A 134,887-nucleotide genomic window follows, 5' to 3' on the forward strand; every position below is an offset into this window, starting at 1 on the left:
CGATCACCCCTGAGGAGGCAGACCCACCCTCAGTCCGTGGGACGGGCAGCCCTTGAACGGGCCACTTGGCTGACCCCAAAGAAGGTTCCATGGGGGAGGGGCGTGCCCCCTGCTCTCCTCCCCACCCCCACCCCGGCGCCAGAATGGTCCAGAAAAAACAACAAAGAAGGCCAACAAAACAGAAAGCAGCTTTTCTGGAAAACTAGAAAATGCAGGTCAGCACAAAGAAATTAAAAGTATCTGCGGCTCCCGTGGCCTGCGGAACGCGCTTCCTCGGCCCGCGCGGGCCCGACGCGGGCGCTGGTCCGGTCCGAGCAGCACGGCGGCCGCGTCCGGAATTTTGATTGACAGTGTTTTCACCTTCGTTCCCCCTAAACATTTCGTGATTGCACTTCGACGCCTCCTTTCACCCCGGCTCGGTCGAAGTGCGCTCTTGAACGCCCCAGACTGCCGTGTTTTGAGGTGGGGATGTCGGTTTGCTTTCCTTTGTTATTTATTTTTAGTTTCGAGTTCTGGTTTGTTTGTTTTAATTCTTACCAAAGAAAGACAGATATACAGATTCAAAAAAAAAAAACAGAGAAAACGCACCCGAAGGGTTTGGGTGCTCGCGACCAGCCGCGGCGGTGGCCGAGCCCCTCCTGACTCTGGCCCGACGCCCGGGCCCCGGCCGCCGTCAGCTCCGTCAGCTGTTTCTTGTCCGATTTTTCTCCACACTTCTGAAGTATGTGCTCTTGCTGCTTTTTCTTTGTTGACCAGTCTTAGACACCCAGACCCCTCCGCCCCCACCCTACTTTCTCTTCGACCTTCCTCTCAAACGAGGTATTTCATAATTTTTGCTTGTTTACACTCTTCCGACTATGTAAATATTGTCCGCCGCCGCCGGCTGAGCAGTGAGCCCTGCTGAGATTTCCCCGGCGTCCCCCGGCGCCGACGTTGGCCTTGCTTCCCCTCTGCTGGTTTTCTCTGTGCCCGTAGCGCATCTCGCCTGCATGTTCCAACGCCCCCTCCCCCTGTCCAGTTTGTGACCCAGCGGAGGGCACCCTGGGTTCTGCCGACTCCTGTGTGCCGGGCGCCCTCTGTGCTCCAGTCCGGGTCCGGGCTGGGTGCTCTCTGGGCTCCACGTCTAGGCTGGCGGGCGACCTCCATGTCCCCTTCACACACTGGACAGCCCCTTCTCAGCGCGTGCTGCCGCGACGGAGGCCCAGCTCCAGCTCCTGCTTCGGAAGGGGCCTGGGACCTCGGCTCTGTCCCACGCTGGCCCCCCAGCCCTCACCGGGGTGAGCCAGCCCCAGCCTCACGCAGGCGCCGGGGCCTCCTCTGCTTGCTCTGCTGACGGCTCCAGACCCTCCCCGTTCCCAGCTCTGGGCGCGCCCTGCCTGGTGCATTTGCGCAGAGCACCTGCGAGCACACCGATGTCCTCCGGCGGGCGGTGGTGTCAGGAAGGGGCCAGCTCCTCTCCACGGCGGCAGGAGTTGAGCAGGTGCTCCTGGTGTCCTGCCTCTGTCCCTCAGGCCTCGCTCCGCTGGGCGGCTCAGGCTCAGCGGGGCTGCACGGAGACTTCGCGCCTCCTTCCCGGACATTCTCACACACGTATTTTGTATTTTCTCCCAATCTCGACCTTACGGAGCAGTTGCGAGTACAGTACAGGACACGCTCCCACCCCGGCGTTTGAGAGTCAGCTGGTGACACAGTGCTCCCTCCGACATGACGTGGCCGAAGCCCCGTGTCCCAGGAAGGGGGGCTGCCGTCTGGTCACCAGACCGCGTCCGAGGCTTTCTGGGTGTCCCAGTAACGTCCTCTGTAATAACGAGATCCAGCCTGAGAGCGCACACGGCACAGAGCCTTCCTGTCTCTTTAGTCCCCATTGGTCTAGAACATTCTTCCGCCTTTCCCTGACCGCCATGACCCTGGCACGTTTGAGGGTCCCGGGCCCGTCTTCTGGACACTGTCCCCCCGAGTGGGCGCCTGCGGTTTTGTCGTGGTCACGTGCGGGCGGTGCCTCTGGCGGGAGTCGCGGGGGTCTCGTGTGGCACAGGGCTCTGGCTGATCCGCTGACCGGTGGCATCTGCTCGGTTACCCTGGTGCCTGTCGGCGTCCCCCCGGAGGCTCACTGTTCTCCCGCTTGTGATTAACCAGAACCTGTGGGAGGAACTTTAAGACGATGCCAACGGCCCGTTCCTCATCAATCTTCCAACTTACGAATACGCTTATTTTAATAAATATTTAAATCCGCATCGACTTGTGGTCTCCTATTTCGCTCCGTCGTTGTAGTCCACGAGCATCATTACGATCTCCGGCTGCCCCCTGAGGGCCCTCTGGCACGTCCCCGTGATGCTTTGAGTCCTTCCATACTTCCCGGCACAGTGAGAGGTTCCAAACTCGTCGGGGACTCCCCCTGACACCAGCCACTTCTCTAAAGAACTCTGGTTCCTTTCAGTGGAGGATGGCATTTAGGAGCCAAGATGCGGGTTCTCCGTGTGATCGGAGCTGCCGGGGCGTTGCTCCCATCAGGGACTCTCACAGGACGGCGCCGCGGAGCGTACGGGGGTTCGTGCAGGCACACGCGCCATGTAGCTCTTTACTTGTTTACAAGCACCGAAACGCTTGGGCCCATGCAGGTGCTGCCAGCTCTCGCCCAGCACCACGTGGCTCCCTGAATTGCCATCGCTAAGAGCGAGAAAGCTGACCCTCCCTCGTTCCCCGTGATGTGTTCTGTTCCCTCATCTGCTCCAGTGGCTGCCCCCTTGCCCTCTGGGCCCCAAGGCCCGGCTCCAGGAGCCCGAGGGTGACAGGCGACGCAGCATGCTCCCACGTCCTGTGGTCCCCTCCTTGACCCCCAGCTGCGTGTCCCGGGCTTGCCTCCTTTGTCTCAGGGTCTGCTGTTGGCGGAACCCAGACCAAGACAGAAGTCTTTTCTACATTTTTATCCAGCTCATGTTACGTGAGTAATTTTTTTTCAGATTTAATGTTTTAAAACAACATCTTAGCTCTCTCTTGACAATGGCGGTTTGTGCCTGGCTGCGACCAGGTGTTCCCTTCTGCTTCCCAGAGAGGAGGTAGCAGGGCAGGTGGGGGCCGGGAGGGCAGAGCCAGTCCACCCGGGGCAAGCTGTCTGTTGGGGTCTCTGCCGGGGTCTCTCTGAGGGGCCTGCTGACCTGAGCCTCCCAGCCCAGGGGCTCTTCCCGAGGCCAGGGCCTCCCCTTCACTGCCAGCACCCTCATCACCGGTCCGGGACCACTGCTGGCTCCACAGCCAGTGTCTGGCCCCTCGAGGCCTCCCCAGGCCCTATGGGGTCTCAGTGTTGTCACTCCTTCCCAGTCACCCAGGAGATGGAAGCTACGTGGGGACAGCTTGACCCCTTCCAGCTGGTCCCAACACGTGGCTCCGTGCCTGCAGGAGGTAAGCTCCACAAGTGCGTGCTTGTGAGTGAACACACGCATGACAACTGCCCACACCCATCAGCGGGCCACGGGCGGGGGAGCGAGTGGGCGGGGCCTGGCACATGGTCCCTGCCCCAGCCCCCAGCATGGCCGTGCCTGTGCCCTTGCCCCTCCCCCTGCCGGCACTGTGCCTGACCCACGACAGCCAGCGGGACAGTGTGAGGAATGGACCAGGGATGGGTTGGAGGGAGGGAGGCCAGCGAGAGGGCGCCCTCCCCCCCGCCAGGCTCAGGAGGAAGATGGCCCGGCCTGCTCTGTGCTAGTGTGGCCGCTTTGCTCCACCTCAGGGGGTTGGTGGGGAGGGCTCGGCTGCTCCCAGAAACTCTAGCATCTTAAGGGGCGAGACCTCAATGTCCACTGAGGCGGCAAGGTTTTTCGGACCAGCCCACTGCCCCTCCCAGCTCGAGACCCTTTGCCCCTCACCTGCCCCCACTACCCGCCCCTGCACCCCCACTTTGCCTTCACTCTGGACTCTCCAGCTGTGTGACAGTGTGCTCCCCTGCCACTAACGGCTTCCCGGGACCCCTTCCTGGAGCCCTGCAAAGCCAGCAGTCGTAGAGGGAAGGGGAGCACAGGACCCCACCTGGCCCGCAGGGGCGGGGCAGTGCCCGCTTGGCCGAAGCAGCGGAGGAAGTCCGAGCCGGGCTGAAACCCTCCCAGCCCCGGCCTCCGCGGCGACACCCTCCTCTCAGTCACAGGGCGTCCGGGCTGTGCGGGATTCACGTCCACGTGCAGGGAGCTGACGCTGTCAGGTACAAGTTAAATGTTTTTGGTCCAATTGTGGGCCAAGAAAAGGATTTCCGAAAAAATCGAATGCTTTGGTTTTTAAACATCCCTTTTCTAGTCTTCTTGTGTTCGTGCAGAGAAGCTTTGCGTCAGGGGCTGCCGACTGTTGGCGTGGGAGCGATGACAAGACGAGGAGGGGCCTCCCCAGGCCCCAGGAGAGGGTGCGGGGAGGTTTATGTCCATGCTGGGGAGCGATCAGGTTTTCAAACCTGGAGCTCTACACCCTGCATCTCAGCCCCCACCCCCCACGCGCCTTCCTGTGTCTGCAGCCACGCAGGTGTGGGCTCACCCTAGCCGCCTCTCCAGACACCTGCCTGCACTTCGAGGCCTGCAGAGATGCCCGGTCAGCCCCCTGGGCAGGTGTCCCCACCCCTCCCTCCCAGGAGCACTGGTTTGGAGCCAGTTCCAGCCTCCACTGGGGAGGTAGGAGCAGTGGGTGATAAGCTGAAGGTTACCCAGGTTGAAGTGGGTGTGGCTCCACTGCCTCTGCCCAGCACTGAGGTGTCCCCATGTCCCTCCGTGTCCAGGCCATGTGTGTGCCCTTGTTCTGTGGACAAAAAGGTGCTACTGCCCAGCTTGTCTGGACTGTCCTCCTTTCCTCGGTGGAGCACAGCCAGAAATGTCACTGATTTCGAGTACCGGGCCCCAGGCCTCTGCTGGACGCGGCTCCTCTGGGGGCCACCCAGCCAGCCTGCCCAATTTCGGGCTCCTGGTCTTCCTCCACCAGGAGCTTTCTGTTCCTCCCCCATGACACAGCCAGAGTGTAGAAGGACGGGCAGTGGCCATGTCCCAGGCAGCCTGATGGTGCGTAAGTGGCTCTTGGGCCTGGGAGACTGCAGGCAAGGGTCACGCAGGCTGGCCTGAGGCACGAAGGGGCCGGGTTCCTGAGCGCCCCCCCTGCAAGAAACCTGGCCGGTGGGCACAGGGCACAGCCCCCTGGGTGCAGGGCTGTCCAGGCACATAGCCGCTGCCTCGTGGAGCGTCTGTCCTATACAGCGACTGCGGGGAGGTGAAGCTGCTGGCTAGGGGCCCTGCCTGCTGTGTGGTCGGGACCAGGGTGCACAGTCACGCGTTGGTCTGTGCTGCGCGCCAATCAAGCCGCGCGTGCGCACTGCACCTGCATCAGGTGGGGGTCCTGGGACGTGGTGCTTGGTGTCTGTCTCCTGCGTGGGGTCTCGGGGGTGTTGCCATCCTAACATGTCTAGCAACCCATAAGGTGTTGTGAGACGTCCTTGTCCTGTGTGAGACCTTGCGTCATATTACGTGGAGTCCTCGTCATGTGTAGGCCCCATGGTGTGTGTGTTGTGCGGTGTCCCTGTCGTGTGTGGGACTTCGAGTCATATTGCAAGGAGTTCCGGTTGTGTGTGGACCGGGTTGTGTTTCATGGCATCTCAGTAGTGTTTGGCACCCAGGATGCGTTGCGTGGAATCTGTCACGTGTGGGGACCCTGGGTCGTGCAGTGTGACATCCCCATTGTGTGTGGGGACCCTACGGTGTCGTGAGGCTTGCAGCGGGGCTGCTGCGGTCCCATCCGGCCCGCCGTTCAGCTGGTTTGCGGTTGTGGCGGGGCACCATGTGGGTTTCTGGGCCGCGGCGGTGGCGGCGTCGGCGACGGCGGGACGACAGTACTCCCAGCCACGCAGGAAGCGGCCTCGGCCGGAAAGGGGGGGGCCCCGGCGCCGCCGCTGCCGCCCCCGCCGAGCGGCCTTCCGGCGGGCGGGGCCGAGCGGAGCCGAGCGCGGCCGATTCTCGGGTGGGCGGGGCCTAGCAGAGCCGAGCGGAGACCGAGTCGCAGGCGGGCGAATACGAGCGGAGGCGAGCGGGGCCGAGTCGGGGCCGAGCGGAGCCGAGTTCCGGGGGGCGGGGCCGAGCGGAGCCGAGTCCCAGACGGACGTGACCGAACAGCGGGCGGACGGGGCCGAATCCCAGGCGGAGGGGCCCGAGCGCGGCCGAGCGCGGGCGTGGGGAGCGCGCGTTCCTGGAAGAGCCGGCCGGGAGGCGGACGCATTCCTGGCCCGCGCTCGGCTGAGGCGGACGCGCGGCCCAGACGGCGCGCGGGGCGGGGCGGCGGCGCGGGGCGGGGCGCGGGGCGGGGCGGCGGCGTGAGCTCAGCGCCCGGCGCTCAGTCCCAGCCGGAGCGAGCCGCCGGGAGGATGTTCGCCGATCCCCGCGCCGCCGCCGCCGCCGCCGCGCTCTGAGGGCCGCCTCACAGGCGCTCGGCCGCCCCGGCAGCCGCGCGCGCGGGGGGCGGGCGGGCCGCGGAGCCGGCGCGGGCGGCGGGGTGGGCGCGGGCCGGGCCGGGTCGGGGCGGCCGACGGCGGGCGCTACGCGGCCGGCCAGCGCCGCCGGGACGAGCCGGGCGGGCGCCGCGCGGTGGGAGGAGCGGGGCGGCGGCGCGCCGCGCGAGGACGGCCCGGCGGGCCCCGCGCCCGCGCCCCCGCTCCTCCCGGGCCCTTCGGCCTCGGCCACCGCGGCGATTCGCGCCTCGCGGCGCCGGCACCTGCCCGCGCGCCCCCCGCGAGCCCCGGGCCCGCGAGCGTTGGCGTTGGCGTTGGCGGCGCGCGCCGGGGCATGCCCCGCGCCTAGGGCCCGGGGGGCGCGCGGGGGGCGCGCGGGGGGCCCGGGCGGCGGCGGGCGCGGCGCGGGGCGCGTGGATGTGGCGCCGGGACCGGGCGCCGGCGGGCTCCAGCGGCGGGACCCCTTCGCCCCGCCCGCCTTCCCCTTCGCGCCCCCGGGCGAGGCCGAGGCCGCGGCCGTGATCGGCCGGGAGCCGGCGGCGGGGGGCGGCCGGGGCCGGGGTCGGGGCCGCCGCCGGGGCGCGCGGGGCGGCGGCGGGGGCCGCGGGGGCCCGGGCGCGCGGGAGCGGGAGCGGCCCGTGGAGCCGGAGCGCACCATGGAGGCGGCGGCGGGCGGCCGCGGCGGTTTCCAGCCGCACCCGGGGCTGCAGAAGACGCTGGAGCAGTTCCATCTGAGCTCCATGAGCTCGCTGGGCGGCCCGGCGGCCTTCTCGGCGCGCTGGGCGCAGGAGGCCTACAAGAAGGAGAGCGCCAAGGAGGCGGGCGCGGCCGCGGTGCCGGCGCCGGTGCCCGCGGCCGCCGAGCCGCCTCCCGTGCTGCACCTGCCCGCCATCCAGCCGCCGCCGCCCGTGCTCCCCGGGCCCTTTTTCATGCCCTCCGACCGCTCGACCGAGCGCTGCGAGACCGTGCTGGAGGGCGAGACCATCTCGTGCTTCGTGGTGGGCGGCGAGAAGCGCCTGTGCCTGCCGCAGATCCTCAACTCGGTGCTGCGCGACTTCTCGCTGCAGCAGATCAACTCGGTGTGCGACGAGCTGCACATCTACTGCTCGCGCTGCACGGCCGACCAGCTGGAGATCCTCAAAGTCATGGGCATCCTGCCCTTCTCGGCGCCCTCGTGCGGGCTCATCACCAAGACGGACGCGGAGCGCCTGTGCAACGCGCTGCTGTATGGCGGCGCCTACCCGCCGCCCTGCAAGAAGGAGCTGGCCGCCAGCCTGGCGCTGGGCCTGGAGCTCAGCGAGCGCAGCGTGCGCGTGTACCACGAGTGCTTCGGCAAGTGCAAGGGGCTGCTGGTGCCCGAGCTCTACAGCAGCCCAAGTGCCGCCTGCATCCAGTGCCTCGACTGCCGCCTCATGTACCCACCGCACAAGTTCGTGGTGCACTCGCACAAGGCCCTCGAGAACCGGACTTGCCACTGGGGCTTCGACTCCGCCAACTGGCGGGCCTACATCCTGCTGAGCCAGGACTACACGGGCAAGGAGGAGCAGGCACGCCTGGGCCGCTGCCTGGACGACGTGAAGGAGAAGTTCGACTACGGCAACAAGTACAAGCGGCGGGTGCCCAGGGTGAGTGTCCCCGCCGGGGCTGCGGGAGTGGGAGGGGCGGTCGGGCAGAGGCGGGGGCCGCCCTCCTGGGCCAGGGGCTCTCTCTGCAGGCCGGGACCTGTGCCTCTGCCTCTCCCTACGTTTCAGGGTTTTGCTTTGTTGTAAGGAAAATCCGGGTAGCTTGGAGTCCCCGTTGACGGCCTCGTAGCCTGGGAGGAGGGTGCTGTTTCTGCCAGTGCTTAGGACGAGCTGGCTTGCCTGGCGTGGGGGCCCCGGGGACCTGGGGCCTGGCCTGGTGGGTGGAGCAGCCTTCCTGAGGCCGCAGCCACAGCCAGAGACAGGCCAGCGGTGGCAGGCCTCTGTCGCTCCTGTCCCGAGTCCCTGGAAGTTAGAGTTCATTTGGGCCGGGCTGGAGCCTCAGGCCTTCCTCGGGGCCTGGGAGTGTGTGTAGGGGGGGCAGACCGGGCGGGGGCAAAGGGCACCGCCGTCACCTTGGAGCTCCCAGGCTCGCAGACAGAGGGCTTCCTGCCCGTGATCCCCGGCAGACAGGACTTGGCCAGGCAGAGCCTCTTTGTGCCTTGAAGTCCTGGGAGACAGGCTCAAAAGCGAAGCCAGGTGTCCAGGCGCGGTGGCAGGGGGCCGAGACTCGGCGACTCCAGCTCTGTGCGTCTCCCTGGGCCTGCCAGGGAGTGAATCTAGAGTCCCCTGTGCGAGAGTGAGGGCCGCTGGGCACTGGGCACCCGGGGGCCGGAGTTGGAGGAGCCGATGGCCTGCGATTTGTTTTGGACGCGCCCATTTCCTTCTCCCTTTCTTTGAAACGCTGGAGGGCGCGGCAGGCGGGCGGGGAGGGCCCGGCGAGGCCCTGTTGTTTGCCTGGCAGGGGATCTGTGTGATCGGATGCAGCCCCTGGGCCACTGGACACCAACACCGGTCGCCAAGGTCCTCACCAACTTTTCGTGGCGTCTCCCCCCTCCCCAAGTATTCGTAACTTTTCTTTTAAACGTCCAGGCCTATTAAATTGCACACGCAGAATGCTGCATTGGCTCGGCTATTCTTGGGAGGCCTCATTAATTCAGCTATTGCATCAAACTTTTTTTTTTCTAAATCCGTGAATAGATGCCCCCGCCCGGTGTTCTCTGGGCGCCCCTCCAGCGGAGTGTCAGTCTCGGAGCGGAGGAGGGGCTGGGGGGATGCGGGCCTGTCGCCTGTGCTTGGAGGGCCACCGCATGTGTGCATGTGCAGACGTGTGCGCCTGTTCCGTGGCGTTCCTGCCCCTGGCTAGGCCAGCGCCCAGGTGGCAGCTGTCTGTAGACTGGGGTTTGGCGGCGGGGCTGGGGGGGGACTCTTGAGTGAGCAGCGTGGGGCAGAGGGTGCTGGTGGGAAGGCTGGCTGCGGGGCCTTCGTCTCAGTTGGTAGTCACTGTGGGGGGCATGATGGGCACTCCCTGTGAACCGGGAGCCTTTCTCTTTGGGGCGCCTGCACCCTGGCCAGCCGGTGTGGCCTGAGGGAGCCCTGTGTGCAGGACCGTGGTGGGCGAGGCCATGGCAGGTCACTTATCCTCAGAGTGGACAGCAGAGGGTCTTGGCTGGCAGGGCGTGTCTGTGTCTGCCTCCGAATCTGGGTCATGTGTGTGTTTGTGGTCTTCCCTGTCTTCCTGGGGTTGGCTTTTTGTCACAGCGGTAGACCTGGGCCCAGGTTCCCTTGCAGCAAGCAGGCCCCGCGGTTCTGGGAGCAGGTGTCCTTGGGTTCGGGGAAGGGCTGGTGTGAGCTCACGGGCCCAGGTGCTGCCTGGGGAGAAGGCAGGACAGTTCCCTGAGCCACGGTCACAGGGAAGTGGCCGGCGCACTTTTACTGTGGTCACTTCAACGGATGGTCAGCACTGTTCTTTCTCCTTCAGCGATGCCCCCCAAAGCCACTCAGATCTCATGTACTGATTTCAGATACGTTTCTGAAGTGAAGACGTTCTCGTTGCAAGTGCTTCGGGTCTCCGGGCCTGAGTGCCAGCCCAGCCCTGTCCCCACAGTGGTGGCCGGCCGCCTCCAGGCCTCCGCGCTGGCCATCTGTTCACGTGTTCCCCCGACCTCGCGGGGCCGAGCCTCCGAGCTCCCGCATGCTCCCCCGCCCCCCGCCCCGTGGGCTCTCCTGTCTGCCTGGCCCGCTTGTCCTGTTCTCGGGGGCTTGGCCTGCTGCCTTGGCTTTGTGATGGCACAGTTGGGGTGCGTGGCGCCCTTAAATCTTCCCAGCACAGCTGTGTGCGGGTGTGTGTACTTGCCAGGCACCACGTGAGGACGGCGCTGGTCTCAGGGTGGGGACCCACGGCTGTCCAGACCCTCTCGCTCTGGAAGGGGCGGCCTGGGGAGAACCCCCCGCCCACACACCCCGTCTCCATTCGTTCCTGCCACTCGCCTCTCGATAGCGCGCTCATAGGATATGTTTTGGTTTCCTCACTTCCTTTATGGCTTATTTTAATACATTTGATCTACCAAGGAGGATGACAGAAGGCAACAAAGAATGTGCTAGAACTGTTCTTTCTAGGGGACACGGCTTCCTTGGGGCCTGGGGTTCTGTTGAGATGGAAGCGAGCTGAGGCGCATCCCAGGATCCGGTGGCCTAAGCGTCGCTGGGTCTCTGGCCAGACGGACACTCAGTGCTTTCCTGCCGTCCGCAGTGGGGAGGGGTCCGATTTTCGCGGTGTCCCTGATGCCCCCCTACCTTCGATCGCCCTGCTTCACCTGCCGCACAGCCACAGCGAGGTCACCCCAGTGCGGAGCCATGTGGGGTGGGGCCGCAGCTCCGAGCCCAGACACCCTGGAAGGCGCCGTGTCCTGAGGGCAGGCTGGTGGCTCTCCCGAGTGATGCCGCCGATGTGGTGAGGCCCAAAGCAAGTGTTCTTGGCCACCCGGGTGCCAGGGAGCCACCTCGTAGGCCCCCTGGCTGCTGTCCTTGTGTGTTCACAGCGGGTGGCCTGGATGCGGAACCCCGTCGGGCTGTTGTCACTTCACTCTGTTCCTCGGTGGTGCGTGACCTCAGGCATGTTGCTTAATCTCTCTCTGCCTCAGTTTCCTCATCCACGAGACGGGAACTGTGGTAAGTAGCGGCTGTTGAATGTTATGTCTCTCAGGTGTGAGGTGTCAGGTGTCACTGGGGGGGTGCAGACGTGTCACTTTGCTGCCGGGAACACGTGGCGGGGAGATGTTGACGTCGGAGCCGTCCCGTTCCTGCGTCCTCTCTTGCTCTGCCGGGTCGGCCCTGCCCCTCCCTCTCGGGCTTGTCCGATGGCGTTTGGACTAAATTGGACTAATTTTTTAGCAGCACAGGGTGGTCGTAGAGGGGACGTTTGTGCCCTGGGCTTAGGCGCTGCCTGGGCGAGGCTCCTGGTCCCTCCTCACCGGGTAACCAGGCGCTTCCCTCCCGGGGGCCATGGCGGCGCTCTCTGCCTCCTTGGGGCCCGAGCAGGGAGGCTCTGCATTCAAGAAACGGGCCCTTGGCGGTGCTGCCGGGGGTTCCATGCTCTGCTTCTTGCACTGAACAAGCCGCGCCTCTGTCCCGACAGCTGCGCTTTGCCAGAGCTCTTTTCCGTAGACTCTCCCTCGCCCCGTGGCCGGTGGCCGCGGCGTCTAGCGTGCGTGTCCACGGCCGGACTGTCTGGCCTCCTAATGCCCAAGCGGTTTTCCCTGCATCATGACAACTTTTTCCTGGTCAGAGAGCGGGGCTTTCTCAGCAGAGACCCCGACAGGCCGGGAGTGGGGAGGGGCCTTGCGGTCCCTGCTGCGGTCGACAGAGTGGGGTTCTGGGCTGCTGACCTGCTTAGAGTGAGGTGCATTTAGCTCTACATTTACAGCTGAAATTGCTGTGGGGACAGCCTCGGGGGTGTTCCAGGCTGGAGCAGACCCCGGCCGGCTCGCTGCCTTCACGGCGGGCCTGGACCCACCGTGCCGTCAGGTCTGGGCGGAGATGCAGAGGGCCATCCGTGTCCTGGTCTGCTTGTTTTGCCCTGTTTTCGTGGGGGTTCCGTGGTTAATTTCCTGGGTCTAGATCCTTGGCTGAGAAGGTGGTGGACCCTCTTGGGTGAGGCTCTGAGCCGAGGCTCCTGGGCCCCCGCCGGCCATGCAGAAGGAGGGGGTCTGCGGTCGGTCCGGTCAAGGTAAAGGCGTTGGGTCTTCTCCAGCTGAGGAAACAGCATCTCGAGCGAGGCCTGTGGCTTCTGTGCCGCACCTCCCCCCCCGCCCATCGGCCCTGGGTGGGGGGGGATGGGGGGGCTGCCCGGCACGCTCAGTCCATCTGTCGTGAGCAGAGCCACACCGATGGTTCCCCAAGATGGCCTACCTGCCCGTTCCCAGCACCCCTCTCGGGAGCCGGCCTGGGCATGTCGCCTTCCCGGGGTTTCACCAGCGCCGTGTGTTGCAGGGCGTGTGGCAGGGTCGTTGGGTGGCCCTCTCCTCTGTCCCCGCTGCCCGCTGGAGCCCCTCGGTCAGCGTGGCGCTTTGAGAGTAGGGCCGCTGACTCAGCGGCGTCTGTCAATCGTCCTGCAACCTCTGTGTGACATGAGTGCGCAGTATCATGCGAGGGCAGACAGGGCGGGAGGCGAGGACACGGGGGAGTGTAACCCCAGCCCCGCCTCACATCCCTGGCCACCGGGTGCTTCCGGCCGGGCCCTGGCCGTCTGGGGAGGTGTCCCCGGCCGGCGGCAGACTCCCTGTGGCCCGGAGACTGTTACACAAGCAGCAATAATGTGTCTCTTTCTAAGGATTGCGAAAGTTAGGGAGGTTTCTTCACTGGAAGAATTATGCAAGTTTCAACTGAAATGTTTTTTAAAAGTTTCTTTGTTTTGAGTCAAAACACAGAGACTGAATTATTTCCTTAAGATCTGTGAGAACCGAGGAGGAGAACGCTTCCATTCTTCCTGAGGGCCCGTCCCCTCCAGCCTGGCTGGGCAGTGGGCACACGGCGGGCAGGGTGCTGGCGGAGCTGGCGCGGCTGCCCGCCTCTCCTGCTCGCCCTGTTTGTGAATTGGCTCAGACGTGGGGGGCGGACCAGAGTTGCAGAAGGAACAGGAAGTCATTCCCGGGATGGGGTGGCGTGCGGCCCGCGGCCCGCTCTGTGGCGGCCACGTGGGGTCGGAAGCGGTTTTGGTTGGTTTTGAGTCAGAGCTGCAGTGTGAGTGGAGTTAGTTGGTGGCGGGGTCTCGGGGGCCACATTGGTTGTGTCACCTACACGAGCACAGCCCAGGGCCCCCGGTCTCCGGCTTGATTTCTTGGAGGCTGGGCCCCCAGGTAGACCAGGTGCGGCTTTCAGGTGACCAGCCCCACTCGGGAAGCGCCCAGGGTGGGCGGCGGAGTGGACCGCGGCTCTGGCGCTGCTGCTCTGTGGCTGGGGGACCGGCTCTCAGAACGGCCAGGATGCCGGGCCGTGGCCAGGTGGGGGCCTTGCTGGGCTCAGAGCCTGGCAGCGGGGTGCCAGGGGCCTGCCGGGGGCCACCACCACTTGTGCCCCCTTATTGACTAAATCGAGGGACCCAGACTCGGGTGTGAATTTTGAATGAGATGACAGGGACACGCGTGACATCAGGAAGAAGGACCAGCGTGGACGGGGTGCCTGCTGGGTGTCCGTGGGCCCACGGGCGGCAGTGGCATCTGCTACCTGCGGCAGGTCCTGTGTGTGGGGCTCCAGGAGGGGTCTCGGTCTGGGCCCCGGACACAGCCGTGTCGTGGTGTGTGGCATCCGTGTCTGCTCTGCTCTTACTCGTCTGACTTAGGAAGATTCAAAGAAAGCTGTGCCTTCTCGTTTTTACTGCTGTCGATAAGAATTCAGGAAGTCCCGGTGTGACGCTGGGCGCACGGCCCGCCGCGGTCTCGGTTCCCCGGCGGAGTGCGCTTGTGGTGGTTTTGTCAGCCTCCCCGGGGGGCGGGGAGCAGGGTGAGGGCGGGGAGAGCTCGTTCCCAGCTGGGTCCCTGGTTCCGGGGCCTGAGCAGACACCTGTTGAACGACCGGCTCGTGACGGCCTCAGATCAGCAGCCGTCAGGGTGTGTGGGTGGCTGCGCTCCTGATGGCTGGGAAGGGGGGTTCAGGGCCTTTCTCAGGGGCGTGGTGGGGCGTTTCGTAGGCATCACTGTTTTCTTCTGAGAAGGAGGCTCACTCGGTCCATGTGGGCACCTGGAGCCTGGGGCTGTGGCGGACAGGGCCACGCCCCCGCTTGGCTGCCGCCTGTGGAGTGACGTCCCGGGCTGTCTGTCTGGACAGGCCTTGCCGTGGCGCCTGCCCTGACTTGGCTTCTGCTACGATGTTGACTGGCTACTTTGAAAGAAACATTTTTGTAGAAAGTAGGCTTCCTGCTTTTGCAGAGAAACAGGGTGGCGGGCAGGGGAGCCACCAGACCGGCACCGTAGTCGGGTTCGCTGTGCCCTGAGGGTGAGCCAAGCTGCGGGCTGTGGGGGTGCAAGCAGGCCGAGGGCCCAGGGTGCCAGCGGGGCCCTGGCGCATGCGCCCCCAGCCCTGGGTGTACGCCCCGTGACGCGGGCGGCCTGCGGGAGCCGCGCAGATCGTCCGTCAGGAGTGGGCGGTGTGCGTGTGTCGGAGGCCCTGCTCGGCTGTGTCGCCACGGAGCCGGGGGGTGTGAGCTGGTGTCTGAGGAGTGGCTTGCATCCTGGGCCGGCAGCGTGGTCTCCTCTGCGCCCCACTCTTCCCAGCTGGGTGGGGGCTCCCCCGGGCCTCTCCCAGGCCGCGCAGCCCAGCGCACTCTGAGGTAGTTTGTCGGGGGACGAAAGCGTGTTCCCAGAGGGCTGGCTCTGTCCTGTTTCATGTGCATTGATCGTGGACCAGGAAGGGACCCCGGTACCGAGCAGCCCACACCCCCCTGCCCCCCCTGCGCTGAGCACAGCCACTCCCGACCCCGACAGGCAGCAGGCACCGGTGCCCAGGGGTCCGGCCATGTCTGGGTGACCCACGGGAACCTGTCGTGGGGGCTGGTGTCTTCATCTTCCTGGGGAGCAGCATCAGCTTCTCCTGACCGGTCCCCCTCGGCTTGCCGTCGCCTCAGCATTCCTTCCCTGGTCCCCGTCCTGCGGTGCTGTTGCGTGGGCGAGGCACCCACGTGGGAGCAGCAGGGCCGGGAGCTGGGGCAGGCCACGTCCTCCCCCCTCGTGTGTGCACGGGGCTGGCGTCCACCTGTGGCCGGCTCGGCTGCGGCGTGCGTGGCCACGCGTGTGTGGGCGCTGTCCCGCCGTCTGCCACCCCCGTGGCCCGGCGTTCCCCTTCCACACCAGCTCCCCGCTGCGCTGGCACCGTCAGCGAGTGGCTGCTGCCCCCCAGCGCCCCGTGCGGGGCCGGTGCTGCCTCACGGGGACCGCTGGTCCAGCTGGCGGAAACACCTGTCCCGTGGACAGTGGGTTGCGGGGGCCTCACGCAGACACTGTGCTGTCAGTGATAGGAGCCCCGTGCCTGGGCCGCTCGCAGGCCTCTCACTGGCCGGCCCTCAGCAGCCCTGGGCGGCTGTGACCGCGTGGGCCCCTGCCCCCTCCTGCGCCCCTCCCCCAGGGTGGAGCTCCCAGCCCTGAAACCCGCTGCATCGTGGCCCCAGTGCCCGGCCGCGGAGCGGGGCCGCGTGCGCCGGGAGGGGCCGCCTGCTTGTCTGCGGGCGGTGAGCGTGGTTGTCTGGACTCGGACCTGTCACCACCAGTGGGGAGAGTGGCAGGGTCAGCCCTTGGCAGATACACAGAGGAGCCAGGACAGAGCAGGGCGGTCAGGCCTCACGCCAAGGGGGCTGAGGACCCGGTCCCTGGAGGAGGACCAGTGTGTATGTCCCGTGTGCCGTTTGGGACCCACCCCCCCCCCGGGAACTCCCTGCTGGGGAGGTTGAGGCAGGCGCACTGGGCAGCAGGAGGTGCTGTCCTCGCCCTGGGCCATGATGGGGTCTCCAGCGGTGGGGGACCCCCTGCCTGGGTCCAGTCGCTGGAGTCCAGCCCGTGGCCAGATTCGTGCTGCCCGCCCAGCTGCTGCCTGGCTTCCTGGCGTGATAACCACTTTGCCCAAACCATTAAAAAAATTATACTCCCAAGTTGAATGATATGCAAATGTAGTCAATTAAGCGAGGGGATTTTAATTAGCAGTTTAAGTTCATGTGTGAAGTGCCTTGCCTTAATTACTTGACAGTTTTGTTGTAAATTTGCTAAGTTTTTTTTTGCAGAACTATCAAAACTGTGATTTTTTTTTTAACGTCCTTGTATGCAGTGAGTGTCGCCCGGCTCGCCTGACCCTAGTCAGCTTTGTCTCGGTTCACAAGCTCCGCACGCTGAAGGCGAGGCGAGCGGGGCTGCAGGTGGGCCTGGGCTTGCGGGCGCAGGACAGCGAGGACACCCCGGCACGGGGCTGGCAGGGCCTCCACCGTGTGGCCGCAGAGGGCCAGCGGCCACGGCCCAATGTGAGCTCCGTGGCGAGAGGCCTTTGTCCTGTGGGCTGGCGTCCCCAGGTCCCTGCAGGGCACACCGTGGTCCCTGTGCCTGCTGCAGACCCCAGGGACTTCCGGATCGTGCTGTTCCTTCTCGACCGCACAGGAGGAAACTTCCCTGCTGCCCCGGCGTGACCAAAGTGTGGTGTGCGGGTGGTGGCGGGTGCACAACTGGGCGCACGTCGGGGAGAGTCTCCTTTCGTTTTCCAGCTGCTGTGTCGAGGTGGTCTCGGGGGCCCCGTGGTCGTCAGTGTCCCCAGTTTAATTGCCTGTCGCACTGGCAGCCGCGCGTGCTGTCGGGTGTTCTGCTTCTCCTCTCAAATGTTCTCTGAATCACGGTTTCCGGGCCACGCTATGTTCTCTCGGGGTCTGTGACAAAGCTCCCCTCTCGGCCCCTCCTGAGCCCGAGGCCGAGGACCGTAGTCGGGAGCGGCAGGGCAGGCCCGTGACATGGTCCTGCTTCTGGAGGGCCCGTGGCCTGTGCGGCCCTGCGGGCTGCGTGAGCGGCGAGGTGGGGTGCGGGAGCTCGGGGGCCCCCAGGCCTGGGCCTCTGCCTCGTTGCTTCAGCTTCGAGGTGGGGGCAGCAGAAGACCCGGGGCCCGCCCCTTCCCACCCAGCGCCGCAGGACGCCTGAGCTCCCTGCACCCGCCTGTGACAGGACCAGTGAGGAGGGCTCGGCCGTGTCATCGCGACTTGTAGTTTCACGGTGGGGAACGCCAGGCTCACGCCGAAGCACAGACCGTGCCGTGCGCCGCTGTGCCCCGCGTGGCCGGCGCCGGCGCCTTCCTCGTTTCGTTTCCTCTGACTTTCCCTTCCTTTTCTTTGCAAGGGAGCGGTAAATTTTTTTAAAGCAAACCCTACATATCATTTTACATCATATTTAACTGTTTCAATATCTGTTTAACAGATACAGAGTTGTGAAAATTTGTAACCGTGGGGTCTTTAATACCCGTGGAAAACTTCCTGGTGCCGGCGCTCAGAGCCCTGCTGTCTCAGAAACAGCTCTCCTGCGGTCGCTGTGCAGGGGCCGGGGCCAGCGCGTGTGGCCGGTGGGCCCGGTGCGCACCGATGTCTCTGTGTTGGCGTGTGTGCACCTACGTGTGCACCTACGTGGGCACGGGGACAGCCACGCAGCAGTTCCCAGCATTCTGTGGTATCGGGGGGGGGGGTCTGGAATTTATCGAACACCAAGGGCGTGTGGCTTTTTTGTTGTTACCAGGGTTGCTTCAGGGGCCATCCTGGCACAGACGTCAGGCAGCAGCGTGGCCTTGGGGAGTGTCGGTGTGTGCCAGCTGCCACCCATTTCGTCCCCACCCAGGTTCTGAAGTGCACTGTGCCCCTCCCTCTCTCCCTGCGTCCCCCAGGAGATGCTGTCAGCGTCCCCCTCACGTCTGGACCTGTGTCTTGGCACAGCCATCGAGGCCCCGCACCTGCAGTGATTTCTGTGCCAGGCTCTCCCGTCGGGCCCTTGTCACCCCACTGGGCAGGCCTCCTTGCCGCGTGGTTTGCCCACGTGAGCACACCGGCCTGTCCCGGTTCCTGCGTGGGTGGCCCTTCGGGCTTCCCGTGTGGGCGCCCTTCAGCAAGAGCCCAGAGCGTTCTTGGCGTGCATGTGCGTGCTCGTGTCTGGGGTACGGGGGTGGAGCGGCCGGGTAACACTGCACTGTTTTCTGAAGTGGTCACACCAGACGACCGTCCCCCTGCAGCCAGGGCAGAGCCCGTGACGCGTGGTGGCTCAGCTCAGCTGTTGCTGCGGGCTCGTCTCCCACGCGCCCAGCGCAGGGTGCGGGGCGCGCGTCCTGCGGAGGGTCTGGCGGGCGCAGGCGGCTCAGTGGCCGGTGTCCTCGGCTTCCGCACCCGCACGTGCACACGGTGTGTGTGTGCGTGCATTTCTTCGGCATCTCGGATCACGTGGGGCGACTACGTTGGCACATTTTTTCTTAAGCTTTTGGTTAATAACGTGTAAGTTTTAGGTGTTCGGCTGTGTTTGCACACTCGTGCTCATACCTGCAGCGGACTGATCCGCAGGGCGTAGGGCCCCTGCGAAGGTCTCGGTTTTACACGGTACGGGCTGTCCCCTCGGAGCGTCCCGGTCTGTAGCCCACGGAATTGTCCGGAAGATGCCCATTTCCTGCCTCCTCACCGTGACCTGAGGGTGCCGCCGTTCCGAAAGCACGTGCGCAGCGCCGGCAGCCGGTCCCCGCTGCCGTCGCCAGGGCCTGCTCGTGCTCCCCCCCAGGCCGCAGCTCCGGCCCTGGCACCGCCTCCTGCTTCCTGTCTCTGCGAATTCGGCTCCTCTGGGTCCTCGCACGGGTGGGATCATCCGGTGTTTGTCCCCCTGGGACTGGCTCAGGTCACAGAGCATCACGTCCTCGAGGTCCGTCCATGTCGAGTGAGGCTGCATGGCATTCCGTTGTCGCACACCCCACGTTTTGTGTGTCTGTTCGCCACTGACGGGCACTTGAGTTGCTCCTGTGTTCTGGCCATTGTGAAAATCGCTGCTGGAGCATGAGCGGGACTGTCTGGGCCCCTGTTTTCAGTTCTCCTGGGGACGCACCCCGAAGTGGAGCAGACGGGTCGCGTGGCCGTTCCGCGTTCGCGGTTCTGCGGACCCGGCACAGCTCCATCGTGGCCGCAGCAGCCCGCGGCGCGCGTGGTTTCGGTTTTACGCACCTCACCTCGCTAGCGATACCTGCTGTCTGTCGTTTTGACAGTGGCTGGTGTGGGGGGGAGGGGGGGAGGTGGCGTCTCGCTGTGGTTTCATTTGCATTTCCCCGACTAGTGATCTCGAGCATCTTGTGCGCTCGCTGGCCATGTGTGTGTTGTCTCTGGAGAAATGTCTACGGGAGTCCTTTGTCCTTTTTGGCGGATGCTGGGTGTCAACCCCGCTGCACGTGAGCGGCGTCTGGCAGTCTGTCTGCCGCGCACATCGTGGTTCCGTCAGCCCGCCTTGGCTGTGAGTCAGGTGTTGTTCATCTCAGCTGTGGGCCACGCGGCGGGAGCGCTGCGTGCTGCAGGCCTGTCACTCTGCTGGGGCCTGTGCGCCTCCCGTGTGCACGGCCAGGCCGCCGGGCTGGGGACGGGGGAGTGCGGGGGGCTGGCACCCCCGTGCACGCCACCCGCTCCCGCTGCGCTCTTCCCGGGGAGGCGTGCTCGGGCGTGTCCACGGAGTCAGGACAGGCTCAGCCGGGCTGGGGACGGGGGACGGGGGGCTCCAGGCTCCGAGGGGTGCTCTGCGAGCCCTCGGCACCGTCTTCCTGCTCTTAAGTCCTTGTCCTGTCAGCTTCTGGAGAAAGTTCTTGTGAACAGAACGAAAGGACGGTGGACCCACTGAAAGCGACGCTTCACCACACAAAGCTCTCTTTCCTTTTTTTAATCTCGTCACTAAACGTGTGGGGCCCCGTGCAAGGGGACACCCACCCCTGCCCTGGGACATCTGGGGCATGGGCAGCCCACTGGCTCAACTCTGACTCCTCCCCACAGGTGGGGGAGAGAAGCCCAGGGCTGCTGGGCCGCAGGAGGGCGGGGCTCGCAGGCCGGGGACAGGGACAGCGAGCGGAGCCCCGCAGGTGAGCCGCCCAGGGCCGGCACAGCTCTGGGAAGTTGGGGGTCTGGGAGCCAGTCCCCAGGACCGCCAGCCGCTTCCTGTCCCCCGCTGCCTCTGGACAGCACTTCCCACAAGGGTGGGGGCTGCCGGCTTGGCTCACGCCCCCTCCCAGGGCCGTCTGGCCCAGGCCTGTACCTTGCCACGACTTGCGCTAGTTTGGCTCCCGTGGTTCCAGGAAGCCGCGGCGACAGGGGCCTGGGTGACGCCGGTCCTTCCCGGCTGGCTGTGTGCTGTCGAGCGCTGGCGTGGCCGTGTGAGGCTTGAGGGGGACGCCTGGTCCCTTCTGGCCCCGAAGGCCCTGGCCATGCTGCTGCGTCCCCGTCCCCGGAGGCGGGCTGCGCTGATGGGCCGCTGGCTCAGCCACGGCAGCCGTCTCCGCTGCTCGGTCCCAGGGCCTGGCCTTGGGCTCCTGCACCGGGAGCAGGCCTGGCCCTCCTGGGAGGCCGTCCCTGCTGGGCCACCACTCCGCTTCCTTTGTCCAGCTTTGTCCTCGCTGTTGAATATTAATGCGGGCCCAGGGCGCCTCCGGAGGTGCTCCTGGGAGGAGGGGCCTTGGCTTTTGTTTTGCAGCTTCTTCTGGGGTCCCGCCTGCCTGCTGGGTGGTGGTGACGCCACTGGTTGGATTCTGAAGGGAGGCTGTGCCGGCGGAGCCTCGGCAAGGTTCTCCGGCCTCGCAGTGAGGGCAGCTGTCTGTGCTGGGGTTAGAGAGACGATGGGGACCCGCAGAGGCCACTCACTCCCTTTGCCAGCGGTGTGGAAACCACTGTCCTCAGCTCTAGTCCTGACCTGCTGCTTCCTCACTCATCTTCTGCGTGAACAGTAGTTGGTGTGAGTGTTGGCATTTCTGGTCAAGTAGAAGTTTCTTGAAGCTTGAGAGGCAGCACTGCTTAGTGTCGAGGGGCATGGACTTTTGAAACCCGACTCCTAGGCCTGGACCCCAGCTCGGCCACTTCCTCGGTCTTGGGTGACATTGCCCCCCCACCCCCCGGCCTTGGTTCGCCCCCCCTGCCTGCGCCGTCTGCGCGCGCAGGCCCTCTGCCCGGAGGCCCAGGGCCGCGTGCAGACACACGAGGGCCGGCGCGGCGGCCTGACCCACAGCCGGCCGGGCCCGCTGGGCGCCGCCAGCAGGTGCTGTGGGCGCGTCAGCGGCCGGAGCCTGTGCGCCCACTGTCGGTGCGCCCCACACTGGCCGCCCCCGCCGGGCCTCCAGGGTCTCAGCCGACCCCGTGGGGCAGCACCCGCACAGGCGTGTGACGGGCGGCTGGCCTGGGGGCGTGTCCAACGGCCCTGCTCCCTGGGAGGCCTGGGGTGAAGGCCAGCGACGGAACAGGCTGCCGGGCCCCGTGTTCAGGCCGGGCGTGTGCAGGCGAGGTTGGCCGCACAGACAGCTGTGCCAGTGAGCTGGTGCCTGCGACAGGCTCAGGGAGTCACTTCTCTGCCAAGTGCGACCTTCAGACACCGAGGCCGGAGGCGAGGCCGGCGTGCTGTGTCAGGGCTGGTGCCAGGTGGGACAGCGTTGGGCGATTCTTCACGCGGTGATCGCGGCACAGGAGTCAGCAGTGCCGGGCCCCGCGCTCGCTGCGGGGTCCGAGTGCAGCGGAGGCCGCCGAGGGCGCGTTTGCTGAGGGAAGCGGGGCCCCGGGAGCGGGGAAGGGCCGCGCGAGGGGCACCGGCCCAGGGCCAGCTCCCTTGCAGGCTGCTGCGGTTGCGGCCGGAAGTTTGGGGACAGAAGAGCCAGGGAAGCAGGTTCGTGGAACCAACTTCTCCGATCGTCACGCGCCCTGGCCGGGAGCTGGGGCCTCGGGGTCTTGGTTCTGCGCGCGGCAGTTCCGGCCAGGCCCGGGCAGCGGCCTTCGGTCTTCCGTCCCCCACTCACCCAGGCCCGCGGGTGCGTGGATTCCTGGGTCATTGTACCAGAGCATTGAACTGGAGCTCAAGATGCTTTTATGCCCACGTGTTACCATTCAGGAAACGAAATTTTTGGAGTTAGGTGTCATGCCGCTGGATCCTTTGGCCGTTTTAGGAAATCTAGATGCGGCTTACATAGTGAGGGAGTTCATTTTTCCACTCGGCCTGAGGCTCAACGTGGCCCTTGCCGAGCTGTCCCTGAGCACCTGACGTGCATTCTCAGCACGTGTTCTGGAGTGTTCCCATGACCTCGGGTGGGGCGGCTGCCGCCACGCTGGCCGGTGAAGGAGCGGACCTTGCCGCGTGTCCTTGGCCGAGGCTTTTTATTCTGAAGCATCTTCAGAGCGCGGGTGAGGCCGTGAGACGCGTTCACGGCCGCTGATGCCCGGACACGCGGTGCGCTCTCCCCCGGGAGTGCGAGCCTGTCACCGTGGTCCACGTGAGAGTCTCCAGCGACGAGGGTGTTGTGTGTGGCTGCAGCACGGTGACTACCCAGCCCTGGGTGCCCCCGTCCCAGAGGCCCTTCCTCAGCGCCCAGCAGGCTGCGTCGTGCTCAGAGCCCTTTTCTTTTGCGTCCCTCACGACGCTGCTGCCTTTGGAGGGCAGGGCCACTGTGTGGACTGTGCCTTGAGATGCGGTGTCTGTGCGTTTCCTGGCTGGACGCAAGGTGGCACTTGGGGTGGGAGCCTGGCTGTGCCTCCACGTCCTCCCCAGCGCACAGGGGCAGGAGGCTCAGACGCCGTCCACCTCCCTTCAGGGCTGGTGGCTTTGGTCGTGCTCGTGGGTGGGTCTGCCTGTCCCCTCCATGGTTAATAAGTAATCCACGGGGAGACTTTAGACCTTGTCAGCGCCCTGTCCTCGTGAACTGCCCCCCCGCCCCCGCCCCTGCCTCTCCGCCTCCTCCCTGCCCGCTGTCCGCTGTTCCCGCGGACCACGTCTTCCGGTCCAGCCTTGTCATTATTTTAATGCCGGAATTGTCCCTCTTTTGTCACCTTCGGAGACACAGTCCCCCCTGATGTCTTTTCCCCAACACTTCCCCCTCCCCCACAACCTTATACCTCGTGGCAGCACGTGCGGCCCGTTCATCCCGGAACTGGTCACTGTAGGGGGACCAGACCCCAGCGAGTGGGCACCTTCTCCGTGTGGCTGGGCGTGGTGGCGGCTGGTGGCCGAGCACCTTCATTGGCTCTTTCTCCGCCCCTCGTCGTGCTCCTTTTAGGAGTGAGCCACTCCTCCCGGTCTGCGGCTTCCTCTGGCTTCCGTCTCGAGGCCTCCTTCAAGGTTGTGTCTGTTGACAGTCGCTGTCCCTGACAGTGGCGGGTCCAGCCTCTGCGCTCAGGGCCCATGTCTGCGCCCTGTGCCTCTGTCAGCTCTGCCCTTGGCTGTGCCCAGACGGGCTGAGACGTGGGCGCGCATACCCTTTTCTGCCAGAACGTTCTCTTGTGCTTTGCACCCTGAGCTGGGAGGTTTCCTGGAGTCCTGTCCCCAGGTCTGTGTGTGGCAGGTGGGGACGGGAGGGAAAGGGGAGTGGGGCCGGGCGGTAGCACCCTTCAGACCCTTGTCACTTCAATTTGGGTTGGAATAGGGAAGATCGAAAACTGTTTTGTTTTTACCCTAGTTTTAAAGCGAACCTTATCCTACCTCAGATTTCTGAAAGCTGGTTAAAAAAAAAAAAAAAAAAAGGTCCATTCGTTTTTAGCTGTCCAAGAAGACGAGGGTGTTTGGCGGGTGGTGGTGGCTGTTCCAGGGTGGGGTGTGCCCCTGGCCCGGCCTATCGTCTGGAGGTCCCCGGGCCTCACAGGGGGGCTGGGCTCCCGACAGGTACCTGGTGGCAGCTGGGGAGGCTGCCCCAGTTCCCAGGCCTGTGCTGGGCACAGTGGCCTTCTAGGGAGCAGCCTGGACCCGGACCCCACCTGGCACTCTGCGGGGTCCCTGTGGGTCACAGCGTTGTGCCTTCGAAGGTTGTTGTCACCCGGAGCTGCTGACCGTGGAGTGACGTCAGACCCCGAGGCAGAACACAGACACTTCAGAGATCTGCGCCCGAGGCGCAGCGAAGCCTGGGGACGGGCCACCTGGCTCCCAGGCCAGCGCAGTCCAGCGGCCTCCGGGGGGCCGGCCGGTGCCCCCGCTCAGGCTGCTCTCGGCCCGTCAGAGGGGCCTTCCAGCGGTTCCAGCTCATCACAGAGGCGGGAACGCCTCACGGCTCGCGAGGAGGAAGCGAGGGTGTCATGGTGCGATGTGCCCGAAGTCGCCCTGGCTGCCACGCCGCGTGCACCGTGGGCGGCGCCCGCCGTCCCCAGCACCAGCCTCGCTCAGCAGGGGCGGGCGGCGCGGGCCGAGTCCTCCCCGGGGAGCGGGCCCCTGCAGCGGCGCGGGCCGGGTTTCGACGCGCCCCTCGTGCGTTGGCCGCCGGGCCGGGCCTTCCCTCGGCGCGGGCGCTCCGAGGAAACGCCGGGCGAAGCCGGGTTCTCGCCAGCCCCGCCCTCCGCGGGGGCCTCGTTTGTTCCCGAGGACGTGTCCTCAGTGGACGAGCCGCGCGCCGCGCCGTCCAGCCGTCTGCGGCCGCTGGGGAAGGGAGCGGAGACGGAGCTGCCGCTGCTGCGCGGCGGGCGCGGGCGGGCTCGCGGCACACGTGGCCAGCGCTTCCTGCTCTGCGCGCCCAGGGCTGCCGCGTGACGCCGCCGTCCCACCCGGGCCCGTGTCTGCACAGCACACGCTGAAGCAGACACCTGCCCTTGGACACGTGAGGGGACGCGGCCCCAGGAGCCACGCCTGGGCGAGAAGGAACCGCAGAGCTCCCAGGCGGCCGTGGGGCGCGTGGAGGGCTGGGGGTGACCCGTCAGCAAAGGATGGGCCAGGCCCGGTTCTGGTGTTCCTGTCCCTGGCGGACCAGAGTGGACGTCACGGACGGGGCGCTTACTGCTGGCGGAGACGCTTCTCCGTCCTCGTGAGTCCCGGCCGTCCCGGATGGCCGCCCCGGAGGGCTGTGCTCTCGCTGAGGAGCCTCCCGGGCGCCCGACCAGGGCCCGTCTTCTTGCTGGGGCGGCCTTGCCCTCGCTGCGGGAGGCGCACACACTCGGCACCGTCCCCCTGCTTTTCAGGCAGAGGAGGGCCTTGGCCTGTGGCGCCGAGAGCAGAGGTGACTGGGCCTCCCTGGGGCCTGGGGGCGCTCGCCCCGCACCCCGGGACTGGCAGGCGGGGCTGAGCCGCCTGTTGTTTGTCTCGGACGCCCCGCTCCAATGGCACGTTCGTGAGTATCCTCTGGTGGGTCCGCGGGGTCGGCTCTGTGTCCCTGAGCCATTGTGGTATGCGTGGGAGTTGCTTACACATTCTCAAGCGTCTAGAAGGTCCGTCGTGTGGCCCAGCTGGGCGAACCTGCCCGGAGTGTGGCTGCTCGCGCTGCAGCCCGCCGGTCCTGCCCGCCGGTCCTGCCCGGAGAGAGGCGTCACGGGCGGTGAGCTGCTGGGCTTTGTTATCAGTGCCGGCGCTGATAGGAGGAGCTGGAGCACCCGTGCCCCTCCCGGTGCATCTCCCTGTCACAAGGTGCTTGGGGCACCCTCGCCCCACCATGGTCGTCGCCCTACCGCTCTGGCCTTTGAGCAGCCCTGGAGTGCTGCTGCGTCCCAGGAATCACCACACTAAAAGCGCAGGCTGTTTAGGTGTGTGTCTGGTGGCTTTCGTTTCAGCGTCACCCGTGCTCAGCCTGGACCGTCCCCGTGTGCGCTCCTGGCCGTCGCTGCGCCCTCTGGGACAGGCCGTGCAGTCCAGGGGGTGGGCGGCGAGTGGGAATGTTCTTCGCTTCTGGTGTCCTCGCGGGCTAGGCCGAGCTACTCTGGCTGTGACTCAGCATTTGCAGGTAGGATTGGCGTGGTTGGCACGGCCCTGGCGGCTCTTCCTTCAGATGCCTGTCCCTGCTGTGGGCGCAGGTGGCCTTTAGCCCTGCCCTGCCCGGCGAGACCTGCTCTGTTGTGTGCTGGCAGATGGGGACTGGTGCCCCTGCTCCCCAGGCAGGCTGACGGCGCTTCTCTGTCTGGGGTTTGAGGCTTTGATGTCTGTTCATGGCACGACACAGACGTCCTATTTACCTTTTGCTGTTGCTTAAGGCATCCATGGACACGGTCTGTGGCTAAAGGGCCAGTGGCACACACCAGGAGGCCCTGTCCATCCTCCCTCCGCGGCCTCCGGCAGGGGCTTCCCGTTGCTCACCGCTCATCCTTCTGTTGACCCCACAGTTCTCCAGCACCCGCACTGGCGCCCCCTGGAGCCTGAGCCTGCCCACTGCCCGGCCTGTCCACGTCCCGCGTCTCAGGTTTTGATAAAGCCATCATCTGTGCCTGTTGTTATGGCTGTGGGGCCTTGTTCGCCCTGAGCTGCTTAGCTGTTCTGACCTAACTTCCTGTTTGCTTCACCCTGGATCCTGCGTCCTGACCTCACTTCCCGTCTGCTGCACCCTTGGTCCTACAGTTCTGACCTCACTTCCTGTCTGTTTCCCTTGGGAGCCGCTGTTCTGACCTCACTTCCTCTCGGGACACAGTCCTGTGTCCCGGAGTTGGTCCGCTCTTCTCTTAGCCTGCGCAGTGTCCCTGGCCTCGTCTCCGAGCAGCGGTCCCCCCGCCCCGGAGGCCAGGGCCTGGGCTGGGCAGGAGACCCGCCGCCTCTCTTTCCAGCCTGGCAGCTGGCCGCGCCGGCCGGGCGTCCGGTCCTGTGCCGGGCGCCTGTGTGCCGTGGTCCCCGCGGGGCTCACGTCCCCGGTGTCGGGACGCACTGGCCGCGGTTTCGGCTCCTTCCCGCTGGACCGCCCTCCGCCCGGTGGGCCTTCTGACGTCCGCCCCCTTCGCGGTGCTGCCGCGGGGCGTCCTCGGTATCACCTGTCGCACGCTGCCTACCTGGCTGCGCTCAGTCCTGAGATTTCGTTTTTAATTTCCAGTCGCCCTTGTCGCTGTTTCTCTGGTGAGGTGCGCGCCTGTTTGTGCGTCCCGGGTGCAGGGGCTGTCTCTGCGCTCCGGGGCGACAGCCTCTCCCATCGGGTTCCCCTGACGCTCTCTGGCTGGGTCTGGACCTCGGCCTGCGGGGGCAGCGCTCCCCGTCCCCGTGCTGGCACTGACGGGCGGCCCGGCCCTGGCAGGCGACCCGGGTGTGCTGCCGCGGGACTCGCCGCGCCCCCGCTGGCGGCACCTCTCCCCCGAGCTGCCCCCGTGGCTCCTGGGGGCCCTTCTCCGCCCTCGCTGAGAGCCGGCGCCTGGCGATTGTCGCGAGAACGGGGTCGAAGCCTTTTTGCTCTTCCGTCAGGAACCTGGTTTTCTTCCCTCACAGCGCGCTTTCTCCGTCTCCCTGCTCTGTCGCTGGGTTCGCGAAAGGCTTTGACGCGTCGCGCGTGGAGGAAGGAGGGACGGAAGAGCTGCTTTGGAAAGGAGCCCGCGGTGAGGAGGAACCCTCAGGCAGGCGGGAGTCACCTTCCTGGGCTGTCACCTTCCGCGGTGGCGCTGGACGCGCGGGACTCGCCGCCCTCACGGCCCGCACGTTCAGTGGCCACGGCCGAGCATGATCCTGATGGAGGTTCGCGGGGATGACTCTCGTCACCCCCAGCTTCTGCTGAGTCCGAATGTGGAGTTAAGGATGGAAGCTAAGACGTTTTAGAATTGTTTTTTAAAACGGGTCGAAAACTCTGTCGAGGGGCGAGAAGACCTGCCACGGTCGTGTGGGCAGCGGCGCGTTGTCGGGGGGCGCCGCGCGCCCGCCCCCTGCTGCGGGGTTCTTCCCCGTGAGTGGCGGGTGGTCTCTGTCGACAGGTTCCGTCGCGGCCCCCGGGGGCCAGCTCTGCCTTCTGTTTGCTTTGCTTCGGCTTTGCTCATTCTTGGCTCCGGGTCAGTCCGTCCCTCTTGCCAGGTGTTCTGGACCTGCGGGGCTTAAACGCGACCTTCAGGATTCTTGAGACTAGAGCTCCTGGGTCCCACCCCAGAGTTGCAGATTCCTGGACCTGAGGCGGGTCCTGAGAATTTGCGTTTCTAATAATCTCCCAGGTGAGGCCAGGAACCGCACCGGGACGCCCCTGAGCCCAGCCCCGCCGTCTCTGGAAGTAGTTTCATCGGCTCACAGCGCTCCGCGTGTGTTGCGCCACTTGTGGCTGCTCCTGCCCGACGGCAGCAGCCTCAAGTTTTGAGAACACGGGGCCCACAGAGGCACAAGCACTTGGGATTTGGCCCTTGGCAGCAGGAGCCTGCTGACTCCTGGTCGAGAGAAAGCCAGGGCTTCACGCGATGCTGCAGTGTTTCTGTGACCCTTTTTGGGATGGGAAAGGATGGGCTTGGGGTCAGGCGTGGAAGTGGCAGCCTCACGCTGCTGGTTTGCGTTGCCGCTGAGCCGCGGAGACTGTGTGAAGCAATAGGACAAGGGAATTCGGGAACCCAAAGGGTCCAGTTGGGATAGTTGCTGTCTAGTTATGTTTTTATGTTTATTTTTTAGGCGAGACAACCCTTGGTTGACCGCAGAGATCGCGAGGACCTTCTTAGCTTACGGTCTCTTATTTTTTTATTTTTTATGCCAATAGCACCCAGTCTTCCTAGGGGTTCTCCCATCCAAGTACTGACCAGGCCCGGCCGTGCTTAGCTTCTGAGATTCTAGTTATTTTTAAAAACAGTATTTAGAAGGTTGATAACTTTGACGCATGTGCACACATGTGAAACTCGCGGCGGCCGTGATAAGGAGCCTGTCCATCGCCCCCCGGCGTCCCTGTGCCCCAGCGATTCCTCCCTCCTGCCCACCCCGACCCCCACCCTCAGGCAGCCCGCCCCTGTCACTGGAGGTGAGTTCGCCTTCCCTAGAGCCCTGGAGAGAGGAGCCCCGTGTTCGGCCTGACTCCTCCGCCCGCCGTAACCGTTCTGAAGCTCTTCCACGCCCTGCCTGTGCCTCGCCAGTTCTCATTTGGTTTGTTCACTTTTCCGCTGGGCGGCGTTCTCCCGTGTGGCTCTGCCGCAGAGTTGTCCGTCCGTCCCCCATCGCGTTCCACGGTCCTGGCCGTCACAGAGCCGCCGCGAGCGTCCACGTGCCAGTCTCTGTGGGGACGCACCGCTTATGCCCTGGGCTGCGTCCCCCGCCGTGGAGCGGCAGGGCCGTGTACGTATTGGTGCTTTGCATTTGGGAGAGCTGGGGAGTCATCCGGGGCGTCATCCGGGGCTCCCTCGCCTGGCGGCGTGTGCTTCCGGGCCCCCCGCAGCTCTCGGGACCTCCGCGCATCTCCTCACGGCCACGCGCGGTGGCCGCGTCTCTTCACGAGCTCGTGGGTCACGTGTCTGTGCGGTGAAACTCGCCCACTGTTTTAAATTGCGTTGTTGGCTTACTGCTGAGTTTTAAGAGTTCTTTACTTATTCTGCAGGTTCCTTTTTACATTCATATTTCGTAAAAACTTTCTGTGGCTTTCATTTTTCTTAAAGAGTAGAATTTAAAATTTTTGGTCAACTCCAGTTTATCAGTTCTTCTGGACTGGGCTTTCGCTGTTCAGCTGAGGAGTCTTCGCCTAACTCGAGGCCACAAGGATTCTCTCCCGCGTTTTCTTCCAGACGTTTTGCCGTTTTAAGGTTTACGCCTAGGCCCGTGCTGTATTTTGAGCTAGTGTTTTGGGTGCGGCGCCGACTGCGCGTCCACGTCCGTGCTTTCGCGTGCGAACGTCCAGTGGCCCCGGCGCCGTTTGTCATGAAGACGGCTCTTTCTCTGCTGGATGGTCTTCGCACTTCTGTCCCAAACCAGTTGTCCGTATGCGTGCGGGTTCATTTCTGGACTCTGTTGCATTCGATTGGTCTGTTAGTCTGTATTTACATCAGTACCATGCTGTTTTTATCACGGCTTCATAATCCCTACAATTGGGTGGAATCGACTCTCCAACTCTGTCCTTCGGAATTGTTCTATTCTGGGTCCTCTGCGTTTCCATATGGATTTTAGAATCAGTTTGTCAGTTTTTGTGAAGAGAAGCTTGCTGAAGCTTCGATTGGGACCGCGTTGGGCTCGTGGAGCGGCTCGGGCAGGCGGGACCACCGTCTGGGCCACATCAGGTTTTCCAGGGCGTGGTCCAGGCGCGGCCTCCCTTGTCTCACGGAGCTCGCCGTGTTCCGAAGCGCTTCACGGATGGTGCGTTTTTCACAGATTAAAGGCAGGACCCTCCAGCAGCAGAAAGACGCCCACTCGCTCCGGCCGGGGACCGAACCCACGGCGCCTCTGAGGCGCCCGCCTGTCACCCCACTTCCTTAGCTGCTTTTAATTTTTCAGCAATAGTTTATAGTTTTCAGTGCGCAGGTCTTTGATTGATGCCTTTTGTCAGATTTGCTCATTTATCTCCAAGGGGTTTCTTCTCCTTTTTTGGGGTGTTATTGGTATTGTGTTAGAAGTTGCTCGCACTCCTGGTCTCTGTGCTGCTGGCCTCATCCTTGCAACGGACTCCTGTTGGCAGCTCTCCTGTGATTCCGTCGGGTTTTCTGCCTACATGGTACTGTCACCTGCGAGTAGAGACGGCTTCGCTTCTTCCTCCCCCGTGTGGACGCCCCGTGTGGACGCCCCCCGTGCGCCTCGCCGTCGGGGGCGTCGGTCGGCGGGGCCCCCGCAGCTCCGGCGCGTCTGCGTGGGCAGGAGCAGGGTCGGGCTTGGTCGGCCGCTGCGGCCGTTGCTCTGCGTCTTCCGTTTTTGGTTTATCAGCGCGGCGGGTTACGGGACTGGTTTTGAATGCCGGCTCGCCTTCGTTCCGGGCCAGGCCGCCCGGTCGTGGTGCGTCGTCATCCTTTCAGGACATCGCGTTCGACTCGCTGAAGTTTCGTTTGTGATTTTTGCGTTGATGTTCCTGAGCGATTTCGGTCTGTGATTTTTGCGTTTTGCCTTTTGTCCTCGTAATGTCTTTGGGTTGGATGTCGTAGGAATGTCGGAATTAATTGGGAAGTGTTCTCTCCTCTAACGTTTTCTGAAAGAATGACTTTCTTCGAAACCACGTGGTAGCAGCGTCGAAGCCTGCTGCGCCCGGAGGTTTTGTGGGACCTGTTTTCAGACGTGTAGGGCGGCGTGGGTTATCTGTTCTCGATCTTGAGAGTCGTTGGCATTTACAGGCAGCCGTTGGGTTTGTCGGGTTTGTCGCGTGCGGCCGTTCGGGTTCCCTCGCTGTCCTTCTGGCGCCTGCGGAAGTCCGCGGCGGGGACACTGTTCCCGTGTCCCGCCCCCCCCCCCGGGTCATTTTTCTTTCTTTTCCGCTCAGTCTGGTTAGAGCTTTATCAATTGTGCTGATTTTCTCCAAGAACCAGTTTTAGGTTTCATTGATTTTCTGTTGTCTTTTCGTTTTCAATTTCATAGGTTTATATTTTGGTCTTTATGTTTTCCTTTATTTGGCTTACTTTAGGCTGAATTCGTTTTTTCCCCTAGTTTTGTAAGTTGCAAGCTGAGTTATTTATTGGAGACTTCTCTTTTTTTTCTAATAGAAACATTCGGTTGTCTTCTAAGTGCTGCTGTTTTAGGGGCGTCTCACAGATTTCAGTGTGGAGCATTTTCATTTTTACTCATTTCAAGTACATCTGGCCCGTGAACAGCAGTGCAGTGTGAACTGCACGGGCCCGCTGTCGCGTGGAGCTTTTCAATAAATCTGATGTGTTTCCTCTTATGTTTTTCTTCATAACGTCGTCTTTTTTCCAGCTTACTTTTTTTTTTTTTTTTTTTTAAGGCAGGGCAAAGACTGTCTCAGCTTATAATCTCTTATTTTTAAATTTTTTTTTTTTTTTTTTTTTTTTTTACACACCTACAGCACCCGGTCTTCCTAGGTGATCTCCTATCCAAGTACTGACCAGGCCCGACCCCGCTAGCTTTCGAGAGCAGACGGGACCGGGCTTGTTCAGGGCAGCGTGGCCGTGGTTTCCCAGCTGCTTTACTGTGAGACTGCAGTGCGTGGTGCACACGACACGCGACTCTGTGGTACTGACGGCTTCCGTGACCCGCGGGGCCTCGGGCGGCAGCAGGCTGGTAACAGTCGAGCGTTGGAGAGTCGGTCGTACGGCTTGGATTCGACGACACGGGGGTCGGCGCCCCTGACCCCTGCCGATTCAGGGGCCAACAGTGCTCGCTGACCTCTCTACCGCGTGGGTCGCTTGGGCCCACCTGCAAGCGCTCCCTGCGCCGGGGGCCCCTGTGGGGCGGGTGTCGGTGCCCGTCGGGCGGGTCGCGGCGTCCGTGCTGCCGTTCAGGCCCGCCACGTCCTCGCTCACGTTCTGTTTCTGCTCTGCTGGCTCGCGATGGGAGCGCTGGAATCTCCTGGCACGCTCGTAGGTTCGTCTGTGCAGTTACACACGTTTAGCTACGCCATGCCTCCTGGGCCCTTGTCATCGGGGGCATCCATGCTCGTGGCTTTTACTTGGCCCTTTCATGAAATGTGAAATTATCCTCATTGAGCCTGGTTAATATTCTTTGCTCTGAATTACTCCATCTGATACTAGTAATTCCCCTACAGCCGTGCCTCTGTGAACAGGTCCGATCCCGTCTGCTCTCGAAGCTAAGCAGGGCCGGGCCTGGTTGTACTTGGGTGGGAGACCGCCTGGGAACGCCGGGTGCCGTGGGTGTGAAAAAGACACGCGCCGCGCAGCCGTCCGGCTTTCCTTCGGCCGTGGCGGGTGTGGCGCGCCCTTCCCGTCTGCCCACTGCTGCCCGGGTCCCTGTTCGCCGGTCTCCGGGGGCGGCGGGCGGCCGCGCGTGTCCGCCTGCCGTTCCTGTTGCCGTGGCTCCTGCGCCCCTCCGCGCTCCCCGGGTGCCGCTTGTGGCGCCGCCGACTGCCCGGCAGCTTCTTCACCGTCCTCACTCTCGCGGCTCGGGCGTCTCGCCACCGTGGCCGCCCGCCGTCGGGCTGCCCGGCGCCCTGCCTGTGCCGAGCCCGTCACTGGAGAGTCTCCCCCTTTCCCCGCCGGCTTTCCGTCCTCGCGCAGGGCGCCGTCACACACGCTGCGGGCCGTGTCGCGCTGTCGTTTATGATTCGGGGCTGAACAAGGAGCGAGAGGTGGGGCTGCCCGCGCCGCAGGCCCCGCCGGCTCCTCTCCGCAGGTGCAGGCGGCGTCCGCCCTGCTTGCCTCCGGCGGGGCCGGGCGCCTCCGCCGCCCCCGGCCGCGAGCGCTCCGTGTCTGAAGCGCGGCGTGGCCCCTGTGCCGTTGAAGGGTGTCTGCGGTGGGCGAGGCCCCCCGGGCCGGCGCCTTCTCCTCGGAAGGCATCGCCGAGCCTCCCTTCCTCGCCACGGCTGCCCCTCCGCGCCTCGCCTGCCCCTGGGCCGGGGCATCTGGGTTCCGACTCCTTCGCCGTCGTTTTCTTTGGAGTGCGTGTGTGCAGGGTGCGTTGAGTTTTTCGGAGTTTATAGTTTTTGTTAAGTTTGGAAGATTTCTGGCCACTGTTTTTAAAGACCCCCCCCCTGCCCGCCACGGCTCAGCTGGCCACGCCGCGGCCGTTTTGAGTGGCCGCAGCTGGCGGACGCCCTCCTCGTTCTTCCAGACTCGTGTCGCCTCGGGCAGTTGCGGACAGTGTGGGCTCAGGCGGCTCATCTCCGCCCCGCCAGGGCCGTTTCCTTGCGGGCGCTGGCTTTCCTCTCCAGAAGTGTGACAGGCCCGTGTCGTGTCGTCCGCGTCCCCAAGGCTTTGCGCGCGTGGGATGCAGCTTTAATGACGGTTTTAATGTTCTCCGCGAACTCTCGTCGGCGTCAGTCAGTTCTGGTTCGTTTCAGCGGATTGAGGGTTCTCCTCGTCTAGTTCGCATTTTCCTGCTTCTCTGGCTACGTTTGGAAATTCCGCCGTCGGGCGCCGCGTGCTTCCGAGTCTCCGTCGCCCTTCTCGAGCGCGTCCCTGAGGCGCACGCGCGCTCCTCTGGGTCGTTCGATCCTCCCGGTCTCGCCCTTAGGCTTTCCGGGCGGGCCCGAGCAGCGCTCCTGGGCTGAGTGCTCCCTGTCGTTTTGGCAAAACCTGCCTGAGTCACCTGCACCCCAGGAACTCTGAGGTCTTCCCGCCCGCCTGAGGGGCACGCGCGGCTCCCCGCAAGGCGCGCGCACCCCAGCCCGCCTCCCCCAGTCCCCTCTCTGGTCCTTTCTCTGCCTCGAGCCGCTTCCTCACCTGCGGCCTGCGGCCCCGGGCGCTCTGCGCCACCTCTGCCCTCTGCCAGTCCGCGAACTCCAGCCGCATGGCCTCCCCGATCCGTGAGGTCCCCTGGGCCACCTGGGTCCCCTCCCTGTTCCACGGCCTGGACACTCGGCAGTGAGCGGGGGGGCTGCTGGGGGGCTTGCAGTGATCGCTTCCGTCTCTTGGGAGTCACCACAGCCACTTACTGGGTGGTCGTCTCGTGGATCTCATCTGGGTTTTACTATCCCAGGAGGGTGCCTGGTCCCTGGTCCCCCATCTTGGCCGCAGGTGGGGGCTCTGCTGCCATGTGGCTGTTGCCCCATCACCGTTGACTTGTGAAGGCGCCGTCTTCACGGACAACGCTGGGAGACTGAAGATTAAGAGCCGCCGTCACCTCGCGGGACACAGCATCGGCAGCACGGCGGGGGGCTCCGGGGGAGAGTGGCGCCGGGCCGGCCCCACGGCCACCAAGCGGCACCCCGGCCTGGGGACACGTCCTCGGGGGCGGGCTCGGCTCGCGGGGCGCAGGGGGTGGGGGGGCTGAGGCCTGAGCCTGCTGACTGGGGACACGTCCCTGGGGTGGGCTCGGCTGGCGGGGGGGCGGGGGCGCGGAGCCCCGAGTTTGCTGACTGGGGACACGTCCCTGGGGGTGGGCTCGGCTCGTCGGGGGGGGGGGCGGGGGCGCGGAGCCCCGAGTTTGCTGACTGGGGACACGTCCCCGGAGTGGGCTCGGCTCGTCGGGGGGGGGGGGCGGGGGCGCGGAGCCCCGAGTTTGCTGACTGGCACGTCCATTGTGCGCCGACGCGCTCCCCCGCTGCGGTTCCGGCTGCGCTGCACCGTTTTGTGAACGGCTCATTACTGCCTTTTCACTGCGAGTCGGAATTGGTGGCGAACAAAGTGCCGTGATTTCGGCTATTCAGAGCGGCAGCTGCGCCGAGCCAGCACGGAGCCGGTGTCGTCCGCGCGCGCCCAGTGACGTCCGTGAGCGCGGGGTCGCTGTCCACACGTGCCCAGGGACACCCGTGCGCCCCCGCAGAGCTCACGGCTGAGGAGCAGGCTGTCGGGCAGGCGAGGTCACCAAGCGCCCCTGAGAACTCAGCTCCCAGACAGGCCGGCTGCCTCGGTGCGCGTGGGGAGTCCCCATGGTCCCTCCGCAGGAGGCGGCGGTGACGATGGCCGCGGCCTCTCCCGTGGGTGTTGTCGCATTGGATACATTTGTCTCCGGCCTCTTCCGGGCTGAGGACTGGCTGATGGCTTTGGGATTTGGCCAGGCCTGAGGGCAGTGCTGAGGTCTCGGGGCACCGTCGGTGGGGACTTCGGGGACGGCACACGTTAGCACTGCGTCTTGCGCCCATCTGTGGGGTGCCGGGCAGTGGCTGGCGCACCGGGAGAGGCGTGTTCCGGGGGGGGCACGCCGCGCCACGTGGCTCTGGGGCGTCTCGCAGCGGTGGGCCTGTGGCCTCCGTGCTCCCGGTCACAGGCCGCAGGCCCACCGGGCTCTTCCCAGGGCAGAGTCCTCCGGGTGAGAGGAGGCTCGGGCGCGGGCTTACCTGCCGCTTGCATCAGAGACGCGCGGGAGGCCGGAGACCTTTCTGAGCAGCCTGGGCTGACCCCAAGCTCTACAGTCGGCTCTGTGCTCTGCAGTCACTGTTCTGACACACGGGACAGCGACCACTGTGGCCACCTGAGTGCCAGCTGGAGGTTTTCCAGGCAAGACGGCCACCCCATCCGGCCACCACATCTCAGTAGACACGCACGCTCCTAGAGGCCCTGTCCCCCCCGGCCACGTGTGCCTGACTGGCCTGGCCCTGGGAGTCACCCCAACTTGCTACTGCCGTCCGGGTCTCTGGGCAGCTGGCCGTCACCGCCGTGTCCGGGTCTCTGGGCAGCTGGCCGTCACCGCTGTGCCACAGCCCCGTGTGCATCTGCACCCACGTCCTCCAGCCTCTGGCTGACCAGATAGGAGCACACCTGGGTGTCACGTGAGGGGCGGGGGCTGCTGCGGGGGGTCGGCCTTGACTGCGGGTGGCCCCTGCGTGTGGAGTGGGGCACCCAGCACGCGGAGGGGGGCGGGAGTCTTGGCCCGGCTGCATCTGGCTGCCCGGGTGTTCTGTTTGCCCGGCTGGCTCTTCGCAGTGTCAGTGGGACCCTCGGGCTCACAGATGCCTGGGAAGGCATTTCTGGGTGCACAGGGTCTCGTCCGCTGTCCCCGGGCAGAGCCAAGCTGACCACAGGGCGGCTGTGGGGCAGGAGGCTGTGAGTGCTGCAGATGACAAGGGTGGGCTGGGCTGGCGAGGACCCCAGCCCGTGCCCACCCACCGACGGTCCCTCTGGGAGGACGTCCTTAGCGTATATGATTGGGTGGGGAGGGGGTGACCTGCTGCCCCGTGTCACAGTCCAGCGCTCTTCCCCAGCTGGCCAGGGCGGTGTTTACCTGGTTTGCTTGTGGAGGCTGCAGAGTGGGGGGCTGCGGGGGTTCAGCAGAGGGGGACGCCCGGTCTTGTTGGGGTGCGCTGTGGGTGCCGGGGCTCCCGGCCTGGAAGCGCATCAGAACCACCTCTGTCGACGCCGAGGCCTGCCTGGCCACGGTGTAGGATGCACGTGGGGAGCTGACCCGTATTCGGCAGCGTGGGGGTTACACCCGCCAGTTCTACGGTGACTTGTGTGGTTCTGGTTTAGTTGTCCCAGCTGCGCCGGGACCTTGGCGTGGTTTGCTGTTGAGGATTCTGGAAGTGCCCACCTGACTGCCCGTGGCCCTGCTCGGGCCCCGCCGTGACGTCTGTCATGTACCTGTGGGCAGTGGGCCCTGTAGGCCGCACAGGGCCCCGTGCCAGGGAGGGTCGGGGGCCAGCATGGTAGCAGCAGGCCTGGCGAGGGCCCCCGCACCTCCGTCCGTGTGTTGGGGAGCCTGGGCGCTTCCATCCTATGATTCTTTCTCCCCATTCGGCTCTTCGAGGGAGGGCCTGGGTTCGAGGCTCCGCTGTCAGCGCTGAGTGACAGTGACATTCACGGTGACCTGGAAGTGAGAATGCACACGGGGTGCTCAGAGCGGCCACTCGAGACACGTCTGTCTGGCTGTCTGTCCTTGGGCACGTCCCCCGGGCCGCCGTGCATGCTGGGACCGCCCTTGAGGAGCACGCCCTGCCGCGTGTGCTCTCGTGGCACCGACTGCCCCGCTCGTCCCAGCACGGGGCGCGTCAGCGTCACTGCTGCGGGGGGCGGGCGGCGGGCGGCGGTGTCGGGCCGGCGCCGCACCAGGAGTGCGTGGGGTCCCTGTGCTCATGGAAACCAGCACCGGGGCGCGGGGTGGGGAGCAGCCTGGGGGTCCCCACGGCGTCGCACATGCCGAGTTGAGGGCGCAGCGGGGTTCGGGGTGGGCGTGGGCTTTGTGTCCTCTGCCCCCACGGCAGCCGCCTCTAGGCCGCAGCTGCTGCTCGGGTCGGGGGCCGACGAGGCGCCTGTCAGGGGTGGGACCCTCGGCTGCTTGGCACCTGCTGGGGCCGCCGCCGCCTTTCGTGCCCCTGTTCACGTCCGGTGGGTTTGGGTTCTTTTTCATTCTCACATGAGCAGGTCTGGGAGACATTGGTGACCCACGCCGGCCCCTCCCGGACGCGGGGGCGTGGCCACCGGTCCAGGGCTCTGTCCCCGCTGATGAGAGGTCACGCGGTCACAGTGGGCAATGAGGCCTGCAGGCCCTGGGCCGCCATCTGGTGATTGTAAAACGGGCAATCCACATTTTGGAGGGGCAGCGGGGGAACAAAGTGCAGATGGGGGCGGGCCGCCCCTCGCTCCCGGGCAGACACCTCCGTGGCCCTTCCCTCCGCTGTCTGTGCCGAGGGTGAAAAGTTCAAGCTGTCCGTCCGGTCTGCAGAGGGAGCCAGGGGTGGGGCAGAGGGACACACCACCGTCTTCCCTTTGCGTCTGGGACTGTGGGGTGGCAGGGCAGGGCCAGCCGGTGGCTGGAAATCCCTGGGTGGACCGAGCGAGCCGCATGCGCTTTGCAGGATTTGGCCGTGCCAGCCCGGGAGGGTTCTCAGGGAGCAGACAAGGTCACGGGCCCCCCACCCTGGGCTGCGTGGGGTCACTGTCCGCCGCAGGTGACGCGCTGGGTGTCAGACTGGGGAGCGTGAGGACCACCGTGGTCGGGGGCTCTCATGCTGCTACCCCGCTCCCCATCCAAAGGCCCCAGGTGGGGTCGCCTGCCGCCAGTCGTCTGCTGTGGCAGCCGGGGAGCTGGAGGGGGGCCAGCATCCTTCCTGGGGGGTAGGAGTCGGGCTGCAGTGGGCTCTGCGCCTGGCGCCCTCAAGGGCCCACGAGGTCCCCGTGGGACCGACAGGCACTTCTCTCCTTTTAGGAGCATCTTCAGTGTCCCGTCGCTCAGGACTCGGGGGCGAGGGGCTGAGGTCGGGCCCTGGGCTTTGTGCTGCCGCCCGCCACACGGGGGCCTTTGTTCTGCTGGCACCCGGCCCCCGGCCCGGCCCGGCCCACCCCACAGGGCCAGAAGGTGCTGTCGACGTTTTTGTTGATGGCTCGAGAGGCCGACGCCTGAGGAGAAGCGCGGCCTGGCAGGGATGGCAGGAAGCCTCACCCCTCCTCGAAGGGGACCCGGTCCCCGAGACAGCAGGCAGCTCCCTGGACGCGGGCGCGCCGTGGGGCGGTGCTTGCCGCCTTCGCTGTTTCTTTTCCTCCGGGGGCACTGGCCCCCACAGGCGGGCGCGGGGCCAGCGCAGCCGAGGGGCCTGGGGAGGGGACTCTCCCGGCCATTGGGGACACCCGCCTCCCGCCCCCTCGCTGTGCTCTGGCCTGGGCCCTGTGGAGGGGCGGGGTCGAAAGGTCACTGCCCTGGCTTTTATGGCCGCCTCCTGCGTTCTCACGACCCCGCGCCCTCTGCAGCGTCGGACGGGGCCGGAGCTCTGGCGGGCTTTTCAGGGGATGAGAAACACTCTGAAAGGTCTGAATCGAAAGTCGCCAAGGTGAAATGTCTCGGTAGCTCAGAAATGGTGCCCGGAATCGAGGGAACACACATGCACTTCGAGGTGTAGGGCAGAGAAGCCGGAGGAGCTGGGCCGGCACCGCCTGGAATTCTGAGGCGGAGCGACGGGGGCGCAGGGCATCCCCAGAGCCCTCCGGCGGGGCCGTGGCAAGGAGGGCGCCATTGCGCGTGGGGCCGGTGCAGGCCCTGAGCCCCTCGTGCCTGTCCCTAGAGTCGTGGGCGCGGGGGGTGTCCGCGTTGTTCCTGGTTGTCCCCAGATTGCTGATCCGGACCCCGCCGCGTCAGGCGGACGCTGCCTGATGGGTTTCCTGCGTCGTCAGGGCCGTGCGCGCCCGCCTGCCGTGCTGGAGGCCGGATCCACGCTCCTCGTCGCCCGGCCCCGTCTCCCGGACCCCGACGCGGGGCGTGCGCTTTGCCCACAGTGCAAGAGCCAGGACCTTTGTCAACAGCGCTGCACCCTCGTCCTGCAGCCCTCTGTGACCCGGCACCCTGAGGTGCTCGGTCTGCTGCCGCTTCCGGGGGGGTTGGGGGCGGGAGCACCAGGCCTTAGATCGGGGAGCTGCCCTGCCCAGCAGTGGTGACACCAGCCACCGTCGGAGGAGCACCTGAGAACACAGGCTGCCCGCCTCCAGGAAGACATGTGTCAGGGGGCCCAGATGGCCATCCCAGGCTCTTCCCAGATGACCCCTGAGGCCATCTGGTTCTTTTTCTCCTACCTGTCGAGGGGCCCATGGCACCCACTTGGGACTCAGGCCCAGCCAGGCGCCAGGCAGATGGCGGTCCCATGGCCTCTCCTCGTGAGCCCTGCTGCGGGCAGAGCGGGCGGGAAGGGCCGGCGAGGTCCCTCTGCTCTGCGCCCGTGGCGCACCTCGTCGCGTCGGAGCGCGGGCCGCCGGCACCCCGTGCTGTGGTCACTCCGCAGCCGGGCCTCCTGAGACACGCAGCCTTGGGACAGCTGTGGCACCGCGAGAAAGGGTGTTGTTTCTGGTGGGTCTCCACCAGCCGGGTGGCTGGCCAAGCCGGCCAGGGCCCTGACCGCAGCTTCGTGCCTGCAGGCCACTCTGGCCAGCTGCCGTGGGAAAGAGGCTCGAATGCAGGCGTCAGAGACGTGGGGACAAGTGGCTCGGCTGTGTTCCGGTCAGGGCGGCGTCCGTACGGGTTTGTGTTTGTGGCCCTCTCTTCGCCCTGGGGTGTCAGCTGCCTCATCGGTGACGTGGACGGGCTGATGGCGCGGTGCTGGGCGGCATCCAGGCAGGCACCGGTGGTGCCTCAGCTCCTCAGCCCGCCCGCCGGGGAGAAGTGCAGTGGGCGCCGAGTGTGGCCTGGTGACCAGGGCTGTCGGGTCTGGGGGAGCCCAGAGTGACCGCCGTCACAGAACTCCGTTCGGGCCCTGGCCTCTGGAGGGCACCGTCGTGGCTTCTCCTTGCATGGGGTGTGCGGGGCGCGGTGGGCTCCAAAGATGGGGGTCAGCTGCGGGAGGGGCAGGGGCTGTCTGCCAGCGGTCTGGCCTTCTGCTCTGTTGGCCCGGGCCGGAACGCCGGGCGTCTGGGGAAGCGCCCCCTGTACCTCCGTCCCGGTTCCTGTGCGCGCACCCCCGGGGCGCTTCCGCAGCGAGGCCTGCGTGCTCGTGCCCCGTGGCCGGGCACAGATGGCGCCGCGCACGCCCGGCCCAGGGCGGCGGCCTCTCTGCGGCCACCTGTGTCCGAGCACGTGTGCACCCGCCCCCCGCATGGCAGCACCGGCGTGCCCGGCCACGAGGGTCCCTCTGATGGCAAGGTGGGCCTTGCCCGTTGGCCCCGTGGCAGGCAGGTCGTGGGGCGTGGGGGGCTGCAGTGCCGGGGCCCAGGGGGACAGAGGTGGTGCGGGACGGCCGCGGAATCGGGGGGGCTGTTCCTGGGCCGTGGCCCGAGCCGCACGGACGTGGCCCCGAGCCTCCCCGGGGCGGCGCCGTGGCCCCGGCTCCGCTTTGCCGCCAGTCTTTCCAGGTCCCCTGTGGGCCTGGGTGCCTCACGCCTCCCAGGGCAGAAGCGGTCACGTGGGGGCACCGAGGCCTTCTGCTGGCCAGGGCCGCACGAGACAGTGACAGCGGGGTGGAGGCGGGCGTCCAGCGTGGACGTGCTGGCCTCGGGCACACCGCTCCGTCCAGCCCCCTCAGGAGGTAGCGTTTCCTGAAATGACAGCGCTCCCTGGGGTTTGGTGGGGGTCTGCCCCAAGGAGGACGCCTGTGGCACCTGGAGGGTGCAGTGGCGGGCGGGCCATGCGGAGACAGGTGCGGTGGGGCCAGGGGGACGCAGTGGCCCTCCAGCCCATGCTCAGGCTGAGGCGTCCAGGTTTGCGGGGGTAGGTGGAGGGGCCGGTTTTCTCTGACACAATCTGGGGGAGGGAGGTCAGGCCAGGGTGCATGGGCAGCCCTGCCCTGTCCTGGTCCCCCACCCCCGGGGCAGGAGAGGGGATGCAGGAGACATGGTATTTCTAGAAACAACCTACCGTGCCTTTAAATGTTGGCCGGAAGGAAGCCGCCAAGGGGCCCGGGCGGGGGTTCGGTCTTGGGTCGAGCAGCCGCAGGCACCACAGGCTCCTGGGAGAGTCCTGCACCCCCGGCCCCCGCCCCCGGCTCCCAGTGCGCCCTCATGGCGCCTCCCCGCCGGCCGGGGCAGAAGGCCTTGCAGGCCCCCAGCGCCTGGGAGGAAGCGAGGGCCGGGCCCCAGGAGGCAGCCTCCCCGCCGCTGTTTTCTCGGGGTGCGAGACGGGGGTGCCGTGGGCGCATTTCGCCCTCAGGCTCTCCCTTCCTTCTCAGGGGGCGGCTGTCCCGGCGGGGGAGCCCTGGCTGTGGCTCTGGAGCTGGCGTCCACCCCATGGCGCTCAGGCCGCTGCAGCCGCCTCGCCAGCTGTGCCCGCAGTCTGGGCCCGGGCCCCACGCACCTGCTCACCCGGCTTCCTGGAGGGGAGGAGGCAGGGTGCACCCTCGGGCACCCGGACCCTTCTCCACGCTCAGGTCACCTGCTGCAACCAGAGGTCACTTTTTGAGGCCTGGTGTTTATTTCCGAGGGAGAGGCAGAGACCAGAGGGGAAGGGGAAGCCGCGCCCGCTGCCCCCCTGCCCCCGGGGCCCGCTGCAGCCCCAGGTGGGAAGGGTCAGGCCGGGGCCCGCAGGGCTCTGCCTCCCGCGTCCCGCTGGGGTCCCCAGAGGTTTTGGAGCCCTGGACAGGCTCAGAGAAGCAGCTTTGCAGCGTCACAGAGCTGTGGGAGGGCACCCTGCCCGGCCTGAGAAGGTCCTGCCCAGAGTGGCCGGCGGCGAGGCCAGCTGCTCGTCTGTGAGCCGGCGCTGTCTCGCGATGGCCCGGCAGCGCTGCCGGGCCTGCGTGCCGGGACGAAGAGCCTCTTCCTGCGCCTTCAGCCCCGGTTCACGGGGCCCCGGCCTCTGCAGGTTTTCTCTTCTGCTCTGAATCTTGAAGGGTTCTCGGGCCTCCGGGTCCCTTAATGTGTGAGTGATGGGTGTCTGAGTGTTCGAGCCTTGTGGCTTCGGCTGCCCCCGCCAGGACGGGCATTGGGGTGATGCCCTCGGGGGCCGGGGTGGGGGCCTGCAGCCATGCGCTGCCATTTCTCCCATTCAGGGGCCGCAAGGAGGGGCTTGGTCCGACTGATGGAAATTATTTTGTTTGAAGACTGTTTAAAACCTTCTGAACTTAACACTTCTTGAAACCTGGGACCTTGCACGTTGTCAGCGCCCGTGTGCCAGTGAGCATTTCTGTCCTTTATGCGTGACAGCTGCCAGCTGGGATGAGACTTGGCAGCAGGTGATACTAGTGCACACACGCATGCTCACAGACAGTGCCCACGCACCCAGTGTGGCTTTGGTGTGCTGCCGCGGTCCCCATCCTTTGTGGCACCAGGGACTGGGGCTCCTGTGACAATCTAAGGCCTGATGAGCTGAGGCGGAGCCGAGGCAGTGATGCTGGCCCTGGGGAGCAGCTGCAAATACAGAGGAAGCTTGGCCCGCTCACCCGCCTCTCACCTCCTGCTGTGCGGCCCAGTTCCTAACAGGCCACAGACTGGTACCAATCCGCAGCCTGGGGCTTGGGGACCCCTGCGCCCAGGGGCTCTGTCTCTCTGATGCGTGAAGTTGGGAGGGAGGAGCTCCAGGGCAGGCCAGCTGTGGTCCCCGTCTCTCTACGCGACTCTTGTTTCCTGCCTCATGGCCCAAAGTAGCTGCTCAAGCCAAGTCATCACGCCCACGTACCAGTCGAGGCTGAGGCACCTGCTCTTGGCTGGAGTCGTGGCCACACCTAACTGCAAGGAGAGCTGGCAGTGGAGTCCTTTGGGGTGGGCGGTGGTGTGCCAGCCAGTCCGGCCACACCAGCTCAGGCCCGACCCAGCCTGGCCTTTGCTGTCCTTGCTGAGAGGTTGTGCAGTTCAGCGGTTGAGACGGGCCCTCAGGCCAGACCAGTGGCACTGTCTGATTTGAAGAGCACTCCCAACAGCCGAAAGCCTGCGTTGTCGCCCGCCAGGACAGAGACGCGTGCTCGCCACGTGCGCCCCTCCCTGCGCACAGCAGACCCGGGGAGTTTTGAGCACCGCCCCGGAGGCTGCACCTGGTCCTTCCCTGGAGTCTGCCTCTGCTCCCCGCTGAGCAGGGTGGGCCCGAGCTGCCCCGAGGCTGGGCAGACGCGAGTCCTGGCGAGTCCTGGCCGGGCCACGTGCGGTCGGCAGCCAGGAGACAAGCCTCGGGTTCGCCATGTTGCCCAGAGGCCCAGGCTCATGGCTACTTGGCTACCTGACTGAGTCCCACGCAGGCCAGGAGTCGGGTGGGTGGGTGGTCTGCTGTCCCTTCCCCATGGGTGTGTCCATGGGGCGGGCAGGACCCAGCGGAGCCCCAGGTGTCCATGGAGAAGAGTCGTGGCCTTGGGGTGGGGACCCCGATTTGTCTCAGCCAGCCTGAGTCGGGCTTCCCGGGACTACAGTTGGATGTGTCCCTACCTGTTGGTGGGGAGCCCGCCCGGGCCCGCCCGGGAACCAGGGCCCGCTGGGGGGGCCACGCGGGCGTAGCTCCGAGAGCCGGCTGGGAGCGCCGTGTCCCTCACTCCCGGAGCTGAGGCCCCGGGGCCGGGAGGTGTTTCCACTGCGGCTGTCACCTTGAGCCCTGCAGAGCTTGGGCACCCGCCCCGGGGACCGAGGGCCAGAACCCCAGCAAACTCTAGTGACTTGGGACACCCCGGGCCTCCCAACAGCCTCGGATGGATGCGTGCGCAGACCCTCCTCAGGCTCCGCTGCACCCCCCAGTGTCTAGGCGTGAGGGGCCCCCCAGGAGTGCGAGCTGGCCCCCGGGGGCATTTCTGGGTCCTTCCAGAGGTCACTTTCCTGACTGAGTTTTCAGGTGGAACCAGGTGGAAACCCTGTCTTGCCTTGACTCCTGAGCGCGGTTCTGACGGTTCCGACGCAGAGCGCTGGGGAGGCAGTCCACAGCCTGTGGGAGGAGGTGGGAGAAAGTGGCCGGGTGGGGTCACCGGCTGCCTCCCAGGCTGCTCAGGCCCAGTCCGGGCCTCACCTCCGCCTTCCCGCAGGGCAGATGTGTCTTGAGGGACAGCTGTGGGCCCCAGGACTATCCCGTGAACTAAGCAGGGCGAGCCCCCACCTCCCTGTGTCACTGTCGGGGACTCCTGCCCTCTGACACTTCTGGTGGCCTCCACCAGGCTGGACAGTCCACCTTGTGGCTAGTCACGCTTGTCAGCCGCCGTCCAGACACCGCGAGTGCCGCCCGCACAGCTGCCCGCGGCGCTCGCTGCTGCCTCCGTGAGGGTCGCCGTGGCCCGCAGACACCACAGGGGAAGGTCACGGGGAGAGCCCTGTCCCCCATCCGCCTCCTGGGCACCGTGTCCTCCTTTCCCCCCATTTCCAAGTCCTATGGGCTGAGGCGGGTGGCGGCCCAGCCCCCTCCCTGTGCTCGCAGCCTGTTCTCTGGGCTTGCCAAGAATGCCGGGAAATTAGGGGGAGGGGACACAGGAAATGCCTCCTTCCCTCTGAGGACAGCTCCAGCTGCAAGCGGAGGGAGCTGGGGGAGGGGTGCGGGCTGGCGGAAAGTTGTCCCCCCGCCAAGGCAAACCCGCACACCCCAGCCCTGCACACAGAAGGGCTCTTTCTCCCCAATTTTGGCCCATTGTGAATGTCCTTTGAGTGGGGAGTCGAGGCCTGTACACCAGAGGTCTGGCTCACAGGCAGGCTCCTCTGGGAGAGGAGAGGTGTTTTTCCTGGAGCCTCTTAAAGAGGGGTCTTTTAGAAGGCAGGCTGAGTGGCGACCTGCCCCCCCACCTCCAGCCATTTAGGAAACAGTTGGTGGTGTGAACCCGCTTGTGGCCCAGACGCCCCCGTGAGGGCCGACTCTGGCCTCTCGGGAAGGCCGCCCCTCCCGTCCGCATCTGCAGGGGCCCTGCAGCGGGTTTTCAGGGGGTTTATCACACCTCCAAATAGCCCGGACAGTGCTCCCGGGCCCCTCTCCCTTCCAGTGGTGTGGCCTTCCTCTGCGGTGGCTTCTCCCGGAGGTGCCCTGGGGAGGCCGCGGGATGTGACGCCTCACCCTTAGGCAGAGAAACCCGTCCTTCGGGAAACTCCAAGGAGTCGGGCTCCGGTAGGTGTTTCCGGAATAAAGCAGTAGGCCCTTGTCGTCATCATTAGGTCACTTGAACCCTTTTCAAGAGTGAGGGTCAGAGCCGAGATGGAATGGAGTCGGGGCGGCAGGGCAGGGTAAGGCCGTCCCCGCTGCAACCCCGGCCACAGTGAGCAGAGCAGGCCCAGACCCAGGGCCAGGGCCAGGGAATGGCCGCATGGCTGTTGGTGGCTGGTCGCCACCCCCTCTTGCCGAAGACGAGGCACAGGACGGTTCTGTTCGCGCTCTCCAGATGGGCTGCTCTGCCAAGATGTCCCCTGGAGACCCCTCCCTCCCTGCATGGGCCTGGCTTTGTGCAGTGAGGGCAGGGGGCCCAGCAGGGCCTAAGAAAGCGAAGGGACAGGTTTGGTCACTCAGGCACCATCCTGGCAGCCTTGGAGAGAACCTTGGGGCCCGGAGCCCGTCCTTGGACGCTGGGCCGTACGGGAGCGTGTCGGGTCAGGGGCCAGGTGTGCAGCGCTCGAGTCGTGAGGCTCTGCAGTGAGGCGGGTGCTGTGTTGGTGGCATGCTACCCGTTGGGGGGGACAGGCCGGGAACACTGCGTTTCTCTGCCCGTGGCTGCTCCGAGGAGCAGAGCCTAATGCTGCCCCGTTTTCACGTGAAAAGACAGGTGTGGTCTGAAGTGCCTGATTCTCCTCGCCTGTCGCCTGCTCAGGGCCCACGCCCACGGGGTCCCTGAGGGCCAGCTTCTACCTGGACCCATGCACACGGCCAGCGTCCCACCCACAGGGCAGGGCCTGGCAGGGCCCCATCCCCCACGCCACCCCACCCTGCCAGGGCAGTGACAGCCTCAGACAGGAGAGGCCGGGACCCTTGGGGACCTTCCCGTTTGTCAGTGCGCATCAGCGAGTGGCACTCTGTGCAATGTGTCGTCAGTTTACAGGGGGTTGTTCCGGAGCCACTCCAGTGGCCCTGCCTTCCCGCGTGCCGGTCGCAGCTGGTGACAGGCCGGTGGCTTCTGGACTCCAGCCCCGTCTCCACATTCAGAGCTGTCAAGCTTGTGAGGACTGTGAGCCATCTCCCAGCCCGGGCGCTCAGGGTGCCCTGGGGCCACACCAGCGGCGGCTTCGCGGGTCCCTCGTCAGCCCGCAGCGCCGAGCTGGGCAGCTCGGGCAGCGCCGCGGCCACTCAGGCTGACTGTTGTGTCGGTTTCTATGGAGAAAAAACAAGGGGCATCTGCGGAGCCCGGGAGGAGGCGGAGGCGCCAGGAAGCAAAACAGACCGGGCCGCGTGGGCGGGGCGCGGTGGGCGGGGCCGGCGCGGCTCTCCGCTTCCTGGCCGGGAGGAGGGGGGAAGTGTCCGGTTACGGGGCGCCTGTGAGGCCCGCGCCAGACCTCCAGCGAGAGTGGGACCTGTCCGGGGGGGTGTGGGGGTGCGGGGATACGGGCCCTTGCTGGGGGTCTGCTTCTTGGGGACCTGCCCGAGGGGGCCTCAGGCAGCCACACGGGAACCCTCGTCCTGCTAGTGCGCCCGTGCAGCTGGGCGGGGCCGGCTGGCTGCGTAGTGACCACAGCCTCAGCCTCCCGGCTGACCCCAGCTCCCCCGCCTCAGCGGCCTCCTTCTGCGCTGGGGCCCCTGCTTTCCCTCAGTGTGTAGGGGGACTGGAAATGCGAGGGCCGAGGACAGGTCCCTCTTGGCTTCCGGTTCCATGGCTGGGCACCGCCTCCTGAGGGCCTCTCCAGGGGACCCAGGCCCTGACACGGCCCCTCCCTGGCCGGGAGCATGACCCTGGGGGGGCTCCCCAGGCCGCGGCGCTGCACAGGGGGGGCGCCTGCAGTCCAGAACCCACACTGCTGAGAAATTTCCCAGGTTGTGTCCCAGCCAGGCCCAGGGGTGGGGGTGCACAGGGCTCTCGGGGTGCCCTTTTCTGGGGCACCTCACCCCATTGGCCACACCCACCCAGGCTCCACCTTGGAGGCCCAGGTTCGGAGGCTCCGTCCTGGGCAGCGCGGGGTGCGGAGAGGGGTGTGGGGACGCGGGCCTGCTTCTCTGCACGAACGGGCCCCAAACCGGACCCTCCTGGCCACGGACAGAGGGGATGACTGTATTTTGCGATTTGAATTAGGCACACAGAAGACGTTTTTGCTTCCGCTGAAATAGTTTTACTATTTTGTGTTTGGACCTTCTGGAGTATTCTTGAGCCTTGGCGTGTGAGCTCAGGTCGGGAGGTCGGCACGTGGGTTTGTTTGGTGGAAACGCGGCCTCGCCCAGCTTCCCGGGGCAGTGCGGGGCCTCGGTGGGCCCGCCTGCTCGCCGCCCCGCACAGGGCCTGGGAGGCCAGCACGGGGCCTGGCCCGTCGGGTGGAAGCCCCGTCCGACAGACCAGGAAGTGGCCTCCTCGCGTCCGCATCCTGCGAGAGCGGAGGCTGGGCTACGGGCTCCGCGGGGCCGAGCGTGGCGTGGCCCCTTGGGCCCTGGCGGTCGCCTGCGGGACCCGTGCTGACGGCGCGAGGCGTGTCGGAGGCGCCGCGGTGCAGACCCTTCGCGCCCGCCCTGCGCCTCTCTGCGTGTGCCGCTTCTCATTGTCTCCAAAGTCGGTTCAGGGAAAGGGAAGTCAGAGCTCGAGCTCCGGCTGTGAGTCTCGCCGTTCGGCCTCGTTCGGCTTCGGGCCGCACGGCGCCTGACTTCCGAGCGGACGCGCCGGCGAGCGCCGCGGGTGGCGGGCCCGTGACGTCGCGGCCGTGTTTTGTGCTGGAAGGCTCCCGTATTCCGTCCCGACTGGAACAGAGGAAACCATGCGGCTGTCCCCGGTCACGCGTCGGTCCCTCGACCCGCGCTCACTGAGGAGCGGGGGCGGGCCGAAGGGGACCCCGCGTCTGGCTGCGTGCCAGGCGCCCGCGGCTCTGATGGGAACCCGGCTCCTCGGGCCAGGAGCACCGCCCTCCACCTGTCCTGTCTGGCCGGCTCCGCGCAAGCCCCACTGTCCTATGCAGCTTGCTTATAAAATGCCACTTGATCGAAGATGAAATCGTCGAGACGCTGAGGGTGGCGACAGCAGAGCCTCCGAGCCCCGTGTGCAGCCTGCACGCGCAGGGGCCCGGCTCGCGAGCCCCCCGGGGCGGCTCCTCGCGTGGGCCTGGGGGACGGCGTCGCCTCAGCCGTGTGCGCTCGGCTGGCGGACACTAGTGGGGATGTTTCTGTTCAGGGCTGGAGGAGGGAAGCATTGGCCCCGGCGACAGACCCCGTCTGGAGGGAAACAGGGCCTCCCAGCAGGGGCGGCCGGCCTCGCCAAGGGGCTCTCGCCCGCCAGTGGCGCCCCGCTGAGCTCACCTCCCCTGCAGTGGGGCGCGTGTGGGCTGCCGCCCGCGGCTTCCTAGGGCCTCGTGGGGCGGCCGGGGGCAGCCGGCAGTCGCTGTAGCGCAGAAACCTCGCCTCTCCTCGCGCCGCCTCTTCTGAAGCCTCCCTTTGTGTTTCGCTGTGGGAATCGCCTGCGAGGTCAGCGCAGAAATGCGGGTGTGGCGGGTGGGGTGCCGCCGTGGCCCCTGCTCCTGTGCGCGTGCCCGAGGATGCTGAGTGGGCTCGCGCCTTGCGGCCCCTTCGCTCGCCCAGAGGCCTGGGGCACCGCCCCCCGGGCTCACAGCAGCTTTTCTCCACAGAGTTTGTTTGATGGAGCCGTATCCGTGTGCCCATAAACCAAAGGCCAGAGGCTGCTCTTGCCCAGCTCGGATGTTTGGCTGTAGTTAGCCCACTGGTGTCGTGGCCGTGCCCTCAGGACCCAGGTGACTGGCAGGATCCGGGCGTGGATTTTGGGACTTCATTCCAGGCTTGGAGCTCTTGGTTCTTTGGCCCCTCCAAAGGCCCAGCACCCAAGCCCTTCGCATTTGTTCCATGCTCATGTGCAGATGCTGGGCCTCCTGGGGTGGCCTCCCCGCTGGGCGGGGACCAGATGCCGGGCTCCTCCCCCACCCTGCTGGGCTCCCGCCCCCCCACCTCCCCCTGCAATGGAGCCGCTATGCGTGACTCAGGCAGCCTGGGCAGGCCAGCGGGGCCTTTGTGCTGGAGGACGGCCCTGCCAGGAGGCTTCCTCTGCTGGGAACCAGGCTCAGGCTTGCAGCTCTGGGCCCAGCTGCTCCTCCGCAGGAATGGGTAGCCTGTGAGATGGCACCTGGGGAGGTACGTGGTCCAGGACGCAACCCCAGTGTCAGGTCAGGTGTCCTCGGGGCGGAAACTGAGCAGCCCTCAGCTGCGACCTGCAGGGCCTGGGCACTCGGCCAGCCGCCTGGGCTCTCCGTACTCTGCCGCATTGGGGTCCGGTCTGCCTGCCATTTCCTTCCTCTGAGATCAGACACCTCCCCCTCCACTCGGCCAGAGGCCTGGGCAGGTCACGGACTTTGGAGACCTCGCCTGGTGTTCCCCTGGATGTTGGGAGGAGGGCGGCGGGAGGAGGCAGGAGCCCTGGGCGCAGGCCCAGTTAAGGCCCCACTTGGCTCTGCCGTGGGCGTATCTGGGTACAGCAGCACCTGGGGTCCAGCCCAGCCCAGCACCTGGGCCGGTGTCCCATCTCACGTGGCCAGAAAGTGTGAAGCGAGACGTTTCTCTTCCACCGAGGACCTGGCTAAGGGCTGCCCGCCCTCAAGCCCACCCCGACACCTCTTTCCATGCTCTGCGGAAGGCTGTGTCAGGCCCCGGGGTCGGGGCACAGCCGACGGCTCCCTGAACATGGCCACGAGGGCCACCAAAGCCGTCACCCGGCCTCGCCGCCCGTCACACTGCTGCCCGCCCTGCACGGGCTTTCAAGGCCCCCACACACCAGGCGTCCTCGGAGGCCCTCCGCCCCGGCAGGGCGTGGACACAGTGCGGTGTCACGTGTGTAACACCTTCGCGTGCCCGCGCACCCCGCCCGTCACGGCAGGTGTCGCTGTGTGTCATCAAAGTCATGGCCTTTGTCCTGGTCACGGGTCCGGGGATGCGGGTTTCAGGAGAGCAGCTGGGGCAGCCCCAGGCCCCGCCCAGGGCGCGTGGTTCCCTGGAGGGGGCTGGGTAGCAGGAGCCTAGGCTGTGGGGCCTCCAGGGTGCGTGGGCCACTGTCCTCGTGGGAGGCGGCAGATACCATGGAGGTGCTGAGGGCGGCGTCAGAGGGGCCCACGCACCTCCTGGTGGCAGACTGGTGTGAGCACACGAGGACCTGGGCCCAGCCGTGGGGGCGGAGCAGGCCGGGCGTCAGCAGGTGGGACGCAGGTGCCGGCCGCGTGTTCTGCTGCTTCCAGCGTTAGAGAGAGAGAGAGCGAGCTCCAGCCCTGTGTGGCCCGGTGTCCTAGGCAGAGCCACTAGTCCTGTTTGCACTGGTGTCACTGGAAAGTCGGACAGAGAGCCGGACCGTCCCCTGCACCGGGCAGTCCCAGCCGGGGCCTGTCACCCGAAGCCCCGCCCTCTTGGTGGCCAGCTCTGCCCGTGCGCACCGCGTTTCGCTGGGTTCTTGGTGTTGAAGGCTTGCTGGTGAGGGTGGGAGCCGCCCTTCCTGGGGGGCCTTTGGGGGGCGAGGGCTGGCGTGGGGCATGGCTGTGTCAGGCGCGGGTCGGGGGCGACAGAGCCCTGGCCCCTGCCGCCTGGTGAGCCACTCCCTTCTCGTTCCAAGAACAGCGGCCACAGGCCCCGGGGCCGCGTCCACGTGTTCTTTCTGCCGCTCGGCTCTGGTCCTGGCGGCTGCGCGTCTCTGCGTGGACACCCCCCACCCCCGTCAGGCGCCGGGAAGACCTTGCTCGCCACCCGGCAAAGAACATCGTCAGAGGGTTAAAACAAGCCCAAAAAGCAAACCACTGGATTTTCAAAACGGCTTTATTGTTCTTGGGGTTCGGGTTTGTTTTTTCCCCCAAGTCCTTCCAGTGACTGAAAGGAAAAGAAAGATTCCATCCCCCTCATCCATCTGGTTCTCTGATTCTAAAAGCAAGGTTTGGTGTGTGTGTGGGGGGGGGGATCCCGGGTGGCTGTGAGGGGCCCCAGAGACCTCTCTGTGTCAGGTCGGGTGCCCGTTCCCGGTCTCACCTTGGACCGGGGCCCCAGCACAGCTGAGCCGCCCCTTCCCTCCCAAGGGCGTCTGGGCCCCAGGGCCGTGTTTGCTTCCCAGCCACACCAGGAGTCTGTAGAGGGGGTGGCATGGTGTCCCCACATTCACGGGTTTCTGCGCGTCTGACCGATGGGGCTGGTTGCCCGTCCTGAGTGTGCTGGGGACCCCTGGAGCCTTCCGGGAGCTGCCTGGCCTGAGGGCCCGGGGTGCCTGGGGAGGGGAAGTGCCAGGTGGTGCGAGGGTCGGAGGCGGCTTCCTCGGGAGGGACGTCGCCGACTCTCAGCAGCAGCGGAGATGCCCTACTTACGTTAGAAAAATCAGCGACTTGAAAATTGCTATTTCCACTTCATTTTGGAGTTTGGGGTTGTCTTGCAAATTTATTCTGCTTCCTCTACCACAATAATCAGAAAATAGGTTAATTTAAGCTAAGCATAATATGAAACGTGAATTATCATGTGGAAAATATTAATGGCACTTACAAAAATAGCTTTGCAATTTCTAAAGCTGTAGAATCGTCAGGAAGGGTCCAGAACGCAGATCTGGTGTGGAGGGGCTCCCGAGCACGGGAGTGAGTTCACTCGCAGGAGACGGTTGATGGGTTAGCAGGACTTTGTCACAGTGTCTGGCACCCACGTGGAGCACAGGGCTTCAGGCCACACGGAGCTCGTCCCTGGGAACAAGCCACGACCCCTGCAGTCCTGGGGCCGTGGGCAGCACTCGCCCTGGTCTTGGGCGGTGGATTCACCTGCAGGAGCCAGGTGACTCTCCACGGCAGGAGATCCCAGCAGAGTGGGGTGGGTCCAGATGGGTGGTGTATCCTTGGCCACATCCGCGCCCAGGGCTGCCCACTGACAGTGCTTCCCAGATACGTGCCCACTCGGCGCCTGTCCTGGAGCGCACGGGGGCGGTCCACGGCGCTCACGTGGCCTCTGCTGTCCGGTGTGCAGGCCCTGCCCGAGGCGGGGGGCAGGGAGGGCTGCCAGAGGCCCGCGCTGTGAGTGGTTGCTGTTCCTGACGCCTCCTTATTCCTGGGGACCCCAGGGCTGCGCTGTGGGGGTCAGGTCTGCAGGCGTTTAACACATCAGACGCTGAGGCTGAGGCTTTACAGCTGGGGCGCCATGGCGCACCTCACGACTGTTGGCAGTGGCGTGGTGGTGGTGACTTTGGACCCCGAAAGTCAGGCTGCCACCTGGCCCCTCTTCCTGAAGGAGGATGAGCGGGCGAAGCCCCTGGCCTCTGCAGCCTGAGGGCCCGCCACCCAAATCCAGAAGGCTCTCCAGAAGGTTCTCCACCGCCTCCCCTCCTCACCCACCTGGGCTTCCCCCCCAGCCCCTCCCCGCTCACCGGTGCTCCGCTCCGCAGGGTGCTGGCCTTGAGAGCACCGGCTGCCCTGGGAGCCTCCGCACCTTTTCTCGGTCCGCCTGGTCTTTCCCGTGTCATGTTCCTGACTCCTCCCGCGTGGCGAGGGCGCGTTTCGTGCCAGGTGTGTGTCGTCGCCCCGCAGCGCTGTCAGAGGAGACCTGGCCCCGCCCCTGGCCAGCCGCGTGTCCGGGTGCCGCCCTGGAGGGTCCCTCTGCTCTCATCACTGCCGCTTCTGGCCTCCCCGTGGGGCGGGGCTCGGGGGTCTTCCCCGCCACCCCCCGGGCCAGCACGGCTGCCGTGCACCCTCGTTTGGATCCTCCCCATCTTGGCCCGGGGACCGGGCGTCAGGGCGGAGCTGTGTCGTCACCCTGACGTTCGGTGCGTGCCGTGCGGCGGGCTTCCGGGCCTCTCCACGTGCGATGCTGAGTCGGGCATCGCCGTGGTGACGGCTGCACCCCAGATGAGAGACGCGTGAGGGCCCGGTGCCGCCCGGCTGGGCGTTTCCGTGAAGAGTGTTCATGTTTTTATTTGTGCTCTTGGTAATTTTTTTGCTGACCTCTGAATGACAGGAAAATGACAGGCCCTCTGTCCGCATGTCACGGAGAGACCCCAGTGTCCCCGCGCTGCTGCCGCCCGTGCCCGTGCGCTCCCGGAGCCCAGCCTGGAGCTCCGCGGGGCTGTGGTCATTCACACTCAAACGCGCTCGCCTGTCCCCGCCTGTCCTCGCGCTGGGGGTTAACCCCCCCCGACCCCTGTCCCCAGGAGCTGGGACATCTCCGCAGGTCGATGTGACGACGTCCCTCTTCCATTGTCCTTCACTCAGAGTCCAGGCGGCGTGCGGGCTCCGTGTGACCCTCGTCTGGGACGGCGGCGGCTCCGACTGGACTGCCACTTCGCAGCTGAGTCCGTGTCACAATCTGCCCAGTGAGAAAAGGCCGCTTTTACATTTCGCCCGTAGCTTAGGGATCAGAAGCGTCATGCTAAGGTTCCTAGATGTGCTTTACGTACATCCGTGACTTTGAAAAAATCACTTTGTTTTACATGGACACATTTTTGGCGATTTGCAAGGACATCTTGTCCTGCCAGCTCTGAGGTCTCGGTCTGGGGGTGCAGGCTGGTCTCACTGGTGTGGGGTTCCCGAGGCCGGGGCGAGGGGCGCTTTGTCTCCTGAGTGGTTCATAAGGTGGCGATGGGGCCGCAGGCTGCTGGAATTGCTTCTGCAGAGAGCACTGGCCCGGGGCAGGCCTCGGCGTCCAGGGCGGGGGAGACCACGTGGCCAGGTCGCTTGCAGAGGCCTGGGTCTTGGGGCACTGGGGGTCGGGGACGGGGTTGGGGTGTGGGTGCCAGCTGCTGGTTTGAGAGTGGGGGGGTCTCAGGTCCCGTGAAGGGTTTCGGCAGCAGCGGGCCTGAGAGCAGCCGAGGTGGGGCTCCCCTGAGCTCCCGCGTGTGCCTGCAGCCCCCCCTCCCCCACAGGACCCTGGCTGCCGTGCCGGGTGCCCAGCGGACGCTGGCCCCATTGTCTCACCCATGGCCGAGGCAGGGTGCCCATCCCCCGCCTGGCACAGAGCAGCCTCCGGGAGCCTGGGTGCCCATGTCTCCCCCGGCCAGCTGCTCGTCCCCTCCCCGAGAGCCGCCTGCACTGCTGGCCGCGCAGGGCCCGCCCTCCATGCTTAGACCAGATGGGCCATGGGCTGGCCCTGGGTGCGAGGACTGGAACACCCCGACTTCTGAGTCGGGCCTTCTTTCTCGATGCTTTTGTCCGTGGAGCCTGCCTTCGGGGCGCTGGTGCTAAGAGCCCGTGTGGCGTAGCGTGGGCCCGCTGGAAGCTTGGTGGCCCGGCCGGAGGCTGTGGCGCCCCGGGCCGTGTGCGCGCGAGCATCTCGCTCTGGCCTCTGCCAGGCGGGCAGCGCGTCAGGGGAAACCACTGACCTCAGCGGTTTGGTTTTCAACCAACAATTCATTTCACTTTTTTGAAATAGATTTTTTAATAATGGCTTTATTGAGATATAATTTACATACCATAAAATTCATCCTTTCTAAGAATATAGTTCAGTGGTTTCCAGTGTGTGCAACCATCACCATTACCTAATCACAGGACGTTTTCGTCACTCCAAAGAGAAACCCCGTCCCCAGGAGCTGTCACCCCCGCTCCCCAGCACCCAGCAGCCGGGAGCCCACTTCCTGTCTGGGGGTCGGCCTGCTCTGGACGGGTCACGGAGATGAAGCCCCACGCTCTGCGGCCTCGGGTCTGGCTTCCTCGCTCGCGGTCCGGCCCAGCCACACTCCGTGCGTGGCCGGGCCGCCGCCCGCCGCTGGTCGTGGGTGGCTTCCATGTTTCCTCTCCTGTGCGCGGTGCTGCTGCAAACGTTCGCGTGCGAGCCTTTGCGTGGACGTTTTCGGCGGTCTCGAGTTGGTGCCCAGGAGTAGGGTTGCTGCGTCGCGAGATCGTGCGTCACCGTGAGCACGCAGCACGTGAGGGGTCTGACCCCCGCGCCGCCGGCACGGCCCCCTGCCCCCGTCTGCAGACGGCCATCGCAGTTGGCGCGGCACCTCGTCACACGTTTCCAGCACCACGTTTTTGAGATAACTGTGGATTCACACTCGGGTGTGAGGGACGACAGGCGCCCCCCGGGCACTCGGTCTAGATCCCCGCAGTGGTGGCATCTTGCGAACCCATGATGCAGCGCTTCTGGGTGTTTACCAAGGCGCGGACCTGCCAGGTCGCACGGTCAGCCCGTGCCACCCTTCGGGACCGGGACGGTGACCCCGCCGCACCCCGTCCTCGCCGGCGTGTGTCGTCCCCCGTGCTCCGGGTCGTGGTCCTGCCGATGGGAGTGTCGGCGTCCCGCTGGGGTTTGAGGTGTGTTTCCCTGGTGATCAGTGACGCCGAGCGTCTCTTCCTGTGCTTGCCGGCCATCCGTACGTCTTGTTTGCAGACTGTTCAGGTCCTTCGCGCTTTTTTCAGTTGTTTTTTGGGTGGTGTTGAGTTGCAGTTCTTCCTGTGTTCCGGATACAGGCTCCGTATCAGATACTCTGATTCGCAAGTTGTTTCTCCCATTCGGGAGATTGTCTTTTCGCTTTCTTGATGGTATTTTTAGCAGCCCTGAGTTTTCTATTTTGAGGAATCCTCATTTTCTGCTGTTTTTGTCCCGTGTGCTGCGGCGGCGTCTAGGCAGTTTGCGTTGGGGGCGGGGAGGCACGTGCGCAGCCTCGACGCCAGACGTGTCCGTCCTCGGGTTTTCTCTGGGATGGTCGAAGGAAATGGCTCTGTCTGCAGTGAGGGCCGCCCGGGGGCCTCCCCAGGAAATGCCAACACGGGCAGCAGGGACCCCGCGAGCTCTCCGGAGAGGGAGGAAGGCCGAGTGGGAGCCGTAGGCGACGTCGGGGTTCTGTGCTCCTGAGGAGCCACTTCGCAGCCGCACAGAAGATGCGGCGGCAGTGGCGGCCGGGCCGTCAGTAAAGGGCCGTCCACCGCGGGACCGGAAGCAGACTTCGTGCCGCGCGTGGCCACGTTCACCCGTGACCAGCGCCCCCGGGATGTCAGCCGAGGCGGGGCCCTCTGGGCGGCAGCTCCTTCTGTGTGAAGGACTCCGCTGGGGGCGTGGTTCTGCTGCTTCTGCCACGCTGGCCTCCAGGGTCGTGTCCTGTGGGGCTGACGTCGCTGCCTCCTGGAGGAGGCTGGCGGTGGGACCTTACCCAGGCCTCCCTCCCTGTGCAGGGCACAGGGGCACGGCCTCCCCACGCCGGCGCCTCCAGAAACCCTTCCACTGAAATCAGAATGCCTGGCACGCCCGCCCCAGCTCCTAGCACAGCCAGCCTGTGTCCTTGGTGGGGAGTCCGTCCCCACTGTCTGACTTTGCTCACAAACGTACGCCCCTCCTTGGCTGGGGCCTGGCGGGAGGTAGGGGAGGATGGCGGGGTGCAGGGCGGGCGTGCCACACAGTGCAGCACGTGCGTGGCGGGGCCCTCTTCGTCCAGGAAGGTGCATGCTCACGCCCGTGAAGTTGGGACACGGTCCCTCGGGTGGACGTCATGGAGCTCGTTCCTGCTGTACGGTGATCATTTGTCCCTAATAAAGCTGCCGACGATCATCCCGGCCTCACACGGCTTTCCCAGAGGGGCAGCCGGACACTCTGCTGCAAGGAGGGTTGACCCCGAGGCCGCCGCCACCCTCGAGTTGACGACTGTCACTTGGCAGGAAGATGCTTTGCTCGCGCTTGCTCGGTGGCTTTGGCGGAGGAAGTGTGGCAACGTCACCGCGGCCCTTCTCCGAGGGCCCCGCAGTAGGGGCGGAGACGTGCCGTACCTGGAACGAGCCGTGGCTGAGGTGGGGCAGCGGTCGGTCCGGCGGCCTTGGCCAGATGCTGGGTCTGGCGTTTTGCACGGCCTGTCCTTTGACCTCTGGCTGTCCGGCGCGTTGTTAGTGAGGGTGAAGAGACAGGTTTGAGGGCCGGGCCACGGGGTCTCGGGCACGCTGCTGACCTTTGGAAAGGGGTTTCTGCGACTCCGGCCGCCCACTGGGCCCTGATGAACCAAAAGCGAGAAGCGGTCGCTCCACGTGGCGCTCGGTGCCAGGGACCCCGGGCCGCCTCCCCATCGCCCAGCTGCGGCCTCCGTGGCGTCCGGGCCTTGTTCCGGGCCTCTGTGCCGCCTCCTTGCTGCGCCCTGCCCCCCAGCACCCGGGGCTCCGTGACAGGGCGCACGTCCAGGTCTCGCCTGGACGTTAACCCAGCCGCGCTCCCCGGGTTGCTCCGCCCCCACGGCCCAGCTCCCCAGGTGCCAGCGCTGCTGCTCTGGGGCCCAAGTGGCCCCTCGCCAAAACACCACTGGGACATGACCATGGCCCGCAGGACTGTGGGGGCCCAGCTCTCTGTGGGGCGGCCGACGAGGGGGCCCCAGCCTGCCTTCCTCAAGTACTGACGCCTTCTCTGTCTGCAGCCCGTCAGCTGGTCTCTTGGTCAGGAGGAAGTAGCAGACCCAGAGCTGGTAGGAGCTGCGCATCCTCAGATGTGACTGAAGGCCACCCACAGACACAGGGCCTCGGCCGTGTGCACCCCAGGAACTCCCCTGGGGGCCAGTCTCACGTCCCCGGTGTCGGTAAACCTGGCTTGGATAGGTGTCCCCGCTCACTCGGAGCTGCCCTTGCCGGACACTGCAGGACACAGGGACCCTCTGACCTCCTTGCGGACACCGGGCTCGTGCGTGAGCTGTGTCTGGCAGTGTTCTGTGCAAAGGTTGACTCAAAGCCCTGTGTCTGGAAGGTACGAAGCTGGGACCATTGGCACCAAATTGCTGGTGAGAGGCAAAAAGTTTCTGGTTTGGGGCCCGTCGTTTGGCTCTTAATTAGTAAGTGGTCATTAATTAGATGCGCGAGATATCCAAAGAACCGCCTGGGGACCGCCCCGGGTCCCGCCCGCCGCGCCCTTCTGCCCGCATCACTGGACCGGCCTGTGAGGAAGCGGGGCCCCCGGGCCTTGCCCGGCCTCGCTGGCCGCAAAGGCCACATCCCCAGTGGTGGAGCACCCCACTCCACTGCCGCCAAAGGGGTCGGCGTGCTCCTGGGCGCTGGGAGCCTCCGCTGGGGCTGGGGCCACTGGCTTTTTGTCCCGTTTGGACCCCTTGGCGTCCGGCCCACAGCGAGCTGGGGTCTCGGAGCGATGGGGATCCTGCTCCTCATCCTGCCCGTGACTTCGAAATGCCCTTTCCCGATCCCTGAGGAACGGGCCAGATCTGGCTCAGACCCTCTTCACGCCGGGCGGGCGGAGTGTTCGGAGGGTCTTCCTCGTGGTCTCTCCCACGCGCGAGCCCGCACTGGGGCCGCCTCTGCTCTCCTGTCCTCCGGCCAGCACGGGTATGAGTGCTGTGGCCCGCTCTCCTGTCCTCATGTCGGTCCACGGTCTCACACCAGCGTTTGTCGGCTGGACAGTGGGAGTCACTTCTCCATGATTCCTCACCGAGAGTGGCTCCCGCCCCCCCCCCCCACCCCAGCCATCAGGCCCTCAGGGTCTGTGTCTGACCCTCCCCCTGGTCAGGTGCTGCTGGGTGAGGCATTTTCTTCTGCCAAGCCCCTCCTGGCCCCGAGGAGACAGAACCCCCTGCCCTGAATGCTGGGGCCTGGCCCTTAGGCAGGGAGTTCGGGGGCCCAAGTGTCATTTCCTGTGTGGGCACCCGGCACTCTGGGCACATGGACACTCATGCAGCAGTGGCTAGTTTGAGATCACTGGGTTTCCGCTCGGCCTGCTCCTAGGCCAGCACCGGGTCCCCCAGCCACAGCGCCGGTGTGGGCAGGCCAGAGGGCCCCGGGCGACGGCCGCATCGGCCCCGTGGGCAGCGCTCAGGGCAGCACGTGTCTGCGTCCGCTGGCGGCCGGGTCTGCCTGCAGGCCCTGACAGGACGCTGCCCGCCCTGGAGCTGTGTCCCCCAGTCCCCTGCAGCGTGGATGGGGCTCGGACTAGACGGTGCCAGGTGCCACGCGGGTGGGGGTGGCCCGCCCACAGCCCGCGCTGTCTGACACCCCAGAAGCCTCTCCGAGGTTTCTCAGAACCAGCAGCAGCGAGCGCCGGCCTGCGGCTTTTCTCTGGCGGGAGCCCCGCCGCTTCCTCCCAGCGTCCTATCTGCTCAGACAGGAAGCCCCACCCTCGCCCGGAACCGACCCCCGCCCTGGGCTCGGAGGCGCTCAGGCAGGCGCGAGGCGTCCAGACGGCACCTCGAGAAAGCAGGGTCTTCCCGCCCCGGATGCTTGTCCTCACAGCCGTCTGCGGGTTCATCCCCGAAACCTCCCCGAGGAGCTGGGCACGTCCCTGGCTCAGCCGCAGGCCATCAGGGCAGCTGCTTCTGCGTGAGGACAAAGGCCACTGTGGCCCTGGACTAGCATCCTGGTCCCATCGGTTGAGGGTTATTTTCTTCCCTGGGACGTGAGGGCTGCAAACTTCCTGCAGTTCTGGGGCGAAGCTTCCCAGCCCCCCGCTTCCGCCTGGTTGTCCCTTGAGAGGGGCTGCGGGACTCAGGGCGGCACCGAGTGGGGTGCGGGCCCTGCGCACGCTCACGTGCTGGCTCACTCCCTCTGCGGGCCTGACAGGACCTTCCCCAGGAGCCCTCGGTCCGTGGGTGCCCTGCCCGGAGTCCAGCTTGGCGAGTGGGCGCTTTGACCACTGGCCTCTCTGCCCTGCCCTCACCGCCCCCTCCCCAAGAAGGCATGTGCCCCCCCAGGGCCAGTCATGCAATGCAGTGTTTTCCCCTGCTAGTCCTGGAGGTGGGCGGGCCCCCACGTCCTCGCTCCCCGCCCGAGGTCACGCCTGGAGAGTGACCGGGCCTCGTCCCACGGCCCCTCCCCCAGTGCCTGGTTGTGCACTGGCCTGTGGTGTGGATCCTGGCACGGCTGCTCTGGGCGTCCCCGGGTCCTCTTGGACACCAGCGGGCCCCTTGTGATTTCTGCTCAGTCGCAGGCTGCAGCAGGCACCGCCCACCTTCCGAAGCCCGTCCCGGGTCCCGTGGGAATCCCGTGTCGTCGGGGGGGGGGGAGAGTTTGTTCTCCCGTCGCTCGTGTCCCCGTGAGATCTGGGGAGACGTGAATGGCTTTGCTCATGAGCTCAGCTCACCCACTGGAAAGGGGGCCTTTCACTTGGGGGATGCTTCCTGGGGGGTCATCGCAGAGGGCAGTTCCTCCCCCCATAGTGCAGCTGCCTCAGGCCCAGAAGCAGTTTTCCAAATTAGTTCTCCTTGGTGAAATCCAGAACTCCGGGGGTGCTGCGTGACACCACCGGAAAGCTTTGGGCTGTCCGACAGAGGGTCCCACAGAGGGTCCCACACTCAGCCAGCGAGCCAGCCCGGACCGGCCGCCGGGGCAAAGGGAGGCAGGGGGCTGTTCTGAGCCAACTTTGAAAGGCTCCCGGCTCCTGCGGGCTGTTTGGGCACCACGTTGCCAAAGCACGCACAAGCCTTTGGTGAGGGCCGGTCCGATCCCGTGCCCGCTGAGAACTTACCTCGGTCCTTGGCTCCCTCTCAAGACCCCTGCAGCTGTGGGGTGAGGTCGTGGCACCAGCCCCACTGCACAGAAGTGCCGGGCTGACCCCACACACAGGTCAAGGCCTACGCGTCGCTAGACACGCGCCGTTCACCGTGGAGTGTGCTGGCCGGAGCACCCTGCCCAGGCGTGGATGCCACCGGGATACCAGTGGGAACTTTTGTGTCACTCACAGGTCTCCTCCGAGCCCCCAGTCTCCATAAGAAAAACAGATGATGCTCCCTCCCAGCACCCCGCGTCTTCTGAGAAGGACAAACCGTCCGGCTGGCTGCGGACCGTGGCCAGCTCCTCCAGCAAGGTTCTGCTGGGGGGGGGGGGCGGGGCGGGGGGGGCGGGGTCTTGGGGGGGCCTGGACTGGACGGAGGTGGGGCAGGCCCCCTGCATCCCCTGCTCAGGCCCCTGACCCAGGCGCCTCCCCTCCACAGGGCCTTGGCTGTGTGTACCCTCGCCAGCGCCTCTCCGCCTTCAGACCCTGGTCCCCTGCAGTTTCTACGAGTGACAAAGAGCTCTCCCCGCACCTCCCGGCCCTGTTTCGAGAAAAGTGAGTGCCCACTGTGCCGGGCGGCCAGCAGTCACCACAGGCCCTGGGAGAGGCGGCGGGGCTGGGTTCTGCCGCCTTGGGTCGCAGGTTATCAGCGACCTTACTGAGCAGACCTAACAATGTTTTCAAACAAACAGTTGAGTTGGCACAGTTCTGGAGCCTCTGTGTGACACCGAGGATTAGTGCCACTGCTCCTTGCTCACACGAAACCCCGGGGTTCCCCCCAGATGGCCCAAGTGTAGAGTGACACGTGCTTGTCGCAGACAGGGGAGCACTGGGGTGTGTGCCTGCCCACGTGCACGTAGTGGCCCGCAACCCTCGGGCCTGTGCGTGACCGCGCATGGCGGCCGCTCCCGCAGCCCCGCGGCCGCCCCAGCTGCCATGGGCTGTGTGGCTGCGGGACCTGCTGCACTCTCGAACTCTTATGGGCATCCATGTGCGCGGCATGCAAACAGTTTGTGAGCCACATGCCCAGACCCCGGGTGCCTGGTCGAGACCATTGCAGGTTTTGGTCAGGCTGACAGGTATCAGGGCGAGTACATCTAGAACTTAATGGGGCATCAGGAGCTGGCCGCACCCTCTCCATTGGGTGGGGCCCGTCACAGATGTGGCCATTAGCATCAGCATTCCAGGGTCCCAGGGTCCCTGGCAAGTTCTCCTTCACACCTCCCGTAGGAGCCCGTCCCACACTAAGCACAGACGTGCTGGCTGTGGGGGTGGGGGCTGGCCAGACGCCCCTGTGCCCCAGTGCCCAACTGTACCCCTGCAGCTTTTACTCCTGCAAGAGCTTCGAGACGGGCGTGGCCCCCAACGTGGCCCTGGCCCCCCCCGCCCAGCAGAAGGCCGTGAGCAGCCCGCCATGTGCCACCGTCGTCTCCCGGGGCCCTGAGCCCCTCACCACCTGCATCCAGCCACGGAAGCGGAAGCTGACCGTGGAGACGCCCGGGGCCTCGGAGACGCCGGCGCCAGCAGTCGCCCCGGAGGACGACAAGGACTCGGAGGCCGAGGTGGAAGTGGAGAGCCGGGAGGAATGTGCGTGTGAGCTGCGGCCCCGTTGGGCCCCTCCCGGCCAGCCCTTCTGGGGGGGCGGCTGCGGGCGAGCGCGCCCCCTGACCCGGCCTCGTCGGGCCCCTCCCGGCCAGCCCTTCGGGGGGACGGCTGCGGGCGAGCGCGCCCCCTGACCCGGCCTCGTCAGGCCCCTCCCGGCCAGCCCTTCTGGGGGGGCGGCTGCGGGCGAGCGCGCCCCCTGACCCGGCCTCGTCGGGCCCCTCCCGGCCAGCCCTTCTGGGGGGGGCGGCTGCAGGCGGGCGCGCCCCCTGACCCGGCCTCGTCGGGCCCCTCCCGGCCAGCCCTTCTGGGGGACGGCTGCGGGCGAGCGCGCCCCCTGACCCGGCCTCGTCGGGCCCCTCCCGGCCAGCCCTTCTGGGGGGGCGGCTGCGGGCGGGCGCGCCCCCTGACCCGGCCTCGTCGGGCCCCTCCCGGCCAGCCCTTCGGGGGGACGGCTGCGGGCGAGCGCGCCCCCTGACCCGGCCTCGTCGGGCCCCTCCCGGCCAGCCCTTCTGGGGGGGGCGGCTGCAGGCGGGCGCGCCCCCTGACCCGGCCTCGTCGGGCCCCTCCCGGCCAGCCCTTCTGGGGGGACGGCTGCAGGCGAGCAGCCCCCTGACCCGCACCCGTTTCTGTCTCCACAGTCACCTCCTCCCTGTCCTCGCTGTCCTCCCCGTCCTTTACCTCATCCAGCTCCGCCAAGGACCTGAGCTCGCCGGGCGTGCACGCCCCGCACGCCCCGCCCGCCGCCCCCGACGCGGCAGCCCCCGCCGACACCCCGAGCGGGGGGCTGGAGGCGGAGCTGGAGCACCTGCGGCAGGCCCTGGAGGGCGGCCTGGACACCAAGGAGGCCAAAGAGAAGTTCCTGCACGAGGTGGTGAAGATGCGCGTCAAGCAGGAGGAGAAGCTGGGCGCCGCGCTGCAGGCCAAGCGCAGCCTGCACCAGGTGAGCACGGCGCGCGCGCATGCGTGCTGCGCGCCTGCGGAGGTGGCTGTCGGGGCGTTCCCTAAAGCTGTTCCAGAAGGCGCCGCCCTCAGGCCTCCCAGCAGCAGGCCGGCCGGAACAGCGCAGGGCGCCTGCAGTCCGGCTTGGGGAGAGAAGGGCCCTGGGCGCACACGCACGCGCTTGCGCACGCCAGATTCTGGAGGAGTCCACAGAAGGGACTGGTTTTGAAGAGCGGGCCGGAGGCTGGAAGCTGTCCGGGCCCTGCCCGCTCCCTCTCACTCTGGGCAGGGCAGACAGTGGGGCCACCAGCGGGCCCTGGAGCCTTAGCCAGTCTCCTCAGCGCCACCTCCCCACCCTGTTTCCCTTCTGACCAGCGGGGGAGGGGTGAGCCTTCACACCCCGGGGCCCACAGGCCCACCCAGTGCCAGCTGAATTCACACCTCTGCTGGCGTCTGGCAGCTCAGGGACAGCTTCCCACGGGGGCTGCTAGCACAGCACACCCTGCATCCTGAGAGTCGTTCAGGCCTGGCGCTGCTGGGGGCTCCCTCCCTGCTGCCCTGGTCGGAGGTGTGACTTCCCACATGCATATTCATAAGCACGTGTGCGGGGGCGGGGTGAGTCACATAATGAGCTGGAGAAAGGCTGGAAATGGCCACGGGGAGGCCTTGTCTCCATCTGACTGTGTGGGGGACCCAGGGCCCTGAGGAGCCAAGACTCCTGAGGCCACTAGAGGCCCAAGTAAACCCCTGGCTGAGAGGCAGCCCCCAGGAGCTGGGCGCAGAGGGGATTCGGGAGAGGAGGAGTGCCAGGCCCCGCGGCAGCCCCCCCATCAGACACCAGGCCCCCAAGTGGGTGCAGCCAGAGCACCAGAGCCCTTGGACCGGGCGCAGAAGCTACTCTAGGACGCAGGACCTCGTGGGGTCGGGCCAGGAAGGCGGGAGGCTCACAGGCGGAGCGGGGCTCCTTCCCGGGGTCCCGCGGAGCATCCAGGAGGGCAGTGGGCAGTGGACCGTGACTCGCCACAGCCTCGAGCGGGCGGTGTGTGCCAGCTGGCAGTCCTCTGGTCAGCTGGGGGCGGGCGAGGTGCCGGCGGGGCAGTGACCCGCAGCCCGGTGTCCTAGGAGCTGGAGTTCCTGCGCGTGGCCAAGAAGGAGAAGCTGCGGGAAGCCACGGAGGCGAAGCGCAACCTGCGGAAGGAGATCGAGCGCCTGCGCGCGGAGAACGAGAAGAAGATGAAGGAGGCCAACGAGGCCCGGCTGCGCCTGCGGCGGGAGCTGGAGCAGGCGCGGCAGGTCCGGGTGTGCGACAAGGGCTGCGAGGCCGGGCGCCTGCGCGCCAAGTACTCGGCCCAGGTATGCGGCCCGGGGCGGCCGGGGTCCGCCGGGCAGGGGGTCTCCTCCGGCCTCACTGGTGCCCCGCGGGCCTGACTTGGAGGGTGGGTGCCCCAGGCTGCTGCTCCTGGGGCTCAGGGAGTTCCGACTTGGGGTCCGCGTGCCAGGCTGGTGGCAGGAACAGGTTTGGACGCTCTTCCCGGGCCTTGTCACTGACCCTGGCTCAGCAGCCCGCGGACCCAGCAGGTCGAGTGGGGGGGGCGGGGAGTGGGTGCCGTGACACTCCGTGTCCCTTCCAGATCGAGGACCTGCAGGTGAAGCTGCAGCACGCGGAGGCCGATCGGGAGCAGCTGCGGGCCGACCTGCTGCGGGAGCGCGAGGCCCGAGAACACCTGGAGAAGGTGGTGAAGGAGCTGCAGGAGCAGCTCTGGCCGCGGCCCCGCCCCGAGGCCGCGGGTAGTGAGAGCATGGCGGAGCTGGAGCCCTAGCCGGACCGCCGCCCGCCGCCCGCGCTGCCGGAGGGGAGAGGGGACAGGGGACGGGCCGCCCAGCCGGGGCTCGGCTCGCCGGCCCTTCTCAGTCCACATAGCACAACGTCTTACTGTGCCTACAACCAAGCGAGTGTTCGGAACCACATACTTTTAGAATCCACTGCAAAATTTTCTACTGGCCAAGTTCAAGTGAGCAAGCTGGGTCCCTAGCTGCGGCGGAAACAAAGCCAGCTCCGTGGCTAGCCTGTGCTTGCTGGAACGTTCTAACATTTACACTTTTGTTATAAGCTATTTAAAACCAATAAGGAGACTTGAGATTCAGAAAAAGTCAACACGTTTTTTAATGACTAACTTTTAAAAGCTCCACCACACCCAGCGCCATCCGAGGACCCGCTAAGGGAGCTGGGGTGGCTGCTGCCCCGCCCGTGAAGCCATCACAGCTTATCCGCACCCGCGGCTGCATGAGGACAGGGAGGGTTTTTCTCCAGAGTCTATTTTTTCAGCGACAAGGACCCCGGCCTCCTGTGCTGCCGCCGGAGGAGCGAGGAGCCAGCCGTGTGCATGAGCCGGACGCTGCCGCCATACCCGCCGCCGCCCTGTCTCCGCCCGCAGCTGTGCGCGGAGACCGCGCCCTGGGCACCCCCTGCCCGGGAGGTGACAGCAGACGGCCCCCGCGGCTCGAGCGCGGCGACCCCTTCTCAGCCGGGCAAACATCGCTCCTTCATCTTGGGACTGAGGCTGCGGCATTGGAACAAAACAGCATTATTTCACTTTTTCTTTTTGTTTGTTCATTTAAACGTATATTTAGAACTGCACTTTGTCAAAAATCTTCCCTTCTCTTTTTATTCCCCAGTTCACTGAGGTTTTTACTCTTCAGATACTGCAAACGGATTTCTAGAGCAGGCCCCGTCCTAAGCGCCCGCGCGTTCGAAACCCCTCTGGTGCTCGGTCGAACAAGGGAATCACAGGAAACGAAAATGCAAAACTGAACTTCGGGGGGTAGTTCTGTGCCTTCCAGCATCTTGTACAGCAAATCCCGACGCGTCTTTTTACCCCCGAATATCCGTCTTCAGTAGCGATCGAATCTGCCACTATCAAAATAAGTTACTTGCATTTATTCCAAATAATCTCGTTTACTCTCGACTGTTTATGCAAATTGTATAAGGTTTCTTACGCCCAAGCTTGAAAATGATTTCCCAGTAGGCAAGAGGCACTGCCCACCTGAACCGGCGGGGTTTATTCACGTGAGGGAGATCCGCGGCCTTCCGGGTCCGACTCCGCCGCGGCACCGCGGCCGCCGGGCGCAGATGGGAGGCGGCAGCGGCGGAGCAGGTGCGAGCCGGGGCCGTGGCCGCCGGCAGCCTCTGCGGGGCTTTGCCCTTGGTTTACTGGGGGGGTGCCCAGGAGCCGCTGGACCCCCTTCTAAAGTGCAATGCAAAAGGGACATCATGTATATGCAGCGTTTGTTTGGTTTTTTTGTTTCTTTTTGTTTTTTTTTGTTTTGTTTTCTTTTTTTGGCTTTTGTTTTTCTTTTGCAGTTATTAAACCTGTATGCATGGAATTTTTAATCTGCCATACGTATACCCATCGATGGGCATTATTACCGTGTCGTGTAAAGGGTCGGCTGTGTTATGCAACACTCAGAATGCTGTGTTCAGCCTTGTTTTTCCAGAGTTGTGTTTTTTTCAGTCATTTCTTCAAGGGAAACTAAATGGTTTAGTTGGAGCAAAGCTTTAAGTGTGTCGGTGTGCTTCTCTGTGGCTGTGCTCTGCCAAGTCTGAAAGTCGCAGTGAGGCCCGAGGCCCTGGGACCGGTCCCTGAGGCCACCTGGGTCGCTCCAGTGGCTTCTGAGTTTTCAGGCTCCAGAGGGAGATAAATTTTCCTAAGTCGTGTGTGAGGGCACCGCCTCTCCTTGCCCTTGCACTGTCCCCTCCGGTCACCTGCACATCTCTGCTGTTGACCAGGTCCACATCTCCACTAGCCAGCTCTGTCCCCGGACATCGAGAAGAGCTGGATATGCAATGGCAGCTTGTCCCCCAGAGCCGTGAGGATGTGGCCCCAGAAGGCCTTGTCCCACCCAGGCCCGCCCTTCCTGAGGGTCCCGAGGCTGGGGGAGCCGGCGGGGCGGGAATCAAACAGGCGGGTCCCCTTCACCAGCAGCTCGGCCTTCCGGGGCAGCTCCGGGGATGGGGCGGGCGAGGGCTGTCCCGGCCGCTCCACACTCCGGGTGCAGCCCCGCTCTGCAGGCCCAGGCCGGCCCCCGCCCGAGGCCCCAACCCGCCCGTGCAGCTGCGGGGTACTTCCTTCCCAGAAGGGAGAGGAGGAACCCATCCTGGGGGCCTCGGCGCCCCCCGCGTGTGACTCCCATCATCGAGGTGACTGTGCATTCAGTTTAATCACTCACTCTTTCCATGCTGAAAGACGACTTAACGAAGGGAAAAAAACCAACAGCAATAACATACCACGGAGCAGCTAACTCGTGCCCAGAACACTCCGCCCCGCGCAGCCCCAGCCAGCGCGCGCCGCCCTGTAAATACGCCCCCTCCGCCCTGTGTCGCGCGCGGTGGTCCCTTCTCCACACACCTTCTCTCACCTGGCAGTTGTCTTGCTCTCTGGGTTTTTAGCTGAGGAAGAACGCGCTCCTCCGCCCCCGCAGGGGTGCCGGGGACGCTCCGGCCGGTCCCAGCGCCGGCCGCGGCCTCCCCGCCCCCCTCCTGCCCGCGTCCGCCAGGCTTCTGGGCTCGAGAGGCGGCTTGTTCTTGCTTAAAGTCAGGAGTCACAAACGACATTTTTTTTCAATTAAGGAAAAAAACACAGCTCTACCTTTGTATCCGCCAGGAGCGTCTGCATCGCCACCCCGTTCTCTCCTTTGCTGCTGCTAATGACAATATGATGACTTACTCTACTATTCGAAAACTATTTTTATGTAATTAATGTATGCTCTCTTGTTTATAAATGCCTGATTTAAAAAGAAAAAGAGAAAAAGCTTGGCATATTTATCTATTTCGCTCTGTACCCGTTAGTCCGTTGGTGCCCCACCCCCGAACAGGTGACGTTGTATAACAAAGGACTTTGAGAGCACACGTGGCCGCCATGCTTGGGCCACCCTCACGGCCCCCTCCTCTCTGGGACTCCATCCCCACCGTCTGGGCCTGAGCCCAGGGAGGAGAAGGGGGCCTCTGCCCGCCAGTCAGACCCGGGGGGCCTTCAGCGTCCACTGACCCCAGGAGGACAAAGGGCGTGGATGGGCAGCGCCTCGGCTTGGGCATCCCGTCCCCCCGGGTCACAGTGGGCTGTGCTGTGGATGTGGGCTGGAGGCCCTGCCTGGCCAGACTGGGGCAGGAGGCGGGCTGGGTGGCCCTACTGGCTGTTGGAGGGGACCGTGCCCGAGACCTGGGGACCTGCCTCCCAGGGGCAGATGGTCACCTCCCGGCAGAGCTCTAACGGGGAGGGGGACGGGTGGCTTCAGAACCCTGGGCCCCAGTGTGCCACTTACTCTGAGGGATAAGCAAGGGGCCCCGGGGTACTCGTCTTCCTCGGCCGCCCACATCTTGCCGCCTGGCTGGCCTGCCCCTCAGCAGTCGCCTGGAGAAGCGGATGGGCAGGAGCTCGGTGCACCCAGCCCAGGACTCCCTCCAGCCTTGGCACACCCCGCCAGCGGCCCAGAGGTCCCCAGGAGCACCCGAGGAGGGCTTGCAGGGCGGGCCGTGGCGCAGGCAGCCTTCCACCCAGGCCAGGCCGGGGTGCGGAACAGTGGGGCCCCGGGCAGAGAGCCCCTGGCCTCTGCCTGTCACAGGCCCCGTCAAAACCCAGAACCTGGCCCCCAACCAGCCGCCCCTCGGGTGCCTCCTAGGGTCCAGGACAGGCAGGCAGAGTGGACACCAGGCTGGGCCCTACGCCACACACAGCCCCAGCCCTGCCCCCTTGCTGCGCAGTGGCCAGGAGCCCTGCTGGAGTCCTGGGGCCCCACGGTGTGGGTGACAAACCCACCTCAATGGGGGTACAGCTGAAGACCCCACACCCTCTGCCCCTCAGAGCGGGCCCTGCCACCCAAGCTGCCTCCCGCAGCCCAGGAGTCACCTGGACCTGGCTCCCTTTCTGTGTGGCCCAAGTCATGGCGCCAGTCAGCCACACTCGGGGCTCCTGGCCTCCCACGCCCAGAGGAGGGAGGAGGGGGAGCAAAAACAGGGTGGCCCGACAGGGTGGTCCCCTGTTATCAGGCCTCCTTGAGCTGTGCTCTCTGGGACCTGTCCAGACGTCTTCTGGGGGCTCCTGAGAGCCGTTCGCTGCGGCTGGTCAGTGGCCCCAGAGCCCCCTGCGGCAATGAGTGGAGCCAAGGGCCAGGGCGGTGGGCAGCCGAGGCCCTGCTCGCCTGATGCCAGCCTCATGACTCAGCCCAGCATGAGGAGCTGCAGGACCTCCGTGCTCTCTGGGACCCGTCCGGACATCCTGTCCTCACTGGGCATTGATCACCACCACCGAAGCCCCTGCCCAGGGCCTGCCAGGCGGGGCCTCCGCCCAGGGAGGGCCTCCGTGCCTCGCCACAGCACCCTGTGCCGCCAGTGCCCAGCGCCCTCAGCCCGCCCGGCCCCTGCACCTCACCACTCGACGGGGCCAGACACCACTCAAGGGCCCCGCTTGGAGAGAGACGGGGGTCGGGACTGCAAGGGCGGGGGTCGGTTCGGAGAGGCGGTCCTGGACAAGCGGCCCTTTGGCCCTGGTGGAGGCCATGGGCAGGCAGTGTGGGGTCCATGTGGCCAGCCTGGAGGCCTTGGAGCTGGGTGGACGCAGCCCCTGGGGCCCCAGGCTTCCTTTGGGTATAAACAGGACAGGGGCCACCATTCCCAAAGCCGTTCTTAGGGGGTTGGGGAACCCCCGAGAGCTCAGGGGAGAGATCAGTGGGGAACGGACCCCCTCTGCAGGCAGTCCTGGCAGCCTCCGGCCTGCAGGAGGGGAGGAGACGGGTGCCTGGCTCTCCCTCTCCCGCCTCTGGGCCGTGCTGGCCAGGGCCTCTGCCGGCTCCACCGCCTGGGGGTCCTCCCAGAGCCTGGGCCCTGGGCCCAGCCAGGCCCTCTGCACTGGCCACGCTCAGCCCCGCCCCTGTTAATGCGGATTTCCGAGACCCCGAGGCCCGGGGGTGCCGCAACCTCAGGGCAGGGGGCTGCTCCGGGGAGCTGGGGGAGCTGGCGCCGGGGCCCTCCTCTGTCCCCGCCTCTGCTCCCACCCCCTGCTTTCACTTCTGCTTTGCTCACCAGCAGCTGGCGGCTCTCAGCTGTGCCTGCCTGTCTCCCCTCGGGGTCTCCGCCCTCCTCCAGTCCGTGTGGCCCCCAAGTCACCCCGCCACCCTGTGGTCCAGGGGGCTGACCACAAGCCAAGAGGCCTAGCCCTTATCTGGGGAGGCGGAGACCAGGCACACCCTCCGTGGAAAGAGGAAGCTGCCCGCCCATGACACTGCCAGCTGCACAGCCCCCCCTTCCAGCCCACCCCGCTGTGCAGCCCCGCCTGCCCCTGCTCCCCGCACAGCCCTGTCCCTCACTCTGCCTGTCCTGTCACAGGATCACTCGCTCCCTGCTGGCCAAGAGGACACTGGCTCCAGGGCGGGCCTCAGCCAAACCAGGGCAATTTTGCGAGAGTCTCAGCCCCGCCCCCCTAATCTGCTCGCCACACCTCGGGGTGGCGGCGGTCCCAGCTGGGCTGGCTGAGACCCTGGCTGTACTTGGGTGACCTGGGTGATCACCACCTGCAAGGAGGAGGGCATCCCGTAGGCAAAACGGGGTCCGGCCCACCCCACCAGCTGTTCCCCTAGGACAGGCTGTACCCTCACGAAAGGGTGGGGCTGGGGCCCTGCTGTGCTGTCCCCAGCAGGATGTGAAACCAGGGCCCTGGACGGGACCCCAGACCCCACCCCCATAGAAGCCCACCGTGCTCTGGGGACAGCAATCCTGAACCCTCCTGTCTGCCCACGGCCAGGCTCTGGGAGGGGTGGAGACAGAACTTTTGGGGCCTGGATGCCTGCCAGCTCCTGCCCCCCGCGTACTGATGACGTGCGCCCTGCAGGCCTCACGCACACGGCCATCTGTGCCCAGGTCTGTGCCAGGGGCCGGGGGCCGCAGGAGCCGAGGCTCCCAGCCCTGCGGCAGGTGGCCCCACTGCAGGGGGGTGGATGGGCAGGTGGAGCCGGCCTAGCTTGTCTTTAGAGTGTCCTGTGCCGGGCAGGCGTCCGGCTGGGCTGGGCTGGGGCCTTCCCAATGCACGCCTGGCCTGGCAGCCTTTATGGGCAGGAAGCTTGGCCCAAGCTCCCTTCCAGGCCGCCCCTGCTGCCACGGAGACCTGTTCCAGGCACCGTGTGTAGCAGGCAGCTTGAGGTCAGGGCTCAGGTTCCATCCCCACGAGGCCCCCATCAGAGGACACATGTCCGGGGCCACCTGAGTCCAGCTGCAGGCCCAGGAGGGGCCGGGAGAGAGGGGAGGCAGGGGAGGCGACCACGGTGCCCAGCAACGCCCATTCGGCACCGAGCCGCAGCCCCGGAGGCGGGCCAGGGAGGTGGATGCAGGGCCAGGGGCTGTGCGGGGCGAGAGGAAGGGCCGGACCACACGAGCAGGGACAGGGACTCAGGTCCTCAGGGGGTGGCAGGCCCGAGGAGCCCGGAACCGGAGAAGCAGCTCTCTTGGGGCAGGGGTCTTCCGGCCCTGGGAGGCTGGCGTCTGCTGAGGCATGTGTACATGCTCGTATTGCACACGTGTGTGCACACATGTGCATGCAAGGAAACATCTGGGCTGCAGAGCTGGGGCCTGGGAGGGGTGATCAGGACAAGTAGCCACGGCGTGGCTGCTGCTCACGCTTGGCAGCTGTGCTCAGGATTCCTGTATGGGACACAGTGAGGTGGCGCCGTGAGGGGGTAGGTGACCCCAGTGCTGGGCTGGCACCGGGGTGGGCGGCAGAGCCTGGGCAGCCCAGTCAGGAGGGGCGCGGCTCCAGAGGCGGCTGGCCGTCCTTGCCCGTCCCCCCTCGTTCTGGTGGCTACCGGAACGGGGCAGGGTGGCGAGTCCCCATGGGGTCCAAACTCACCCTGGCCTGCCCTTGACAGGGCCTTGACCTGGTGGCCCTGTCACCCACCCCCTGCTTTCCTGTTCTGAAGGAAAAAACGGTCCCAGAAAAAGCTCTGGGGAGCCTGGGGAGGGGTGTGGTCGCGTCCATCAGCCAGAGGCCCTGAGGGCTGCAGTGGGTGTGGCCTGCGGCCGCGTCCCCAGCCGCGGACCATCGCCTTCCTCCCACACCTGCTTTCCCAGGCCGGAGGACGAAGGTTTGCTGGACAGGCCGGCCTGCTGTTGGGGCTCGTCGGCCACAGTGCAGACATCCTGGGCCTAGTCTCCCCCACGACAGTGTGTGGTGACCTTCCCGGCAGGCACCCTGGTTAGGACATGGGGTGTTTCCCCCACCTGATCCTGCGCCCCCATGCTTGGGGCTGGCAGTGGGCGGGGGTGCCCAGGGCATAAGGCCCCTCTGCCGGCCGTGAAGCAACCCCTTCAGACACAGGTCGGGCTCCTCCCTTGTCCCCCATCCCTAGGGGAAGGGTGGGGCAGAGAAGGTCCTTGGAGTTATAATGTCGGCTCCGAACATTCCAAATTCCTGCTCCTTCTAGCTTGGCCTGAATCGGGCTGAGCGGGGTGGGCTGGACGCGGGAGGGTGCGCTGTCGCCCTGCGTGCCCCCAGGCTCCAGGGGGCCGCAGTGCCGTCGGGGAGAGAGCTCCGGATAGGCCCTTCTCCTGGCAGGCGGTTCTGGGGGACCGTGAACCCCTGCACCGCCTTCGACACGGCCCCTGCTCCCAGTCCGGGTCCAGGATGGAGGAGGATGGGGACGCCCCCAGAGCACGCAGGTCCAAGAAGCCAACGGCGGCGCGGGGCGCGAGGCCCCTCCACGCCGGGCGGGCGCCCCGTGAGTCAGGCGGGGAGTGGGCGTCGTCGGGCGGTGAGTCACGGAAAAGCGTGCGCCCCGTGGGCGGTGCCGGGAGCCCCGGGGCGGGCCGCCTCCAGGAAGGCCCCGCCCCGGTGGGGGCTGGGCGGCCCTCTGCTTCTACGGGGTCGCCTCCGGGGATGCGCCGGGCCTGGCCGGGCGAGCGGGGGCGCCCCGCGCCCGTGCCCGGGGGAGGGGGGCGGCGGAAGGCCCGCGCCGCTGCCGCCCCCGCGCGGCCTCAGTTCCCATTTCGTGCCCCGCGGAAAGCCCGGCTCAGCCCCGCGCCCCGCCGCGTGGTTTCGCTTCCCCTCCCCCGCCCGGCGTCGGGACTCCGTACAGACTCCCGGCCGACGGCGGGCGGGCCCGGAGGCTTCCGGCCGGGGCGGCGGTGGGGGGCTCGGGAGCGCCCGCCCCCGCCCGCTCCGCAGCCTCCACGCCTTTGCGGGGCGCAGGGGGTGCGGTGGCGCGGTACCCCGGTAGCCGCGGGCCTGATTCCTTGCCACCCCCGCGTAGGGCGGGACCTGGCACCGGCCGGTTCGGGCGGAGCGGGTGCGGGCGGGTCCCCAAGCTGGCGCTCGGGCCCGGGGCTCCGGGGCGGAGGTGCGGGGGCCAGAGTGGGGGTGGCGCAGGAAGAAGGGGGCGGCAGGAACCCCTTCCCACCTTTGCGCGGGAGAGGAGCGGGGACCTCTGCGGTCGGGAGTGGTCCTGGGGACGCCTTGAGCTGGAGCTGCTGACCCCCACCCCCGCTTGGCGTTAGGACGGGGTCTCCACGCGCTGAGCGTTTGTCCCGGCGGGGCGCGGACCTTGACGTGTCCAGGTGTCCGGAGTCCAAGCGCCGTGCCCTGGAGCGTCCCGCAGGGCGTGGGCCCCGCACGACCCCGGCGGCGGCGGAAGCGAGAAGTGCGGCTCCGGGCCGGGCACCGGGAAGGGCTCGGGTCCCCAACGCTCAGCCCTAGCGCGCCCGGGGCCCGCATCCAGTTCGCTCTCCCCCGACGGCGCCCGCTCGGCCTGCTTTTCTCCAGGGTCCCGTCCTGTTTTGTGCCGGATCCGGAGGAAAACCCCATCCTTTAGGACCCCAGTCCTGGCTGCCCCCTGAACCCCGGAAGCGCATTCCCACTGGTGTTGAAAAGTGCTCCTGCGCCCGGATCCCCTCTGCACTCTTCAGAGGCCCGGGGCCCTGTCCCTCCACAGTGTCCCTCATCAGCGCAGGCAGGCTGGGCGTGCTGGGGTCCTGGGGGAGGCATCTCCTCTTGGGGCACCCCCTCCCCCCCGCACCCAGCTGCTCTCCTCTTCTGTGACCAGTGGCCCTGGCCCCTGGCGACTTGGTGCCACTCCTGAGGAAGTTAGGGCCCTGGCGGGGAGAGGGGATGGGGGCCTCGCCTGGCGGTTGACAGGAGATCCCAAGACAACGGATGGCCCTTGGGGGACCAGCTGCCCCTTTAGAAAGGCTCCCCCGGGCCTGGCCTCTCCGCCTGCCCCCGTATCATGGGACGGTTACCCTTTAACCCATACTCCCTGCTTCTCCCAAGACTCGCTGTCCACTCCGTACCCCTCCTGCCCTCCCCCCCACATCGGTGCCTAGCCCCTCTGGCCCTCCACCCCCCAGCTCCCCAGAGGCCCGTTCCGCCCTTCGCCCCAGCACAGTGGGCCTGGCCCCCCTTGCCTGGCCTCGCTCTACCCCCAGCCCCGGGCCCCAGCCCCATGAAGTGCAGCCGCCCGAAGGCTCCCGCCCGGCTTCTGCCCCACTTCGCCCCCTTCCCTGTGAGTCCTCGAGGGGGAACTCGCTAAGGATGAGAACCCCGAGGGGCCAGCCCTCCGGGCCTGGTGCAGGGGTCTCTGGGTGCCGCGGCCTTGGCCAGTACCTGCGCTGCGGGCAGGGCCAGGGCGGGGTGAGGGTCAGCTGGGTGGCAAGCCCCTGCCCAGGCCGGCCCCGCGGACTGGGTTCCACCCGCTGGGCTCTGCAGCAGCATTTGTGGGGTGCCTTGTCCTGGTTCCCCGTTCCTGGTGGCCCCAGGGGGTCATTCTCCAAATCCCTGGGTGGAGTTACCAGGAGGAGGGGTATCCAGAGATTTGGAGGTGTCCCTGTCCTGGGCCACGTGGGGGCGGGGCGGGCCGGCTTGGTGGCTCAGCCTGGCAGGCTGCCCAGCTGGACGATGACAGCCCTGTTTACAGTCGGCATCAGACTGTGTCCCTGTCCACGGCAGGGGCCTGGCGTGCCGGCTCCTCGAGACCTGAGTTCTTGAGGTGTGGGTTGCCGCCTGGCCTGCACGCTGCCCACAGCCACCACCACCCTACCCCCCACCCCCGCTGAGTGACAGCGGCATCCCGGGCTTGGGGCTTGGGGCCCCTCGGCGACTCAGGGCCAATGGGCAGTGGCCCCAGGGCCACCCCTCTCCACCTGCTCAGGCCCCCACCTAGCTCCCAAGGTCCCCTGAACCTGCCCAGGTTTAGTGTCTTCCATCTGGTCTGGCCCTCAGTGGCTGTCCCCTTTCCTGAGAGGACAAGGGCTAGAAAAGGGCCCAGGCTGCACAGGACCCGGTCTGGTGGGCCAGGCACCGGGGCGACCCCCAGGCAGCCCTGCCCGGGGGACACTCTGCACAGCTGGCCGTACCGCCCCCCTGGCTCCCAGGCCGGGCAGTGGAGTGGGACGGCCTCCCTGCACAGTGTCCTGGGTGACCCGCCAGCCAGTGGGACAGGAGGCCGGGGGGAGGGCGGGCGCCGACAGGGCAGGCTCTGTTCAGTGCTGACCACGGGGCCGCCACTGGGTGGTCCGAGGCCATGAGCGCCAAGGCCCCGGCGCCGTGGGAGCTGGGGCAGAGAAGGGCAGGTGCCCACATTGCTCCGACCTCCCTGCCTGCCATTCTCTGTCTGTCTGTCTGTCTCTCTAAAAGACGCAGCAGCAGGTCCTCTTCCGCACCTTTTTCTTCAAAAGTCAAAACGTTTTCATTGTCTTCCTTCCATGGACGTGTGGTTTCATCTCGAAGGGAAGGGCGAGCCGCAGAGCGCCTCGGGGCCGAGCCGGTGGCCAGTCGCAGGGCGGCCCCTGCCCTGCCTGAGCGGGACGTGGCTTCTGCTCCAGCTGACACGGGCGCCCTCGGAAGGGCTTTGTCTCCTAGCGCCCCCTCCGCCTCCCTGTGCTTGGGGAAGGACAGAGCCCTGGGCCCTTCTGGGGCACACACCGCTGGGACGCTGGCAGTCTGATGCCCCGAAGGCAGTCAGAGGCCGAAGTCCTGCGGGCCAGGCCGGCAGCATCGATGGCCACTTGAGCTTATGGGACCAAAAAGAGGCTGGCAGACATGGCTGCCGCCGGTGACCCAGCTGCCATTCAGTCCTCATGCTCAGAGTTACATCAGCACCCCTGTCACGGAGGCTCTGGACCCTCTTTGCGGGCTCCCCCGGTGGCCCACCCCGCCCCAACGCTAGTCCCTAGGGCGTGGGGGAGGGGCCGGGGAGGAGGACCGCCTGGGACCTGTGCCCTGTGCTGCTCCTCAGGCCCCCCCCACCCCCCCACCCCGCTGCCCCGACGGGAGGGAGGGAGGGGCTGGGACGGTCCCCTGCCTGGGAGCCAGGGGACGGGGGTGGCAGGCTGGTAGCCAGGGGTCTCTAGGATATGTGAGCCCACAGGTGGCGGAGTGACAATCGCCAGCGCCCCACTGGCCCTCTGTGCTGACCGCTGCCTGGCGGCCCACGGGCCTCCCTGGCGGCTCCAGTACTCGCGACCCCGTCGGCCTCGCTCGCTGTGGGCATGTTTCGGAGGTGGCTGTAAAATCCGAGTGGTCATCCCCGAGGCGCTCACGGCCTGTTTCCGAAAGCCGGTCACCTGTCCGCTGTGTCTCGATTTCTCCTGTGGGAGCCTTTCGCGCTTCTCAGGCCGCCCGCGGGGCCTGTGGGGAGAAGCCGCAGGGGTCAGCTGGGACTCTGCGGTGGGGCCTCGCCCTCGGGAGGGTGTGGGTGGTGCAGGGTGCCAGCTGAGAAGGGCGCCGGACGCCTACGGCAGGCCCAGCCTGGAGGAGCTGCCGCGCATGTCCCCAGTGTGTGGGGCGGGGCTGCGCCATCCGGGAACCCACTACAGTGCCACTCAGTAGTCAGTTTTGCGCATTTTATTAAAGCCGGCGGTATGGGGAGTGTGCGGGGCTCCCTTGGTCCCCCACTTGGGCGCCTGGGGGAGAAGCAGCAGCATCTCCTTCCATTCAAGATGAGGTGGGCTCCTGAGGGGACACTGGCCACTCTCTGGGGCGTGGGGGCGGCGCTTCTAGACCGGGGCTTTGGGGCCTTCTCCAGTGACGCGGGGCTGCGGGCCCGCCGCCTTCGCAGAGACCCGCAGGTGTTTGAAGGCAGTGGGCAGCGTGCGGCCCAGAAACGGAGGTGTGGTCACATCACGGATCACGATGACGTACTCTCCTGCAAGAGACACGAGGCGCGCCAGGCGCCTGACTGGCCTCCAGCTGCCACTGCCTGCCAGGCTCCTGCCCTTTGCCCACCTGCCCCGGCTCCTCCGCCCTGTGACCCCAGGACTTGGCAGCCATTTCCCCGGGCTGCTGGGCGCACAATGCAGGTGAGTAAATGAATTTGGGGTGGACGAACCACCTCCACCTCCATGCCCAGCTGCCGCTGCGGGCATGCTGGGCGCAGCGCCGAGGCTGCACAGGCGGGCAGCTCGGTGAAGTGGGCTGGTCAAGGCCCTGGAGAGCGAGCGGGGAGCCCCCTCCCTGCTCATGGGGCCATGTGGCTGGCTGGGTGCTGGGATCCTTTTGAAAATACTTTTCTATCTTTTTAGGAGGAAAATAATTCATTTCCTCTAAAACGTTTTCTGAAAATAACTAAGGACTTTAAGACCTGATCACCGGGTTTGTTTTGAAGCCCCCGCCCGCCCGTGGGCGGTGGTGGGGGAGGTGGTGGGCGGAGCCATGGAGCGATGGGCGGACCCAGGAAGAGCTGTGGGCGGGCCCGGGGCGGGGCCAGGCAGGATGAGGGGCGGGGGTAGGGGCCGTGCGGGGAAAGTGGGGTCGTGGGGGAAGGCGGGGCCGTTGGGGGCGCTCTACTGGGGATTCGGGCAGGGAGCAAAAGCACTTTTCCTCTTTGCAGCCTGTAAGCTGTCTGGAAAGCTTCAAAGTTGGAGAAACCATAAAAAAGAAAATAAATAACAGAAAGTGAGGTTGTCATAGAAACCGCCCTCTCCCCTCCCCCGAGCCCGCAGCGGCTGGCACGGGAGCGTGGAAAAAGCTCGCGGGCTGGCCCGGCTCACACCAGGAATGTGGCCGCGGCCGATCCGGGGCGCGGGAGTCGGCTGCGCCACGAGAGAACATTCCAGCGCCGGCCTGGAAAACAGGCTCTCGGTGACCCTCTGCTTGGGGCCTGGGGCTGCGACACCACGCATTCCTGGGGCAGGACCGGAGAAGGCCTGGGGCCGGCAGGAATTGGCTCGGCCTCCAGTCAGCCCCTTCAAAGACGCGCGGTTTGGGGGGGCCAGGCGCCGGGGCGGGGCCGCATTCCGCAGCCTGGGGCAGCGGCCCGCTGGCCCGCCTGGAGGAAAAGCCTTGCACGGCGACGCCCTGTTTCCAAGCAGCGGCCTCTAGCTGTTCCCCGGGACACAGCTGGCCAGCCGACCGGGAGCCGCCGGCCCAGGGGCCGCGCAGAATCAGCCCAGCCCTCATCTGACCTGTCCGGAGGCCCTCTGTGGCGATGGGAAAGGGCTTGGCTGGTGGCCACCCTGTTGGCCTCAGAAACCTCCTGAGGCCGTGCCGACCGCCACGTGGTCCCATCCTGGGCCTTGGGCCCGGAGTCCCCACTGTGCCCAGCCCCGTCGCTGGCCCCGGCCACACTGGCTGGCCCCTGCGACCTCAGGGACCCTCCCAACCAGCCCCACCTCCTCCTGCATCCACACAGCGTCCAGGGTCCTGAAGGGGGCTGACCTGCCAGCCGCAGACACATGTGGCCGCTGTTGGGATGGCCCTGTCAGCCCGGAGCCCAGCCGTCCCCCTCCCAACGGCCTTTCCCAGCTTTGCTGACAGCAGCATGAGGGGCTCGAGTGCGGGCCGGGACCTGGAAGCTGCCACCTTCCAAGGAGCCAGGGACATTCGCCTCGGCTGAGGGGACAGAGAGGCAGCCAGGGCTGGTGAGCCCTCCTCTGCTGGACAACCCATCTGGTGCCCGCAGACACCTTGAGGGACCAAGCCTCGGGGAGGATCCTGGGCCAGCTGACGTGCCCCCACCTGCCCAGGGCCCCGTGGTCCTGCCTCTGCAGGTGCCCAGAGAGCTTGTGCTGGGGCAGCCAGGCTGGGCCCAGGCCGGACACCTGCCTCCAACCCAAGGCCACCCTGGAGTCCCATTCTGGGGCCACCCCCCAGTGGGGTGACTGTCAGAGACACCAGAGGAGGGAGCAGCCAGCTCGTCTTCCAGGGGTTAACATAAATGGTCCATTTGGACTGTGGGGTGACAGCTGGAGACGGCCCGCTTGTCCTCACGCCGTCCGCCTACCTGGGAACGCCGCTGTCACGGGCTCTGCCTCGGCCGCCTCATCAGGCCTGCAGGGAGAAGAGGGGAAGGCCCTGAATGCGATTCCCAGGTCTCTGCACACGACAGCCCCCCACCCCCACCCCAGGCACAGCTCAGGGAGCCCTGTGGACAGCAGAGGGCACAGGTGTGACTGCCCTGTCCTCGGAGGCCGAGCTGCCTTAGAGGGCCAGCGTGCAACCCCCTGTGGCCACTCTGCACCTGCCGGAGATGGCCCACAAGGCCTGTGCCCCCGCCTCTGCCCCAGGGCCCTCCCGTCCTGCAGTCCTGACCCAAACGTGCCGCAGACGGAGCCAGACCTCAAGTGTGACCACTTTCCAGCAGGGAGTGGCAAGGGGCAGCCAGGCACCTGGGGCTCAGTGGGGGTGGGGTCTGGGGCACCATGTCCCCCTGCGGGAGCTAAAGATCATTGTCCCCTTGTGAAGTGGGGGAAAAAAGGCATTTGGTGAGGACAGGACCGGGCCGGGTCCCTGGAGCCAGGCCCTGGTCCTGGGGTGGAGGGGCTCGCGTCTGGCACAGCCGCCCAGGCTCTCCGAGGTGGGGGCAGGCTTTGGACCCCAGTCTCTGTGTTTCTGTCCTGACCAGTGGGTTTTGGGGGCCCGCTCGCCTACCCACAGGGAGGGTCATCATCCCTAGAGGACCCGGCTGTGCCCCTGGTGACACATGTCTCAGAGCCCCTGCTGAGTATTGGCACAGGCCCTCGGCTGAGGATGCTGGCCTGGGCTGGACGCCACACCTCTGGCCTCTGATGCACTTTCTAGGGGGCACTGAGGTCCCAGGTGCGACAGGCTGGGATTTGCCCCGAATGCTCCATCCAGAGGGGCTCAGGGGGAAGCCAGCAGGGCACGTCCACCCCTCCCTCCGGCATTGGATTCCTGCCATTGGCGTGGGGGTGGGGAGCGCGGGCCCCTGGCTGAGGCTCGGCGACCTGCCAGGGTCCAACCCCTTGTCGAACTTAAATAGCACATGCCTGGCTTGGGCGATAAAAAATTAAAGACAAAAGATTTTAAAATTACTTCATTTTGAGCGGGGGGGAAAACGGGCCTTGGCCTGGACCCCAGAGCCACGTTAAAAGTCTGAAGCGCGGGGAGGAGGGGAGGCAGGTAAATAATGTAGTGCTAAGAATAGCCAGAGTCTGTCAGGCTGCCAGCTTTAAGAGAAATAAACGGGGTTACGAGAATCCGGAGCGTTTTTACAGAACCCCCAAGGCTGCGAGCAAACAGGCCGAGCTAGGCAGGAGCTGGGGGTCCTGGGTGAGGAGTCGCCGGAGGCGCCGGCTGACTGAGGTTCCCGCGGACGCGCAGATCGGGCCTGGCGCCGGGGGCGACCCGGATGTGTCCCCGGGAGCCAGAGCACCATGGCTCCGCTGGGACGGTGGGCGGTGCTGAGGTGGGGCGCCCTGTGACCCAGAAACCCAGTGGGATGCTGACTGTGTACACAGCTCTGGTTGAGCCTCCAGCAGTCAGCAGGGCATCAAGAGTCGGTGGGCAAACGGGCTTCCTCCCGGAATCCACGTGACTGTGGGTCAGCATTAGCAGGACGGACCTGCGGGCTGAGCCGCTCAGCAGGACGGACCTGCGGGCTGGGCCGGGCCAGGTCAGCATCGGTGGGACAGACTCCGGCCCGGCCGGGGGTGGGCGTGGCGCGGGCCCGGGGCCTGGGCCAGCACAGGGCCGGGGCTCGGCCCTCAGTCCTGCGTTTCCGCCATCAGGGTCTACTCCCTCCCTGGGCTGCTGTCCTCTTGTGCTCGGGTTTTGCCAAGGGTCTTGGGTCTGTGGGTTTCTAGTTTCCATCGGAGTGGAAGACGTGTCGGCCGCTTCCTGTCCCCGCTCGCCCGCATCCCTTCGGCGCCTCCTGCTCCGTGGCAGGCGCCCCGCGGCTCAGGACTCCACGCGGGTGTGAGTCTGGCTCCCACGGCTCTGCCGTCAAGCCCACTCTCGCTCTGGGTGTCCGCCCTGCGGCTGACCCTCCCGAGTGTGCCGGGTCCAGGCTTCTCAGACACTCGGGATCCGGGTGCAGCCGGTGGACGTCCCTGTCCCTCCGGCCGCAGCGTCCGGGGGGTTCCGGTCGATGGCTGCCCCTCGCGCGCTCCTGCGCCCCTGCGCCCCCCCGTGCCCGGTGCCCTCGCTCGGGCGCCAGGCGTGAGTCTGACCTTCTTGAGGGCCGGGCACCTTCGTGCCCTTATGTTCTCGGCGCTGCTACTTAGAAACGGCTCGATGCCCCTGGGTCTGGCTATTAAGGTTGGGTAGGTAGGGCGAAGGTCAGGTTATTTGTTCCCAGGACTGAGGCAAGGCCCGCGAGCGCTCGACCCACAGTGTCTTGTGACTTTGGATGTCTCTGGCAGCTGTCTGCTATCGGCAGGGGCCCTTGGTGCCTCCGGATGCGGCTCCCTGCGTCCCCTGGGGTCCCTCCTCACGCGCACATGCTCATCCGCGCTCGGCAGACGCGGGCTCTCTCCTCTGCTCTCTGTCCTGCGCCCAGCTCCGTCTCTCCCCGGGGACCCCCGACCCCCCGGGTCCCCTCCCTGTGCCACCACTGGGACCTCTCAAGGCAGAGAGCTGGGTGGTGGGGGGACTCAAGGCACGTGTTCCTGCCTCGCGGGACTCGCCGTCCTTTGTCGCCCGATGTCTGGTGTCTTCGGGGCCGCTGTCCAGTGTTCTGCTATTTACTCGCGTGTGTGCGTGTGCGGGAGGGAGGGACAAATCCGGCCCCTGCGCCTCGTCGTGTGGACCGCACCGAGGCGTGCTCAGAGGCACCCGCTCACCCGTCGGCGGTCTCCCCGCAGCACGCAGCTGTCCTTGCGAGGCCCCCAGCTGGCATCTCGCGCTAACTGGCGGTGTCCCTGTGCGATGGGTCACTGCAGGAGGCCCCCGTGGTGGGCCGCGCCCGCCGCCTGCCCCGACCGCACACGCGGCCGGGCTAGTGCCCGGGGGGTGGGGCCCTGTTTGGGAAGCTCGACAGCCCCGGGCCGGGTGGACACGGCAGCCCCACTGGGCCCCACCAGGCGCTCAGCCGCCGGGCGACCTGCCGGTCTGGCCGGCTGCCCCTCAGCACGGGAGCCCTGGTGCGCCCCGTGACCCCGTAGCTTTCCCGAGGCCCGTCACAGCCGTGTGACCTCGATAGGCCTTCCTGACTCCACCTCTGCTGGGACAGGTGCGTCACCGGACTGCGCCCGGGACTTCGCTCCGCGGAAGTGACCGTGCGCACACCCGACCCTAGGCAGACCCGTTGCCGAGGCGATGCCCGCGGGAGCCCGGGCAGGACGTGGGGCTGCGGCCGAGCGCCATGGCGTGTGGCTGCTCGGATCTCGTCCGCACGGCCCCGGGTCAGGAGAGCACACGGCAGAGCCAAGGCCGCTGGCCGGACCCCGGCCGAGCGGGGCTGGACCCAGCGCCCTGTGCTGGCCCGTGTTCTGGCGAGGAGCACTGGGACACCTCGGCCAAGCGCGTAGCAGGCGGCGAGGACGAGGGGCTCGTGCCCTGGAGTGACCGTTCCCCTTGTGGCGCACGTGGCTGGCCCGAGCCCATCCACCTGAGGCCCTTGGGGCTGCAGGCTCCGGTTTTGGTTGAGCCTGACCCTGGTCCTTGTCACCGGTCTCCCAGCCTGTGGAGTGAGCACACAGCGAGCATGGGTCCCGAGGCCTCTCTGTGGCCTGGTCAGGGCAGAGCCCGCCTGGGGCCATCTGGGTTAAGGCTGTGACCCTGGGAGCAGGAGTGTCTGACCCCAGCTGAGCAGGTGTCACACGTAGCCTCGGGACTAAGGAATGCACTGGCCTAAGGATCCGGCAGCCCGGTCAGTCGAGGTACAAGCTGGAGAAAACTGTCCCCAGAGGCGCAGGACCTGCCGGCCTGCCCACAAGGACGGGCCCGTAAGAAGGTCCCGAGATTAGAGAGGGCAGCTGATCGCTGCCTTGGGGCCGATCACAGACCCTTGTCTCCTCCCTAGGACCCCCGAGAGATGGGAGCGGCAGGGCCGTGAGCTGGACGCGTCACTTGTGACGGCCACGGCACCACCAGTTGGCCCCTCCCAGGCCCTCCGCCCCCCGGGTACCCGGAGGCCTCCCCGTGCCCAGGCTTACGGGAGGCCTGGGGGTCACACTGCCACATGGCCCCTCTGGGCGACCCCTCCCCCTGCCTGGGACGGCGAGAATGTGGGGTACAACTGCAGAGAGGCTGAATGCATCCCCAGCCCTGCCCTGGAGGTCGGGCATGCCCAGCACTGCTTAGGGGCCGTGTCCCCTGTGGGCAGGCAGCTCCAGGCCTTGGGAAGCCTGCAGGGTGTCCTCCGTTCGGGGGCGCCTGTCGAGGGCAGCCTAACGGGGGCGTGAGTGGTGTCCCAGTGGTGGGCGCCTGATGGGTTAACGGCCTCCATCTGCCACCGGCCGCGGTTGCAGGCCTGCGTCAGGCGGGACGCATCCGCAGTGCTGAGCGGGATCAGGGCGGCCGGAGCTGCACAGCCCGGCCCAGCTGCGCCCACCCCCGCCCGACACGTGCTCGTCTCCTCAGCGCCGCTCAGGCAGGACCGGGTGCTCGTCGCTCGGCCAACCAGCTTCCAAAGAAGGGAAGTTCGCAACCCATCCATCCCGCTCTCTTTCCCCTGGACACCGGCAGGAGTAGCTTCCAGCAAGGGACGGGGCAGCGGAGGCTGAGCAACCCGGCGAGGCCCCGCGGCCAGGGTGAAGGAGCGGGGGTAGAGGCCCACGTGGCGCTGGGACCCAGAGTCTCGCCGCCCTGCGACTTCCGCCTGCCATGCCCCTCCGCTGTCTCCTGTCTCCCCTGTGTCCCCGCCATGGCTTCCATCACCCCTGAGATAAGCCCCCCACCCCTCCTCCAGGACACTGCCCGGGTATAGGGCCACCCACAGCCAGGAACAGTCAGGGAGCAGGCTCCCTGGGGACGGAGGCAGGAGGCTGAGGCTGGCCGTCCCAGCGGAGTGGCCGGCAAGTGCCCAAGGCCAGAGGGCACCGTGTGTGCGGAACCTGGGGGTGGCGCACGGAACCCGGGGGCACAGAACCCGGGTGGGGCCACGGAACCCAGGGGAGCACGGAACCCAGATGTGACGCACGGAACCCGGGGGTACAGAACCCGGGGGGGGGGCACGGAACCCCGGGGGCCATGGAACCCGGGTGGGCACGGAACCCGGGCGGGCACACGGGTGAGCTGGCCAGTGGCTGGTGGACTTGCTTTTGGATCCCGTGCAAGGTTTTTTCGGGTCATTCGAGAGTCAATTCTAAAGCATTTGCCCACAGCCCTTGGGCTGGGCCCGGTGTGGGACGGAGTGGGCAGAGGGTGAGGAGCGGGGATGGGACACCCCGAAGTGGCCCCCAGAGACAGCAGTGGTTGCGGCAGGAGGCCTGGGGGTCCTGGGCGAGGCAGGCGGCCCCTGGGCTGTGGCCGCTGGAGCCGCCATTTACTCCACCGCTGGGGCGGGGCGGTTGCCGGCTGAGCCCAGTGAGGAGCCTGCCCCCTCCAGCCGGGGGAGAGCCTCCGTCTTGGGCTGTGCCCGCTGTGAGTCTTGAGGGCCCGGGCCTCACTGCACGGCCGGACTTCCCAGCTCTGGCTCCGCACTGACCGGGCCGGCCCGCTGGGCTGGCACTCAGACACGGGGCAGGCCTCCACCCGAGCCTGTCCTCTCTGGGACCTGCCAACCCTGGTGACTCTTGCCCAGCGCTTCTCCGGGTCCCCGTGGGGCCAGACAGCAGCGGGGTCACAGCACAGCAGCCCGGTCCCCCGCATGCTCTGGACGCGGCAGCCGGAGCGGCGTCGCCCCGGGCCCAGGGCTGTGTGAGCTGAGGAGCCAGGGGGGCGGCCTCCCTGAGGGGACGAGGCCTGTGTGACACGCTCGGGGGCCACCCAGCACCTGCAGGGAGGGGGCGGTGAGCGCCAACCACCTATGCAAGCAAAAAAATTAACGGGCTCCATCTGTGTTGGCCTAATGACCGGTGAAATGAGTGATCACGGAAGCCCTAACGAAGCCCGTTTTCCTCCGCGGGAGCAGGGGCGGCTCTGCGGCCACGGGGATCAGGTGGCGTCCTTGCTGAGCTGCCGGCGAGCAGCCGCGGGCAAGGTCGGGCGGCGGAAGTCCCCGCGCAGCACCGGCAACCGCGCTCCGGCCGACGCTGCGGGCGGCCGTGCTGAGCACAGAGCAGGCCTCCAGGGCTCCGGGGCAAAGGGGCCCCTCCCCCCATGCCCGTGGCAGGCCGGCTCCTGGCCACATGTGCAGGATCGCGTCTGCCTTTTGCCGCTGACACAGCCGCACGTCACTCAGGAACCAACGGGGTCTGTGTCATGCTGCGAAATTCCGTCATGTGCCAGGAATGTCCCTGCGGGAACGCAGTGAGGCCGCGAGGCAAATGGGCTCGCCCTGGGCAGCGGGGGCCGCGTGCACGGGCCGGTCCTGCGGTGGGGGCCGCGGTGGCCCGGCCAGCCCACCTGATGGTGGTTAGGCGGCGACTTAGGGACCAGACTTTGAGACAACGTGGAAGCCACTTGTGCAACAATAGGGAAAAGCCAGAGTCCCACTGAAGCGAGGGAACCGGGGTGAGACAGGCCACACCCCTCTGTGACCCGGCCAGGGGCCCCCGTCACCCCGTCCACACGCGGGGCCCCCGTCACCCCGTCCACACGCGGGGCCCCCGTCACCCCGTCCACACGCGGGGCCCCCCGTCACCCGATCGTCCATACGTGGGGCCATTCCAGGCGAGGACTCAGGGGAGGTGGTTGGGGCAGGGTGGACCCCCCCTGCTCCCTCCATGGAGTGGAGGTCCGTGTGGTGAGGGCCCTGGGTGCTGGGCCTGGATACCCCCTTGTAGGATGACACGCACCCCAAGAACGGTGAGAGCACGCCCCCGGGGGGACCCGGCCACTGCTGTCCCTCGACTGGACACCCATTTGGGGTTACAAAGATGCGTTGTCTAGTTCAAAGCCGCCGCGAATTCCGTCTTGAACACCCACAGAGGGCGCACGCCTCGCACCACGGAAATCAGCTCCGGGTCAGGGCCGTCCCAGCGGGCGCCTGGCCTCTCTGGCCGCTGCCGTGTGCCGCGGGGCGGGCCGGGGGGTGCAGCGGGTGAACGAGCTCGCAGGGGCTGCAGGCGGAGGGCACATAGGTGGCCCGGGGCGGGGGAAGGCGGCTCTGGGTGGGGGCTGCACAGGACCCCGTTCCAGGGGTGTGCGGGCCCGGGGCTGCTCTGCCGGCCTGCTGGAGCCCAGCCCCACGCCCAGCGCCTCGCCCACCGCCTCGGGCTCCGGCTGGGCAATGGGTGGCCTGCTGTGGTGCCCGCCTGGGTCTCCCCAGGCGACGCGGCAGCCCCTGAACTCGGCCAGTGTTCCACCCTCCCTGGAACTTGGGGTCCGACACTTAGAGGCTGAAAGCTGCCCATCACAGGCCTGGACATGCGGGCCAGCGGAGGGAGCCGGGCACTGGGAGCTGGGTTTGGGGGAGCAGGAAGAACGTCCAGCGTCCAGTGCTGCCCGCCTGGGGGCACGTGGGCGCGGCGGGCGTCATGTGGGGGGCAGTCTGCACGCACGCACGCTCTGCTCCCACGACAGGTGTCAACGTCTTGGGGACCCCGGCTGCACAGCACGTGTCCACCCCTCGGCCCTCGAGCAGGCGGAGAGGCCCTTCGCACCGGCTGTAACGGGCTCGTCAGCGTGTGTCCCGCGGGCTCTGGGGTTGGGGAGCAGGGGAGGGGGAAGCCCGGGGTCTGGGGTCACCTGGTGGTCGTCACACTGGCCTCGGCTGGACCAGTGGCCATGAGCCTGTGTCCCTGGGGGCTGTTTTGGGCACAGCCTCTGTTGCCACAGGGCGAGACCTGCGGGTGCCCCCATGCTGGCCCCTGCAGCCTTGGCCTGGTGGTCACCTCCCTGTGGTGGGCTCCCCATGCCCCTCCCTCCGGGGAGCCCGCTCTAGACCTCGTGGGCAGGTTGTGACGTAGCAGAAGGCGCAGAATTACGGGGATGATGGCGGCTCCTCTCCGGACTGGGGCTGGCCCCATGGTCCCTGTGCTCACTTGAGACAGCAGGAGACCCAAGGGGGCCCGCTCCCCATTTCAGAAAGGGGGGGGTCTGTTGTTGATGGCGGCTGGAGCCTGCGGGGCCTCCCCAGAAGCCCAGACGTCTGGGAGACGGCACTGCGGGGTCCTTGGGCGGGAAGGAGGCACCATGTGCTGATTGGGGAGGGGCAACGGGGCAGGAACATCTGGACAGGAATTGCCAAGGGCCCCTCTGTGCCCCAGGGGGGGTCGGTCATCACTGGCCGGCTGGGTGAGGTTCCGCGGGGGTCAGTGGCATGCTGGCCCCACCTCGGCCCCTCACATGCTGAGCCCCTGCAATTGCCCTGCCCCCCGGAGTTGCTCAGCGCAGAATCACACATCCCAGGATTCCCGCGGGCTTCTTAACGAGAACCAGATGCAACGTCGGAAGCCCAGGTGCTTCTGATTTGCCAGCGCCAGGCTTGGCGGCTAGGAGTGATGGCTTCCTGCGGTCCCGAAAGGTGGGCTTTCGGGGTTAAGAGCCAGCTTCGGACGCTGCTGGGAGCTGGTGCCCGACCCAAGGTGAGGAAGCCAGCAGGGGACCGGCCAGGGTGGAGCTGGCAGGGGTGCCGGGCAGGGGCAGGACCCCCCACTCTTCCCCAGGTGGGGGTGGGGCACACAGGCATCCAGATGGGGTGGGGGAACTTGAGGGCACAAAGCTGGGGGCCCCGGAGGAAGTCTTGAGGCCAACGCCCGCCCAGTGCGCAACGAGGTGCGGGGTGGTGCCGAGCGGTGGGGTGCGAGGATGCCAAGGACCCACCAACCTGACCCCGAGGAGAACCCTGCCGGGCGGGGAGGTAGGCTGGGCGAGGCCGGGGTTCGGGTCTGCGTCGGTACGGGGTGGGGGTGTCTGTTTACAGGGCGGCATCGGGGGTCGGGGGCGGCGGGGGCGCCGCCAGGGCGGTACCCTCCGGGACGGGCTGCGGGAGAGCCACCGCGGAAGACCTGTCCCCGGGTTTCTGGCGGCACCTCGCCGGCCCCCGGGGAGTGGACCACCTGCGGGCGAGGCCCGGGCTCCACTGGTGGCAAGCAGGGTCCCCAGGAGCCCAGACGGGTGGCGGCTCACTCAGGGACAGCGTTCGAGACGCGGATGCGCGCTCCCGGGGCCGTGCGCGCTCCCGGGGTGGGGGGCTCCAGGCCCGCGGGCCGGGAGGCCCAGCTCGGCTCCCCGGCAGCCAGCCGCGGGGCGAGGGCCCTTTTCTGCTGACTCCGAGTGGTTCGCTGTCGCCCGGGTTGCCACGCTTACCGCCCCCGCAGAGGAGCACGTGGGCCTGTCGCTCACAGTTCCAGTTCCGAGCGGACCGGAGCACGCGCGGTTCCGGCCGGGTACGCAGCGCCGCGGCTGCTCCGCGACCGCGTGAGGCGTGAAGCGTGAGGCGTGAAGCGGGCTCCACGTTCAGTTCGCAGCCCGCGACCCGGAGGACTCGCTGGCGCCCCGCACAGGAGCGGCGCCCCTTCTGCTGCTGCCGCTCGTCCCCGCCTGCCGTGCCACCGGGCTCCGGGGCCTGTCAGCTCGCCGACACCGTGCCGGCCCCCGCGGGTCCCCGGGCTGTCCCAGTCCCCCGTCAGGAACGCGCCATCTCACTGCGGGGCGCCCCCACCGCCGCCCGCCTCCGGAGCGCGTTTCCTGGCGTGGGGGGGCTGGGTCCGTGCCCACGGGCCTCGGCTCTTGTGGCTACTTCAGCGCGTGCCCAGGGCGGGCAGCGTGAGCAAAGAAAGGCGCCTGGTCGCGGGCAGTGCGAGGTGCCCGCTCGCCGGCCATGGCTCTCGGGGCGACGAGGCCTCTGGGTCAGGGCCCTGGCCTCCAGCGGCCTGCAGCCCTCGGGAACGCCCTGCTCCGCCCACCTGCCTGTGTGTTTTGGGGCTGGGGGTGGGGGGATTTTTTCTCAGGGCCCGGGCTGCCTTGCCAGGGCGTCCTGCTTGCAGCTAAAAGTCTGCTCGGGCTCCTTGCAGGACCCACCTGCAAAGGAGGCCCCAGGTAAGAGTGGCAGGGGGCGCCTCAGAGCCACCACAGCGAGTTCCCCACTGCCCCCCGCAGCTCCCCGGGGCCCGGGGTCTCAGCAGGGGGCCAGGTCCAGTCTGACTTGGGGAAAAGCTGCTCCTGAAGGTGGAGGCTGGAAGGGGGTCCCCGGAGCTCAGCCTTCCCCGAGCTGCAGAGGGCATGCCACGGAGGGGCGGCCACCAGGGTCTCCCGCCTCCCCACGGGCTGACCTTCAGTCCTCTGCTTTGTCAGACGAAACCCCAGGTGGGTGAGGGCGAGCCTGGCCGCCTGGCGTGTGGCAGCCGGGGCCACAGTGCGGGGTGTGCCAGGCCACAGCACCACCCCGCCCCGCCCGCACGAAGAGTGTCCGCTGGCCAGTGGCCCTCTCCGCAGCCCGCAGGCCCCTCCAGGGGGAGGCCCGCCAGGCCGGCTGTGCTCTGCAGGAGGCGGCCGCTCCGACTGTAGGATGCAGACGCGGCTGTGGCCAGCCCAGGGCTCCCCCCGAGGAAGCGAACCATCCCCCGCACCCCGGTAGACAGAGGCTTTGCCTGTAGTGCCTGGAGCATCACAGGCCAGGGGAGTTGGGACGGAGGCAGGAGTGAGGGGCACCCTGCCGCGCTCAGGACTGTGCACCCCAAGTGGCCAGCTCGCAGCCCCACCTGTGGCCCAGAACAACCCCCACCCAGACACCCACCGGGGGTCGGGGCCACCTCTCCTACCTGCTGCCCGCTGCCGGGCCCGGCATGGTGGGCATCCTCCTCCCGGGGCCTAGGCCGCCTCTGGGTCTGCGGCTTGCCTTCACACAGAGCAGGAGGGGACTTAGAGGGCTCCCGGGGCCCCCTCCCGGACCCCCTCCCACTCCCCGGCGACAGCGTTGGCCGAGCCACGTGGGGGTCCCCGCCCCTACCTTGTGCCGGCCATCCAGGAACGGGACAGGGTGGTACCCGGGCGGAGGGGGCCCGAGGCAGAGGTCCACAAACTGGGCACGGCCTCGCTCCACCCGACAGTTCTCGGGATGAGGGAGGGCACGTCCCCCCGCTGAGGAGAAGGGGCGTGCCCAAAAGAGAACAGAGAGGCCCGTTAGGCACCGCGAAGTGAAGGTCAGAGTGAGCCCTTCGCGTGGCCGCACTGAGTGTGGACCCCGGCAGGTGACGAGGGCGCGTCGGGTGAGCGGGGACAGGCCGAGGACGCACCTGGCCCTGGCACTCCCTGGGCGACCCCGGCCTGGGGCTGATCCCCGGGCTGGGAGGGTGTCCTGGACGACGCCCCTGAGGCCCTTGCCACTCGGCACCCTCCTCTGAGCCCAGCATGACAGGACGCTTCTACTCAGTAACTGTGTGGGGTGGGGTGGGCCACACGCAGGGCACGTGGGGAGCATGGAAGCCACAAGGGGCGACCATCCCCCAGGAGACCCTGAAGTCCTCGGGCCGGGCTCAGCCTGTCTGTCCCTGCGGTGGGAAACCCACCGCGGACCCCTGCCCCTCCGGCTCCCTTCACGCCTCCCTTGCAGGGGCCACCCCAGGACTGCTGTCCACTGGGGGCTGTGCTCCCGGGCCCTCCGCCCGCCCCGTCCCTGCATCCGCAGCTGGGCCACACATGCTGTGGGGAGGAGGCGCCAGCAGGCGCTGGCTGGGCAGGGCGGGCTGGACGCCCCGCCCGAGCGTCTGCGGGGGGCTCCGGGGGAGGGGGCATGTCTGTCCCCCACGCACAGACGGGGCCCTGGGGCGGCTTCTGCGGGGGGAGGGGCGTGGGCGCGCAGGGCCCCGGCACCCGGCGGCTGCTCCTGCCGTCACTGCGGCCAGCTGAGAGCCAGGCCGTCCTCTCGCTGACGCCCCTGCACGTCAGCTTTGCTGTGTCCGCACCGTCTGCGCGTCCCGGGCCACGACCGGGGGCCGAGCTGCCCACGGCCCCGTTCCCGCGGCTTCACACCGCGTCACGGCCCCGCGGGACGTGCAAGGCACTGGCGTTGACTGCCTCAGCGCACGTCCGGACCGGGAAGTCCCCAGCTCCGCACCCTAATAGCCCTCTGCCCAGGTGCCCAGCAGAGGGAGAGAGGCCACTGGCCGCTGGGGTGGCCGCAGCCTCAGGCCCGGACGTGCGAGACGCCATCCCCCCGGGGCGGGCGGCGGAACCGCAGCTGGTGCCCCCGACGGTCGACCCGCGTCCGCTGCCACTGTCCCTCCACGCCTCACGGCGCACAGCGCTCAGCGGGACCCGGGTCCACCCTCACCCAGTGGCCTTCACGGGAGGCGGGGCCACCCCTCGTGCCGCAGCTGGCCAAGCTCGGTCCTGCCTCGGGCCGCACGCACGGGCCACACCTCTGGACGCCCGCCCTGCTGCCCCCTCTGCCTCCCCGGTCTCGGCTGGGTCGTGGCTTCCTGGCTCAGCTGCCCAGTGGGTCCCTGTGCAGGCGTGAGGTCCAGACAGGCCAGCCCTGAGCGGCCGAGCATGGGCCGGGTGGCGCCGGGGGCTGGGGGAGGCAGGCTGGGCAGACCAGTGGCTGTGGGGACAGGTTCGTGAGAAGCACCCGGGCCCCGTGTGCAGCTCGCACCCCGTTCCTGTGCGGGTTCCCACCAACCATCAGGCAGCACGGCCGCCCCTTGGGAGACAGGCCCGGCCTCCGCCTGGCCATTTGGCCAGGAGCACAGGCGACAGCCTGCCTTCGGCCTCCCAGTCCTGGTCTGTCCACGGCCCACATCCTGGGGTGCAGACTCCCACCTGGCCTCTCAGCCCCTGGCTCTGGTGCCCCCATCCCGCACGCCCCAGCTCACAGCCGGGGCTGCCCGCGGCTCCCACCCCCACATTCTCCTGCACCTTGAGCAGAGTCAAGCCCTGTGGCCGCAGAGCCCTGGACGGTCACCCAGACCACGCCCTCTCCTCGCTCACACTCCTCGCTCACGTCGGGCCCCTCTGGCCTCTGCGCGCACCCCTGGCCTGGGCCGTACACCCCTCCCGCCGTCCCATCATAAGACCTGGTCTCATTGGGTCAAACCACAGAAGAAAAGGCGACTGCCCGATGGTGAGCGCCACCCAAAGAAAGTGACTGGAGTCCGGTACAGCCCGGGGCCCGTGCAGCCCCCTCCTGCCCGCCGCTGGGCCGGGGGACCAGCCGGCCCTCCGCTGCCCCGTGCTCCTGCAGTGCTGACGAAACCACGGCACGGGCCGTCCTGCACGGGGCCTCAGGGACCCTGGGGCACCCACTCGAGAGAAAAAAGGGTCCCACGCACGGTCCTCCTGGGCTCAGGAGAGGGTCCTCCCTTGGCCTCTGGGGCCCTGCTGGCACAGTGCTGGGGGGCACTCCCCAGCCGGGACACCCTGGGGGCCAGGCGGGGCCAGAGGAGGCCAGCTGCGGCTCTGGCCTTGCTTCTGAAGACTTGGTGTCTATTTTAATCTCAGCGATTACGGCTTTATCAGCAAGATAAAGGTCGCCTGCTGCCTGCAGGGCAGGCGGGTCTGCAGTGGGGGGCTGAGCCGGTGAGCGGGCAGCTCGACCTCTCCTGCAGGGGAACTCTATTAATTATCGTTTTACAGCCGATTCAATTAGACTCCCTAATCACCTGTGTAGGACACAGAGGCCGCGGCCAGACACCACTGCATAAACAAGTCCCGAGGGGGCCCGGCCATTACCGCGAATGGCCACCCTGGGCCGGACCTCGCCAGGCGGCGGCCCAAACCGTTTTCTTCATTTAAGCGAATCCGAAGAAGGAAATGTCATTGGTCCTGAGGGGGCGAGAGCCATTGCATTTGGAGGTGACCAGACACACCGTGTCAGTTCAGAGGCGGCCGCACGGCCCTGGGCAGAGCAGTGCACCTGGAGGGGACGCGGGGGCTGCCGTCCCCGTGGCCCAGGGGGAGCAGGGGCCTGGGGAGCAAGGCCCCTTTGAGAGCTGCCCAGTTGGCACATGCGTCTGGCTGCCCGGCCCCCGCCCGGCTGTGGCCCAAGGCTGGCCATTGCGGACCCGAGGCAGGCAGGAGGGGGTGGGGACGCTTGCCCCCTGCCTCCCGCCCAGCAGGCTGCGCGGGGCCGGGCCTGTCTCCCCCTGTCCAGAGCCCCCACTGCTGTCGGCCCGCTGGCCTCTCCACACGCGGTGCGCACACGTGTGTGAGCACACACACACTGCGCCCTCCAGGGAGGCCCCGGCCCCAGCCTCGGGGCCCCTCTCAGTGGCCCCAAGTGCCTGACGCAGAGGGCGCTTCCTGACAGCTGTCATCCCGGAGGGACCTCTCCGCACAGAGCTCCTCCACAACGCTCAGGGCCCGCCCCCACCACGGGACCCTGGGGGATGGGCCGGGACGACCGTCCTGGATCCCCGTGGCCTCCTCTGTGTGCATTTAGCGAACCAGCCAGGAGAGCGCTGGACGTTCAGACACGCTCCTCCGCCGTCCGTCCCGGGGCCCGTGTCCCTGAGGGGTCTCGGGGCCCCCGGGCAGGGTCCCTCCTCACAGTGGGGCCTGGGACACATGTCTCCTGGGCACAGACATGCAGGGGCCTGTGCCGTGCAGCTCAGAGCCCGCTGGCACCGAGCGGCAGGGCGGGCTGTTCTGCTGGCCCACGGGCACGGCTGGGGGAGCTGAGGGCTGAGCCCCACAGGTGGCCAGAGGCGGAGCAGGGACCCCTTGTCCCTCCCGGTCCTGCCTTCCAGCTTCTAGACCGGGGAGCCGGGAGATCGTCCTTCAGAGCTCAAGTCCGGTGTTCCCAGGACCATGTCTGGGGGCATCACTCTCACCGTCATCACCACCATCATCACCATGACCACCATCACCATGACCACCATCACCATGACTACCGTCACCGTCATCACCACCATCACCGACGTCACCTCCACCGTATGGTCACTCAGCACCCTTCGGGGGCCAGATCCCTTGCTACGCTCTTCCCGTGGGGCTTATGCACACACTTAACCATCCATCTCCTCGACCTAGAGGAGGGGCTGCTGTCTCCCCTGTTTACAGACGAGGACACTGAGGACGGCCGGCTCCAGGCGGGGCGCACCTCCGTGGCAGGTGTGTGGCAGGGGTGGGAGCGGGCGCCAGGTCCCGCCTCTCAGGAGCCTCCGCAAGGCGCCGCCCTGCTGCCTCGGCCCCGGCCCACGCGGTCCGCCCCCGGCTGGGGACACGGGCTGGAGAGCCAGCCCCGGACACAGACAGTCACCGTGTGGGGAAGCAGAGTGCCACACTGGTAACCGCGGCCCCTCTTCCCCTCCCCGGGGTGACGTTCGCTTTATCTTATTATCAAGAGATTTTCAAACCGAGACTCTCTGATGCGTCTCTGCGTGGAAAGCCGTCCCGCGAGGGCGTGTGCGGCCTGGCGTGGGCAGGGGGTGGGCGCAGCAGACGACAGGGACCTCCGGTCCCTGCGCTGGCCGCTGGGGTCAGGGCCCAGGCACCGCGAGGTCCCGCGGCCGTTGGCCGTGAGCACCCGGATGGGGCCCAGGCCCTCGCAGCCGCCTCCGAGCGAGATCCCCAGGGCCCACTGCTGGGGAAACGTCACCTTCACCGTTCACAGAGACGGTGCCCAGTGCCCACCATTGTCCCCCGGACCCCGTCCTTTCTTAATGCTCCTGGAGCCGGAGCTTCCTATGGCCATGCTGCCCCTGCTTCTGCAAGCCCCTCCCCCCGAGGAGCTGTCGCAGGCGCTCGGCTCGGCCTCCCCAGTCACAGCGCGGCACTGGTCAACCCCCCAGCAGTGCCACGCGGAAGGGGCTCGTTCCTGCCGCAACCCCCAGGGTCAGGCCTGACTTGGGGTTCATCCAAGGCTGTTTCTGACGCTCCACCAGGCTGTCTGCACACAGGTCGGCAGGGCCAGGCAGGGCCACCCCGGTGCACTGCGCAGGGCGGGGCCCTGCCCCGGAGGAGGAGGGCGAGGCAGGCGGCCCACACGGGCTCCGGGGCGCCCGCTAACCCAGGGTCCCCGCCAGACACTGGAGAACAGCAGCAGCCGCCGTCAGAACCCAATCGTGAGGAGACTGGGACACAGACGGGGTCACCGTCCCTGGCTCGTCTAGTGGCTCTAAGTGGTCTGGGGCCTGTGCGGCAGCCAGCGCGGACCCCAGGTCACGAGGGAGAGGGCCCACCCGGCCTTACCCCACCCTTTTAACTGGGCCTCCTTGTACTGTGAGCATGGGGCACATGCCTGCAGAAGGCCAGGCTCTTGGCCGCCTCAGGTGGCTTCCCTGTGTCCCCTGGGGGACAGGCCTCCGAGGCCTCGGCCAGGTGAATGAGAGGAGAAATCCAGGGTGGCCGGAGGCACGGCGGGGCCCCCGCCAGGTCCCCCACCCGGTCAGTCCTCCTGCACTTGCACCCCGGTGTGAGCAGTGGCGACCTTCAGAACGTGGTGCAGATTCGCCTCCACCCAAGCCCCCGGCCCGCTGGAGCCCTCCGGCCGGCATGGCCAGGCAGACCCCCGAGGGCCGCCCCCCGTCCTCCAGGACCTTGGGGGTCCGGCCCAGCCGGGCTGCTGCCCTCTGCCATCAAAGAGGCAGCGGCCGGGCAGAGCCCAATGTCCTGGGGAGTGAGCGGTGTGGCCGGGGCACACGCCAGGAGCCGTGGTCTCGGGGGCCCCTGCGACCCCCTACTCCTCTGGAGCCTGGTTCCGTGGACGCGCCCCTAACGACTGCATTTACCCCCGTCGTCTCCACTGCGTTGGCCACACGGTATCTTCCTGGCCTTTTCTGGGTCGTTCCCTCTGTGAGCTCTGATTCCCGGATGAGGAATTCATGGTACGAATTTTCCTCCCCAAACACGAGTCTTCCGCGCTGCCACAGAGTTAACGGTGCAGCATGTGACCGCGCCGAGGGGCCGGGGAATTTCCGGGAGGTGCCTGCCGCGTGCACCGCCGTTTCTTGTTGGCAGGGCTGGATCAGCGGCAGAGGGCACCTTGATTTTTAAAACCGTTTTACAGTTACGGGTAACTCTTCCCAGGTCCTGTCTGATGAGTGCTCAAAACCATTTGTTCAACAAATGAAAAAACGAGTCACTCAGATCAACTGGAGACATTTCCCGGGGGTGGGGGGTGGGGTGGGGGTGGGGTCTGTGCATTTGATAAAGAAAAAAAGAAGAAGAAAGCGATTCGAGGTTCTCTGCCGGCTGTGGCTGCTTCAGGTTCCCAAATCCAATTTACTGGGGATTGTTTGAGCCACGGGGGCCCAGCCAGCCTGCCTGGGTCCCTCGGCAATTATCGGCACCTGCATTAGGATTCAATGGGCCTAAATTACAGGTCGAGGCAGACGCCCCACTGACAACAATTAACGTAAAAGGGTTCCACCGTTTAGAGCTGTGGGTGGGAATTACAAAAGGTCAAGAGACTAAATATAAAAATCTTTTTGAATATGAAATCAATGTGCTTGTTACTGAAATCTGGGTGCTTTAATCTAACCAAAATGGGGCTCAGACCGTCCGGCGGGAATCCACGTCCAGGGGATCGGCCTGCCTTCTCAACCAAAAGCAAATCTTGTTTGAAAGTTACAAACAATGAAACAATTGAAATGTTTCATCTCAACAAAATAATAAAATACAGAGTTCTGTAATTATGTCTTACTGCATCAGGCCTCTGGAAAGAGAAAGCGTTTTCTCTCCTCAGTTTACTCATTGATATAACTGGAAACTGGGCTTTTAGAGGGTTTATTGTCTTAATTGTCTGTGGAATCGGGGAAAGGGGAAGCCTGTCCAGCTGCTGTCAGAGGCGGGGTGAGGGTCGAGCTCCCCGGCCAGGTGCTGGGTGGGCCCCGGAGCAGCCCGGGCGTCTCGCAGCCGGAAGTGGGGTGCTGGATGCGCCCCGGGGGGCCCACCGCTGTGTGCTGGGGGGACTGTGGAGCGGGACTGAGACCCCAGGGGGCCTTGACCCAGGGGTGGGTGTCCTCCAGCGCCCCTCTCCTCGTTCTACCTGAGGGTGGAACAGATTCGAGGGGCCACACTGGGGGTGCCGGGGAGGCACGGCGTGCCTGTGGCTGCTCCGGCCTCCTGGGAACCGGGCTCCAGGCACCCCCACTGTCGGCACGCCAGCTCAGGGACACACAGCAGCGGGCACTGCTCTAACAGCGAGTCGTGCTGCTCTGCTCGGCTCCCCCACCGGCCTTGCCTCTCTGCAGGGCGCGGGGGGCTCCCTCCTGGCCGCTCCCCGGGCACGGAAACCCCAAACTGCTCAAGGCCAGAATGCTGCCCGGCTGATTGACGGGAGGCGTTGCCTCCGGTGGCCGCCCGCGGCCCGTCCACACTCGTCAGGTGGTCCCTGCCGCACCCCGAGTGCTCACTGCTCAGCCTGCACCCGGCACTGCCTCCGGGGGCAAAGGCCGCAGGTGAGGCCTGCCAGGTGTCCTGTCAAGCCCGGTCCAGCTGGGATGCGGGTGACGGCTGCTCAGGGTGGGACCCTGTGGCCAGGCCTCCTGGCTCTGCCTCCAGCCATCAGGATCCGGAGGGTGAGGGGTCACCCATCCAGGACCGCGGAGGCTGCCCAGGGCACTGCCCCTCGTCTGTGAGTGAGGCCCTGACACAAGAGAAGGGCGTGGGGCCCAGCTCCTCAGTGGCACTCAGCACGGGGCCAGCCTGCCCACCTGGTGGGCCGGCTGCTCCCCAGGACCCCCACTCACTCCCGATGCTCGTGGCCCCTTACACAGGATCCGGCGCCTCCCACACTCCTGGATGTCTGACGCGCCAGCGTCTTCATGACCACGGGCGGGCCAGCCCTGCGGAGGGCCGCCTGGTGGGTTGGCACGTGCAGGTGAGGGGTGAGGCAGAGGGCAGGTGCCGCCGATGCAGCCCGGGTTCCTCCCTGGAGGTGGCGGGAGGCACAGATGGCCGCCCACGTGGTCTCTGGTCGCCAGGCATCCGGCAGGGCCCGGGAGCCTTGGCCGGTGACAGGTTTCCCATCTGAGCTTCCAGACCATTTGGCAAAGACGGGAAACGCCCATCCCGCCTCTGCTCCGAACCAGAACCTGCTGTGAGCTGGCAAACCGCGCTTCCTGCCTCCCTGCAGCCAGGTCCCAAGTCCTGGCCAGCGAGGTGTACGCGGCAGTGGGCGTGGCCCCGGGAGGCTTCCGCGGAGCGATGCGCCCCGGTGCCTTGCGCCCCCGCTTTCTGCTGGCTGGGACGCGGCGCGACGGCGGGCGCATGTGCAGCCGCCTCGGATCACGGGGTCCTTGGCGGTGGGGACGGGCGTCACCCCTGCCTCTGAACGTTAAGGTGAGAAGTAAACGTGGTCGGAGCTGAACACAGTACCGTGTTGTTAGCAGCAGCTGAACCTCGTCACGAGCCACAGCCGGCCGGAAGGAGCCGGCCTTACCAGCCCCTGCGTGAGCCCAGCAGCTCCGCCCAGCCGGCCGGAGAGGGCCGAGTCCCGGCGCTCCTGGTGGGCGCAGGGCCGCCGGCGGGGCGAGGCCTGGCCGAGCGCGTGGCGGGGCGTCCCTGGCGCCTGGGACACGGCAAGGGGCCCCACAGTGCGCCTGCGCCCCGGAAGCACACGGCACTGGCTCCGCCTGCTTGGGGTCGTCAGTGCCTCCAACAGGGACAGTCGCCCGGGGATTTTCAGGACTTGTCTTGAATTATCTTTTGACCTGAAATTCTCCGGGCAGTGGCCTCCGCCCTGCGCGTCTGAGACCTGCCCGTGCGGCAGTCCTGGCTGCTGGCAGGGGTCGCGCTCCGTGTCCTGCGTCCTGTGCCCGTGGCCCTCGCCCAGGTGAGCACGGAGTGGGACCCGGATGGAACCAGCACGGCCCCCGGGTCCCCGACCCCCTTGAAGAAGGGCGCGAGCGCCCTTGGCGAAGGTCTGGCGGAGGACAGATGCTGGAGCCGGGACCCCGCGAGAGCGCGCCGGGCCTCGTGGGGCCCGTCTGGTCCGAGGAGGACACAGAACGCGCTCTCCGGGGGTCGGGGCGGGGGCTCCCTCGGAATGCTGTAGTGTTCACTTTCTTTCAGGATAAAGGAGCCGTCCGAGTTAAAGATACCTGTCCCCACGCAGGCGTGGGACGAGCCGAGCCGTTTCCTTAAGGAGGCCTGGCCGCAGCGCGCCCGCCCTCCCTGCCCCCGCGGCCATGCGGACCCGCTCCGCTCCGGGCTCGGGCAGGGCTGGGCCAGCCGCGGGGGGGGGGGGGGGGTGGTTAGCCCCGAGAGTGGGCCCCGCGGCAGCTGTCAGCACTCGGGCTCCGTCCCCGAGGGCCGGCTCCGCCCTCGCCGCCGCACAACTGTTCGCACCGGCTTCGTCTTCCCGTGCGCCAGGGCAGGGGGACGCAGGCGTGTTCCCACCGGAGGGGGCGCGGCCCCGCCTCCAACGCGGCTGAAGGGGCCGAGGGGCGTCCCAGGGGAGGGAGCTCCGGGGGCTGCGCGGTGTGATGGGGGCACTCTAGCGGAGAGGCCCTGCACTGCATTCGGGGTGTGGGGGGGAACCTGCTCCCCTGAGGGGCCCCCTCCTCTTCTCCGTGATGAGGAGGACGGGAGGGCGTCAGCAGTCGCGGAGGCAGACGCCACTGTGTCCTCGCTTTATAGGAGAGGAAACTGAGGCACAGGGAGGTTCGGCTGGAAGGCGGTGGAGCGGCGGGGGGGCCTGTCACCCTAGGTGGTCCCCGGATGCACTGGGGGAGGGACCTGGGGCCCTCTCATGGGGCTGCAGAGTGTTCAACGGGCATCTGAGATGCCTGTGGGGCTCACAGAAACGGGTCCCCTTGGTCTCCCCAGAGTCACCTCCGCGCTTGACCCTGCGCCCCCGCACCCGAGGGCGGCCCGTGAGCCTGCGCCAGGCCCCCGCCGCCACACCCGCCCCACCCGGCACAGGCGCCACACGGGCTTCCCTGGCGCCTGGTTTCCACTGAGTCCTCGATAGGCCGTGACATCCCTCCGGGTGGGAGGCGTGGCACCCACGGGTGTTCTTACGCAGAAATATGAGCCTTTCACCGCGAGGCAGCGTGAAACCGCTACGGACTGCGCGAAAGGGAAGGGGGCGGGGCCGGGCGCCCTTGGGGCCTAAAGCGCCTCCGAGAAAGGACCCTCCGCCTGCGGTCACCGTCACCACTCTCGCAGTGCGACCCCCGGCAGCGTCCAGGGCTGGAACGCTAACGGGGTAGGGCAGAGGGTAGGGGCGAGGCTCAAAGGTCAAAGGGCCGAGGGGAGTGTTTTGGCCCGGAACCGAGAGCGCGGTGAGTCTGCCCTGAGCGGACCCCAGCGGCGGCAACTACGGCAGGCGCACAGGGACACCGCGGGTCCCCAGAGCGATGCGCAGCCGGGGCACCAGCAGCTCGCACGTCCCCTCGGAGGTGTGGGCCGTGTGTGCGCGTGAGGGTGCCTGCGTGTGCATGTATGCATGTGCATTGTGTACGTGTGTGCATTGTGCGTGTGCGTGCAGGTGCGTGTGTACGTTGTGTATGTGCGTGTGCGCCCGTGTGTGCATGTGTACATGCACACGATGCCTGGGGCCGGGGATGGTTCAGCACGCAGCTTCCAGGAGTAATTCTGGAATAATCCGTGGCGAAGCCAGACCTCACATTGTAAGGATAAGGTTCTCACCTGCCACATCTCCGTGGGCGACTGGGAGCCAAACCCACACGGAGGTGCCGACCGGCAGGAGCAGAATCCGCCGGAAGACCCGGTGACCGCGGAGGACCGCCACGCAGCCGGGAGGAGAGGGGCAGGCTCCTACCGGCCGACTGTCCTGTCCAGGCTGACCGCCTCCTGGTGGCAGTGGCCTTGGCCCGGCCCTCGGCCTGACAGACCCAGAAACAGCCCTGCAACCGTAAGCCCAGGGGGCTGCGGGCACTGCCAGCCCACGCAGATGGACAGAATGACCTCACATCGCATTCACAGTGATGACCGGGCCTGCACGTCGCGCAGAGGACAGCCACTGTGGGCACTGGCTTCCCACGGGAAGGACGTGCGCCCCAGCCACCTGGACACCGCGGGCAGGGCAGACACCCTCTCCTTCTGACCCTCCGCCACGGCCACTAGCCCCGAGGAGGACAGTCCTGCTTGCTCCCCAGCCTGCTCGGGCCTGGGCACCATCGTCCAGGGATGCCCCGTCTCCCAGGTGCACTGTGCCCGGGTTCTCGGGGACCAGCTCCGTTCGCCTCTGCCCAGGGTCCGAGGTGCCTGCTGTCCACCCACACGCCCGCGAGCTTGTGCCGCCCACCACTGACCGGCTGGTTAAGGCCACTCACCGGGCAGGTCGCTGGCGGCATCCCCCTGGCCGCACAAGGTGTCCGATGCCGGCGCCACCTCCCGGTCTCCCTTGGGGGGTGGCGAGTCGGTGTCAGCACTGTCGGGGGCAGCTCTGGGCTCCGGGCTCCCAGATGTGGGGCCCAGCAGAGGGTAGGTGATGCACTCAAACCCGCTGTGAAGGGGACACGCAGGGCTGGGAGGACACCGTGCTGGGGGACGCGGTGGCCCAGCCCCTTTCAGGGAGGAGAGAGGGCCGAGGCGGCCCCCCTGAGACCAGGGCGGGGGAGCAGGGGGTCCTCGCTCTGGGGCCACTGGAAGCCTCTCGCAGCCCCAGGCCTCCCCCCACTCCCCCCGTCGCCCTGCTGGCCCCCTCCCTGCCTGGCGCAGCCTGAAGATGCCTTTGGTTCCCTCCACTTGGCTGGGCATGTCCTGTCTGACAGTCACCCCTGTGTCCCCAGGGCCGGGGTGGGGTGATGTGAGGAGGGCCCTGGGCAGAGCAGATTGGGCAGCTGAGGAAGGACCCTCGCCCCCACCCCGGGTGGTGTTGCCCGTGGTCACCCTTACTCACAATGGGGTCTGGATGGGGGCCTCTCGGCTGCCCTGGTCCACTCTGAAGAAGCTGACCTCCGAATGGGCCGCGAGCTGCACGTGCCGGACGCCCGCAGAGATGGACAACAGCCGGCCGTCCTCGCCTCCGGGAGGGAGAGGGAAGCAGACCGTGACGGGGGGCCGGGGCTCGGGGAAGCGGGCACGGGGGGCATTCACAGCACAGCCCTGGCACGGCCGCGAGCCACCCGAGCGTTCTGCTCCTGGTGCCCTCGGCCAAGCCACACACGCCCTCCCGGACCTGGACCCGAGCGTGGCTGGGCCCCAGGGCACCCGCTGCGCCTCGGGGGCCTGGCCACCCAGGGGGACATCGCCCCTTGGTGCCCATCTCCTACCCTGACCAGGGACGGGCTCTGTCCCGCTTGTCCACACCCGAGACACCTCGCGCACGTCAGTCACGTGGGCGCTGGGGCTCAGGGCGCACTGAGGCCGGCCGTCCAGCCTCTCGTGCTGCTGAGATCTGGAAAAGGGGACCCGGCAGGGCAGGCGCGGGAAGGACTCTGACCGGAAAGGAAATGGAGCCGAGTGTGGCCAAACACCAGCAATGGCTTGACCAGCTTCCATTTCTGGTCGAGATGGAGTGGCTGGGACCGAGTTACCCTCCCGCTCGAAGCGGCCACAAAAGCGGGAGACACAGGGTGCTCACGACCCTGGGCATCGGGCGAGAACAGTGGTCCCTGAAAGACGGGGACCAACGGTGCGGCCGCAGAGAAGCGTGGGGCGGGGTGCAGAGAGGAGACCCGAGCGGAGCCCAGAAACCCCCCTCAGGTGGGAGACAAGGCTGGGCGTCCGGAGCACAGGTGCACAGCAGGAGTCAGAGTCCCGAGCTGGAGGCGCGGAGGGGAGGACGCCGGCGGTCTGCGGGGCCGCGGTGGACAGCAGAGCGCAGGTCAGTGCACAGGGCGAGGGAGAAAGGGGGACCCTGCCGGGCTGACGCCGGATGGTGCGCGGTGCAGGTCCCATCAGCCAGGCTGGGGGAACGCAGAAGTCACGGCACCCTGGGCAGTGTTCTCAGAACAGGGACGAACTGGCCTTGGACTGACCTCTCGTCTGGACCAAGCAAATCATAACAGCAAGACCTAAGACGATGTCCAAGCAACTTAGCTGCACCCAGAGTGAAGCTCAAGCCTATTTACAGGAGCACAGAAATATCCTGCCCCCAGCAAGGTAAAAGTCGCAATGTCTGGCATCGAGATTACTAGGCGTGTGAAGAATGCAGCCAGCTGCGGCCCGGGGGCGAGGGGGCGCTCCATCGGCCGAAACCGACGCAGAAACGACACAGGCGTTAGAATGAGCAGAAAAGGACGGTTTTCCCAGTTGTTGATATCACTGTATTCCGTGTGTTCCAAGGTAGAGACAGAACACATATACAAAAAAAGAACAAAGTCGAATTTCTAGAAATGAAAACGGAGATGAAAAATACCCTGGATTTGATCAAGACAGATGAGATGTTGTGGGGAAAAAAGATTCACAAATTTGAAAACGCAGAAACGATCCAAAGTGAAACAGTGGGAGGAAAAGAAAAATGGGAAGGAAGGAAGGAAGGAAGGGAGAGAGAGAGCAGTCGCGAGCGGGCGGCTGCCGGCAGCGACTGCGGGGGAAACCGGGGTCCCTGACAGGGGGACGGAGAGGCTGCGGCAGATTATTTGAAGAAATAATGGCTGGAACATCCCCGAATTTGATGAAACTATAAACCCACAGATCCAAGGAGCTCAATGGATCCCAAGCTCAAGAAATGTGAAGAAAACCACACTGTAACACATTAAAACGAAACCGCTCAAACCTGCGCTAAAGCCTTAAAAGCCGGAGAACAGGGCCGGGTTTGTACAGACTCACAGGTAGGGGCGACAGCAGACGTGGCGGGGGGAACGTCTCGGGCAGGGCACCGATGGGCGGCAAGGCGGGCGGCGTACTGGAAGGTGACCCGTGTGACATGCGGTGAGCCAGGGTGCTCAAGACCCTGGGCATCGATCGGGCAAGGACGGTGGCCCCTGACGGATGGGGAACAGATGGTGTGGACCCCAGGTAGGCCGGTCACCGCCTCGGAGAACGTGCGGGCCGCGGTGCCGAGAGGGGGACATGAGCAGAGCCCAGAAAACTCCCTCAGGTGAGAAGACAGTAAAAATGAAAGTAAAAAGTGAAAGTAAAATCAAGACGTTTCCAGATGAACGAAAGCTGAAAGAATCCGCCACCAGAAAACCTGTGTGACGGGGACTGCGGGAGGCGAGGTCCTGGGGGCGGGCGGAAGGAAAATCGTGCCAGATGGGGATCCAGAAGGCAGAGCAGAACCGGAAACGGCACCTGCGCGGCCAAGCAGACCAGCCTTCCCTCTCCGTTTGTTAGATGCTCGTTAAAGGAAAAAGGGATGTTTAAACAAAAATAACAATGCATCGCGAAGTTTATTAGATGCAGGAATGTGAAATGCAGGAGCAGATACCAGAGCACAGACTGTTGCCAGGGATGTAGAAAGGTGATTGTACAACGATAAGGAGTAAACTAATGAAACGGCACAAAAATCATAAATGTTAATGCCCCCGATAACAGGTGATCACGATAACGAAGCAGAAGTTGATAGGAATGGAAGCAGAAATAGACGCATCCGCAGTTATGATCGGAGATTTCAACACACCGCCGTCTGTCACTGACAACAGGTAGATGGGAAATCGGCAAGGGCACACTCAGACGACCACACCAGCAAAATACGCCCGATCGACGTTTGCAGAACATTCCAAACGACGAGCAGAGGCCACGCTCTCTCTGCTCAATGTGCACACCAAAATGGACCATGTCACATGCATAAAGCAAGGCTCGATTTATTTAAAAGAACTCGCGATACACAAAGTGTGACTCTCACCACGTAGAAATTAGACATCAACAACAGGAAGATATCCAAACATTTGGAAATGAAACAACACACTTCTGACTAACTCATGGGTCCAATAAGGAGTGAAAGGGGGACATCAAAAAGTATTTTGAATTGAACGAAAATGAAAGCACAATATATAAAAATTTGCAGGGTGCAGCTAAAGCCATGTTCAGGGGGAAATTTATAGCAATAAACTCTTATATTAGAAAAGAAAGGTCTGAAGTACATAACCTTAGTTTCCACCTTAAGAACTAGAGACAGGAAATTAAACCCAAAGTAAGAAGAAGCAAGGAAAGAAGATCGAAACAGGAATTAACAAAATAGACAAAAGAAAATAAAACGTTGCTTGTTTATCAGTGAAACTGATGACCTCCAGCCAGACTGGTCAGGAAGAAAAGGTCTGGCTTAGGAATGAGAGAGGAGAGATCGCCGCGCGGAAGAGAGAGCGAGGCACGAACGAGTCTGGCAACGGAGGAGACGGGGAGAGGGGACCCAGACAGCGCCGTGTCTGGTGAAGGCTGGGACTCGGCGACACCGGGCGTCCTCAGGAGGGCCTGGCGTGGCGGGAGGGGCCTCGGGGAGCCGGCGTGCCCACCCGCCCGCGTCACTGTCACCACGGGGCTGAGGAGGTCCCCGGCAGGTGGGCGGGCCCTTGCTGGACAGGGACCTCCTCTTGCCAGCTGACTGGCCTACCTGGACGCACGCAGCGGCGCGGTCACCGCCCTCAGCGCTCTGTGGGGTGTGTGACACGTGCGGGCATGAGCACACACACGGCACACACAGCACACGTGCTCACATGCACATGCTTGCACACGCGTGTGCCCGCACACGGCTGCCCGCCGCCCCTCCTGCCAAGGCTGTGGCCGCGAGGCCTCCTGAACGATGTTACGGGGCCCAAGCTTCGGCCGCCGGGGGCCACGCACGCCCTCCGCCCACTTGAGAACCTGACACCTGTGTATCTTTCTGGAAAGTTCTGGCGTCTCCTGGAGACACTCACTCTCGGCCACTTTCCCGTCGTCCTGCTGCAGCTCAATGCTCAGGGTGAAGGACGAGCCGTGGGCCACGTGCATCACCTCCGGCCCCAAAACCACCATCCTCGTGGCTTGTGCTGGGAGAGAGCAGGGGGCTGCTCAGTGGGTGGCCGGTGGCGCCGGCCCCGGCCCCTAACAGGGGTGGGACGCCGAGCCCTCGGTGCCCCTGCAGCAGGAGGCCTCTGTGTGGCCGGACACGAACGTGCATGACTGGGAAGGCTGGGGGCCTGACTGGAAGGGACCCACGCGGTCACTCAGACTGGGACGGCCGCCCCGTTCTCAAGGGCGGCTCTAACTTCTTTTTTGTCATAAAACACAGGCATTTTATTCCAGTTCCGGGAAATGAAAAAAGGGGGTGGGTGGGTGGGGAACACGCCGTTCCAACTCCACTGACATCAATCACAAAAAGCTAAAGCAAACACAGGTACGTGTTTATATATACGCGTACGTACATTTTCAGACTTTAGCCTCGTAAGTGCTGATATAATTACTGTTTTTCTATAAACAGCTTTAAAAATTATCAAATGTATTTATTATTATTATTATTTACGCTCACAGCACCCGGTCTTCCGAGGTGGTCTCCCATCCAAGTATTGACCAGGCCTGGCCCTGCTTAGCTTCCGAGATCAGACATCGGGCTCGTTCGCGGTGGCGTGGCCGTGGGCCGTGGGCCGTGGGCCGTGGACCCAGGGCCTTCTGCGTGCAAAGCGGACGCGCTACCCGCCGCACCGTGGAGGCGCATCCTTCGAGCGGCTTCTAACACCCCTCCCTCTGCCTCTTCGCCAGCCCCGTGAAGTTGCGCGCCCGGCTCCGCCGTTTCCGGTTCGTCTCCGAGGCGTCCGCTCAGCCCGCACGTCACTAGGTGTCGGGAACACCCGCTTCACGTCACCCCCGCGTCACAGCTGCCCATTACACGGCCTCGTCCCCACCGCTCGCACCTCGCGCCGTGCAGCCCGCCGCGGGGGCTCGTCCAGCTCCTGACGCCCGTGACCGCGAGCCCGGGTCAGGCACGAGGGGCAGCGCGCGAGCCGGGCTCCCGCCTGGTCCTCACTTCTGAGCCGAAGCTCTGTGTGCGAAGCCGCCGAGCGTTTCGGGCGCAGTCGTTTCCGGAGGTCTTTCTGTGTCAGCAGAGCTGCTTTCTGTGGGTCCGGGAAGTGAAGTGACTCTTTCTTGTCATTTCTTTGTCCACGATGCTTTAACTGCTTCATGAATCTGCCGGTGGCAGATGCCTTTCCCCGGCTCCCTCTGCAGTTCTTACGGCCTGGGCTGGGTAGCAGAGCAGCTTCTGACGCGGCCGGTCCCGGTGGACGAGCGGTTTCCTTCGGTCTGGACCCTCTACTTGCGGGAGCCAGGCCCGCCGAGCCTGGAGCCGTAATCACTCCAGCGTCGGGGGGAACCCTGGTGGCGGGTCCTTCAGGTAAACGTGTGGGTCTTCTCCAGACTGCACGGTACCCGCCACCCCATTCTTCTCAGACACGAGGACTTCGCGCCAGCCAATGGGACGGCTGGTCACAGTGCAGATGGCGGCAAAGCCGTTGGTAAGTTGCCAGGCTCCAGGACATCCGGGCTGGGGGGTGGTGCGTGCGCATGGCGGCTCTGGGGTCGCTCGCTGCTTGCGGGCCCCCCTCCCGGGGCTGCGGGCACCCTCGCAGACGTGCAGCCAGACCTGCTGTGGGCTTCCTCATCCGACGCCCCGGGCCCCTCTCTGCCCAAGCGCTGTCGGCGAGGTTATCTGAAGCCGTCCTCTCCAGAGCTGACCTGACGGGGCGGCCAGACGTTGAAGTGGGGAGTGAGCAGGGCCGCATGGTCAGCTTGGCGCTTGGTGGGACATCCAACTGCCCTTCTTCCCGCCGTCCCGTCCAGACTCAGGCCTGTCTTCCCCGGTGTGGGCTGGGCAAGGCTCTGCGGTCACTGGCGCCCCGCTGGCCCTCGAGGGCGAGTCCCCGCCCCACCGCCACCAGGTTCCACAAGCACCTGTAGGGGTGTCCTGGCGGGCCTGGGCTTCTGCAGACGGCGTCTTCAGTGTCTGCTGGCCCCTGAACCCCTGACCCCACTCGATGGCTCTAGCGCAGCACAGCGAAGGCCCAGAGGCCATGCTGGGAAGGGCAGCCGCTTGTGAGGCCGACCGGAGCGCCATCGGCAACGTGCCAGCCAGGGAAGCCGCATGGAGCATGCACGGGGCCTTCCCGACGACCGTGGGGCGGCACTGCTCTGTTTCAGGGGGAAGCCAGGCCCCCACATGGTGACAGCAGAGTCCATGTCTGTGTGTGTGTCGGGGGAAAGTCCCGGGGCTGCCGGCCAGCCTGAGACCCCCACCAGGGGGAGGTGAGGCCAGGTCTCACGCCTCCTGCCCGAGTCTTTCACACCCAGGTATTCCGACAGGACCCCAAATCTTGGAGCGGGAGGATTCCTTCCCAAGGGGACATTACTAAGATGTTCTTGGTGGACCCTGGGCCTTGCTGAGGCTGGGGGCCTGGAAGGGTCCCTGAGCCCCTCGAGGAGTCTCCCCGCTAACCCAGCCCTTCACCCAAGCTGCAGGGTGGTGTCTCCCCCAGGGACAGGCCGCAGGGGCCAGGCTCCTCCCCCAGGGCTCCCAGCCACTTGCTCCCAGGACCTTGCGCCTCATGGGAGCCCACCTGCTTGGCAGGCGCCCTCGTAGCCTGTGGCAGCTGCGGCCTCTCCCTACCATGATCCTGGGACCCACCTGAGGTGCGTGGGGTGGCACCAGGGTCCAATGGGAGGCCGCTCTGATGCTGGGGACAGCACCGGGAGGGGAGGCCGACACCCTCCCCAAAGGAGGTCCCCGCGGGCCACCTGTGCTTCCCGCAGTGCAGAGAGCTGGGGGGGAGGGGTGAGGCTGTGAGGGGGGTCCAGATACTGACTGCCCCATGGTGGGCGACCCGTGACCAGGAGGACCGGATGCTGGGAGGCCCTGGCTGCAGCCAGGCCCCTCGGATCCAAGGTTTCACGGGGCCCGGCATGTCAGGACCCCTTTGGAAACCACGCCAAGACGCGCTTCCTGAGAGGAGGTGGGGTCTGAGAGTCCACTCTGTCCCCGTCCTCTCGACACCTCTTTGTCCAACACCTCCTGTGTGACTGTCCAGGGCCACCTGAGAAGAAGCAGGCAGACCCAGGCGTGACCCATAAGAGGACCTCGAAAGGCCCACAGGAGGGCGGGGGGACACCTACCCACTGGGTGGCCGTTGATCCACATCCCGCGGTAGACGACCCCGGAGCAGTGGGCCATGGTGCCCAGTCCACTGAAGACGTTGCTGTGCCACTGTCCCTGCAGAGAGAGCCAGGGCTCAGATGGGCTCGGCTGCGGGCAGAGGACGAGTCACGCGGGGCGCAGCCTCTGACCCCGAGAGGCACCTGGAGGGGGGGCCAGGCTGCAAAGGGCCCCAGGGGACCGAGGCTGCGAGAACCCCCGGGAACCCACACGGGCCCTGAGGGGGAGGAATCTCACTGCCCCCGTCCAATCTGCTTTGCAAAATGTGCTCCTCTTTGAATTGTAAGAAGCCAGGAAGTTTGGGGACAATGGCACATATTCAAAATGCAAACAAAACACCGGGCTCAAAAGGGCACACTTTTCAGCACAAAAATCCTTTCAACGTGCAAAGCCGCCGCCACAAAGGAGGCCCGAACCTGCCACCGCGGCCGCGTGGGGCCGACAGGAGCATTCTGTCACTCGGTCCGCGATAATGAAAAGGCCAATTAAAAACAGTTTGAACCCACACAGCCCCATGCTCGGGAAATGCTCACTTGCTGCACCCCCAACTCTGCCTCCCCCATAAGCAGCCTCTCTTTCTAAGCCGTACACACAAGAGTGGAAGAACAATGCGTAATAGCAGGAAAATTATTTTCGCGGAAAATTTCAAGATGGTAATGGCATTTTATTCGACTCAATTATTCCTATTAGAAGAAAATGTAGCCAAGGGCACGTTTGGTTCTATTCACTCCTCTGCAGAAGCTGACGGCCACTGCCTGCCCGCCCCTCAGCAGCTGGGCCCAGGGCTCAGGGCCTCCGGCTGCAGGCCTGGGGGGGTGTGGGGAGGGGTTTGCCCAGGGCTGGCTGGGGCAGTCCCCAGGGCTTCTCTCAGGCCTGTGGGAAAGGCCCCTGCAGGCTGCACCCTAAAGAGCTCCAACACCCCCAAAACTGGGGGCAAACAGTTTTCGAGGGGATGTCTGGAACAGGCGGTCACGGCCCTTAAGCTGGGTCACCTTAAGAGATGATAGGGGAAGTGGCGGCCCAGGCCAGTCAGCTGCCGGGCCCAGCACAGCCCAGCCTCCAGGTCAGGAGGGGCTGGGCTGCCAGTTGGGGGTGTCGGGGCAGCCTCGTCCCTCCAGCCCCAAGACCCAGAGAGCTGGGTCACCCCCGTGACGGCTTGTGCCTCCTGAACCTGAATGCTGGCTGCGTTCGGGACACTCAGTGCCACGCTGGGGGTGCTGACAACCTGGGAAGCTTATCCATGTCCCCTAAGACCTGGCTCATGTCTGCAAGCCACAGATCAGGCCCAAGTGGAGGTGGGGCTCCCCTGTATCCCGCAGACGTGAGGGCCCAAAGCCACCTCCCTGGGCCCTGTGCTGCCCTCCTGGGCTGGTGGGGGTGGGGAGAGCCAGCCAGCAGCTGCAAGGGGACTGCCCCAGTCACCACTGTAACCAGTGGTGGTGCCAGCAGAGGCTCCGAGCCTTTGTGGGTGCTTACCAGGACGGGGTCGCTGTGCACACGTGCCTACATGGGTGGGTGTGTGTGTGCGCGTGCGCACACGTGCACTGGCTGGCCATGATCGGCATGGGGGGGCGGGGGCAGAGGGGTCCATGCTTGGGCTGAGCCGAGCTGCTGTCCCCGAGTCAGGATGGGCACAGCTGTGGGAGGGCAGGGCGCCCCAGTTACTGTTTGTGGGAGGTGGCGGGTGACACTGGTGCAGAAGTTGCTGGAACACTCTCCTTACTGAGGACCTGCCCCTCCTGACATCACCCCCAACCTGAGAAGCCGGGACTCCGGGGCGGAAACTGGCCCGGGAGCAAAGTCTGCACCGAGCTTGGACGGCCACACGCCACGCTCAGGGGCTGCACGCCACGCACGTCACGCACGCCATGCTCGGAGGCTGCATGCCACGAACCCGGCCGCACGTCACGCACGCCACGCACGCCACGCACGGGGGCCACACTCCACGCTCGGAGACTATACGCCACGCACGCCACACACCGGGCCGCACGTCACGTACACCACGCACAGGGCCGCACGTCACGCACGCCGCGCATGCCACGCACGGGGGCCACACGCCATGCACGGGGGCCACACTCCACGCTCAGGGGCTGCATGCCACGCTTGGGAGGGGCACGCCACGCACGTCACGCACGCCACGCTCGGAGGCTGCATGCCACGCACAGGGCCGCACGTCACGCACGCCACGCATGCCACGCACGGGGGCCACCCTCCACACTCGGAGGGGGGCACGCCACGCACGCCACGCTCGGGGCCGCACATCACGCACGCCACGCTCGGGGCCGCACGTCACGTACATCACGCACGGGGCCGCACGCCATGCAAGCCACGCAGGGGGGCCACCCTCCACGCTCGGAGGGGGCACGCCACGCACGTCACGCTCGGGGCCGCACCGTGCCTCCCTCTTGCGGCTCCGTGCGTGGAGTCTCGTGCTCCCGCCAGATGGGAGGCGAGCCCCGCGGACTCCGCCGGCTCCGTCCCAGCCCTTCCCCGGGCGGCGGTCACCTCTGCGCCCCGTCTGGTCTGGGGACCGAGCTTCCTGGAGGCAGGGGTCACCCCTCCACGGACGGGCTCGTGCACGCACTGGCCCCGTGAGGACGACGTGGGGCCAGGGCCGCCGGTCCCATCGCCCCGTGCGCTGCTGTCGCAGCCACGGAGAAGGGCCCGTCTCCTCTCTGCTCATGTCTGTCCCTGTCCGCTCGGCCCTCTGTGACGCCGGGAAGAGGGAGGCGGAGGCGGGCGGGTCCCAGCGCCGCGCAGGGCTCCAGCAGAGCCGGTGACGGGGTGCCCGGCGCAGGGGTGCCCACCGAGGGGTGAGCGCGGCGGCGGCAGCGCATCCGCCGGTCGGGCACCAACGACGGGCGCCCGGAACCTGAGCCCACGGCCCAGCGGCCTTCACGGCTCTGACGCGGACCTCGGCGCGGACCGTGTGGCGGGGAGTCACGTCGCCGGCCCCCGCACGCCCCCAGTGAGCGCGGCGCCCCCTCTCCGCTGACTCGCGCCCGAGTGAACGGACGAGACCTCCACGCCTCCCCAGAGGCCTGGACCACGCGAGGAGGGGCCCGGCGCACACCACGGTGAGGCCAGGTGGGGACACCGCCGGCAGGGGTGACGCGGGAAGGCGATGACTGTGACAGAGCCAGTGAGGGAAAGGCCACTTGGGGCCCGTGTCCACACTGCGAGTAGAGCAGGACGGAGGCGAGCAGGGGGTCCGGCGTTGGGCACTGGCCTTGCAGGCGACAGCGAGAGCCTGGGTGGAGCCGGCGGGCAGGCGCCCTTCCGAGGCGGGGCTGAGCCGCAGGTCTGGGCCCGTGGGGGGCCCCACGGGCTCACCTCTTCCTCAGTGACACTTGGTCCTGACGAGCTGGGGTGACGGTGGGGACTCCCCCAGAGCTTCTGCGTTACAAACGAGTTCGAATGGCAAGAAAGAAGTGCCTGACTCTTCTGGACACGCACCTCCCGGTGAATCCACGTCGTCCTGAGGGAAAAGGGACCTGCTTCTCCTGGACTTGCTTGTGTGGTGTTCACGTTTCCCAGGGCTCCTGGGCACTGCTGAATCCCCACCCAGACTGAACCCCCGCCCCGCCCACAGGCGCTGCCCCCGGGGCACAGGGCCCACTCTCCAGAGCCAGCCTTGGAGGTGGTCGCAGCCTGGAGGAGGTACCCTCCCTGCCACCGCCAGATCTCTGAGGTCACAGGCTCGCAGACCAGGCAGGGCGGCCCGGGGTCAGGTCACATGTGAGGCCCTGTGACCGTCCACGGACCAGGGTCTCTTCCAGCTTCGGATGGGCTTCGGCCCGCAGTGGTCGCACAGGCCAGTGTGTTAGTGGCATGAGCTGGGTGCCTTTAGCCCCCCATCTCCACAGACATTTCCCAGGGCCCCACAGGGTCCACAGGGTGCCCCCGATCCTCAGATTTCGAAGTGTGAACTGTGACGAGTTTTGCCGACGCAAACACAAGCTGTCTTCGTGCGTCTGGTGTGACGTCAGTGACATCCAAGCCCCACAGGGAACGCGGGGTCGGGACTCATCCCACACGACCTGGCAGCCCGGACTCTTCGCACGTACGCCTCTCACGGTCGGGGGTTTATCGTGCCCCTGGGGTCACAGCCCCACTTTCCTGCACTGGGGCCTCCTGGCCCAGGTAACAGTGGCATGGGGACAGAGGCCACTGACATTCCTGCGGACGCACAGTGTGGGGCAAGGAGACCGGGAGCCATTGGCAGGTGAAGATGCGCATAAGGCCCGCCACCTGCTCGGTGCTGGAGCAGGTGCGCCACCCAGCAGGCCTCCCCCGGGGGAGCCAACACGGGAAGCGAGGCCAAGGCGTGCGGCTGCTGGCGGGACCGCACCGCAGCCTCGCAGGCGGGGAGTGCCCCGCGGAGCAGCGGACACCGCGTTCCCTGACCGGCGTGGGCCCGCTCACGCCCCGCCAGGCGGGCTGCTCGTCCCCACGGGCTCCACCGCAGACCGACGCTGCTCCGAGGGGTTGCCTTGTGCTCACACGGGTCACCAAGCTGCAGCCATGTCCCTGGGAGGAGCCGGTGAACTCGCTGCCACCACCGTCACCGGGCACACGTCCCCATGTCCCACGGAGGTCAAGGCAGCACAGAAGTCCAGCACAGTGCACAGCAGGACACTGGGGTGGTCCACGCAGGTCCCACTGTGGGGAGCAGAGGCAGGAGATAGGACCTTGGGTCCCGGGGTGAATGGGTCAGACCGTGGGCCACTGGCCCGAGAAGGGGAGACACCCGGCTTTGGGAAACGCTGGTTTTATTTTCTGACGGCAGATGCACCGTTCACATTCAGGAGTAGGTTTTTTCCAGGACTGATTTCTTGAAGGTTCATTATAAAGCTTTGTGTCGAGGAATGCTGGTGACCAGGCAGCAGAGATGGCTTTGCAAAGGGCCCACCTGCCCCCTGGGCTGGGCGGGGACTGGCCGCCGCCCAGGCTCAGGGCCCCTTCTCCGGGGCTCTGGCCACCCTGCTCCACGCTGCCCTCAGCACCTTCCCAGCGGCTGGTCCCCGGGGCTGGGCTGACGTCGCTGTGGCTGAGGGGAGCACCCACATACAGCTCCCATACACTCGCTGCTTCTAGTCTTCTAGAAAATAAAATCGTCTCAAAAATAAACGAGAAGCAGCGTGTGGGCAGGTCTGCGGGCGGGGTGCCCAGGGCGGCTTTCTGGAGACGTGGAAGAGGGTGCGGTGGGGGCTGCTCGTGGTGCCGCCTGGGACCCGTGCTCCGAGCGAGGAACCAGGGTGGGGAGGAGCTGGCTGACCCACCTGTGCAGGGACACTCCGTGTGGCCTGGCCGTGACCACGTGTGAGCAAGCACGCACTCCCCAAGGACAGCGGCTAAGCAGGCTGGTGGCCCAGCCAGAGTCGTCAAAGAGGGCACAGGAGCTGCCCCAGCAGCAACCTGCCACGGCCCGGTGACGGTGGCCCAGGGAGGCGGCTGTTTCCACGGACGAGACGGCGGTGCTGGTGACGCGGAGGGGCTGGAGCCCCGGGCGCGGTGACGACGGCGTGGCGGTCCCTCAGAGTTCACGTGGAATGACCGCGGGGTCCAGCGATCCCACCTCTGGGGTGTCCCCAAGAGAACCGAAAGCAGCGTCTCCAAGAGACTCTCCCATCCCCACGTTCTCAGCAGCGAGACAATCGCCAAGAGGTAGAAACAACCCAGGTGCCCGTGGGCAGATGGCTGGATAAGCACAATGTGGTCTGTCCACACGGCGGAACATCACTCAGCCCCAGCAAGGAAGGACGTCCCGACGCCCGGCCTGGCGCGGACGGGCCTGGAGGACAGTGTGCTGAGCGAAGCAAGCTGGTCACAGAAGGGCAGGTACCGCGCGACTCCACGGGAGGCCCCGGCAGGAGTCAGGGCCACAGAGATGGGGGGGGGTCGGGGTGCCGGGCTGGGGGAGGGGAGTGAGTGCTTCATGGGGACAGAGTGTCGGGAAAAATGGACCGTCCTGGAGATGCAGGTGGCGACGGCTGCTCGATGCCGCTGTGCTGTGCACTTCATGATTAAAATGGCAATTTTTATGTTGTGTCTTTTACAATAAACTTAAAAAAAAAAAGGCTATGTCATAGGGAAAGCCTATGGGACAGCTGCCCCTTGGGAAGACGCACCTCGGGGGGTGACACCTTACTCCTCTGATGGCTCCATAGCTCCCAGGTGACCTTTCACCCCTGGAGGTCAGAGGTCAGGCTCAGGAGGTGTCCCCACAGCACTGAGGCCAGAGAGGCTGGCAGAAGGCGGCTGTCACCCGGAGCCCACGCAGCCCAGGTCGTGACTCTTGCACAGGCTGTGGACGGGCCCTGGCGGCCGGGCGTCCCCGGAGGCTGGCCCGGCCCTCTTCCGCCCGCCCTGCGTCCACACCTGTCGAGAAGCGTTTTTAAAAGGTGCCTGGAGGGACCGAGGACTTCGTGGCTGCCCCCAGTGCTGGTCATCCCCGGGACCGTGTGCCCGGCTCAGGACTTCACGCCGTCTGTGCTGCCGGCGACGGCGGCCCCCTCGGGCCTCCCCGCTTGCCGACAGGGCCCCGCGTGCCCGAGACAGGCCTGGGGCTTCACCAGGAGAGCCTCGGCCAGGCCCGCAGCACGAACCTGGGACGCTGTGTCCAGGCGCGGGCAGGGCCTCGGCCGTGGCCGGCTCGTCCCAGGTCCCCTGCGGAGGCTCCCACAGGTGGGGACGCCGCAGAGCAGTGAGAGAGGCAGGGGAGCGTGAACCCCGGGAGACGTGACACCGAGGGCCAGGCTGCGCTGCGGGGAGAGACAGCGTGGCCTGCGGCGCCCAGGGGAACGCGGTCCGGGCCAGTGCCGCCGCCTCACGTCCTGGCCAAGCGGCAGCCCGGGCGTCCGCCTGCCGAGGTCCAGCTGCCGCAGCGGCAGGGCTGGGCTGCCCCCTGGTGGCGTGCGGGCAGGTGGGGGCGTCCCCGTCTGCCCGGCTCGGCGATCCCTTCGTATCTGTGCTGAGCCACAACTTGCAGGGCCCCAGACCGCTGACGTCCAGGGGGCGGCTGCAGCCCACAGGGAGGCCCTTTAGAAGCTGGGGCTGAGGACGGACCGGCCTCAGGGCGAGGGGACGGCCGTAGTTCTCCCGGAGGACGTGCGCTGAGGCTCTGCCGGCCCCGCTGGCTGTGGAGCGGGGGCTCCAGGCTGCCCTGCCGCCCTCTGGGCTGTGATGCCTCCCCTGTGCCTCGGTTTCCTCTGGGGCGCTGGGGGACTTGTGAGCCGGGGGTGAAGAGCTGAGGGTGACACCTGACGCCACAAGTGACTGCCGCGGTGCCACTAGAGGCTCGGTCCCCCATCATCCCAGCCTCCAGGACGGGTGAGGGTGGCCGCAGGAGGAGGTAGCGTCCGCCCAGTTTCCCCGCGTCCCCGCTGCAGTGCTGGAGCCGTGGGGCCCGTGGCGTGCCCTGAGGCCGCTCCCCTGACGGCGGGACACCCCCCCCCAGGCATAGGAGACGGCTCTCACGGGTCACAGCAGCACCTGCCCCGGCCGTGAACGCGGCTCCCATGAGCGCGCGGGGCACCGCCAGTGGCCGGGCGCCTGGACGGGCTTGCGGTCCCGGGAGTGGACTCTGTCTCCAGGGCGGGCAGGGGGAGTCGCTGCCCACGCCACTGGCGCCATGCTGGCCTCTGCCCACACGGGTCTGGCACGTCCACTCCTAAGGGGTTCACCCTCAGCGAGGGTCTCTGCACCCCAGTGGTTTCCTGCAGACCTGCCCGGCGGCTGCAGCCACCGTCACTGTTGAGGGGCCAGTCTCCAGAGGGGCCACGTGTGCCCTGGCCTCGGGGCACGCTGCTTCCCAGCCTCTCTGCAACCCCGCACGAGATGCCGGGCGAGGACGTGAACTCAGGGACACAGCCACCCATACAGGTACGAGTCCCGTCTGAGCCCAAGGCTTCAACGGGGAGGGCCGCCATGCGGTTCTCTGATTGGCTGTCACTTGAGCCGAGGTTCAAAGACCCCCGCGGGTCCCTGTCTCCCACGAGTGCTCCAGGACGCTCGGGGGATCCACAGCGCAGCCCTCGGGCCCGCCGTTCCGTGGGCACCTCACAGCCGACCACTGTGGCAGCTCCATCGGTCGCAAAGCCACTTCATGCCAGTCTCCCTGTCCCCGAGCTCAGCCCATGGTCGGGCCCAGGACACGACCAAGCCCACCCCCACCCTGTCTCCAGCTCGTTTTGGTCCTGGCCAGGCACACAGGCCGGCGTCCAGGGAAGAATGATGGACTTCGGGCCTGAAGGGGCTTCGACGCGCCTGAACCGTGACCCATGGGTAGCACCTAGGACTCGCCACCAGAACTGGGAGCTGGTGCCCGCCGCAGCGACATGGGGGCTGGGTGCAGAGCCCAAGAGCAGACGGACACTTGTACGGCAACCCCCCCCATCAGGGGGCACACAACCCGCCCGAGAGAGGCCGCCCAGGGGGCTGCGCACCCCGTCCCGGGGTGGCGCTGGAGGGCTGGGGGTGGTTTCAGCCAGGGCCGGTGAGCTCGTCAGGCCTTGGTTTTGTCACCAGCCGGGGGGGGGTGGTCACTGTCCCTGCCTCGCAGGGTCGTGAAGGGCTGCGCCCCGCAGGTACCTCGTAGGTGGAGCCGTCTGCGCCCTGCAGCACCCCGTGCCCCTGGCGCTGGTCCCGCACCCAGTCGCCGTGGTACTTGTCGCCGTTCCTGAGGGACACACGCAGAGGCGGCTCTCAGCAGGGGGAGCCAGGTGGCCGCGCTGACGCAGACCCGCGCCTCCGGCCGGGCTCAGCACGGGCCCCCGGGGCCGCAGCAGAAGCAGGCCCCGAGCAGATGGCCGGCGCGGTGGCCGTGCCAGGGCCGGGAGGCAGCGGGCAGGCGGCCGTGACGCTCGGCAGGGTGCGAGCACAGGTGCCAGTCCCGACGTGGACGCGGCCCCCGCCCCCGCGTGACGTGGAAGGGAAGGGAGGCGAACCCCCAGATCCCAGCGGCAGGGTTTGCACGAGAAGCCGGCCCAGGAGTTCGGAGGCGCGGTGTGCAGCCGGACGGGAGGGAGGCCTCGGGCCGCCGACCCCCTGCCCGCGGGGCAGCTTTCTGTTGTATCACGTGTGGGGGCGTGTGCAGTGTTTTACTAACCGCGTAAATAACCAGTCCCGGGAAGTGAGGGGCCTGCAGTCACACCAGGCACCGCACGTTAGGGACAGGGGGTCGGCACGGGACGGGCGCGGGGCGCACTCACTGAAAGGCCATCTGCCCGTGGCCGTGCCGCTTGTCGCCGTGGAACCAGCCCTGGTACACTTGCCCATCCTGGTCCACCAGACACCCGTGTCCTAGGGAATAAGGCGAGAGGCCAGGGTCACCTGGCCGGTCAGACCCTGCCAGGAGGAGGAAGGTGGTGACTTTAGGACAAGGTAGCGGGGGAGCAGGACTAAGCAACCCTCCCCCAGGGGCCTCCAAAGGTGGAGAGTTCGATTCCAGTGGCGTTGGCAGAGCAGCTCCGGGGCCAGCTCGCAAAGGTCCTAGGGGAGGATGGGCCCCTCTGACCCCGGTGCAGAAGCTGACTGGGGCGGTGTGCAGGGGCGCGGGTCCACGTGGCCACACTGCCCCGCCGGGCGCCGGGTGGGCGGAGCAGGGCTGTGGGGCGGGGCCGCAGGGGGCGTGGCATCTCCCAGTTGGTGGACGCCCCGAGGTGCGAGGGGGTCCGGCACCTAATGCAGCAAGTGGGCGGACTCCGGGTGCCGGAGGGAGAGGCCTCCGCTCTGCTCCAGTGCGCTGTGCGCTGTGACCGCTCTGCCTGCCTCTCCGGCTGCTCTTTCAGGACCGTGAGCGCTGCGGCCACAGCCGGGGGCATCCTGCCCTGCCCTGCCCTGCCCTCCGGGCAGAGCCCGCCCCCCACCCACGTGGCCTCCGGACTTGCTCTGCCGGCAGAGTTGGGGACCTAACCCAGCTGAGGCCCCCACAGGGCTGGCATTTCTGGCCTCTGGGAGCCCAACACCCAGCACCCTGGCCCAGCCACCCTGCAGCTGTGTGGTGACCCCACCAGAGGCCAGAAGGCCTGTCCAGCCAAGCCCAGGCCAGACCACGGGACCATGGTGGTGGTTTTGAGGCACTAGGTTTTGGGTGGCTTGTGCCACAGCGGCGGTTAGTGGGTGCACGACCCACGTCATGGGCTCAGCACCGCACACGCTGAAGTGCACCAGGCACGGTCCCCGGGTCAGAAGCAGGAGCACATTGTCACCTCTAATCCCCACCTCCGAAGTCAGGCTGGGGCAGGGTTCCGGCCCTGAGTGAACACCACGCTCCCAGTCAAGTGCGGGTCCCTGAGTCCATCCATCCTGCTGACTCCCGCGTACTGGCCGGGGCGCTGGTCCCTGCAGGCCCCCGTCGGACCCCACTGGCCCCCAGCAACCCCCAGGCGCCCTGGGGCCTGGTGGCGGACCTTCTCTCATGCCATGATGGAAAGCCCCTTCGTAACGCCCGCCGGCTCTGTACTGCAGGACGCCGTGGCCTTGAGGCTCTCCCAAAACAAACTGTCCGGAATAGGTGTTCCCTGGGGTAGACAAGGAGGGAGAAATGGATGTTCAGGGGCAGAGCTGTCCCCTGTGCCCTCTGCAGGACAACAGTCAGTTCCCACCTGTCCCTTGAGTAACAGTGGCAGCAGGTGCTACTTCAGAACAGATGAGTCTATCTTATTTTTGACTCTGGCTAATGAGAAGAAGTGGGGTCAGGTGGGTCTGGACCTGTGCCCCGGTCTCCTCAGGGGCATGTGACCCCCCTGGTCGTGCGAGGTTAGACTGCACCCTACGCTGACCCTCTGTGAGTATCGATGAGTCCCAGGGTCCATGGGCTGTGCCTTCTCTCCACTGAGAACTAACCCCGTGCTGGCCCGTGAAGGTCTGAGGCTCTGGAGACAGTCCCTGGCCAAGCCGTGGGTGTCACGACAGTCACCCTGTCACCGGCTGTTACAAGGCACCCCACTTTACAGATGGAAGCGTCTTCTGCACCCGAAAGGGAGGGACCACCTTCTGCTGGGGATGGTTCACGCGTGAGGGGTTGGCGAGCCCGCGGCGTCTCCACAGCTGACCTGAGGCGGCCCAGAGCCGGCGGCCTTCTCCTGTGATCTCGCCGTGCACGAACTCGCCTTCGTAGTAGCTTCCATCTTTAAACAGCAGCTTCCCACGACCTGGTGAAAGTAATCGTGATGCGAAGTCAGACGGCGGTGGGGAGTGCCCGCAGGTGGCCGGGTTTCAAAGGGCTCAGGGCCCCGCGCGTGGCTCCATCTCTCATCCAGCATGTGCTCTCTGCAAGCCCACCTGCAGACGCCTTTATCAGTTAAAACATTTGACATGTGATCGAGATTTGACAGCAGACACAAGAGCTCATCTAAGGAAACACCAGAAGACTGATTGTCCAGCAGAAAAGCGGGCAGCGGATGTGAACAGGCAGAACCCAGACAGACATGAAACTGAGCACAGCTGTGGGACGTCTGGGCCCCGCTGCCGGGGAGCCTGCCAGGTGACGCCCACTGAGGCTTTCTGCAAAAGCAGGTAAGCCCCCATCAGGGATCAGCTGTAAAGTCACCACCATTACTTTTGCTTTGGCACAGAGGAACTAAAGCCCAGGGAGGAGTTCCAGCTTGCGGCCCCGCTGCCTGTGAGAAGGTGGCAGACCAGCCCCGGCGCTGCTGCCTGGCCTTGCTGCGGGCCACCGGGGCAGCACCGGGGCGTCTGGGCTCACGGGCCCCCGTGCTGCAGGAAGTAGCCTTTCCTCGGCCACAGTGAGAGCGTGAGGGCCCACTGCAGCTGGCGCCGGTGCCACCTGCCCACCCCAAGCTCCCTGAGGAAACAGGCTGCGCCCGGGAGCTGGCTGCTGTGGGAAGAGGCCACGGACGTTTCTTACCGTGTGTCTTCCCTCCTTTCCATTCTCCTTCATAGCGGAAGAAAGAATTCGGGTATATGTAGACGCCGTAACCTGAATGTTGAAAAGTTGATGCACAGGTGAGCACGTGACACAGGCGATCTGGCTGACATCCAAAAACCACGCAGGTGGGGGCAGTCTGGAGGCACCGAGGGACAGCACGCGACACCCCTTTGGGGACTCCCAAGGTGTCTGTGCACTTCATCTCCTGTGGACTCCCCAGTACTGCTGCCCAAAGGTTCAGCTTCGGGGTCAGCACTTGTCCTGTTTACTGCCATCCATCCACTATGTCATTTGACTACGCACCAGACCCCATGAGCATCTGTTTGTGCAGAGGCAGATCCAGTGGGAGGTGGGTTAGGACAAATGAGTGCAGGGTCCTTGAGAGGCATGGTGGGTGTGGGGAGGGTTTGATGGAAGGGTTGGGAGCCTTCCTGGAGAGGGGACATTTGAGCCGAGCCTAATTAGCCAGAGGAAGGTGAGGGCACAGTGGGGCAAGGAGCTGACCCTGCCGTTTCTCTGCAGGGACCCTCCAGTGGTCTGTTCCCTCAGGACAAAACCCACACTTGCACCCAAGGAGGGCCTGCCCATCTTCGGCCACTCAGTTGCTGAGCTCACCCACTATCCCCCAACTCCCAACTTCAGCAGTTTCTGAAAAGGGAAGCCCCCCACCCCGAGTCCCGCTATTTTCAAAGCACAACTTGCGGGGAGCCGTTCTAGGAAAGTGGGTAAGACCAGGCTACCGCATCTGTCATAAAGAGGGTCAGGCTCTACCTAAAGGTAGTGGCGTGGACTGGGAGTTTACTCCGGTCCCTTTTCTTTGACTCTAAGCACAGTTCCTATCAAATCTATGAACAGCGCGTCCAGGCTCAGGTTCTTTCCAGCTCGGTCTCCAGGTCCCAGGGCCCCGCCCACTCGCAGGGGCGCGCCCCTTCCAGGGTCAGAGGCGACGAGGGCTTCGAGAGTACTGGCAGGGGCTCATAGGGGCGCAAGGTGGAGCCCCTCTGGGATCGGGGGACAAGGGTTCCAGTCGCGGATCCTGGGCCCTGCCCGCTTCCCTCCTAACCCGACGGAGGTCTGGTAGGGTGCAGGGCCGCCGGCCACCCGCCCCATGGCCCGGCTCGGGCCAGCAGACGTTACCGTCCTGCGGCGGCCGCCCCGGCAGGTCCCGGCGCTGCAAGTGGGCGCTAGGGTTTCTCTGGCTGGAGGCTGCCATCTTGCCACTAGCGGTTTCCCTTAGCAACCAGCGCGTCTCTCCCCATTGGCTCGTTGGTCGCTAGGGGGCGTGACCGCAGGGGGCCCAGTCCCCGGGCGATAACAATCTCTGGAGCGGATTTGCGCGGGCTCGGAGCCAGAAGACGCGACTGCGACTGCGCGGCGCGGCGCATTTCCGGCGCGTACGTTTCTTCCGCCAAGAGGACTTCCCCTCCAACGGCCTGAGCGCCGTCGCCGGAAGCGGAAATGGTTGGAGGCCCTGGGCCCCGCCCAGGCGGCCATCTTGGAGGCCCGGAGGCGGTGCCGCGCAGTACGGAGCGGAAGTGCTCGGTTGCCCCTTCCCGGACCGAGCGAAGCGCCGGCGCGGCCCCTGCTCGCGCCCTCCTCCCCGCGGCCCTCGGAGACCGCGCTCGGCCGCCGCAGAGCCGCGAGGTGCCGGCGGGCGGCGGGCGGACGGGGACCGGGAGCAGCAGGGGTCGGGGCGCCTGGGCCTGGCGGCGGACTGGGGCGGGATAGGCGGGACCGGGATGGACGGCGCCGGCCGGGGCACTGCTCCCGGGGTCGGCGCGGTGACCGGCTCCGCCTGCCCCGGCGGCGCGTCCCGGCGTGGTGTGGGGGCGGTTGCTCGCCGCTCGGTTTCCTCGCTGGTCTCTAGGGCTTGGGTAGCGAGGCGTCAGGGGCAGTTGGGCTGTTCGAGGTGACGTTTTGTTACTAGCGCAGACTCAGGTGGCAGAGTCGTAAACTCTCCAGGCCGACGCTTCCGACGGGCTCCCGCGGGTCTTGGCGCCGGTTCCCTTGCGTCCGACGGGAGAGGCGCCCGGGGCGCTGGAAGTTTTCCCGGAGCGCGTTCCGCTTGGTTGGGTCGGCGCTTCACGTCGCGGGAATGCGTGAGGTGGGATTCCCGTGCGTGAGTAGAGAGCCCTCGGTGACCGGAGCTGGGACCCCGTCGAGGGTGGGAGGTGACCGCAGTCAGGTGCACTATGGGTCTGGCCAGGTGGGGAGACGTGTAAGATGGCACGCCCAGAGGAGGGAGGAGCCTCGCCTAGGTGAGCCGATGAGGTCTGGGAGGGCATTTCAGCAAAGGGAACAGCACCGGAGGTGACAGTGTCATGCGGGGGACCCAGGAATAGGAGGGAGGGGCATCCCAGCTGGCTGTGACCCCGAATGCGCCATGCCGGGGACAGGATCCTGTATGGCAGTGCTCACTTCGAGGGGGTGACCACTCCTGGAAACGGGGGTGGGAGAGGTGGGTAATGGCAGGGGACAGGCCACACACAGTTTCAGGTGTGATTGGTCTCTACTGAGGATAGTTTTGTCCTGTCTTTTATTTTGTTTCCATTGGGGCTGAGAGGCAGCTGCGTTCAACAGAAAACTTCTCATGGGTAGCTGGGTGACAGACCTTTCTGGGTGGTGTGCCCAGGGAGGGCCGCTCACCGCAAGGAGCTTGCGCTCTAGAGGGAAATAAGCCAGAAGAAATAAATACAGGGTGAGGAGACCTAAGGGGGCACGAGGTGCCTTGGAGGATCTTGCCGAAGAGGTGGCCGTTAGGCCCAGCCCAGGGAAGAGTCGCAGACAGGACTGCTGAGCCCCAGCCAGGGACAGGTCAGGCGACTGAGGGAGGCCACGGGCCCCCTCCTGCAGTGCTGGCTGCGGGATGGGTCTGGCACCCAGCGCTGGCGCCCCCAGAGCCCAAGAGGAGGGAGCTGAGGCGCTGTTGCCTCTTTTGCAGATTGGAATAAGGTGTACTGAAATGTGGTGTCCCGGGTCATACGTAGGTGACCCAGCTAGGAAGGGACAGCCTGGACACTAAAAAGCAGGCTGCTTGCCTCCAAAGTTCACATTCATGACATTACTGACGGTGAGTTCGATGAAGGTGTGAGTCGTGTTTTAACGTGTCCATCACTGGTCAGAAAATCCGAAATCGCTCGTGTTTTTGGATGACCCCCGCGCGTTGGGGGTGAGAGCCGGAAGTCCTGAGCGGCTGTTTCTGCTTCGAGTACGTGCTTCGCAGGGACAGCCGATGTTCTCTCTGATGACTGCTCTTGCTGTCTCCGTTTAAGTAGCAACATTTTAAGGGTAAACACGTTGGTTCCGAGAAAGTAAATCAGGGAAGTGTGAAAGGAGCCGAGGGTAGCCTGCGGGACCGGCTGGGTTTTGGCTTCAGCCTAAGCTGGGGGCAGCGTGGCCCAGGGAGTGGGTTTCAATGCAGCGCCTTTCAAAGTACAGCGTCCCACTACGGCCATGTCACCCTGCACGCCCCCGATCCCGTCTGATCTCGGAAGCTAAGCAGTGTTGGGCCTGGTTAGTACTTGGATGGGAGACCACCTCGGAAAACCAGGTGCTGTAGGCGTTAAAAAATAAAATAAAATAAAATAATGTACAGCCTACCCCACTCTGCCCCCGGTTGACTGTGAATCCGTGACACCTCTGAAAAGACGGGGCACGGGGACGTCGTCCACTTGTTCATCCTGTGAGCCTTGCTTACCCTGCCCTAGGAGGGCAAAGGGCTGTTCTTGGCTGCAGCCTGACACTTCTGGAACTCTGCCCCACCCACATGGCAGCTCCAGGAAATGGTGTCACGGAGTCCTAGTCACACTTGTAACGAGATGTGGACCCATGGTTACTTTAATGTGGCAGTCGTCTTGGGGGAGGACCTGTGTTTGAGACCCCGGACCTCGTCTCCAGCCGCTGCCTTCTGGTTCAGCACGGTGCAGACATGGTGGGGAGGTGGGGGCTTGGGCTCTGCCCGCTGTGGTCAGGCTGCGGCTGGGTGACCGAGCCGCAGGGAGCCTCGCTTCACTGTTCCTGGATGGCCAGAGCTGCTGGGTCTGCAAGCACCGTTTTCAGACGAGACGGAGGCCTCGAGGCCACATAGCTCAGGGCCTTGGAGACACGTGGAGCTGGAGTCTGCCTCTGCTCTCCAGCCCTGTGGTGGCACCAGGTTGGGGGCAGCAGTGAGCTCCGCCCTGGTGTCTGCACCGGCTTAGGGACGCCCAGCGCCTCTGTTCTCTGGGCCCTGCTTGTCCAAGGTCTGGGCAGCGGCCCACACCGGTGCAGGAGCTGAGGTCAGAGGCTGGGCTGGGCTCAGGCAGAGCTGCTCCTGACCCCGGGCAGGTGGCTAGGACCGTTTGAGATGCGACCCTCTATAGTAAAATGAGGTGACGCCACCCGGCTTACTGGTGCTCAGGGTTTGCGCAGGTCACCCCTCAGGGAATCAGAACAGCGTGTTAAAAACAGTCATGAGCAGGTAGAGTCACGTCCACTCACAGGTGAGGGGCTGGGCCACGGGCCGCTGGCTGCCTGGGACTCGTGTGTGGCTCGCTTCTCTTGGTAAGAGGGGAGCCTGGCCCTGAGGGGACCAGGAGATGTGCTGCTGGCTGCTGGTGTCGGGGGTAGCAGCCTGGGCCGAGGCTGAGACACAGCTAGAGGAAAGGGGGTGCAGGGGAGCGCTGGGGGTGGCAGGGAGGGACTAGACAGAGTCGGGCCTGGCCTGGGCTCCAGGGGGACCTGGGGGCTCCAGACGTGGGCAGCAGAAGCGGAAGTTCACCCTTGCTACTTTGCATGCCATGTGCCTTCCTGGCTCTCTACCAAAGCGTGTCACCCGCCTGTTTCTTTTTCTGGGGCGGCGGTGGAAAAGGCACCGAGAGGGAGAGAGACGGGCTGCAGTGCTCCGTGCTGGCGGACGCGTGCGATGCTGTCGGGGAACGAGGCTGAGAGGGCGCGCAAGGCCAGCAAACCTTTGCAAGCGTTTAATTGGCCTTCAACCCGTTTTGTGTTTCTCAGCTGCAGAATGTCCGAAGGGGACAGCGTCGGAGACTCCGTCCATGGGAAGCCTTCGGTGGTGTACAGATTCTTCACCAGACTTGGACAGGTTGGTTTGTCACGGGTGCGCTGGGTAAATATTTGATCAAGGGACTGTTGACCCTGGGACGTTTCCCTGGGCGGGGGGTGGGGGTGCTGGCGTCTGCAGAGGTGGGGAGCCTGAGGGTCTCACTCTGCCTGCCACGGACGTGCCCGCAGCTGTGGCACAGGGCTCGCCAGGAGTGGGTCAGGCCCGGGCCCCCGCGGCCTCTGCCACGTGCTCGTCTTCCGTGTGGTTTTTTACCCTTTAAAACAATGAAACCATCTGAACCCCCGGGCAGCACAGCTCTGCGAGTGGCGGCCCCTGCTCTGCTTCGCTGTCCCCTCTCCCAGCCACCATGTGCACGTGGCCCAGGGGGAGGGGCCCTCGCACCCCATCGCACCCGGGTCTGCACACGGCTGCGGGACCCAGCCCGGGGTGGTGACGAGCGCCGCGGCGGCCGGCAGGCCTGACCCGGCCCTCCGGCACGCGAGCTCCGGCCTCGGGGCCGTCTCAGTGTGGCGCCGCTTGCGCTCGGAGTAAAAACGTTTCCTTTTTGAAACTTTAAAAGAATTTAAAGAGAATTCAATAACTTAATAGTTATTAAAGCCAGTGATAGGTTTACATGGGCTCTTATGTTTACTTTTTAAGATTTAGGCTAAAAATGTATTTCTTTTTTAAAACGTTCTGTTTGGCCTTGACATTCGACGTCCTGTGTGTCTCGGGTGCTCAGCGCCGGGTCGGCCGTGTCGCGTAGGCGGCGCCCCCAGCAGGTCTGGTCCCCACCGGCACCCCGCGCACCCTGACGGTGCTGTCGGCCGTGTACCCCGTGCTGCTCCTCACGTCCCTGTGGCTGCTTCGTAACTGCCGAGCGGTTATTCTCTTTGTTTGTATGACGCGTTGAAAGTTTTCACAATTAAAACTTAAAAGTTAAAGTTTCAAAAGTACAGTTAGACGCACGCACACTGATGACGCACACGTGCACACGGAGTCCTTTCGTACAGTTGGCTGGTCTGGGGGCCACCGCGTGCGGGTGCAGGCAGGGCTGGGCCCGGCTCCCAGGAAGTGGCCGTGGGGCGGGGCCGCGTGCAGCGTGGTGGCTCCCGGGCGCGCGCCGCGGCCGGTCGTCGGCTTCTGTCGGGCCGGCGTCGTGTCGCCCCACGGCGAGCCCTCTGCTGAGGCCGCGGGACCGTCTGCTCTGAGGCTGCTCCGTAATGTTTCTGCTCAAGGGCTGGGCCTGTCTCGGGAGCCACTGCCGATGAGTTTGGGGTCGCGGTGCCATGCGGGCCAAGCAGACGACCGTGGAGTGCGCTGCGCGGTGGGCGTGGCCGGTGTCCGTGACGCGTGCGCTCTCTTCTCGTTCCAGATCTACCAGTCCTGGCTGGACAAGTCCACGCCGTACACAGCCGTGCGATGGGTGGTGACGCTGGGCCTGAGCTTCATCTACATGATCCGGGTCTACCTGCTGCAGGTAGGTGTGGCCGGGCCGAGCCCCGGCCGCCTCCACCTTACTGCCTGAGTGCGCTGTGGGTCGCGACGTTGCTTTCTTTTTCTCTGTGCATCAGGTGGGTTCCCGGTGAAGGAAATGGTTTCCAGTCACTTTCCAGTTAAGCAGCAAATGCAGGAAAAATTTCAGTGACACCTTTAAACTAGGAACACTTATAGTTCATCCTGCCTTCGTCACCCTGTATAGTCCTCAGGACAGTCTCAGTGACAGTCCAGGCCTGGTGAAACTGACAGCGCTGTCCCTTCCCAACCCCTAGCCTGGACAGAGGACCCTTCGGTGCACCCCCCACCCTTGGCCCGAGACTCGGGGCCAGAAACCCTGGGGACAAGTAACCGTGCACCAGCCACCTCATCCCCTGGCTGCCATGGGCAGTGTTGGCTCCTGAAGGGTCACCTGTTTGAGTCACACGTCTTGCGAGGCCGAGGGGGAGACTGGGGACCGAAGGTGGCGGGTGTTGCCCCTCCAGCCACCCCCTGGCGCCTGGGTGCAGGTCCTTCTGCGAGGAGGTGCGTCGGTGTGGCCTTGTGCCCAGTGGAAGGCGGTTCAGGGCCTTGTCCAGGGTGACTTTTTCTGGAGCTGGGAAAGACGTTTCCTCGTTTAAAGCAACACCTTCCTTCCAGGCCTTTCCTAAGATTGAGGAGGACGAGGTCTCTATTTTATTTACTGGATGCTACCGTGTGTCCGTACCGGGGGACGTCCTCCCCGAAACTCCGTGTAGCTCCTGTGCGGTTCCGGGGGCGGGGGCCACACTCTGGGCGACTGCAGCCGGACCGATCTGCAGAGGTCTGAAGTTAGTGCTGAATTCCATCGATTTTAGATTTTTTAAAAGCTGGGACTTGCTCTGTTCTCCAATGGAAAGAATGACCCAGAAACCTTGATTTAGGGGATTAAGTGGCGTGGGCGCCCCTCAGGCCTGGCCTTGCACACAAGCCGTGTGAGCAGTAAACTAGCTTCTCACATCTAGTTTTCAGTTTTCTGACTTAAAAATTTTTAAGGCAGAAAGATTCCGTTTTGTTTGCATGGGAATCTTTGGGCTTGTGAAGTTGGGAGCGCAGCGCGGTTCTGGTCCCCGTCGGATGAACCCGCTGCCCCTAGAGACAGCCTGGTCACGGGCAGGTGTGTCGCGTGTGCGCCTGTGCGGCCGTTCCCCCTTCCCCACGTCTCCTGAGGAAGGTTTGGCTCCAAAACACTTTCTGCATCTCATTCTTGACTTCCGGTTCCGGCTTTCTTCCGGGAAAGATGATGCCCACTCGTGACAAAGTTTGTGGTAGCAGGAGTGCCGGCCAGCACGGCTTGGGCAGTGCTGTGGCAGCTCAGGTGGCCCTCGGCGGACGGCGGTGTCTGGAGCCGGGCGCAGCAGCGTCGCTCAGTGCCCGGCCGCGCCCCCCTGCGCTGCCGCTCGGCCCGGGCTCCGCGAACCACCCTTCCTGCCGCGCTCCCGGTGGGGGCCGTGGCCTCAGGTATTTCGTGCATCTAACTGGATCCCTCTGCTCGCCCACTGTCGAGACCTACAGAGCAGGTTGAGATAAATGGTCACCATGGAGGTTCCCGGCCCTCAGGTGGCCCTCGTACCGTCCCAGGTGTGGAGGTCCTGGGATGTGGGGCTCTGCTCAGGGTGTGGGCGGCCGGAACGGCTCTGACCTGTCTCCCTTCTCTCCAGGGATGGTACATCGTCACCTACGCCTTGGGAATCTACCACCTCAATCTCTTCATAGCTTTCCTTTCTCCGAAAGTGGACCCTTCGCTCATGGAGGACTCAGGTAGCTGTCGGCCTGGGGAGAGCTGTGATCTGTGCTTCATGGGGCCGCTTGTTTTCTCTAGAAACATCCGAAATCTTTAGAGATTGTCTCTTGGTGTTTAACACCAGGGACTTCGGTGACGGTGATAAATTTGTTTGTAGAATGACTCATTCAACCCTTTTAACCACCGCGTGGGGACAGCGTGTTCCTTCTGTCGCCCCCGACACGCGGACGAGGGAACGGGGGCCTAGCGTCACATGGCTTGTTCAGGGTCACGTGGCAGTCAGCGGCGCAAGGATGGCCCTTCCTAGAGAGCCAGCCCTTCAGTCACCCCCACAGCAGCGGTTAGGTCCCCTTCTCACGGAGCCAGAGGTTTTCCTGGGCAGCTCGCTGTGGCCAGCAGAGGCCACTAGGACCCTGCCCACTGTGGCCAGCCCGGGCGGGTGGGGCTCCGATTTCCCAGGACGGCGAGCTGAAAGTTCCCGACTCACGCTGCGCCGGCCGTGCCTGGGCCTGTGGGGCTTGAGTCCACGCCTGACTGGCTGGCCGGGCAGCGGCCCGAACACACGGTGAGTCGTCTGTTGCAGCGCGTCCGTCGCCGCTGCGGGAAGGTGGGGCTGGCCGCGGCGCCCTCCCTGTTAGAGACGCTGAGCGCGCGGCACTTCGTCCAGGCCGTTCCGGCTGCGACCAGGAGCCTGCGACTTGCTGTAGAGACAAGTTAATGGACATGCGAAAGGAAGCAACCCTTTCACCTCATGGCGCTAGCCTCAGTTTCTCGGTCTGTGCTGGGAGGCCTCTGTCTCGGGCGGGGTGAGGTGTGTGGCCCTTTCCCCCACAGGCCTGGCCCTCGGGTCCCCGCAGCCCCGGGCCCTGGAGAGCAGACAGCGTGGCGAGCTTCCCCCACCGTGTGCACAGTCACGCTTGTTTCCTTCACGTATCTCTGTGTAGTGCGGTTGACGTGTTCCTGAAAACGGGGCGCAGTTGAACTTCTGTGCAGTCGTGTAAACTATATAGCAGGGTTTTTTTTAAAGTCTAACCTGAGTTTTCTAAAGCAACAAATTGGTTTCTAACTCTGCTAAGAGCCCCTTTGGTCATGGTTGAGTGACGTGAATCTGTATTTCACACGTTAGGCTTTTTAGTTCTGAAGCTTTAGGGAAAAACATGCGCGTGTGGTGACAGAGACAGACACTGCTGCTTCTGACAGACGCCGTGCTTTTCAGATGACGGTCCCTCCTTACCAACCAAACAGAACGAGGAGTTCCGGCCGTTCATTCGAAGGCTTCCGGAGTTTAAATTCTGGTGAGTTGATTCCTAAGGGTGTTTTGTTCTGCAGTGTTCGGACCACTTTTGTTCTGGCTAGCCAGGGAGTTAGAGTTCGTATAGAAATGAGAGCTTTGTTTGTTCACCCAAAATTCGAGTGCTTTGCTCGCTGGGCACGGGCTTCTGAAGGAGCCCAGCGCCCGGTGCGCCTCTCGGTCACGAGTTACTGCTGAAGCCCTCTGAAGTGGGTGGGGTAGGGGGCCTGCTCTCGGCCAGGGCGTCCTGGGAATGTCGCAGACTTGCTCAGGAGGGACAGGCTGCGCGCCCCATCACGGCCCCGTGCCCCAGACTGCTGGCCTGACCCCTGCGGCTGCGGCCACGTGTCCGACAGACGCAGGGCTGGGCCTCTCCAGGGCAGGCGCAGCCTCGGGGACAGCTGCTGTCACTGGAGGTGCTGCGCCCGGGGCCGAGGCTTGGCTCGGCTCCCAGACCTCCTGGAGGTGGTGGCATCTGTGTGATGGCGTGATGAGTGTACGTGACAGGCAGGCAGAGGGGATCCCCTGCTGTCGGAGTGATGGGGACTCTGACCTCGTCGGTGCCGTGTTTGGCGGATCAGAAGACTGAAGCACGTGAGCCGCTGGCCCTTCGCCCTGGCCGGGGCCCGGCGGGCCTGTGGGCAGCAGGCGTGCCGTGCTGGCAGGGCCGGGGCCTGGCGGCCCGAGGAAGAGCCGGGAGGTGGCCGGGCCCTGAGCAGCGGGAGCGCCTGGGTGCTGTCTGGTCGTCCGGACGCCTGTGGCTCCAGGGGCTCAGCCCGCGGTGTCCTCCAGACGGCCGGCCCGGGAGCAGACACGAGGCCGGGCAGACTGCGTGTCCGCGTCCTCTCCGCGCTGCTGGGCCCAGCGGGCTGCAGCGGTCTGCGTCGTGCGGCGCTCGTAACGCGCACGCAGCACGGCTCCAAGTCCGTGCGCGGTCCGTGGGGGCAGTGCCGTGCCGCTGTCCCCGAGCTGACCTCTCCTTCGTTTCAGGCACGCGGCCACCAAGGGCATCCTGGTGGCCATGGTCTGCACCTTCTTCGAGGCGTTCAACGTCCCGGTGTTCTGGCCCATCCTGGTGATGTACTTCGTCATGCTCTTCTGCATCACCATGAAGAGGCAGATCAAGGTAAAAGCCTCACGGCCGCACCAGCAAAGGCAGGGGCGTCGGGCAGTGGCAGCGAAGGTGGCCCGGGTGCAGGCCTGTGACACAGGAGGGTGATGCGGAACCCGCCTCGTTCACACGGGGCAGCAGGCAGCTCTGTGCAGGCCTGGGACGGGGACACCGTGCCCCGCTTCCCCCACCACCCCGAGGCCAGCTAGCATGGCACTGTACCCTAGCCCAGAGCCAGGGGGCACGCTCTCGGGCGGCACAGGGAAGGCCCTTGTTTGTGCCCCCTCCCTGGTCAGTCAGGACCCGCCGGACAACGACGTTCTCCTAGTCAGGCCTAGGCAGACAGGCGCGCCCAGCCAAGCGGGGCACCCCACGCCAGGGCCCGTCCTGCGCACCGTGGGGCTTCTGGTGGGGGTCCTGTGTCGTTGCCCAGCACGAGGACGTGGCCCGTGGAAAGCTGTCTGAACCTGGTCTGTCTGTCTGTCTGTCTGTCCCCAGCACATGATAAAGTACCGGTACATCCCCTTCACGCACGGCAAGAGGACGTACAAGGGGAAGGAGGATGTGGGCAAGACGTTCGCGAGCTAGACGCAGCGCGCGCGCCCCTCCCTCGGAGCCCGCGGCGGCTTTGAGCCGTTATGAGACGCCTTCTTTCTTCACGTAACGTAGTCAATGATGAGGGAGTCGGATTTTCTTTTTAAAGAGGAACTTCAATTATTTGTAATTGAAATATCAGGTTCTTGAAGAAACTGGCACTTAAACTGAATTGCATTGATCTCTTTTTCAGTGACATTCAGGTGTTTAAACGGACAGAATCTTAGCGAGCTGCAGGCTGGGCGGGCGGCAGGTGGAGGGCCCGGGCTGCAAGCCAGCCAGCGCCTCTCCCCGAGGACGCCCGTGGGCACGTCCCCCAGCTGCGTGTCGGAAGGAGCCTAACGCTGAGAGGCGACTCCCCAGTGATGCTGGGTTCTCGTGCCAGTTTCCCGTGTTCATCTCAGCAGAGGTGTTTGAAGTTGGCCTGTATCGTAATGACTCAAAATTCTGTTAACTTCCGTGATCGCTTTTGGGCCTGGAATTATAAATATATATTTTAATCGTTTGAGATTATTTTGACACATTTCTTTCATACGTAGAAAGCTAGTGATTGTGTCTCTGCTCAGCGGCCCCGACGGCACGCGGGCACGGCGGGCGCGGGCCCGTGGCCACCGCTGCCGCCGCGCTCTGGGGAGGGCGCCGCCGTGCATGTCGACTTTTTTTGGTGTGATAAAACAAGTACTCATAACCATTTTACTACGTGACTTTTTAATTCCAACTTTATTAAACACAGTGTCCCCTTTCTCGTGTAGTCTCTATCTGAACGCTGCAGCTGGCTGCAGGCCAGCTAGCCCGTCGGGAGGCGCACCGCGTTTGCCATGAGCGGCAGACGGGTCGGTCAGCACGACTGTGGGTGTCGCTGGGGCGGGCACGGAATGCGGTCTCGCCTCCCGGGCCTGGAGGGGGCTCCCCCGGCACCCCGAGCGCGCTGTGGGCTGTCGTCTCGGAGCCTCGGACCCAGCCGTGTCTGCCGCGCGGTGTTCGCGGGCCGGGACTCAGCTGCTCTGGCTCTAGAAGGCCACGCGGAGACCCTGTCGTCCTGACCGTGTGTTTTAAACTTCGTGTTTAAATGACGTTCCAGGTCTGTACTTTCCCGAGCTGAGCCCTGAGGTGCTCAGGCCCCCGCTCCGGTGGGCGGGAGTCGTGCGCGCGTGGTCAGAGCCTCACTGAAGGCTGCGGGCACGAGGGAGGCCGCTCTGGGGCTCCTCATCTAGGTGAGGTCACCACGGCGTCCCTGGCAGCCGGCCTTCCATGAGCGAGGCGTGCAGAGCCGTGTCTTCCTGGACAGCTGCTGAGTCACTCTGAGGGGGCTCGGCACAGGCCTCTGCTCAGCCCGTGTGGTGCCACTCCCAGCAGGGGACGCTGCACCGCACCAGACCTCCCAGGGAGGGCATTTTACACCTGCCGTTGTCAAACCCAATTTTCACATCACCCTGACAGCTTTCTTAACTTTGTGGAGCTTCAAAGTCCTGCATCTGGTGCAAGTTAAGTAGTTTCGGGTCCCTTACAATGACCAGGCGGCAGGGAGCAGGCTGGACGGAGATGGCCTGGTGTAGCAGCTGTTCTGCTGCGGCCTCCGGGGCACCGTCTGTGGGCGGGGTGTCAGGAAGGCGCACTCCTCACTCTAGCTGGCTGTCCCCAGAGCCCTGAGCAGGAACGACCCTGCCAAGCCTGCCCAAGGTCAGGGTGTGACGGCATCTTTCTGAACAGGCCACAGACCTGAGGCGCACGGAGCCCTTGGTTTCTCCTCCTGTGAGTGGATGTGCCTGGTCCCAGCCGCTGGCCCCGGTGGCGGGGCTGGCAGGCTGACCGCACCAC

At 65.8% G+C, this 134,887-nt stretch overlaps 4 protein-coding genes and 1 pseudogene across 6 annotated transcripts in view; 3 read left to right on the forward strand and 2 right to left on the reverse strand.

The window, feature by feature from the left end:
- Positions 1 to 7,056: 7,056 nt before the first annotated feature.
- SKI (SKI proto-oncogene) lies at positions 7,057 to 68,504 on the forward strand. Of its 2 annotated transcripts, none has more exons than XM_036227740.1 (7): positions 7,057 to 8,088; positions 61,350 to 61,472; positions 61,600 to 61,715; positions 62,485 to 62,753; positions 63,404 to 63,705; positions 64,827 to 65,057; positions 65,336 to 68,504. In XM_036227740.1, exons 1-7 carry the CDS (start codon positions 7,120 to 7,122, stop codon positions 65,522 to 65,524), a joined length of 2,199 nt encoding a protein of 732 aa, XP_036083633.1. In that variant the 5' UTR covers positions 7,057 to 7,119; the 3' UTR covers positions 65,525 to 68,504. The 2 variants fall into 2 exon arrangements, with proteins under 2 accessions (XP_036083633.1, XP_015999911.1); XM_016144425.2 differs by having other exon boundaries at positions 7,059 to 8,088; positions 62,485 to 62,747.
- Positions 68,505 to 77,578: 9,074 nt separating this feature from the next.
- MORN1 (MORN repeat containing 1) lies at positions 77,579 to 123,260 on the reverse strand. 2 transcript variants are annotated; one of them, XM_016144420.2, is made up of 14 exons: positions 122,908 to 123,260; positions 121,750 to 121,821; positions 120,935 to 121,033; positions 120,290 to 120,400; positions 119,090 to 119,180; positions 118,470 to 118,557; positions 109,838 to 109,934; positions 106,615 to 106,725; positions 102,714 to 102,837; positions 102,145 to 102,317; positions 90,915 to 91,045; positions 90,727 to 90,803; positions 79,959 to 80,005; positions 77,579 to 77,882 (listed from the first exon to the last, which is right to left on the reverse strand). In XM_016144420.2, the coding sequence occupies exons 1-14, from the start codon at positions 122,981 to 122,983 to the stop codon at positions 77,734 to 77,736; spliced, it is 1,446 nt and encodes a 481-aa protein (XP_015999906.2). In that variant the 5' UTR covers positions 122,984 to 123,260; the 3' UTR covers positions 77,579 to 77,733. The 2 variants fall into 2 exon arrangements, with proteins under 2 accessions (XP_015999906.2, XP_015999905.2); XM_016144419.2 differs by lacking the exon at positions 122,908 to 123,260 and having other exon boundaries at positions 77,734 to 77,882; positions 121,750 to 121,972.
- Positions 123,261 to 123,278: 18 nt separating this feature from the next.
- RER1 (retention in endoplasmic reticulum sorting receptor 1) lies at positions 123,279 to 133,579 on the forward strand. The gene is made up of 7 exons (XM_016144423.2): positions 123,279 to 123,414; positions 126,766 to 126,853; positions 128,190 to 128,294; positions 129,991 to 130,090; positions 131,290 to 131,368; positions 132,355 to 132,490; positions 132,974 to 133,579. The coding sequence occupies exons 2-7, from the start codon at positions 126,773 to 126,775 to the stop codon at positions 133,061 to 133,063; spliced, it is 591 nt and encodes a 196-aa protein (XP_015999909.1). The 5' UTR covers positions 123,279 to 123,414; positions 126,766 to 126,772; the 3' UTR covers positions 133,064 to 133,579.
- Positions 125,214 to 125,332, forward strand: LOC118604060 (annotated as a pseudogene).
- Positions 133,580 to 133,760: 181 nt separating the features above from the next.
- The window catches only part of PEX10 (peroxisomal biogenesis factor 10), a 6,060-nt gene continuing 4,933 nt past the window's right edge, over positions 133,761 to 134,887 (reverse strand). Inside the window, exon 6 of the mRNA XM_016144422.2 lies at positions 133,761 to 134,887. This exon is cut by the window's right edge and continues 560 nt beyond it. The gene's annotated coding sequence lies outside the window, so the exon portion shown is untranslated.

The sequence above is a fragment of the Rousettus aegyptiacus genome, unplaced genomic scaffold, assembly GCF_014176215.1.
Source record: "Rousettus aegyptiacus isolate mRouAeg1 unplaced genomic scaffold, mRouAeg1.p scaffold_m13_p_1, whole genome shotgun sequence".
In the NCBI taxonomy this organism is placed as follows: Eukaryota; Metazoa; Chordata; class Mammalia; order Chiroptera; family Pteropodidae; genus Rousettus; species Rousettus aegyptiacus.

Coding starts and splice junctions, on each gene's coding strand:
- RER1 (XM_016144423.2), top strand. CDS start 126,773: ATGTCCGAAGGGGACAGCGTCGGAGACTCCGTCCATGGGAAGCCTTCG. Junction 130,091..131,289: donor TTCGCTCATGGAGGACTCAG/GTAGCTGTCGGC, acceptor CGTGCTTTTCAG/ATGACGGTCCCTCCTTACCA. Junction 131,369..132,354: donor CTTCCGGAGTTTAAATTCTG/GTGAGTTGATTC, acceptor CCTTCGTTTCAG/GCACGCGGCCACCAAGGGCA.
- SKI (XM_036227740.1), top strand. CDS start 7,120: ATGGAGGCGGCGGCGGGCGGCCGCGGCGGTTTCCAGCCGCACCCGGGG. Junction 61,473..61,599: donor TGGCCAGCTCCTCCAGCAAG/GTTCTGCTGGGG, acceptor TCCCCTCCACAG/GGCCTTGGCTGTGTGTACCC. Junction 65,058..65,335: donor GCGCCAAGTACTCGGCCCAG/GTATGCGGCCCG, acceptor TGTCCCTTCCAG/ATCGAGGACCTGCAGGTGAA.
- MORN1 (XM_016144419.2), bottom strand. CDS start 121,972: ATGAAGTGCACAGACACCTTGGGAGTCCCCAAAGGGGTGTCGCGTGCT. Junction 109,935..118,469: donor CAGACGGCTCCACCTACGAG/GTACCTGCGGGG, acceptor CTCTCTCTGCAG/GGACAGTGGCACAGCAACGT. Junction 106,726..109,837: donor GATCAACGGCCACCCAGTGG/GTAGGTGTCCCC, acceptor GCTCTCTCCCAG/CACAAGCCACGAGGATGGTG.